Here is a 144,179-nt window from a genome sequence, read left to right on the forward strand (position 1 = left end):
GTCGCAAAGCCAATATATCTTTCCTGAGGTGTGGTAACCAAAACTGAATGCAGTACTTCAGATGAGGTCTGACTAAAGCTCTGCACAACTGAAGCAAATTTCCTCTCATAGGCACAGGAGTAGGCCATTTAGCCCCTCGAGCCTGTTCTGCCATTCAATGAGATCATGGCTGATCTGTGACCTAACTCCATATACCCGCCTTAGCCCTGTATCCCTTAATACCTTTGGTTAACTAAAATCTATCAATCTCAGATTTAAAATTAACAACTGAGCTAGTATCAACTACCGTCTGCCAATTGAGCTAACACTTCCTTTGTATTCCAGCCCCCTTGAGATAAAGGCCAATATTCCATTAGCTTTTTGGATTACTTTTTGTACCTGTGCACTAGCTTTTAGCGATTTGTGTGCATGGGCACCCAGATCTCTTTGCTTCTCCACAGTTCCTAATCTCTCACCATTTCGAAAATATTCCAATTTGTCATTCATGGACCCATAATAGATGAACTCACATTTCCCCACAATGATCGCCATCTGCCACAGTTGTGTCCCACTCACTATTTCCCTTTGTAACTTCCTGCTCCCATCCACACAACTTACTGTACCTCCTAACTTGGTGTCATCTGAAAACATGGATATACTACTCTCCATTCCTTCATCCAAGTCATTGATGTATATGGTGAAAAGCTGAGGCCCCAGTACACATCCAAGGGTAATACCACTTGTCACATCCTGTCAATCAGAGTACATTTCCTTTATCCCTACTCTCCCTCTCCTACCTCCTAAGTAATTACAAACCCATGGCACAAGGTTACCTCTGATTCAGTGCGCTTTATTTGGCTAATAATCTCTTGATTACCATTATACGGCAGAACCTTATTAAAACTCTTCTGGAAGGCCACATACATGACCCTGTCCACCTTGTTAGTGCCTCCTCAAAAAAATTAAATAGTTTAGTCAAACATGACCTGCTCTTCACAAATCCATGGTGACTCTCTTTGATCAGCAAATACTTGTCCAAGTGTTCAGCTACTCTGTCCCTGATGATAGATTCCAGTAACTTCCTCACAACTGATGTTAAACTGAGTTTTCTGGTTTCCCTCTCCCTCCCTTCCTAAATAATGGAGAGATATTTTCAATTTTCCAATCGAAAGGCACAATTCCTGAATCTAGAGAGCTTTGGAAAATTGTAACTAATGCATCTGTAATTTCCTCATTTATTTCTTTTGATATCTCGGGGTGGAAACCATCAGGTCCTGGAGATTTGTCTTAAGTCCCATAATTTTTTTCCATTACCATTTTTTTTACCTTGTATTAAATCCAATTAAGTTCCTCCCATTGACATTTTTAGATTTCCTTGTACTGCTGGTATTTTGCCCTCTTCCTCTACAAAGTATTCATTTAACAAGTCTTTATTGTCCATTATAGTCTCACCTGCATCTGTCTTTAATTAACCCATATTCCCACTTACCATTCCCTTCCAGTTAATATAATTGTAAAAACTTTTACTGTTAGCTTTGATATTCCTTGCACATTATTTTTCAAATTCCCATTTTGCATCTTCTTTGTATCTCTTTGTTGCTTTTTATAGCTCTCCAAGTCTGCTAGATTTCCATTTTTGTTTGCATTTGTGTAAGCCTTTTCTTTTAGCTTGATACTGTCTCTTACCTAATTTGTTGACCATATCTGCTTAACTGCACAAGTAGAACATTTGGCTTTATGGGGTATGCACCCATAATTTTATATTATATTGTAACTCGCACCAATTCCTGTTCTCCCATCAACCCCTGCGCTCGCTGACCTACATTAGCTCCTGGTCCAGCAATGCCTCGATTTTAAAATTCTCATTCTTGGTTTCAAATCTTGCTATGGCCTCGCCCCTCCCTAACAGTGTAACCTCCTCCAACCCTACAAGGTCTCTGCAATCTTCCAATTCAGGCCTCTTGCGCATCCCCGATTTTCACCGCTCCACCACTGGCAGCCATGCCTTCAGTTGACTAGGCCCTAAGCTCTGGAATTTTCTCCCTAAACCTCTCCGCCTCTCTCTCCTCCTTTAAGACACTTCTTAAATTTACCCCTTTGACCAACCTTTTTGTCACCTGTCCTAATATCTTCGTATGTGGCTCGGTGTCATACTTTGTTTGACAACGCTCCTGTGAAGCACCTTGGGAGGTTTTACTACGTTAAAGGTGCTACATAAATGCTTGTTGTTGTTGATGCTGTATTAGATATTTCCTTGAGTACTTCACACTGATTGTAGATTTACCCATGAACAGTTCAGCCCAGTTTACTGTGGTCCCAACGAGGGATAACGTGGCTAACTGTACTATCCCTACTGCTACCCTATTGAAAAAAGAAAGACGCATTTATATATGCCTTTCACAACCTCAGGACATTCCAAAGCGCATTACAGCCAATTAAATACTTTAGAAGTGTAGTCATTGTTATAGTATAGGAAATGCGGCAACCAATTTGAAACAGCAAGGTCCCACAATGTGGGACGACCAGATAATCTATTTTAATGATGTCAGTTGAGGGATAAATATTGGTCAGGACACCGGGGAGAACTCCCCTGCTCTTCTTTGAAATAGTGCCATGGGATCTTTAACATCCACCTGAGAGGGTCGACCAGGCCTCAGTTTAATGTCTCATCCGAAAGACGGCACCTCCGACATTGCAGCGTTTCCTACATTAGGGTAGAGGTGATACAGTTAATGAAAGAAAGAATTTGTATTTATATAGCGCCTTTCACGACCTCAGGATATCCCGAAGCGTTTTACAGCCAATGAAGTACTTTTGAAGTGTAGTCAATGTTGCAATGTAGGAAACGTGGCAGCAAATTTGTGCAGAGCAAGATCCCACAAACAGCAATATGATAATGACCAGGTAATCTGTTTTAGTGATGTTGGTTGAGTGATAAATATCGGCTAAGATAATGGGGACAACTCCTCTGCTCTTCTTCGAAATAGTGCCGTGGAATGTGGAGCCTTCCTAGACAAAAGATTATTACCTCAGATTGTTAAGAGCTGCATGAAAAACATCATTAAGACTGCTGTCACAATAGTGGAAAAAAACAAATGTGACATTTGTTGCATGAATTCAGAAGAGTTACATCCCTACATATGAGCACTATAACCCACACAGTATTTGAGGAAATGTTCAAGGCAGCGTTATTTAAATCAAAAAGCTCAATTACACAAGATTTTGTACCAGTAGGAACTTAGTATTTATTGAAGAATCAGGAACCAGAGGGGATGAGCTTTTAATATTATATTTATGCACAGATTAAGTCTCGGAGTTGGAAACTTGGAAAAAAATGTTATACTGGTACAGTTCACTCGAATCATAGAATCATAGAAAGGTTACAGCAAGGAAGGAGGCCATTTGATCCATCGAGTCCACACCGCCTCGTGCAGCAGCAATCCAGCTAGTCCCACTCCCCCGCCCTATTCCCACAGCCCTGCAAATTTTCTCGTTTCAAGTACTTATCCAGTTCCCTTTTCAAGGCCATGATTGAATCTGCCTCCACCACTCCCTCGGGCAGTTTATTCCAGATCCCAACCACTCACTGCATAAAAAAGCTTTTCCTCATGTCACTTTTGGTTCTTTAGCCAATCACCTTAACTCTATGCCCTCTGGTTCTTGACCCTTCTGCCAATGGGAACAGTTTCTCTCCATCTACTCTGTCTAGACCCTTCATGATTTTGAATACCTCTATCAAATCTCCTCTCAACCTTCTCTGTCCAAGGAGAACAATCCCAGCTTCTCCAGTCTACTCACGTAATTTAAGTCCCTCATCCCTGGAATCATTCTAGTAAATCTCTTCTGCACTCTCTTTAAGGCCTTCACATCCTTCCTAAAGTGCAGTGCCCAGAACTGGACACAATACTCCAATTGTGGTCGAACCAGTGTTTTATAAAGGTTCATCATGACTATAGACTATAGACCAGTAATCAGACCATCACTGTTATGAACTGTCTGACATGTACTGATGGACAAAAATCACTAATCTTAATGTTTTGTGTGTGTTTATTATTGCTTTGCTAGCTAACCTCCCTTGAGCTTCAGTGTTAACAGGCCTAATCAATTGTATACCAACTGGCATTTGGAACAGTTTAAAACTAAAGTTGCATTTAACAGTAGACAAGAGGCTTTACAGTAACTAAAATTGCATTTAATATTGCTATTTTCACATTTTCTAGAACCACATCAATCTTTAATATGGAGCATCACAACTTGGAAAAAAATATATATATTTTTAAAATGCAGGGAAAGAGCACTAATTGGACTAAGAGGGACTAATTGGATACCTCTTTCAAAGAGCTGGTACAGGCATAATGGGCTTCGTTCTGTGCTGTATGATTCATGCACTTTCCAAGGTCATTTCCTGTAAGCTACTGTTGGCTGAATACCCGAGTTATTATGTTTACAGTATTAATATCTACAAACCGACCCAGTCTCAGACACAAATAACCTGCCAGAAATGTTAGGGAAACAAGGGTCTAGTGAGAAGGAGGAACATTTATTCATTCCTGTCTGGCGCAATAATAAAGCAGGAAAGGTGGCTCAACCGTGGCTTATAAAAGAAATTAGGGATGGTATTAGATCCAAAGAGGAAGCATATAAAATTGCCAGAAAAAGTGGCAAGCCTGAGGATTGGGAGCAGTTTAGAATTCAGCAAAGGAGGACAAAGAGATTGATTAAGAGGGGAAAATAGAGTATGAGAGTAAACTAGCAGGGAACGTAAAAACTGACTGTAAAAGCTTCTATAAATATGTCAAGAGAAAAAGATTAATGAAGTCAAATGTAGGTCCCTTACAGTCAGAAATGGGGGAAATTATAATGGGGAACAAAGAAATGGCAAAACATTGAAACACATACTTTGGTTCTGTCTTCACAAAAGAGGACACAAGTAACCTGCCATAAATGTTAGGGAAGCAAGGGTCTAGTGAGAGGGAGGAACTGAAGGAAACTAGTATCAGTAAAAAAAATAGTGCTGGGGAAATTAATGGGGCTAAACGCTGACAAATCCCCAGGGCCTGATAATCCACATCTCAGAGTACTGAAGGAAGTGGCCCTGGAAATAGTGGATGCATTGGTGATCATCTTCCAAAATTCTATAGACCCCGGAACAGTTCTTACAGATTGGAGGGTGGCAAATGTAACCCCACTATTTAAAAAAGGAAGGAGATAAAAAACAGGGAATTACAGACCAGTTAGTCTAACATCAGTAGTGGGGAAAATGCTGGAGTCTATTATAAACGATGTGATAACAGAGCACTTGGAGGGCATTAATGGGATTGGACAAAGTCAGCGTGGATTTATGAAAGGGAAATCATACTTTACAAATCTGCTGGAGTTTTTTGAGGATGTAACCCGTAGAATAGATAGGGGAGAACCAGTGGATGTGGTGTATTTAGATGTTCAGAAGGCTTTTGATAAGGTCCCACACAAGAGGTTAGTGTGCAAAATCAAAGCACATGGGATTGGGGAGAATATACTGGCATGGATTGAGAATTGGTTGACAGACAGGAAACAGAGAGTAGGAATAAATGGGTCTTTTTCCGGGTGGCAGGCAGTGACTAGTGGGGTACCGCAGGGATCAGTGCTTGGGCCCCAGCTATTCACAATATAGATCAATGATTTGTATGAGGGAACTAAATGTAACATTTCCAAGTTTGCAGACGACACAAAGCTGGGATGGAATGTGAGCTGTGAGGAGGATGCAAAGAGGCTCCAATGTGATTTCGACAAGTTGGGTGAGTGGGCAAGAACATGGCAGATGCAGTATAACGTGGATAAATGTGAGGTTATCCACTTTGGTTGTAAAAACAGAAAGGCAGATTATTATCTGAATGCTAATAGATTGGGAAAAGGGGAGGTGCAACGAGACCTGGGTGTCCTTGTACATCAGTCGCTGAAAGTGAGCATTCAGGCGCAGCAAGCAGTTAGGAAGGCAAATGGTATGTTGGCCTTCATTGCAAGAGGATTTGAGTACAGGAGCAGGGATGTCTTCCTGCAGTTATACAGAGCCTTGGTGAGACCACATCTGGAGTACTGTGTGCAGTTTTAGTCTCCTTAGCTGAGGAAGGATGTCCTTGCCATGGAGGGAGTGCAACAAAGGTTTACCAGACTGATTCCTGGGATGGCAGGACTGACGTATGAGGAGAGATTGGGTCGACTAGGCCTATATTCACTTGCGTTTAGAAGAATGAGAGGTGATCTCATCGAAACATATAAAATTCTAACAGGACTAGACGGACTAGATGCAGGGAGTATGTTCCCGATGGCTGGTGAGTCCAGAAGCAGGGGTCACAGTCTCAGGATACGGGGTATGCCATTTAGAACCGAGATGAGGAGAAATTTCTTCACTCAGAGGGTGGTGAACCTGTGGAATTCTCTACCACAGAAGGCAGTGGAGGCCAAGTCATTAGATGTATTCAAGAAGGAGATAGATATATTTCTTAATGCTAAAGGGATCAAGGGGTATGGGGAAAAAGCGGGAACAGGGTACTGAGTTAGACGATCAGCCATGATCATTTTGAATGGCGGAGCAGGCTCGAAGGGCCGAATGGTCTCCTCTTGCTCCTATTTTCTATGTTTCTATGTAACTGAAATCTATTCCCAATTCATCCCTTTAAAAACTTACAATACTAGTGAATGAAAGACTGCTTATAAGACCTGTTCCATTCTTTTCAAGAATAGATCTCTAATTAGTTGACCAACATTATTGCTGTAACAAATCCACATTTATTCAGAAATCAATTACAAGACTATTTTTCTTAATCGCTTATCAATTATTTTTAGCATAAGGGAAATCTGCCAAAAATAAGCTCTTAGCATTATCTAATAAAGTATGCCAAAATAAAGCCTGTCATATAATAATATTGACTGGAGTACCAGTAGGTTGCTTGTATGGAGTGAATGATTAATAGATTAACAGTTAACTGCCTGTTTTAAAGGAACGTGAATACTACATATTTTACTATTAATTTGTTAGTAGAATACAAAAGAAAAATAAAATGATATTTAAATATCAGAATAACAGCACTGTAATCACACGCTACAGTCAACACAAACAATGCAACAAGTAAATTTATATATCAAGGCAGCAACAAAAATTAACTTCTATGCATACATTTAGAACCAATAATTGGAATCTGGTTTATTGCACTGAAAACCTCGTAAGAACATATAGCATGGAATGAGATGAAGCCAATCTATCGCGTGCTTCCTTTCCAAAAGGCCGTGTACAATTTGCAGTACCGTCGGCTCGAGCCAATTTATTTAATCTCCTGGGGGAGGGAGAGGGTAAATAATCACATTCAAGCAGATAAATCTGAGAAATTTCTTTTTACATCTCAAATACAGCTTCAAAGCATATCTGATCACCTCTGCACTTATAACCATGAACCTCATTCTTATCCAGTTTGCTTCAAAGGCACTACTGCATTAACAGTACAAAAATTAACTACAGATTTCAGCACGCATACCTTATACGGTGTAAACAATTTTACAACACCAAGTTATAGTCCAACGATTTTTATTTGAAATCTACAAGCTTTCGGAGGCTTCCTCCTTCCTCAGGTAAATGTCAGGAGCTCCTTGAAGCCCTTATACAGTGTAAGCTTCTAACACAATGATCTTCCTAGTCATGACAATTTTCTAACCCAGAATTGATAAACTGACTTATAAATTGCATGCTGCGGTTTCCTTTAATTCTGTGGGCAGATCATATGTTACCCCCTTTAATGAAACAAAACTTTTTTAAAACTTTAAGCTATTACAAGTATTTGGCAAAAGGAATGTACATGCACAATTTAGATGACAGGTTAAGAACTCCATATGAACAGCTACATCAAACACAGTATTAATAGCCCCTAAAAATGGCATAATGAAAAATAAATTAAAAATAAAAATCACAAGGGAGCAGGTGGACCCAAGTGCTGCACCTTTATTAATCATTCTTGGTTTAATAAAGCCAAACTAAATATGGTTTTTATATGTCAAGACATATTTAGAACTGGAAACAGTATTAGCAGACAAATTAATCCCAACAGGACTTCTATTGAGATAAATATACCATTAAATTCATTTATCCCATTTAATAGGTACATTAATCTGGATTTTTTTTTAAAATCAGTTTTGCTTAAAACCATTTTGGCACAATGTAGTAACCACTTGTTTTGACTTTCAGATTCCTGTCTTCAACTTCAAATCCTTCCATGGCCTGAAATTTGTGCTCGTCCAACACCAGCTTCTTCTTCTATTCTGCCATCAGCAACTACTGTTTCAGCAACTATTTATCTTCTGGATTTCCCTCCTTCAGCATCTGCACTTCGTTACCTCGCTCCCTGCTTTCAAAATCCTCAAAAAGACCTTTCTCTTCAACCATGCTTTTGCCCTTCACCCAATCTTTTCCTTTTTTTCCACTTCTGCTGGTTTTCCATCGTCCTGCAAAGTGTTTTGAGCTATCTGAGTCTGAAGGTTGTGGGTTCGGGTGACACACATAATCGAGGCTGACATTTCAGAGCAGTATTTAGGGAGTGTTGCACTGTTGCAGGTGCCATCTTTCGGATGAGACGTTAAACTGAGGCCCTGTTTGCTCTCTTAGGTGAACATAAAAGATCCCATAGCAAAAGGAGAGTGCTCCAGATGTCCTAGCCAATATTTATCCCTCAATCAACATAATTAAAAAACAGATTATCTCATCATTTATCTCATTAATGTTTGTGGGACCCTGCTGTGCACAAATTGGCCGCTGTGATTCCCTACATTACAATTGTGACAACACTTCAAAAGTAATTCTTTGGCTGTAAAGCGCTTTGGGATGTCTTGAGGTCATGAAAAGCGCCATATAAATATGAGTCCTTTCTCTATGTAAACGAGGAGTGGTATAGAAATGTTAGTTTTGTTGAAGGTTTTTTTTCAGTCGGGGCATTAAAATCTCACTAGATAGATTAAGCAAATGGTCCAAATGGCCTTTCTCATCCATAATTATCTTGTGAAATTCTTTTGAGCCCTGTAGATCATATAAACCTGAATGTGTTGACTTTATAATCATTCTAGTATAGTGCTGCCTTCAACAGAACTTGTGAACATTTTGCTACCATCACAGCAAAAATAATTACCAGTTACTTCGGTGTCAGTTTCTTCAAACAATGCAATATAGAAAAACAATTGTAAATTTGGAGGAAGGAAAAATAAATTACACTACAACAGAAATACCTAGCTGTCCATTCCATAACTGTATTAAAATGTATATTGCTGGATCCCTCAGTGAGTCATAGGATATGCTACTGTATAGCAATAGGAGTGATACGTCAACTGGTTTACAAATGTCCTTCCAGGAAGGGAACCAGACTACACTATCCGGACTGCCGTACATGCAATTCTGGCTTCACACTACATGGTTGACTCTTAATTCCCATTTGAAATGTCTAACAAGCTACTCAGTTCAGGGCAACTGGAGGTGGGTAATAAATGTTGCTTTGTCAGTGTCACCCACATGCCAAGAACAAATAATAAAAATGTAACACACAGTTTATCACCAGGAGCACTGAATTACAATGAAACTGAATTTTATTGCATGATATTTTGCAAATTTTACCAGTGTTTTGCAGATTCATTTTTCCAAAAAAAAGGTAAATAACCAGCCATGATTATTATATTTTTCTGTATTTGTTAATTTTTATATTTTACATTTATCAGGCACCCAGTGTTTAACAGCACTGGAGTGGGGTATTATCAGGTTCCAGCAGTGCTGGAAGAGGGGTCTGAGCTTTGGTAATTCTAGAGGGGTGGTCCTGGGATTTGGCTGAACTGGATTCGGGGTCCAAATGTTTTAGAGCACTGAACAGTGTTCCTGGTTTGGCAGCATTGATGGAATACTCCCAGGGTTTGTCAGTACTGTGGTAAGAACGTACAGGTTTGGCAGCACTTGGGATATGGACCTGGCATTTGGGACCACTGAGTGGGGTCAATATTTAAATGAGGCCCAGCGGTTAAAATCTTCATGGCCTCCTGCTGTCTCTGGCAGTTAGGAAATTAACTTTTTGGAGTTGTTTCTTGCTGAAGCCCGCTCCGAACTAAAATTTACCCCAGAATTTTTCCCTGGTGACATGATTAACAGAACAGTTTCTGCCAAGTGGAATTTCTACCCTATGGATATGGATATAATCATGCATGCACACACACATTTCTGACCATGCATGTGTTTTTTATATATACTGCACTTAATTTTTACACAAGAATAGGTTTGGACAGAGTATCATAGTATGGTAGTATGGTATAGTACAGCAGAAGGCCATTCGGCCCATTATGCCGGTGCCGACTCTTTCAAAAAGCTATCCAATTAGTCCCGCTCCCCTGTTCTTTCCCCACAGCCCTGCCAATTTTTTCCCTTCAAGTATTTATCCAATTCCCTCTTGAAAGTTACAACTGAATCTGCTTCCACCCCCTTTTCAGGCAATGCATTCCAAATCATAACAACTCGCAGTGTAAAAAATGTTTCCTCACATCAGTTCTTTTGCTGATCACCTTAAATCTGTGTCCTCTGGTTACTGACCATTCTGCCAGCTTTTCCTTATCTGTCAAAACCGTTCATGATTTTGAAAACCTCGAACAAACCTCCCCTTAACCTTCTCTGCTCAAAGAAGAACAACCCCAGCTTCTCCAGTCTCTCCACATAACTGAAGTCCCTCATCCCTGGTACAATTCTAGCAAATCTCTTCTGCACTCAGTCTAATTGTAAACAATTTTACAACACCAAGTTATAGTCCAACGATTTTTATTTGAAATCTACAAGCTTTCGGAGGCTTCCTCCTTCCTCAGGTAAATGTCAGGAGCTCCTTGAAGCCTACGCATTTATACATCATAGAACAATTGTAAACAATTTTACAACACCAAGTTATAGTCCAGCAATTTTATTTTAAATTCACAAGCTTTCGGAGGCTACCTCCTTCCTCAGGTGAACGATGTGGAAATGAAATCCTCAAAATGAAGTCGCATTTATAATTCACAGAACAATGCTAGGTGATTACAGACAGTTTTTTCAACTGCCCGTTGCCAAGGCAATCAGTGGGCAGACAGACAGGTGTTACCTGCCAGGTCTCAGAATATACAAATCACCAAAAAAAAAACAACAAACAAAAAAAAACAGAGATAGAGAGGTAGAAACATAGAAAAGACAGCAACTGACCCGTTATATTAAAAACAGATAACATTTGTTCGCTGGTGGGGTAACGTGTAGCGTGACATGAACCCAAGATCCCGGTTGAGGCCGTCCTCATGGGTGCGCTCAGAAGACAGTCCAGAATGTCACCCGAGCACAACGCAACGCCATCAACGCTCTCAAGACCAACCGCAACATCGTCATCAAACCAGCGGACAAAGGAGGAGCCATAGTCATACAGGACAGAACGGACTATTGCAAAGAAGCATACCGACAACTGGACAAGCAGGAACACTACAGACGGTTACCCGCAGACCCGACCAAAGAACACATCCACCAGCTCAACAAACTGATCAAGACCTTCGATCCAGACCTTCAAAGCATCCTACGCACTCTCATCCCACGTACTCACCACGTGGGAGACTTCTACTGCCTCCCAAAGATACACAAAGCCAACACACCCGGACGTCCTATCGTATCAGGCAACGGAACCCTGTGTGAGAACCTCTCTGGATACATCGAGGGCATCCTGAAACCCATCATACAGGGAACCCCCAGCTTCTGTCACGACACTACAGACTTCCTACAAAAACTCAGTACCCACGGACCAGTTGAACCAGGAACACTTCTCACCACGATGGACGTCTCGGCACTCTACACCAGTATCCCCCACGATGACGGCATCGCTGCGACAGCATCAATACTCAACACCAACAACAGCCAATCTCCAGACGCCATCCTACAACTCATCCGCTTCATCCTGGATCACAATGTCTTCACCTTCGATAACCAGTTCTTTACCCAAACACACGGAACAGCCATGGGGACCAAATTTGCACCCCAATACGCCAACATTTTCATGCACAAGTTCGAGCAGGACTTCTTCACTGCACAGGACCTACAACCAACGCTATACACCAGGTACATCGACGACATTTTCTTTCTATGGACCCACGGCGAAGAATCACTGAAGAGACTACACGATAACATCAACAAGTTCCATCCCACCATCAAGCTCACCATGGACTACTCCTCAGAATCAGTTTCTTTCTTGGACACACGAATCTCCATCAAAGACGGGCACCTCAGCACCTCACTCTACCGCAAGCCCACGGACAACCTCACGATGCTCCACTTTTCAGCTTCCACCCTAACCACGTCAAAGAGGCCATCCCCTATGGACAGGCCCTGCGAATACACAGGGTCTGCTCAGACGAGGAGGAACGCGATGGACACCTACAGACGCTGAAAGACGCCCTAGTAAGAACAGGATATGACGCTCGACTCATCGATCGACAGTTCCGACGGGCCACAGCAAAAAATCGCATAGACCTCCTCAGGAGACTAACACGGGACGCAACCAACAGAGTACCCTTTGTCGTCCAGTACTTCCCCGGAGCGGAGAAACTACGCCATGTTCTCCGCAGCCTTCAACATGTCATCAATGACGACGAACACCTCGCTATGGCCATCCCCACACCTCCACTACTCACCTTTAAACAGCCACCCAACCTCAAACAGACCATCGTTCGCAGCAAATTACCTAGCTTTCAAGAGAACAGCGTCCACGACACCACACAACCCTGCCGCGGTAACCTCTGCAAGACATGCCAGATCATCGACACAGATACCACCATCACACGAGAGGACACCACCCACCAGGTGCATGGTTCATACTCCTGTGACTCGGCCAACGTTGTCTACCTCATACGTTGCAGGAAAGGATGCCCCAGAGCATGGTACATTGGCGAGTCCATGCAGACACTGCGACAACGGATGAACGGACACCGCGCAACAATCGCCAAACAGGAGGGTTCCCTCCCAGTCGGGGAACACTTCAGCAGTCAGGGACATTCAGCCACCGATCTTCGGGTAAGCGTTCTCCAAGGCGGCCTTCGAGACACACGACAACGCAAAATCGTCGAGCAGAAATTGATAGCCAAGTTCCGCACCCATGAGGACGGCCTCAACCGGGATCTTGGGTTCATGTCACGCTACACGTTACCCCACCAGCGAACAAAAGCTATCTGTTTTTAATATAATGGGTCATTTGCTGGCTTTCTCTGCCTTCCGGATGTTTCTGCCTCTCTCTCTCTCTGTTTTTTTTTCCCTGTTTGTTTTTTTGTTGAATGTGTATTCGGGGGTTCTGCAGGTGACACCTCTCTGTCTGAACACGGTGATTGCCTTGGCAACGGGCAGTTGCAGGGGCAGTCTGTAAACACCATGTATTGTTCTATGATGTATAAATGCGTAGGCTTCAAGGAGCTCCTGACATTTACCTGAGGAAGGAGGAAGCCTCCGAAAGCTTGTAGATTTCAAATAAAAATCGTTGGACTATAACTTGGTGTTGTAAAATTGTTTACAATTGTCAACCCCAGTCCATCACCGGCATCTCCACATCATGGCACTCAGTCTAAGGCCTTGACATCCTTCCTAAAACGCTGTGCCAGAATTGAACACAATACTCCAGCTGAGGCCTAACCAGTGTTTTATAAAGATTTAGTATAAGTTCCTGGCTTTTGTACTCTATGCCTATTAATAAAGCCAAGGATCCGACATGCTTTTTTAACAGGCTTCTCAATTTGTCCTGCCATCTTCAAAGATTTGTGTACATACACTCACAGGTCTCTCTGTTCCTGCATTCCCTTTCAAATTGTACCATTTAGTTTATGTTGCCTCTCCTCATTTTTCCTACCAAAATGGATCATTTCAGACTTCTCTGCGTTAAAACTGATCTGCCATGTGCCTGCCCATTTCACCAGTCTGTCTATGTCCTCCTGAAGTCTGTTTTTGTCCTCCACGTTGTTTACAACATTTCCGAGTTTCATTTCATTTGCAAACTTTGAAATTATATCCTCTATACCCAAGTCCAGGTCATTAATATATACCAAAAAGAGCATTGTTCCTAATACCGACCCCTGGGGAACACCTCTGTTTACTTCCCTCCAGTCTGAAAACCAACTGTTCACCACTGTTCTGTGCTTTCTATCTCTTTGCCAATTTTGTATCCAAGCTGCCACTGACCCTTTCATCCCATGGGCTTTAATTTTGCTAACAATTCTATTATGTGGTACTTTATCAACTAACATAAGAACATAAGAAATAGGAGCAGGAGTAGGCCAATCGGCCCCTCGAGCCTGCTCCGCCATTCAATAAGATCATGGCTGATCTGATCCTAACCTCAAATCTAAATTCATGTCCAATTTCCTGCCCGCTCCCCCTAACCCCTAATTGCCTTTACTTCTAGGAAACTGTCTATTTCTGTTTTAAATTTATTTAATGATGTAGCTTCCACAGCTTCCTGGGGCAGCAAATTCCACAGACCTACTACCCTCTGAGTGAAGAAGTTTCTCCTCATCTCAGTTTTGAAAGAGCAGGCCCTTATTCTAAGATTATGCCCCCTCGTTCTAGTTTCATGTAGTAAACAATATGGAGGACAAAAACAGACTTCAGGAGGACATAGACAGACTGGTGAAATGGGCAGACACAGGGCAGATCAGTTTTAACGCAGAGAAGTCTGAAATGATCCATTTTGGTAGGAAGAATGAGGAGAGGCAATATAAACTAAATGGTACAATTTGAAAGGGACTGCAGGAATAGAGAGACCTGTGAGTGTCCTTTTAAAGTCTACATACACAACATCAACCGCACTAAGCTCATCAACCCTCTCCGTTATTTCATCAAAGAACTGAGGCAAGTTTGTCAAACATCATTTTCCTTTTAACAAATTCGTGCTGACTTTCATTTATTAGCTCATACTATCTCAAGTGCCAATTAATTTTGTCCCAGATTATTGTCTCTAAAAGTTTCCCCACCACCGACATTAGGCTGACTGGCCTGTAGTTGCCGGGTTTATCCCTCTCCCCTTTTTGAACAGGGGTGTAACATTTGCAATCCTCCAGTCCTCCGGTACTGCCCCCATCTCTAAGGAAGAGTGGAAGATTGTGGCCAGAGCATCCACAGTTTCCACCCTAACATCCTTCAGTAACCTAGGATTCCATCTGGACCGAGTGACTTTTCTACTCTGAACTCTGCCAACCATTTTAGTATCTCTGTATCTATTTTTATCCTATCCAATATCGTTACTACCTCCTCCTTTACTGCTACATTAGAGAAGAGGATGCTGCCAGTGAACGTCAATGCGAAGTATTCATTTACTACTTCTGCCTCCACAAGAAGATCTCCTTTTTTTGTCCCTAATCAGTCTCACATTTCCTTTGTCTACTCTTTTACTATTTATAAGTTTATAAAAGACTTTTGGGTTCCATTTTATGTTAGCCGCAAATCTATTCTCATACTTTCTCTTTGCCCCTCTTAATTCCTTTTTTAAAACTCCTCTGTACTTTCTGTATTCAGCTTGGTTTTCTATGGTATTATGAACCGTACATTTGTCATAAGCCTCCTTTTTCTATTTCATTTTAATCTGTTCATTTTAGTCATCCATGGAGTTCTAGCTTTGGATGCCCTTCCTTTCCCCCTCGTGGGAATGTGCCAACTCTGTACCCGAACCAATTCCTACTTGAAGGATTCCCAGTATTCAATTATTGTTTTGCCTACCAATTTTTGATTCCAATCTACCTGGGCAAGATCCCTTTTTAACTCACTGAAATTAGCCCTCCTCCATTTAAGTATTTTTACGCTTGATTGTCCTTTTCCAATAACTGTTTCTAAACCGTATGACATTATGATTACTGTTCGCCAAATGCTCCCCCACTGAAACATGCTCCACTTGCCCCATTTCATTCCCCAGAACTAGATCCGGTACTGCTTCCTTCCTCGTTGGGCTGGAAACACACTGATCAAGAATGTTCTCTTGTACACATTTCAGGAATTCCTCACCTTCTTTGCCCTTTACACGGTTGCTATCCCAGTCTATATTGGGATAACTGAAGTCCCCTATCACTACTTTATAGTTCTTGCATCTTTCTGTAATTTGGCTTCAAATTCGCTCCTCTATCTCCTTCCCACTATTTGGTGGCCTATAGAATACACCCAGTAGCGTAATAGCTCTATCGTTCCTTAATTCTAACCTAATAGATTCTGTCTTTAACCCCTCAACTACATCATCCCTTTCCACTGCTATAATAGTTTCTTTGATCAATACTGCAACCCCCACCCCCCTCCTTTCTTTCCTTCCCTATCTTTCCTGAATACCTTGTAGCCAAGAATATTAAGTACCCAATCCTCCCCTTCTTTAAGCCAGGTCTCTGTTATTACCACAATATCATTTACCACGGTACATGCATTTACGCACATGCACTCCAAACTCATCTTAGACTGCCTCGCATTTGCCCCTGTCTGTTCCCTCCTATTTCTGAACTATTCTTTACTCTAGTAGTATTTGTCTCTCCCAGTCCTCTCTGCACTTCATTTCTCCTCTCTAATGTTTCATCCTGGTGCCCATCCACCTGCCAAATTAGTTTAAACCTCCCCCCCCCCTACAGCACTAGTTGACCTCCCTGTGAGGGCATTGATCCTAGCTCTGTTGTAGTGCAACCTGTCCATCTTGAACAGATCCCTCCTGCCCCAGAACTGGTCCCTATGTCCCTGGAATCTGAAACTTTCTCTCCTGCATCAATTCTCCAGCCCTATACTCACTAGTGCATGACACTGGGAGTAATCTAGAGATGACCACCTTTGAGGTCCTGCTTTTTAACTTCCTCCCTAGCTCTGAAACTCTGACTGTAGGACCTCAACCCTTTTCCTTCCTATGTCATTGGTTCCCACATGGACCACAACTTCTGGCTGTTCCTCTCCCCACCACCCACCCCCCGCCCCACCAGCCCAAAATGTTCTGCACCCTCTCAGTGATGCCCTTTGGCACCAAGTACGCAGAAAACCATGAGGACTCCCGTCGGCAGTTGCAGAAATGCCGGTCTATTCCCCTGCCTATTGAATCCCTATAACCACTGCATTCCTGCACTTCGCTGTGTCCCCCTGTGCAGTCCTTTATCCCATGGTGCCGTGCTCCAAACTGAAAATGCTGAAAACCGATTAGTGAGCAACACACTCCCTGAGGATTCCTGCAATGCCTGCCTCTTCCTACCCTGCCGGATGGCCACACACTTACAGTCCTGAGCTCGCTGTGACTGTGGGGTGACCACCTCCTGGAACATACGATTGAGGAAATTCTCAGCCTCCCGTATGTCCTGCAGTGATTTCAGTCGTTCCTCAAGCTCAGGAACTCTGAAGTGTCCTGGAGTTCCCACATGGTACAGGAATTGCAGGCAACAGGTTTCAGCTGTCCCTCCATTCTATTTAGTCTCCACATATATATATGTATGAACATATATATATAAAAATATGCACCCCTGATGTTATTTTTATGTTTTACCTTAGCACCCCTTTAACTCCGATTTATTATTTCTTTATTTATTTATCCTTTTTTAAGATGGTTATTTCTCAATTAATGATAACCAACTGCAATTAATATTATAGGGAGTATATTAAATTGGCAATATAAACTATATGGCACAACTCTAAAAGGGGTACTTGAGAGAGATCTGGGAGTGTATGTGCACAAATCGTTGAAGGTGGCAGGGCAGGTTGAGAAAGCTGTTAAAAAAGCATACGGGATGCTGGGCTTTATAAATAGAGGCATAGAGTACAAAAGTATGGAAGTCATGATGAACCTTTATAAAACACTGGTTCGGCCACAATTGGAGTATTGTGTCCAGTTCTGGGCACCGCACTTTAGGAAAGATGTGAAGGCCATAGAGAGGGTGCAGAAGAGATTTACTAGAATGATTCCAGGAATGAGGGACTTTAGTTACATGTATAGACTGGAGAAGCTGGGATTGTTCTCCTTGGAACAGAGATGAATGCGAGGAGATTTGATAGAGGTATTCAAAATCATGAAGGATCTAGACAGAGTAGATGGACAGAAACTGTTCCCTTTGGCGGAAGGGTCAATATCCAAAGGACATAGATTTAAGGTGATTGGCAAAAGAGCCAAAGGTGACATGAGGAAAATCTTTTTTACACAGTGAGTGGTTAGGATCTGGAATGCACTGCCTGAGGGGGTGGTGGAGGCAGATTCAATCATGGCCTTGAAAAGGGAACTGGATAAGTACTTGAAAGGAAAAAAATTGCAGGGCTATGGGGATAGGGCGGGGGAGTGGGACTAGTTGGATTTCTCTTGCATAGAGCTGGCACAGACTCGATGGGTCAAATGGCCTCCTTCCGTGCTGTAACCTTTCTATGATTCCATGATATTATGACTGACCTTAGCTTTCACAGGCTACATCGACTGTGATGTCACTTGTGCAAATTTTCAGAGTTTGTTTTTCTGCTCGCCCTTTATTCTGCTACTGCTCTGCCGCACTCTGGTTTATATACTTGGTGCCGCTCCCGTGGTGCTCCGTGCTCTCCCACGCTCTGCTACTGCTCTGCCGCACTCTGGTTTATATACTTGGTGCCGCTCCCGTGGTGCTCCGTGCTCTTCACACGCTCTGCTACTGCTCTGCCGCACTCTGGTTTATATACTTGGTGCCGCTCCCGTGGTGCTCCACGCTCTTCACACGCTCTGCTACTGCTCTGCCGCACTCTGGTTTATATACTTGGTGCCGCTCCCATGGTGCTCCGTGCTCTCGCCACGCTCTGCTGCTGCTCTGCCGCACTCTGGTTTAAATATTTGGTGCTGCTCCCGTGGTGCTCCGCGCTCTCCCCACAATCTGCTACTGCTCTGCCACGCTCTGGTTTAAATATTTAGGGCACTCCCATGGTGCTCTCCCAAAGCTCTGCATAAGTAGTTTGGCAGTGTCCAAGTAGTAATAAAAAAAGAGTGGGTGTAAAACATATCAATAAGTGGCAGGACTGTTGTATTTTATCCACACCTGTCCTCCTCCCTGCCATTTTGCCAATCTTACCAATATCGACAGAGTTGACACCAGGACACTCAGGTACACATTGGTGATGGCTTGAGAGGAGGTCACCGGCAAACCCACTCGGCTACAATTGTTGCATGGCACAGGGAGGCCAGAAAAAGAGCAAAATGGAAAATTACCTGAAAACTAGAATGGAATAATATCTTACAAAAAATGTATAGTTATAGCACAATGTTACCACAACACGTTTGCCATTTTCTTTGTATCTCACTGCAGTGTAGTTACATTGATTTATTTGACAATTGCCTCCTCATTAATTGCAGTAAAAGTTTCAAAAAAAGTTTCAATTTTTCAAGTCTTTTTCATACTTGTATTTCCTCACAACAATGAAACTTAAATCTACACACACCACCCCAACTGTGGTCTTATTATGGCTTTACTTAGATTCAAGTTCTTGACTTTTATAATCTATATCTCTTGCTATAAAAGTCACTATTCTATTAGTGTTTTTAAATGTCCTTATCCACTTGAGGTTTTGCTTTTAATGTCCTGTGAACCCGAACACACTCAAATCCCTCTGCTCGTCCACACCACCCAGCTTTCTCCAAAGTATAATTATTACTTTTTCTAAACCAAAATGCACCAATGCATATTTACTGACATTGAATCCCATTCCACCATCTTATCACTATCCCCTTGCAGCTTCCTTTGAACCTTAGAATTATCTTCTGTTCCTCCTTTTTTAATATCATCGGCAAATTTGGATACCATACCTTCTTGCTCGAATTCCAAATCATTGAAGTACATAATGAACAGAAATAGTCCCAGAACAGAACCCTGTGGGACACCGCTACCCACTTCCACCCACTCTGAGAAACTGCCCTTAACTCCTACTCTGTTTCCTCTTTTCTATGATGTGGAGATGCCAGTGATGGACTGGGGTGGACAAATGTAAGGAGTCGCACAAAAACCAGGTTATAGTCCAACAGCTTTATTTGAAATCACAAGCTTTTGGAGCTTTGCTCCTTCGTCAGGTGAGTGAAGAGTTGCATAAAGGCACAGCATATATAGTCAGAGAACAATGCCTGGAGATTACAGATAATCTTTCTAACTGCCCTTTATCACACCTCGGCAGAGAAATAATCACAGCAATCAAAGGAGTGAATGGTGTTCAGACAGGTTAGTCAGGGAAACATTGGGCGTCATTTTAGCACCCGCTATCGGGTGCGTTCCTGGCGAAAATCGGAGAATCCCGGAGCGGGACCGGAGCCCGGCCCGAACCTGCGCACTTACGGGTTCTCCGCTGACGCGCCGGCGTGCGCGCGCAGCCCCCGCTGGTGGGAATCCCGCAGGCAATTAAAGCCAGCAGGATGCCACTTGACAGTATTTAGTTAGGTATTTCAGGTCATTAACTGACCTGATTAAGGGATTATGTGAGGAGGGGTGGGATTTTAGAGCAAACTGGGACTGTTTCCAACACTGGGGGAAACACTCCCAGGTCAAATGGACGTGTTGCAGCTGTCAGCCTGTGGCAGCTGCAAAGGTCCATTTGATAGGTGGGGGGGGGGAGACCCTCACCCTTTGCAGGAGGCCACTTGGGACAAAGTTTGGCCTGCACCATCCTCCTCCTGACAGTCAAAGTCACCAACCTGCACACTTACCCCGGGGTCCGGAGACATGTACCTACCTTGCGGACCCCCTCGGATGTACATCTTCAAGATGGGGGCCGCCGTAGCTGCAGTCATGACCTCCTCGGAGGGCGAACAGCATCACCAACCTCGCCATCCATGCCATCCACCTCTGACACGTGGAGCTCCACAACACAGTGCTGTGACACATCCACCTGTACAGCAGGAGGGAGGGCTACCGCAGAGAGAGATGCGTCGCAGAGGGCACTACCCTCGCCACAGGGTCCACAGACCGAGGCTCAGCCTCCTGGACCTCTCTGAGCAGCAGTGCACACGGAGGCTCAGAGTCACTCGACATGTAGTCGTGGTCATCTGCAGCCTCTTTCATGCCGAGCTGCTCCTGGCTGGCCCGAGCACCATCTTCTTACCTGTCGCTGTCAAAGTCACCACTGCCCTCAACAACTTCTCCTCCGCATCCTTCCAGGGTGCAACCGGGGACATCGTCGATGTCTCCCAGTCGTCTGCGCAAAAGAGCCCTGCAAATACACCTACACCCACTCTGCAGTGACACAATGGGTGGCATCAGGCGTGGGTCCTCATAGTGATCCTCAGGAGCGGGCATTATTGCACAAACCAGACAGGATTCGGAAAGACATGGCAGTAGTGGTGCCAATATAATATGTAATGTGAGTTGGTCAGAAATTCAATATAAGTAACACCCATGACAAACCCTCAAACACCCTTGTGCATCCCCTTCATGCTCACGACATGTTTGCCTTACGCTGCCTACTACACATATGTGATGCATGCCCTGTGGCTGCAGCACAGGTAGTGGCAGGTTGAGTGAGGCTGGCCGTGAAAGAGATGCACGAGAGGGTGAGTATGAGATAGAGCCATGAGATTGTATGAGGATTGGGTTGAGTGGTAGTGGCGGGATGAGTACTGGCGAGGTGAGTAAGTGCAGGTAAGATGAGGATGAGGTTTGAGTGGGTATGAGGGGTGATGTGACAGAGTAGTGTTGGCAGTGCTGAAGGAGATGTGGGGTGGGGGCAGTGATGTGGCAGACGGAGTGTAGGGGAAAGACTACGTGTACTCACTTTGGCTGACCGACTGAGGTCATTGGAGCGCTTCCTGCATTGTATGCAGGTGGGCGATATGTTGGTTGCGCTGGTGACCTCCTCTGCCACCTCGAGCCAGGCCTTCCTGGTGGCAGAGGCAGGCCGCTTCCTCCCGCACGGCGGGAGGAAGATCTCTGTCCTCCCCCTCCTCCTCACCCCATGTATTGATACCTGGAGTGAGGCATCATTAAACTGGGAGCAGCCTTCCCCCTGGGCTGCTCCATGCTGTAATTTTTGCTATTTGTTGCAGCATCTGTCAGTGGAGGACTGCCCATTTAAATAGAGCGCCTCCAGCTGACAGATCTTACTGCGCATGCGCAGCCCGCCCGACGCGCAGATCAGCAGTGGGGAACCCGGAGGAGAAGGTAAGTGGATCCAATTAGTGGATTGGATGCTACAATCGTGCGGGAAGCTGACTAATTTCACCGGGCGCGTTACCCACGCGCCCGATAGCCCCCCCGCCGAGAACCTGCAGCCCTGCTATCATCGGGCCCATTACGTCCAAGAATACTGAGGTTGGGTCACAAGGGGTCAAATCAGAAAGACAGAGAGAGAGAGAGAGAGAGAGAGAGACCAGAAAGACACACAGAGAGAGAGAATGACCAGTTGTATTAAAAACAGATAACCTTTTTTCGCTGGAAATCGCAGCAGGTCCGGCCGTATCTGTGTATGGAGAACAAGCCAACTACGACTTGAGTCTGGATGACTCTACGTCAGGTGGAGTTACATGTCGCGTGACATGAACCCAAGATCCCGGTTGAGGCCGTCCTCATGGGTGCGGAACTTGGCTATCAATTTCTGCTCGACGATTTTGCGTTGTCGTGTGTCTCGAAGGCCGCCTTGGAGAACGCTTACCCGAAGATCGGAGGCTGAATGTCCCTGACTGCTGAAGTGTTCCCCGACTGGGAGGGAACCCTCCTGTCTGGCAATTGTTGCGCGGTGTCCGTTCATCCGTTGTCGCAGTGGTCTCGCCAATGTACCATGCTCCGGGGCATCCTTTCCTGCAACGTATGAGGTAGACAACGTTGGCCGAGTCACAGGAGTATGAACCATGCACCTGGTGGGTGGTGTCCTCTCGTGTGATGGTGGTATCTGTGTTGATGATCTGGCATGTCTTGCAGAGGTTACCGTGGCAGGGTTGTGTGGTGTTGTGGATGCTGTTCTCCTGAAAGCTGGGTAATTTGCTGTGAACGATGGTCTGTTTGAGGTTAGATGGCTGTTTGAAGGCGAGTAGTGGTGGCGTGGGGATGGCCTTAGCGAGGTGTTCGTCGTCATCGATGACATGTTGAAGGCTGTGAAGAACATGGCATAGTTTCTCCGCTCCGGGGAAGTACTGGATGACGAAGGGTACTCTGTTAGTTGTGTCCCGTGTTTGTCTTCTGAGGACGTCTATGCGATTTTTCGCTGTGGCCCGTCGGAACAGTCGATCGACGAGTCGAGCGTCATATCCCGTTCTTACCAGGGCGTCTTTCAGCGTCTGTAGGTGTCCATCGCGTTCCTCCTCGTCTGAGCAGATCCTGTGTATTCGCAGGGCCTGTCCATAGGGGATGGCCTCTTTGACGTGGTTAGGGTGGAAACTGGAGAAGTGGAGCATCGTGAGGTTGTCCGTGGGCTTGCGGTAGAGTGAGGTGCTGAGGTGCCCGTCTTTGATGGAGATTCGTGTGTCCAAGAATGAAACCGATTCTGAGGAGTAGTCCATGGTGAGTTTGATGGTGGGATGGAACTTGTTGATGTTATCGTGTAGTCTCTTCAGTGATTCTTCGCCGTGGGTCCATAGGACCCATACACAGTTGTTCTCCATACGCAGATGCGGCCGGACCTGCTGCGATTTCCAGCGAAAAAAAGTTATCTGTTTTTAATACAACTGGTCATTCTCTCTCTCTCTCTGTCTTTCTGATTTGACCCCTTGTGACCCAACCTCAGTATTCTTGGATGTAATGTTTCCCTGACTAACCTGTCTGAACACCATTCACTCCTTTGATTGCTGTGATTATCTCTCTGCCGAGGTGTGATAAAGGGCAGTCAGAAAGATTATCTGTAATCACCAGGCATTGTTCTCTGACTATATATGCTGTGCCTTTATGCAACTCTTCACTCACCTGACGAAGGAGCAAAGCTCTGAAAGCTTGTGATTTCAAATAAAGCTGTTGGACTATAACCTGATGTGGAGATGCCGGTGATGGACTGGGGTTGACAATTGTAAACAATTTTACAACACCAAGTTATAGTCCAGCAATTTTATTTTAAATTCACAAGCTTTCTATAACCTGGTGTTGTGCGACTCCTTACATTTGTCCTCTTTTCTAACCAGTTTTTAATCTCCCAATTCCATACCCCTTAACCTTCTCCAATCGGCTCCTGCGTACCTTGTCAAATGACGAGAACGATGCTTCAAAAGCTTCAGACACATATGGAGTTTCTGCCTGCCCTCTCCCAAGATGTGCAGCAAGTGGCTGGGATAGCAGTGGAATCCACTGCCTTGATGTGTGCCAACATGCGAGAGGGGTTCAACTCATTGCAGGGTAGCCTGAAGAAACTGACAGCTGCAGAAGCATCTGCAAACCTTCCACCACTTCAGAAGAGTTCCAGGCAAGTCAGTCAGCTCAATGCTAATCTGACCACAAAGCATGCAGGACAGCATCTGAAGAGGTTCATAATGTCCCAGACACTTCCATCACCATCCCTGGGTATGTCCTGTCCCACCGGCAGGACAGACCCACCAGAGGTGGTGGTACAGTGATATACAGTCAGGAGGGAATGGCCCTGGGAGTCCTCAACATTGACTCTGGACCCCATGAAATCTCATGACATCAGGTCAAACATGGGCAAGGAAACGTCCTGCTGATTACCACCTACCGCCCTCCCTCAGCTGATGAAGCAGTCCTCCTCCATGTTGAACACCACTTGGAGGAAGCACTGAGGGTAGCAAGGGCACAGAATGTACTCTGGGTGGGGGACTTCAATGTCCATCACCAAGAGTGGCTCGGTAGCACCACTACTGACCGAGCTGGCCGAGTCCTGAAGGACATAGCTGCCAGACTGGGCCTGCACGAACCAACACGAGGGAAAAACTTACTTGACCTCGTCCTCACCAATCTACCTGTCGCAATGAGGAGTGCAGAAAAGCATGCCAGGAGCAGCACTCAGCGTACCTAAAAATGACGTGCCAACCTGGTGAAGCTACAACTCAGGACTACATTCATGCTAAACAGCAGAAGAAACATGCTATAGACAGAGCTAAGTGATTCCACAACCAACGGCTCAGATCAAAGCTCTGCAGTCCTGCCACATCCAGTCGTGAATGGTGGTGGACAATTAAACAACTAATGGGAGGAGGAGGCTCTGCAAACATCCCCGTCCTCAATGATGGCGGAGTCCAGCACGTGAGTGCAAAAGACAAGGCTGAAGCGTTTGCAACCATCATCAGCCAGAAGTGCCGAGTGGATGATCCGTCTCGGCCTCCTCCCGATATCCCCACCATCACAGAAGCCAGTCTTCAGCCAATTCGATTCACTCCACGTGATATCAAGAAACGGCTGAGTGCACTGGATACAGCAAAGGCTATGGGCCCCGACAAATCCCGGCTGTAGTGCTGAAGGCTTGTGCTCTAGAACTAGCTGCGCCTCTAGCCAAGCTGTTCCAGTACAGCTACAACACTGGCATCTACCCAACAATGTGGAAAATTGCCCAGGTATGTTCTGTCCACAAAAATCAGGACAAATCCAATCCAGCCAATTACCGCCATATCAGTCTACTCTCAATCATCAGCAAAGTGATGGAAGGTGTCGTTGACAGTGCTATCAAGCGGCACTTACTCACGAATAACCTGCTCACCGACGCTCAGTTTGAGTTCCGCCAGGACCACTCGGCTCCAGTCCTCATTAAAGTCTTGGTCCAAACATGAACAAAACAGCTGAATTCCAGAGGTGAGGTGAGAGTGACTGCCCTTGATATCAAGGCAGCATTTGACTGAGTCAATGGGAATCAGGGGGAAAACTCTCCAGTGGCTGGAGTCATACCTAGCACAAAGGAAGATGGTAGTGGTTGTTGAAGGCCAATCATCTCAGCCCCAGGACATTGCTGCAGGAGTTCCTCAGGGCACTGTCCTAGGCCCAACCATCTTCAGCTGCTTCATCAATAACCTTCCCTCCATCATATGGTCCAGAAATGGGGATGTTCGCTGATGATTGCAGAATTCAGTTCCATTCGCAACCCCTCAAATAATGAAGCAGTCTGAGCCCGCATGCAGCAAGACCTGGACAACATCCAGGCTTGGGCTCATAAGTAGCAAGTAACATTCACGCCAAACAAGTGTCAGGCAATGACCATCTCCAACAAGAGAAAGTCTAGCCACCTCCCCTTGACATTCAATGGCATTACCATCGCCGAATCCCCCACCATCAACATCCTGGGGGTCACCATTGACCAGAAACTTAACTGGACCAGCCATATAAATACTGTGGCTACAAGAGCAGGTCAGAGGCTGGGTATTCTGTGGCGAGTAACTCACCTCCTGACTCCCCAAAGCCTTTCCACCATCTACAAGGCACAAGTCAGGAGTGTGATGGAATACTCTCCACTTGCCTGGATGAGTGCAGCTCCAACAACACTCAAGAAGCTCGACACCATCCAGGACAAAGCAGCCCGCTTGATCGGCACCCCATCCACCACCCTAAACATTCACTCCCTTCACCACCGGCGCACTGTGGCTGTAGTGTGTACCATCCACAGGATGTACTGCAGCAACTCGCCAAGGCTTCTTCAACAGCACCTCCCAAACCCGTGACCTCTACCACCTAGAAGGTCAAGAGCAGCAGGTACATGGGAACAACACCACCTGCACGTTCCTTCATCGTCGCTGGGTCAAAATCCTGGAACTCCTTTCCTGACAGCACTGCGGGAGAACCTTCACCACACGGACTGCAGCGGTTCAAGAAGGTGGCTCACCACCACCTTTTCAAGGGCAATTAGGGCTGGGCAATAAATGCCGGCCTCGCCAGCGATGCCCACATCCCATGAACGAATAAAAAAAAAAATTTTGCAGCAGCTGTCTACAGCTCAGACCCTCGGCTTTGCAGCAGCACTTCGAAGAAGTGTTAGAATCTGGTATAGAAAAGCTGGTGTGGTCACAAGAGGTGTGCCGAATGACAGAACCAAATGATGTTTTCGTAAATAGTTGTAATAGATCATTGGAATAGTTGATATAAGGGGTGTTCGGTGTGTGGTTGGTTCTCTTGTGTCAGAGTGGGATACAGGTAATGTGCTGGTGTTGAGGCTCAGAATTGGGGTAGGAGGATTGCCAAATGAGTCTGTCTCTCAACTATCTAGCAGCCGCTGTCACTGCAACTACTAGCGATTCATCAAGGAGCAACTTGAAATACTCCCCACTTTCCAGTCATAACAATTAATTAATTGGTAAAGAAGCTTACAGGTTCAATTCACAAATCTGCAATATGAAATTATCATGTTCTATCACCAATCCACCTGTTTGTCTCCAACCTGTACCCTTTAAGTAGTTTCAATACAATCCATCTTAGGCGTAGCACTCAGTGGTCTTCAAAAAAAAAGTGAATGGTAGTGAAAGCCAAAGGGAAAACAAATGCAGACACCAAATGCAGCTTTACGTATTAACAGTACCAGAGATGTCTTCTGTCAGCAGAACAGGGAACAAACAAGTTATGAGTCTATCACTTGGCACTTGAGGGAGTATCAGAGGGTAACTGGTGTTCATGGAACCACAGTATAGAAATTGCTGCTGGTGTAAAGCAGTTGGAGAGTTGGGTAGCAATGTTGGGTGTGTGGTACAGTGGTCACATGCCCTATCACAAAATGAACAAAACTGCTGAGGGCAAAAAGTCAAGTGGTAACCCTAATGTTTCAAAATCATGTCATCATGTAATTAACTGGCCAGATTATATATTTTAGAGGAACTTGCCCCATATTGCTGAAGGAAAGGAACACATCACACCAGTTCAGTTTAAATAGATGCCAAGGGAAAGGCCGCAGGAAGAAAGCTGGAATCTTCAATTAAAGGCATGTTGTTTCAATCTTTCCTCCAGTTTTAGGCTTTAGGATTGCATACAGCGCTCCAATAGCAATGAATTTGTCAGAAAGGGACCAACAATGGCAGGAAGAGGCTGCCCATGATGTCAAGTTTCCTGGATAGGCACAGCCTCTTGGTAATAAGAGTAGAGATGTGCCCTTAAGACGGTGAGGTTCTGCATAGAGGCTGTGACAGACTTGTACCTTCTCAAAGACCTCAGTACAATGTGTAACGTCAGTACAGTACTATAAGTGGCCATCAAAGCCAATGTGGCTCATTCCATACATCTTCAGTGACAGCCAGCTTACTGCCCCCTGTCGTATCAAAGAGGTCATAGATGCGTTATTCATCTGGGCCAATGACTTTATCAATTTAGCGCTGAAACAGTAGCAATGCAAGAGAGAATTCTGCAGAACAACTAGCTTTCCAAGGGTCCAGAGACTTATGACTTGCACCCTTGTTGCCATTTGAGCTCCTGTGCCCAATGCTGTAACCCGAAACAGATTATTCTAATCTCAACGTGAAGATGGTATGCAACTAGCAGTACAGAATAATGCAAGCCAGTGCCTGTTGCTCTGGAAGCTCTTAAGATGCCTTAATTTTAAAGCCGTCATTTATGACAGCTGTGAGCAGATTGAAAAGTGGAATTATGGTACCAGAGAGACCAAGGTTATCCCGCATTGCCACGGCTCATGACACCAGCCAGAAGCAAAGTGAAGCTCATACTAGATCTAGAATTACCAAACATACCATTGGTATCTTTAAACAAAACTTCATGGGCATGATTTTAGCTCGGAGCCATAGATATTCATGTGGGGATCCCGGAAGCCAAATGAGTGCGTCGCAATCTGCGATCGCAATTCAATTGAAGGTAACTATTTGTGCTTCTGGGTATCCCATCTGCCAGGCAGCCAGGTTGACAGCTGGCTGCTTGTCGGGAGGGAAAGGAGCCGCAAGGGGGAGGAAGGAGTGGGCCATGAAGAAATTGGAGGGGTGGGGGGAGGTGGGGGCACGTGGACGACCTTGGGTGGGCCTTGGAGAAGATCAGGGGGTCCACCATCAGGGACGGGGGGGAGGAGTTAGGGCATCGGGACGGGGAATATGGTCAGCCGATTGCGGGGGTCCGATCACAAAGGTGAGCTTGCTGGGCCTGGAAGAAGCACTCCTGTACCTCTGGGCACTCACCTCATGAATCTGGCCCTTTCCACCTGCTTTCACCTGACGTGAATCAGAAGCGATGGGAAACCCGAACAGGTAAGGTTAAGTTTGTTTGACATTTCTAATGCACAAAGAATTAAGTGCCTCAACCATCACAATGTGGTACATTGCCCCTTTAAGTATCGCCCGCTGGCTTTACATGGGGATGGGACTTCCGGGTTTCTGCTGTGTGTGCGCATCCAAATGCGCCTGGCTTAAACCCGGAAATGGGCGTGTTGGAGCCGGGATGCAGTCCCGCTCCAATAATCAACTATTTTTACTGCCCACCCGACCATAACCCACCTGTTCTTGGGGGTTAAAATTACTCCCCAAATGACTGGACTGATCAAGCAGCCAGAATAATTGTCCTCTGCTGCATACTTCATAACTTTGCCTGAGAAGTCTTCTCAGCATGCAACTCAATAACCAGGATGGCAATATGGTGACATTTTAAGAGAGTTCAAATACCAGAGAGGAATTAGCAGGAGTACCAGCAATGCAGTAGAGTCACTACCTCCAGTTGCACCAGGTGATTTCGAGGGGAAGGGGTGGAGTTGCCATCAGTATGTCTTTAAGTATGAACGTTCTCTCTAAGTATGTGCATTCTCTCCTGGTGCCTTTGCAGAAGTGATATGCTCCAGGCCAATCAAGTGGATTTTCTCAGACAGTAACACACTTGTTTACAGCAACTTGGTGAGCAATCAGCTAGCTGGAATGGGCCTGTACTCTCTGGAGTTTAGAAGAATGAGAGGTGATCTCATTGAAACATATATAAGAGGACTTGACAGGGTAGATGCTGAGAGGCTGTTTACCCTGGCTGGAGAGTCTAGAACTAAGGGACATAGTCTCAAGATAAGTGGTCAGACATTTGGGACTGAAATGAAGAGAAATTTCTTCACTCAGAGGGTCGTGAATATTTGGAATTCTCTACCTAAGAGGGCTATGGATGCTTAGTCGCTGAGTATATGCAAGACTGAGGTCGATAGATTTTTGGACTCTAAGGGAATCAAGGGATATGGGGATCAGGCGGGAAAATGGAGTTGAGGTCGAAAATCAGCTATGACCTTATTGAATGACGGGACAGGCTTGATGGACTGTATGACCTACTCCTGCTCCTATTTCTTATGTTCTTATCTCCTAACTTTGCTGTCTTAGTGCTATTTCACACCTGATTTAGAGGACATAGAGCTGCTTTTTTCTCTTTGGTGGCGAAATTGGGTTTAGGCGCGCTCCCCGCAGATGTGGCGGGCCAGCTGGATGTCTTTGGGCACGATGGTGACTCGTTTGGTGTGGATGGTGCACACATTAGCGTCCTCAAAGTGCCCCACCAGGTAAGCCTTGCTAGCCTCCTGCAGAGCCATGACAGCCGAGCTCTGGAAGCGCTGGTCTGCCTTGAGAGATTTCTTGCACCAGGCGCTGGAAGGGCAGTTTGCAGACAAGCAGCTCAGTGGATTTCTGGTAGTGGCGTATCTCCCTCAGAACCACAGTGAGAGGTCTGAAGCGATGAGGCTACTTAACTCTGCCTGTGGTTGGAGCACACTCTTTCGGGCCGCTTGGGTAGCCAGCTGTTTGCAAGGAGCTTTCCCTCCGGTCGATTTGCACGCTTTCTGCTTGTTCCTGGCTATTTTCTAAATGGATTTCAACAAAATGTGGGACACGTGGACTGTTAATCCTCTCAATAGCTGGCCCACTGTGTGGGAATGAATTACCACAGTTTTTTTTTAGCATACAGACAAACTTTTAGTAATCCAGTTTATTCATGAATGGTGTACCAACAGCAATTTCCAAGTTCATACCCCAACAAGGAGTCAATGCCTTCAACAAAAAAGAGGGGAGAAAGATGGCAAAACGCTAAGCAAAAAATATAGACATAATTAGGCAAATTAGAATAACAGCAGCAAATTTCAGTGGCTTTTTAACAGTTATAAGCTTTCTTTGGGATGAAGCTACACTTGCTAATCTGATGAAATTATTGCAATCATGTAGAGCTGTCACAAATAATGATTAAAGAAAGTCTACCATATGCACCCTCTTCGCTCAGATCAATTATTCTACCCACTCATACTATGGACACAGACAACTGGCTGCTGTCTCAGTTTGCAAACTCTTCGATTTGTGCACAATTATTACACCATCATTAGGCATACATTCAGACCTTGCTTACATACATACAAAGTGTGCACATGTATGGTTCTTTCACAAACAATCAATTATGCTGACTACCTTTGCTGTCGTTGAATGGTCGAGTACATGGGTGATTGGTGAGTATTCTAGCGTGTGAATGCTCTTCAGCATTCAAATTTTGTGAAATCAAAGCTAAAGAATAGACTGACATTTGAAAACGTTTATTTAAATGTGAAATTCTCTATCTGGCTTCGACAAGGATTCGATGATTTCATTTTAACTTTCTTTTGTTGTTCCTATTTTAATCATTTCACTTTTCATTAAAGATACCATCTTGAATTGTCATTCGCACACATCTAAATGTTAACCTTTAGCCTGCTGAATATCTATTTGAAAATACTGTAGAAATTCAGTGTTCAAAATGTGTTGCAGATTTAGGGTGAACAACTAAAATACGTCTGAGAATAAATTTTCTACCCGAATGGGTAAAATAAAATTATATTAACATTTTGTGAAAATGTCAAAGAAATGCTGTTAAATTCACAGAAATCTATTACCTTAAAGTACACAAGAAAGCGTGGAATACAGGCCAGTTAGCCTGACATCAGTCGTTGGGAAAATGCTGGAATCCATTATTAAGTACATGGTAACAGGGCACTTAGAAAATCATAATATGATTAGGCAGAGTCAACATGATTTTATGAAAGGGAAATCGTGTTTGACAAATCTATTAGAGCTTTTTGAGGATGTAACTAGCTGGGTAGATAAAGGGGAACCAGTGGATGCAGTATATTTGATTTTCAAAAGGCATTCAATAAGGTACCACATAAAAGGTTGTTACATAAGATAAGGGCTCATGGGGTTGGGGGTAATATATTAGCATGGATAGAGGATTGTTTAACGGACAGAAAACAGAGAGTAGGAATAAACGGGTCATTCTCAGGTTGGCAGGCTGTAACTAATGGGGTGCCGCAAGGATCAGTGCTGGGGCCTCAGCTATTTATAATCTATATTAATGACTTAGTTGAAGGGACTGAATGTAATGTATCCAAGTTGCTGACGATACAAAGTTAGATGGGAAAGTAAGCTGTGAGGAGGACACAAACAGTCTGCAAAGGGATATAGACAGGTTAAGTGAGTGGGCAAGAGGTGGCAGATGGAGTACAATGTGGGGAAATGTGAGGTTATTCACTTTGGTAGAAAGAAGAGAAAAACAGAATATTTTTTAAAATGGTGAGAAACTATTAAATGTTGGAGTTCAGAGGGATTTGGCTGTCCTCGTACACAAAACATAGAAAGTTAACATGCAGGTTCAGCAAGCAATTAGGAAAGCAAATGGTATAGAATCATAGAATCATAGAAGTTACAACATGGAAACAGGCCCTTCGGCCCAACATGTCCATGTCGCCCAGTTTATACCACTAAGCTAGTCCCAATTGCCTGCACTTGGCCCATATCCCTCTATACCCATCTTACCCATGTAACTGTCCAAATGCTTTTTAAAAGACAAAATTGTACCCGCCTCTACTACTGCCTCTGGCAGCTCGTTCCAGACACTCACCACCCTTTGAGTGAAAAAATTGCCCCTCTGGACCCTTTTGTATCTCTCCCCTTAAATCTATGTCCCCTCGTTATAGACTCCCCTACGAAAAGATTTTGACTATCTACCTTATCTATGCCCCTCATTATTTTATAGACTTCTATAAGATCACCCCTAAACCTCCTACTCTCCAGGGAAAAAAGTCCCAGTCTATCTAACCTCTCCCTATAAGTCAAACCATCAAGTCCCGGTAGCATCCTAGTAAATCTTTTCTGCACTCTTTCTAGTTTAATAATATCCTTTCTATAATAGGGTGACCAGAACTGTACACAGTATTCCAAGTGTGGCCTTACTAATGTCCTGTACAACTTCAACAAGACATCCCAACTCCTGTATTCAATGTTCTGACCAATGAAACCAAGCATGCTGAATGCCTTCTTCACCACCCTATCCACCTGTGACTCCACTTTCAAGGAGCTATGAACCTGTACTCCTAGATCTCTTTGTTCTATAACTCTCCCCAACGCCCTACCATTAACGGAGTAGGTCCTGGCCCGATTCGATCTACCAAAATGCATCACCTCACATTTATCTAAATTAAACTCCATCTGCCATTCATCGGCCCACTGGCCCAATTTATCAAGGTCCCGCTGCAATCCTAGATAACCTTCTTCACTGTCCACAATGCCACCAATCTTGGTGTCATCTGCAAACTTACTAACCATGCCTCCTAAATTCTCATCCAAATCATTAATATAAATAACAAATAACAGCGGACCCAGCACCGATCCCTGAGGCACACCGCTGGACACAGGCCTCCAGTTTGAAAAACAACCCTCTACAACCACCCTCTGTCTTCTGTCGTCAAGCCAATTTTGTATCCAATTGGCTACCTCACCTTGGAGGTAGCCAATTGGCCTTTATTGCAAGGGGGTTGGAGTACAAGCGTAAGGAAGCCTTGCTACAATGTACAGGGCTTTGGTAAGACCACGCCTGGAGTACTGTGCATAGTTTTGGTCTCCTTACCTAAGGAAGGATATACTTGCCTTAGAGGCAGTGCAACGAAGGTTTACTAGATTGATTCCTGGGACGAGAGGGCTGTCCTATGAGGAGAGATTGAGTAGAATGGGCCTATACTCTCTGGAGTTCAGAAGAATCAGAGGTGATCTCATTGAAACATATAAGATTCTGAGAGGGCTTGACAGGGTAGATGCTGAGAGGGTGTTTCCCCTAGCCGGAGAGTCTAGAACTAGGGGGCATAGTCTCAGGATAAGGGGTCGGCCATTTAGGACTGAGATGAGGAGAAATTTCTTCACTCAAAGGGCTGTGAATCTTTGGAATTCTCTACCCCAGAGGGCTGTGGATGCTCAGTCATTGTATTCAAGGCTGAGGTCGATAGATTTTTGGACTCTAAGGGAATCTAGGGATGTGGGGATCAGGCGGGAAAGTGGAGTTGAGGTCCAAGATCAGCCATGATCTTATTGAATGGTGGAGCAGGCTCGAGGGGCCGTATAGCCTACTCCTGCTCCTATTTCTTATGTTTTTATCTTATGAATGAGAAAGGGCCATTTGGCCCATCAAACCTGCTGTCTTCACAGACAATTTACAATGTGCTCTATTATTAAGTTTACCAAAGCCACTGAATCTTCTGAGAAAAGATTCTGCAAAGTTTTCCTTTGCCTCTAAAATCAAGCAAAAATCCAGAATATGTGTCGAACCTTACTTCTTGCATCACATCCTGGTTCAATTGCCTTCCTTGGTAGGACATGGTCCCAAAAACTCAAGACTATTATGTTTTACAAAGCATTCAATCATCTCTATTTGTACTTATGAGTCTCAAAACCATGTTGAACATATTCACTGTTTTTTAAAGTTGGCAGTATGCACAATATTTAAAAAAGGCTTTTTCCAGTTCTAATAAAATGTCATCGACCTGAAACGTGAACTCTGTTTCTCTCTCCACAGATGGTGGCTGACCTGTTGAATATTTCCAGCATTTTCTGTTTTTATATTAAAAACTAGCCGAGAGTCTGCTTCACATACTCACTAAACAAGTGGGAGAAAAATAATCATTCTAATTGTAAGCCTTGAATGAGGCTTGATCATTGATAATTTGAGTTACATCCTCGAGTTCTATGCTTATTGTCCAAGGTAACTAACCATATGATAATGTGTCCTTATCAATATCTATAAAAAGATGGAATAACTTGTTTTCTTTTACAATCAAAATCCCTCTAAATCCATCGAAGTACATGATTTGCAGGTTTAAGTTATTTGCATGGTCCCGATGCTCACAGGCCTGATCTCTGGCTGGGCACAATGCAAAGAAGCAGGGAGCAAAGCCCACTGCTACTGCAAGCCTCTTAGGCCTTCATTGGTAGTAACTGTCATGGCTGCAGCACCTTCTGGCGCCCATCAAAAAATTGCAGCCAGAAGCCTCCAGCGTCATTGCTGGCTGTATAAAGAAATACAGAAACATAGAAAATAGGAGCAAGAGTAGGCCATTCAGACCTTCGGGCCTGCTCCGCCATTCAAAATGATCATGGCTGATCGTCTAACTCAGTACCCTGTTCCTGCTATTTCCCCATATCCCTTGATCCCTTTAGCATTAAGAAATATATCTATCTCCTTCTTGAATACATCTAATGACTTGGCCTCCACTGCCTTCTGTGGTAGAGAATTCCACAGGTTCACCACCCTCTGAGTGAAGAAATTTCTCCTCATCTCGGTTCTAAATGGCATACCCCGTATCCTGAGACTGTGACCCTGGTTCTGGACTCACCAGCCATCGGGAACATCCTCCCTGCATCTAGTCTGTCTAGTCCAGTTAGAATTTTACATGTTTCGATGAGATCACCTCTCATTCTTCTAAACTCGAGTGAATATAGGCCTAGGCGATCCAATCTCTCCTCATACGTCAGTCCTGCCATCCCAGGAATCAGTCTGGTAAACCTTCGTTGCACTCCCTCCATGGCAAGGACATCCTTTCCTCAGATAAGGAGACTAAAACTGCACACAATACTCCAGATGTGGTCTCACCAAGGCTCTGTATAACTGCAGTAAGACATCCCTGCTCCTATACTCAAATCCTCTTGCAATGAAGGCCAACATACCATTTGCCTTCCTAACTGCGTGCTGCACCTGAATGCTCGCTTTCAGCGACTGGTGTACAAGGACACCCAGGTCTCGTTGCACCTCCCCTTTTCCCAATCTATCACTATTCAGATAATAATCTGCCTTTCTGTTTTTACAACCAAAGTGGATAACCTCACATTTATCCACGTTATACTGCATCTGCCATGTTCTTGCCCACTCACCCAACTTGTCTAAATCTCATTGGAGCCTTTTTGCATCCTCCTCACAGCTCATATTCCACCCCAGCTTTGTGTCGTCTGCAAACTTGGAAATGTTACATTTAGTTCCCTCATACAAATCATTGATATATATTGTGAATAGCTGGGGCCCAAGCACTGATCCCTGCGGTATCCCACTAGTCACTGCCTGCCACCTGGAAAAAGACCCATTTATTCCTACTCTCTGTTTCCTGTCTGTCAACCAATTCTCAATCCATGCCAGTATATTCCCCCCAATCCCATGTGCTTTGATTTTGCACACTAACCTCTTGTGTGGCACCTTATCAAAAGCCTTCTGAACATCTAAATACACCACATCCACTGGTTCTCCCCTATCTATTCTACTGGTTACATCCTCAAAAAACTCCAGCAGAGGCGCTCTATTTAAAGGGGCAGTCCTCCACTGACAGATGCTGCAACAAATAGAAAAAATTACAGCATGGAGCAGCCCAGGGGGAAGGCTGCTCCCAGTTTAATGATGCCTCACTCCAGGTATCAATACATGGGGTGAGGAGGAGGGGGAGGACAAAGATCTTCCCCCTGGCGGGCGGGAGGAAGCGGCCTGCCTCTGCCACCAGGAAGGCCTGGCTTGAGGTGGCAGAGGAGGTCACCAGCGCAATCAACATATCGTCCACCTGCATACAGTGCAGGAGGCGCTCCAATGACCTCAGTAGGTCAGCCAAAGTGAGCACACGTAGTCTTTCCCCTACACTCCGTCTGCCACATCACCGACCCCACCCCACATCTCCTTCGGCACTGCCAACACTACTCTGTCACATCACCCCTCATACCCACTCAAACCTCATCCTCACCTACTCACCTCGCCAGTACTCATCCCGCCACTACCACTCAACCCAATCCTCATACAATCTCATGGCTCTCTCTCATACTCACCCTCTCGTGCATCTCTTTCACGGCCAGCCTCACTCAACCTGCCACTACCTGTGCTGCAGCCACAGGGCATGCATCACATATGTGTAGTAGGCAGCGTAAGGCAAACGTGTTGTGAGCATGAAGGGGATGCACAAGGGTGTTTGAGGGTTTGTCATGGGTGTTACTTATATTGAATTTCTGACCAACTCACATTACATATTATATTGGAACCACTACTGCCATGTCTTCGCGAATCCTGTCTGGTTTGTGCAATAATGCCCGCTCCTGAGGATCACTATGAGGACCCACAACTGATGCCACCCATTGTGTCACTGCAGAGTGGGTGTAGGTGTATTTGCAGGGCTCTTCTGCGCAGACGACTGGGAGACATCGGCGATGTCCCCGGTTGCACCCTGGAAGGATGCGGAGGAGAAGTTGTTGAGGGCAGTAGTGACTTTGACAGCGACAGGTAAGAAGATGGTGCACGGGCCAGCCAGGAGCAGCTCGGCATGAAAGAGGCTGCAGATGTCCACGACTACATGTCGAGTGACTCTGAGCCTCCGTGTGCACTGCTGCTCAGAGAGGTCCAGGAGGCTGAGCCTCGGTCTGTGGACCCTGTGGCGAGGGTAGTGCCCTCTGCGACGCATCTCTCTCTGCGGTAGCCCTCCCTCCTGCTGTACAGGTGGATGTGTCACAGCACTGTGTTGTGGAGCTCCACGTGTCAGAGGTGGATGGTGTGGATGGCGAGGCTAGTGATGCTGTTCGCCCTCCGAGGAGGTCATGACTGCAGCTACGGCGGCCCCCATCCGCAAGATGTACATCTGAGGGGGTCCGCAAAGTAGGTACATGTCTCTGGACCCCAGGGTAAGTGTGCAGGTTGGTGACTTTGACTATCAGGAGGAGGTTGGTGGAGGCCAAACTTTGTCCCAAGTGACAGAGTGGCCTCCTGCAATGGGTGAGGGTCTCCCCCCCCCCAACCTGTCAAATGGACCTTTGCAGCTGCCACAGGCTGACAGCTGCAACACGTCCATTTGACCTGGGAGTGTTTCCCCCAGTGTGGGAAACAGTCCCACTTTGTTCTAAAATCCCCACATAATCCCTTAATCAGGTCAGTTAATGACCTGAAATACCTAAATAAATACTGTCAAGTGGCATCCCGCTGGCTTTAATTGCCTGCGGGATTCCCACCAGCGGGGGCTGCGCGCGCACGCCGGCGCGTCCGTGGGGAACCCGGAAGTGGGCGGGATCGAGACGGGATCCGGTCCCACTCCAGGATTCCCCGATTTTCGGGGCCCCCCCGCCGAGAACGCACCCGATAGCGGGTGGTAAAATCACCCCCAATGCCTTTCGACTTGTCTTTTTAAGATTGCCAGTCATCTTAGTTTTATTTTGCACTATAGCCCTATTTATTTTTCACCCTTGTTTTCTCTGCCTTCCACTATTGCTTCTTCCCTCTCTGTCTTTTGTTTCTATCCTTGTTTCCCCCTCCTCTGTCTCCCTGCTTAGGTTCCCACCCCCCTGCCATTCTAGTTTAAACCTTCCCCAACAGCACTAGCAAACACCCCCGCGAGGACATCGGTTCCGGTCCTGCTCAGATGTAACCCGCTTGTTCGGGTCCCACCTTCCCCAGAACCGGTCCCAATGTCCAAGGAATCTAAATCCCTCCCTCCAACACCATCCCTGCAGCCAAGCATTAATCTGGTCTATCCTCCTGTTCCTATACTCACTAGCACGTGGTCCTGCTTTTTAATTTATCTCCTAACTTTTAAATTCACCTTGCAGGACCTCATCCCTTTTTTTAACCTATGTCGTTGGTACTGATATGGACCACGACGACTGGCTGTTCACCCTCCCCCTCCAGAATGCCCTGCAGCTGCTCCGTGACATCCTTGACCCTAGCACCAGGGAGACAACATACCATCCTGGAGTCACGTTTGCGGCCGCAGAAACGCCTATCTGTTCCCCTTACAATTGAATCCCCTATCAATATAGCCCTGCCACTCTTATTCCTCCCCTCCTGTGCAGCAGAGCCACCCATGGTGCCACGAACTTGCTGCTTTCCCCTGATAAACCATCTCCCCCAACAGTATCCAAAGCGGTATATCTGTCTGAGAGGGAGATGGCCCCAGGGGACTCCTGCTCTACCTGTCTTGTGCTTTTACTCTGCCTGGCGGTCACCCATTTCCTTTCAGCCCGTAATCTTTACCTGCGGTGTGACCACCTCACTGAACGTGCTATCCACGATAATCTCAGCATCGCGGATGCTCCACAGTGAATCCACATGCAGCTCCAGCTCCGAAATACGGTTAGCCAGTAGCTGCAGCTGGACACACTTCCTGCACACATGGTCGCCAGGACACCTGTAGTGTCCATGACTTCCCACATAGTGCAGGAGGAGCATAGCACAGGTGCGAGCTCTGCTGCCATGACTTGCCTTAGATTTACATTGCGATCACCTCTCGGACTCTCTTCCCGCTCTCTAGACTCTCCTTTTGCACTGTGTTCACCTCTCGGATTCTCCTTTTACACTGCACTCACCTCTCGGACTCTCCTCCCACTCTCGGACTCTCCTTTTACACTGTACTCACCTCTCAGACTCTCTTCCCACTCTCAGACTCTCCTTTAGCTCTCGGACTCTCCTTTTACACTGCGCTCACCTCTCGGACTCTCCTCTCACTCTCCGACTCTCCTCCCGCTCTCGGACTCTCCTTTTACACTGCGCTCATCTCTCGGACTCTCCTCTCGCTCTCGGGCTCTCCTTTTACACTGCATTCACCTCTCGGATTGTCCTCTCGCTCTTGGACTCTCCTCTCGCTCTCAGATTCTCCTTTTACACTGTGCTCACCTCTTGGATTCTCCTCCCGCTCTCGGGCTCTCCTTTTACACTGCGTTCACCTCTTGGATTGTCCTCTCGCTCTTGGACTCTCCTCTCGCTCTCAGATTCTCCTTTTACACTGTGCTCACCTCTTGGATTCTCCTCCCGCTCTCGGACTCTCCTTTTACACTGCGCTCACCTCTCGGACTCTCCTCCCGCTCCCGGACTCTCCTTTTACACTGTGCTCACCTCTCGGACTCTCATCCTGCTATCGGACTCTCCTTTTACACTGCGCTCACCTCTCGGATTCTCCTCCCGCTCTCGGGCTCTCCTTTTACACTGCGTTCACCTCTTGGATTGTCCTCTCGCTCTTGGACTCTCCTCTCGCTCTCAGATTCTCCTTTTACACTGTGCTCACCTCTTGGATTCTCCTCCCGCTCTCGGACTCTCCTTTTACACTGCGCTCACCTCTCGGACTCTCCTCCCGCTCCCGGACTCTCCTTTTACACTGTGCTCACCTCTCGGACTCTCATCCTGCTATCGGACTCTCCTTTTACACTGCGCTCACCTCTCGGATTCTCCTCCCGCTCTCGGACTCTCCTTTTACACTGCGCTCACCTCTCGGATTCTCCTCCCGCTCTCGGACTCTCTTTTTACACTGCGCTCACCTCGCGGACTCTCCTCCCACTCTCGGACTCTCCTTTTACACTGCGCTCACCTCTCGGACTCTCCTCTCGCTCTCCGACTCTCCTTTTACACTGCGCTCACCTCTCGGACTCTCCTCTCGCTCTCGGACTCTCCTTTTACACTGCGCTCACCTCTCGGATTCTCCTCCCACTCTCGGACTCTCTTTTTACACTGCGCTCACCTCTCGGACTCTCCTCCCACTCTCGGACTCTCCTTTTACACTGTGCTCACCTCTCGGACTCTCCTCCCACTCTCGGACTCTCCTTTTACACTGCGCTCACCTCTCGGACTCTCCTCCTGCTCTCGGACTCTCCTTTTACACTGCGCTCACCTCTCGGACTCTCCTCCCACTCTCGGACTCTCCTTTTACACTGCGCTCACCTCTCGGACTCTCCTCCTGCTCTCGGACTCTCCTTTTACACTGCGCTCACCTCTCGGACTCTCTTCCTGCTTTTGGACTCTCCTTTTACACTGCGCTCACCTCTCGGACTCTCCTCACGCTCTCGGAGAAAAGGAACTTACCTTTGGGTCCTCCCCGGTTTCTGCCTACCCCTACCTCTCCTCTGATTAGAAAGAGGCTGGGCACAGATCCAATGGCCCACTTCTTCTGTGCACCCCTCAAAATAGGAAAAGAGCAAAATGAGGCAGGCGGACTGGGAAAGCCCTCTCCCGTCTCATTTACATTACTGTCCTTAATCTGCACTATTGCAGCCACAGGCATTCTGCCTGACCTTGGTGAAAACCCTAGCAATGCCAAGTATTTGTACTTTGTACCTGTAGATTTCATGATTTTCAAAATAAAAATATAGTTACAACAAATGCCCAGCAGGCAGCCTATTTATTCCAAAAACATTTGAAAAAAAGCTGGGAGTAAAAAGAATAATTAATTTAATAATACTGCACAGTAGCTGTCACAAAATTGTAGAACAACCAATGACACACAAAGCAGTGACACATTCACAAAAACTGTATTCAGACCCAATCCATGATTTTTCTGTGTTATATAATACATAAATATTGATATTGAATAACTCAATTGTTCAAACCTAAATTGGAACTTCCAGTCAAGAATACAACCTGTGTTAACCCAATATGTTTTGGGTGGGAGAGGGGGGGGGGCGGGGGAGGAGCGGGTGAAGAGGTTTCTCTCAGGGAATTAAGTGATTATTTTCTCACGAGCAACTTCTGAGAATACTGCTGTGCTGTTCTCCTGAAAATGGTTTGGTACATAAATAAAAACAAATAGATGTTAATAAGTGGACAAATGATACTGAACAAAGTAGCGACTTAAGCATGATCTGCGTTCAATACACAACTTAACATGGTGTTGTAAAATGGAGTCACGTACGTTTGATTAGACAGCATTTTACCTCCTAATTGATTGAGGACTGCAGTAGTACTTGTTTTGTTTTTCAAAAATACATGAATTTAGAAATATTATGGTCCTACATGTTTAATTCTCACAATGAGCACTAGAAATGTATTTTTTTGCCTAAATTGCGATATAGAATACAAAAGACATACATACTTTGAAAGCTAAAGGTTTTCCTGAACTCCCAAAGGTTTGTCATTTAAAATTTTTCCCCATTAGGTTTTTGAATGGTTCCTGAAAAATCAACTTGTGATCTCGGACATTAAATCTAACTCCCTACATAGAACAAATTGAACCTGACAGCTATGAAAATGAATGAGGCTTCCTACAAACTATACTGCAAGCAATTATATGAAATGTCATCAAATCATACACAAGACAATTAAATGACATGTACAGTTGAAATTACAGTAAGATTTTTCTTTTGAAGCCCATAATCCACAAAAAAACATTTGGATGGTCACAGAGTTCATGTCACCAAAATTTCTGCTTCAAAATCTATGGTAAACGAAGACGATCTGATAATAGACTAGGTGAAAAGTCAGTTAAACAAATAGGTTGCTATGTTTGCATTCTGTTCAGTCACCGGAAGGCCCACTGACCTGTAACATCATTAGTAGAGAGCCTAGGGACATTTTCTTCAAACAAGGCAATAAAATGTGGCAAAGAGCATGTCACATGACAATTTTACAGCAATGTATTAATAAGCAAGGAAGAGATTTATCCTTTGAATGGAAAATTGTAAACTGATTTCATTTTGTTTTGGACAATTTGTTTGATGCAGGTTCAGGATCCTAAATTTTGAATATGATATTTTTCACAATTTTGTTCAAATTACAAACTTCAAGTGGTTCTCAATAAAACAAGGTGTTCAGGTTGTAGAGTAATGCAGTCTTTTTGTGCAGTAATCCAGAATGCCATGAAGTAATAAAACGAGCATTTGTGCCTATGATTCCTCATAGAGACCAACGTATCTTTTAAGGGAAAATTTGGAATATGCAGCTAATGATACAGGTATATGGGGAGAGAGCAGGCCAGTGGAATTAGTGCCAGTTACAGAACAGCTTTGGAAAATGCTTGAGAATTGGTCTTCTATGTGTAGGGCTGTACTTCATTCAAGCAGTGCAATTCATGGAGTCACTGAAGCTTTGAAAAGTGAGGAAGACTCTATAGCCCCGATTTTAATCTAACCCACCCGACAAGATTAGGGCAGGTTCAGGTTGGACACCCGATTTACACTCCATCCAATTTTACTCTCGATTCATGTCAATAGAGGGTGAAATCAGGCGGGTTGTAAATCGGGCACCGAAACCGTCCCATTCTTATCGGGTGGGTTAGGTTAAAATCAGGGCTTAGGAGTTTCATTGAAGTTTCCTAAAATCTATGCAAAACATTTCTACATAATTCATTTGATACCCTGCCCCATATTTTACTTGACTCCAGGTATTCCACAGAAAATATATGCATCCCATGAAAAACAAAGGATTCACTATATACCTTCTCAGCCAGGTGCAGTGTTATCCAATATGTTCTCCACTAGCCATATGTGGCTAATTGAGAATCCAGATGTGGTTAATTGTATTTTTGATTAGTAATTAAAAACGAGTAACAGACATTGTTGTTAAGAGTGTTATGGCAACACTGTTGTCACACGCCACATGCATGTGTACTTGAACCTTTTTATACATTTGTTGGGAAAATGGTAAGACTTAAAGCAGAGTTTGCAAGTGATTTTTAATTGTTGTGAGTGCTTTATTCCCTTGGTTATGGCTTATTGATTATCTGTTATAATGGTGTGTAACACAAGTGAAAATGATGGACTTCAACACCACTAAAACTCCAACACTGTATTGAGGGAAGACCTGTCATTGCAGTGGAAAGGCCAGGAAATCTGACAACGGTACAGAATTTGCTGTGAAAATAAGTGAGGCTAATGGCATTCACCATTATACAGCAACCTCAGGCAAGGGTAGATGCGTAGTTAAATGTGTAAATCCAAAAGTTGTTGCCCGAGATGCGAAAATGGCATCTCGCTGTCTGCCTCACCACTGAAATGCATTGAACGCCGTAAAGTTGTTGTATTTGCACAGTAGATACGAATTAACTCACCACAGAAAGTTAAGGCAAGTCATTTAAAGTCTAAGTACCGTTAAAAGCTGATTGTTGGAAAAACTCAACATTAGCATGGTTTGTTCTGATGGCAGACAGATGCCCATCGATTGAGTCTAATGGGAACAGCTTTCTGATTTTTCTTTCTGCACTGCTGGCTATTGGAAGCATAAATCATTTTTAATCAGATTCTTCTGACTATCTGATGCTGGAACAAATTTTGAAAATTGCAATCGCCTGTGAATAAGTTTGTTTTTGACAACCTGCCACTGGGACATCCTGCAGTGTGGTGTTCTGGCTCATACTGCACATGACAGGTCTCTTATGATAAATCCCTCTGTAATTTGTTTTCTCTGTCTAATTAATCCAAAGGGTGCACAGGAATCTATTCCAAACAGTCATGTTCGAGAGCACAGATGTAAACAATAAACAGGCAGGCTCATTCCAGAGCGTCTGTTAACCTGCAGATCAGTCCCAGAGCTTAAAATTTTAAACTCAAAGCCCCTTGACAGAATAACAATAGGACAGTAAAAGCCCTCCATTAACTGGAATCTCTGATGCAAAGTACACAAATTCATTTAAAAAAACTGTTCATCAGTGTAAATTTGTAAAAGATTTTATTTGATTACGATTATTTTAATTAGATTCCTGAAAATTCTGGTCAATGGTTTAAATTATTAGACACTCTTGATCATCTATTTCAATGTAATTTGGCCAATTATTTTTAAAGCTAAATACTATAAATTAAGTAAGGCAATCCCTGTAACTGGATGGGAATCATAGAATTTCATAGAATGTACAGCACAGAAACAGGCCATTTGGCCCAACAGGTCCATGCCGGTCGGTGTTTATGCCCTACACGAGCCTCCTCCCTCCCTACTTCATCTAACCCTATCAGCATATCCTTCTATTCCTTTCTCCCTCATATGTTTATCTAGCTTCCCCGTAAATGCATATATGCTACTCGCCTCAACTACTTCTTGTGGTAGCGAGTTCCACATTCTAACCACTCTCTGGACAAAGAAATTTCTTCTGATTTATTAGTAACTATTTATCTATTTATGGACCCTAGTTCACAAGAACATAAGAAATAGGAGCAGGAGTAGGCCATTTGGCCCCTTGCGCCTACTCCGCCATTCAATAAGATCATGGCTGATCTTCGACCTCAACTCCACTTTCCCGGCCGATCCCCATATTCCTTGATTCCCCTACAGTTCAAAAATCTATCTATCTCAGCCTTGAATATACTCAACGACTCAGCATTCACGGCAACTTTGGGGTAGAGAATTCCGAGGATTCACAACCCTCTGAGTGAAGAAATTCCTCCTCATCAGTTTTAAATGGCTGACCCCTTATCCTGGTCTCCTCCGCAAGTGGAATCATCTTCTCTACGTCTACTCCATCAAACCCTTTCATAATCTTAAATATCTCTATCAGGTCACCCTCAGTCTTCTCTTTTCTAGAGAAAAAAGTCCCAGCCTGCTCAATCTTTCCTGATAGGTATAACCTCTCAGTTCTGGTATCATCCTAATAAATCTTCTTTGCACCTTCTCCAGTGCCTCTATAGCCTTTTTATAATATGGAGACCAGAACTGTTCACAGTACTCCAAATGTGGTCTAACCAAGGTTCTATACAAGTTTAAAATAACTTCTCCACTTTTCAATTCTATCCCTTTAGAAATGAACCCCAGTGCTTGGTTAGCTTTTTTATGGCCTTATTAACCTCCATTGCTACTTTTAGTGATTTGTGCATCTGTACCCCCAGATCCCTCTGTTCCTCTATCCCATTTAGACTCTTATTATCCAAGCAGTATGTGGTCCCCTTATTCTTCCTACCAACATATAACACCTCACACTTATCTATATTGGTGTCGTTCGCAAATTTTGAAATTGTACTTCCGATTCCCGGGTCCAAATCGTTTATGTAAATAGTGGACAACAGTGGCTCCAGCACCGATCCTTGTGGAACACCACTTCCCACCTTTTGCCAGTCTGAATAATTACCTTTAACCCCTACTCTCTGCTTTCTGTTTTGTAGCCAACTTGCTATCCATTCTGCTACTTGTCCCCTGACTCCACAGTTAGGGCTCTCATCACGCCTACAGTTGCTACTGGCATTCTACAAAATTAGTCTAGTGAGCAAATTTGCAAAAGAATGTCCAAATTAGCAAACATATGGGGGTAGAATTTCCTCCAGCAGCGAAATTGGGAAGTTACATCTGAATTTACTCCCATTTGTATGGCGATTTTGTCAATGTCAATTTATGCCGAAATTCCTGTGATTACAGCATAACGCAAAAATGCCCTGTGCTTCTGTGATGCATCGGATGGTTCCAGCATTGTCCCGACTGTCAAATCTCTCTATAGCACATCATCAAATTAATTACTCACCACTACTAATTCTACGAATAATGATCTCGTTCACTGGGTTATAAAGAGAACAGACAGAATGTGTGTGTGTGTGTATATATATATATATATATATATAAATAAAAAAACCTATGTATATAAAAATGAGATTACTTTTCTTGACTTTGACAACATTTCTTCACACACAGCAGCACATAGCTCTCCCAAATAAGTCACCCAGCTTACTCTCGTCATTTTAACAACCAATTATGGTATTTTAACTGTACCACTGAAAGTTCACAAAACTTCTTTTAATCGAAAGTTATGTATTTCAGTGCTTTTTAACACAATATAATGTCAGTACTGTGGAGCTACACTCCACTCCCTGTGTATTCTATGATTCATATGTTATTTAGGTCAAATGGATTGAAGACACTGATGGATACTTGCCTGTTGTACAACGTAATGATTGTACCCCAGGCACAACAAAATTGAAGGTGAATTCCAGTCTTTCATTATGAGAAATGCTCACTGATTTATTGATAGATTTACACTTTACAGCTTGAAGAATTAAATGACCCCACATAAAACAAGTTTAATATGTATCATCCACAGTGCTTTTGTATTCCAGGCCTTGGATTGCATTTACCAATCTCTTTGAAGAGCATAAATTCAAAGTAAGCCTGTGCACCTGAAATTTTGGTTAAAAATTGACATCCGTTCTGAACCAGCAGAAATGTTGGAAATTTGTATTATACGCTCTTTCAGATGGGGGCAGAGCTATGTTAATGAGTGGCAGAGGGTCTGGGTGGAGGCTTTGAAGAACCGGCACTAAAGATCGAGGACATTTGTGTGTAGAGCAAGAATGGGTGTAAGTCACTTATACCTGAATTTCCTTGATATTTTTCTACAGAAATTGGCAATGCGCCACGATTTCTTGGGTGCAAATTGACAGCAAATTCCAGACCAAGATTTTTGAAGGCATCAAGATATAAGAACCTTGGTGAACTCTATACCTTCTCTCACAATTGTATATAAGCTAGAATTGAAGTTCCTATTAATGGTCTGAACTTAAGTCTTTATAGTCCTATCATCCTGAACTAATATGAACGGTTTATGAGCATAAATTGGAAGGGGTGAAAGATGTAGAGAGAAAATAATTCTAGAGTTGAGCGGTTGGTGTAAAGGATTTGCACCGTGTTCTCTCACCTCCAGGATCTGGATTTCAATTCAGCTCAGACTGGTGGATAAAAATCTCCTCTCTCTGCTGGCTCTGAGGGTCCTATGTGATAAAATGAGTTTGAGCAGCCTCTGATAGGCAAAGCCCAATAGGACAAAATTGCAGTAAACTAACAATCTTATTAAAAAGGTTGACTTGTTAAGAAAATTGAAAATCACTGGTGCAGTAAGGGTGCTCTTCTGAGAATCATTCTAAGGCACATTGCTGGAGTGGATCAGACAGAACTTTACCCTACATCTAACCTGAGAGTGCATAGTTCACAGCTACACAAACTCATATAGGTTGACCCTGCCTCAGTTTCTGTGGTCAGCCTATTTTAATAATCCTGGCAACCGATCATAATACCACCTCTGATTGGGAACCCACCATTTGGATGGGGTAAGGGGGGGGAAGAAAGAGAGCAAAAGCACCTGCTCTGCAGAATTTAAAGTCCCACGGCAGCTTAAAGCAGCAAGCACAGCAAAAAAAAGCCCATAATAACAGGTTGAGAAATGCCACGTGGTAGACCCTACTGTTGGACATGTTGGTGTGTGAAGGAATTTGGGGACAAGGGGTACCTAACCTTTAAAACAAATTTTTAACATTTTTAAATAAACATTTGAAAATACTTTGCAATAAACGAAATGCTGAAAACACCAGTCAGCTAAATCATGGATGATTGATTTCGTCAAGGGAACATACCTTTGACAAGTAACTGATAATCCCAACACAATGGGACACAAATAAGCACATGATGAAGACAGCAGATACGTCAAAAGGGCCTACCTTAGAGCATTCTTTGCTAACCCGACACAATGGGACATAGATAAGCAAAAAGCTGAAAATAGCAACTGGCTCAAGGGCACCTACCTTTAACCAATACTTGAAATAACTCTTTACAATGAACATAGGCTGAAGAAAAACAACGGTCAGCTAAAATGTGACTAGTTTTGATTAATGTTAATAAGTAAGAATTGAAACCAAGTTAATCAACAAGAGCCCTGTCAACAAGAATGCTCTCAGCCAAGATGAAGTAATCGGAAAAAATGGTATAAACGCTGAGAGCTCAGCTCAAGTTTTTTTAGATTCGCTTAGAAGGGCTGAAGCGTCTCTTGACTATCAGGGTAAGGTGACTCTATAGTCTTCTACTGCTCGGGGATATAAGATAAAAGCTAGCTTGATAATTGATGGATATCCTGTCTAAATGCTTTTAAGAATTATAATTTTTACCTTTTTAAGAAACTGTTAATTTTGCGATTGACCAGTCTCACCAGCTGTAGATTGCAAATTGTTTCATCAATAAACCTCTGTATAGTTTTTAGATTGTCTCGTATAGTCTTCTGTATCACTAACTCGTGAACTCCATCTCCGTACACTCTTTTGGTGAAGAGGTACATTACTGAGGAGAAACCCTTGGACCCTCACAATATTCGGGATATTACAATCTAGCTGGAACTTGCTAAAAACACTATCTGGAGGACGGTAATATTCTCGGGTGATCCCTTTCCCTTGGGGAGAGATAGGCCAGACCTTCAGACCCAGTTAGTGTCTTTAGGATTTGGCCACCTTGACCTGAGGTTGAGAGTGAAAGCCTGAGAAATACGCCTGATCTGGGATAGTCCCAAAGGGACTAGGATTGTAAAATCACCACGACAGAGTTAAGTGTTAATATAATGAACTATAATAACTATAACTGGTTGATGGACCAGCAGGCTGCTTGGTAACACAAGGAAAGATAAAATATTGAACATGAACAAAGGGATTCTATTCCACCACGGATGTTGTGGTAGCAACTGGAATGCAAGGAAGTGCTGCCTATTGCGGACATCAACCATGAGTCATTAATGTAGAAACTATAAGTCCAGGTAATGCATTTGGGAAGGGCAAACAAGGCAAGGGAATACACAATAAATGGGAGGATACTGAGAGATATAGAAGAAGTGAGGGACCTTGGAGTGCATGTCCACAGATCCCTGAAGGTAGCAAGACAGGTAGATAAGGTGGTTAAGAAGGCATACGGGGTACTTTCCTTTGTTAGCCGAGGCACAGAATATAAGAGCAGGAAGGTTATGCTAGAACTGTATAAAACGCTAGTTAGGCCACAGCTTGAGTTCTACGTACAGTTCTAGTCACCACATTACCGGAAGGATGTGATTACACTAGAGAGGGTACAGAGCAAATTTACCAGGATGTTGCCAGGACTAGAGAATTTTAGCGATGAGGAAAGGTTGGATAGGCTGGGGTTGTTTTCTTTGGAACAGAGGAGGCTGAGGGGTGATTTAACTGAGTTGTACAAAATTATGAAAGGCCTAGATTGAGTGGATAGGAAGGACCTATTTCCCTTAGCAGAGAGGTCAATAACCAGGGGGCATAGTTTTAAAATGATTGGTAGAAGGATTAGAGGGGAGCTGAGGAAAATGTTTTTCACCCAGAGGGTGGTGGGGGTCTGGAACTCACTGCCTGAAAGGGTGGTAGAGGCAGAAACCCTCATCACGTTTAAAAAGTACTTGGATATGCACTTGAAGTGCCATAACCTACAAGGCTACGGACGAAGTGCTGGAAAGTGGGATTAGGCTGGACGATTCATTTTCAGCTGGTGCGGACATGATGGGCCGAATGGTCTCCTTCTGTGCCGTAAACTTTCTATGATTCTATGATTTTATAGTATAGCCAGAATACTAGATGCTTTTAACTTGGTGTCCTTGATGAGGTCGGGATGCAGCTAACAAGGGAGGTAGTAAAAGTTGAAATCTGAAGGTCTATCTATGAAAATATTATGGCATGTTGCTTTTGTAGTAAATAACGTGTATAAAATGGGGTACAGTTTCAAGGCTGAAGCAAATAACTGAAAAGAGCGAAACCGGATACTACCCTTGTACTGTATAGATTCATCACCTGTGCTGTGCAATAAAGTCTATTCCATATACTCAACTGTCTCGTGCTTACTCGAAGCATGTTGATGTGCACCATAAAAGGAAGGGGATTGACTAACACCTCCTTGTTAACTCTGCTCTCTCACACTGTGTGAAGAGGAAGCCCTTGCAATCCTGTGGAAGAAGATGATAGAGGGTACTGAAGTAACGGAGAGGGTTGATGATGGTAGTGTGGTTGATGTTGTACATATGGACTTTCAAAAGGCGTTTGATAAAGTACCACATAATAGAATAATTAGCAAAATTCAAGCCCATGGGATTAAAGGCTGCACGGACACAAAATTGGCTAAGGGACAGAAAGCAGAGAGTAATGGCGAACGCTTATTTTTCAGACTGGGGGGAAGTGTGCAGTGGTGTTCCCCATGGGTTGGTGTTGGGACCACTGTTCTTTTTGATACATATTAATGATTTGTGGACTTGGGTACACAGGGCATCATTTCAAAGTTTGCAGATGACACAAAATTCGGAAATGTAGTAAACAGTGAGGAGGATAGTAGTAGACTTTGGGAGGACATAGACAGACTGGTGAAATAGAATCATAGAATCATAGAATCATAGAAGTTTACAACATGGAAACAGGCCCTTCGGCCCAACATGTCCATGTCGCCCAGTTTATACCACTAAGCTAGTCCCAATTGCCTGCACTTGGCCCATATCCCTCTATACCCATCTTACCCATGTAACTGTCCAAATGCTTTTTAAAAGACAAAATTGTACCCGCCTCTACTACTGCCTCTGGCAGCTTGTTCCAGACACTCACCACCCTTTGAGTGAAAAAATTGCCCCTCTGGACCCTTTTGTATCTCTCCCCTCTCACCTTAAATCTATGCCCCCTCGTTATAGACTCCACTACCTTTGGGAAAAGATTTTGACTATCTACCTTATCTATGCCTCTCTTTATTTTATAGACTTCTATAAGATCACCCCTTAACCTCCTACTCTCCAGGGAAAAAAGTCTCAGTTTATCCAACCTCTCCCTATAAGTCAAACCATCAAGTCCCGGTAGCATCTTAGTAAATCTTTTCTGCACTCTTTCTAGTTTAATAATATCCTTTCTATAATAGGGTGACCAGAACTGTACACAGTATTCCAAGTGTGGCCTTACTAATGTGTTGTACAACTTCAACAAGACATCCCAACTCCTGAATTCAATGTTCTGACCAATGAAACCAAGCATGCCGAATGCCTTCTTCACCACCCTATCCACCTGTGACTCCACTTTCAAGGAGCTATGAACCTGTACTCCTAGATCTCTTTGTTCTATAACTCTCCCCAATGCCCTACCATTAACGGAGTAGGTCCTGGCCCGATTCGATCAACCAAAATGCATCACCTCACATTTATCTAAATTAAACTCCATCTGCCATTCATCGGCCCACTGGCCCAATTTATCAAGATCCTGTTGCAATCCTAGATAACCTTCTTCACTGTCCACAATGCCACCAATCTTGGTGTCATCTGCAAACTTACTAACCATGCCGCCTAAATTCTCATCCAAATCATTAATATAAATAACAAATAACAGCGGACCCAGCACCGATCCCTGAGGCACACCGCTGGACACAGGCATCCAGTTTGAAAAACAACCCTCTACAACCACCCTCTGTCTTCTGTCGTCAAGCCAATTTTGTATCCAATTGGCTACCTCACCTTGGATCCCGTGAGATTTAACCTTATGTAACAACCTACCATGCGGTACCTTGTCAAAGGCTTTGCTGAAGTCCATGTAGACCACGTCTACTGCACAGCCCTCATCTATCTTCTTGGTTACCCCTTCAAAAAACTCAATCAAATTCGTGAGACATGATTTTCCTCTCACAAAACCATGCTGACTGTTCCTAATCAGTCCCTGCCTCTCCAAATGCCTGTAGATCCTGTCCCTCAGAATACCCTCTAACAACTTACCCACTACAGATGTCAGGCTCACCGGTCTGTAGTTCCCAGGCTTTTCCCTGCCGCCCTTCTTAAACAAAGGCACAACATTTGCTACCCTCCAATCTTCAGGCACCTCACCTGTAGTTGTCGATGATTCAAATATCTCTGCTAGGGGACCCGCAATTTCCTCCCTGACCTCCCATAACGTCCTGGGATACATTTCATCAGGTCCCGGAGATTTATCTACCTTGATGCGCGTTAAGACTTCCAGCACCTCCCTCTCTGTAATATGTACACTCCTCAAGACATCACTATTTATTTCCCCAAGTTCCCTGCCATCCATGCCTTTCTCAACTGTAATAGGCAGACCCATGGCAGATGAAATTTAACAGAGAAGTGCGAAGAGATTCATTTTGGTAGGAAGAATGAGAAGAGGTAAAATAAATTAAATGGTATAATTTTAAAGGGGGTGCAGGAACAGAGAGACAGACACAAGTCTTTGAAGGTGGTAGGACAAGTTGAGAAGGCTATTAAAAGGCATATGGGATCCTTTGCTTTATAAATAGAGGCATTGAGTACAAAAGCAAGGAACTTATGCTGAACCTTTATAAAACACTGGTTAGGCCTCAGTTGGAGTATTGTGTCCAATTCTGGGCACAACGCTTTAGGAAGGATGTCAAGGCCTTAGAAAGGGTGCAGAGGAGATTTACTAGAATGGTACCAAGAATAAAAGACTTCAGTTAATTGGAAAGACTAGAGAAGTGGGGTTGTTCTCTTTAGAGCAGAGAAGGTTAAAGGGAGATTTGATAGAGGTGTTCAAAATCATGAATTGTTTCAATAGAGTGAAAAAGGAGAAACTGTTTCCAATGGCTGAAGGGTCAGCAACCAGAGGACAAGATTTAAGGTAATTGGCAAAAGAACCAGAGGCGAGATGAGGAGAATTTTTTTTAAGCAGCGAGTTGTTATGATCAGTAATGGACTGTCTGAAAGGGCGGTAGAAGCAGATTCAATAATAACTTTCAAAAGGGGAATTGGATAAATACTTAAAAAGGGAAAACTTGCAGGGCTATGAGGAAAGAGCAGGGGAGTGGGACTAATTGGATAGTTCTTTCAAAGAGCCAGCAGAGACACAATGGGCCGAATGGCCTCCTGTGCTGTATCATTCTATGATTTTATGAGTCAACTAGCCAGGAATGATACAAAATTGGGCGGGAGGCCAACTTTGCCTTAAAATGGGAAATGGGGTTGCAGTGCCCAAAGGAAAGGCTCCCGGCATATGGTTAATGCTGGGAGGTAGGATCTGCCGGTAGTGTTGGGGGGGGGGGGGGGAGAGGGAAAGCCAGGGCTGGGGAGGATCAAGGATTCCTTACTCGTCCCGGACAACCTCTCCTGCTCCTCCTGGCTCACAAGGAATCCTTACAAAAATGAAGTAAAACTTGCCTTTGCCTCTTCTGATCATTCTGCTGCCTCCTGCCAGGTTTCACTGGCAGGTTTGGCGCGGTGAGGGCTTCCAGCAATTTCATGTTAAAATGGGGTCGCAGCGCTGATGATGTCTGCGTGCACTTCCTGTCCACAAAACCTTATTTGTTCTTGTCACTCTTTTCATCACATTTTATTGTCAACTGCTTTCCATTATAATTTCCTATATAGGAAACATGTTGCCGGTAAAGGGTTCGCTCGCCTCTCACTATCTGCCTTTGCAAGACAGTGAGTGAAGGGTTAAGGATGAGGTGAGTGACAGTAAATCAAGCAAAGAGAGGATACAAGGGTAGAGGGTGCAGATCCAAAGGGAAGAAGTAGTATAAGTGATTGGAGTGAGGGGATGTGGAAAACGCAAGTGATTGGGGGAGGGGACGGGAAGGGAGGTGCTGAAGGCCCCAGTTTCCCTGCAACCCCCACCCCAAATGCAGCCTGCAGTTGTTCCTTTCTCACCACACTATGCCATAGTACCCACCACTGAAAAGAAAAGAAAAAAAGAAAAAGACAGAGAGGAACAGCAGAAGACTTAGAAAGCAAAGAGAAAGAGGAGAGATATATAACCAGAAGAGGTGAGACAGAGAAACAGCAAAATGAAGACAGCAACGACTAGTAAGAGAAACCATATTCTCCAATTTTTCATGTGCAACACCATAGGAGATTGACCAGTATATAATTTTTTAAAAACCTTATGCATTTCTTGTCAATTATTGTCCATTATAAATTCTTATGTCTCCATTTATAATGGAAACCGTCTATGCAAACTTTTAATGCTATAATTACAACCCCACCAGTGGTGGTGTTCTAACACATTAGTTTTGCAACTCTCAGCTCCTCAACCTTATCTTTATTCATTCTCGGAATTTGGATGTCGCTGGCAAGGCTGGCACTTATTGGCCATCCCTAATTGTCCTTGAGAAGGCGATGGTGGACCGCCTTCTTGAACCGCTGCAGTCCGAGTGGTGAAGGTACTCCCAAAATTCTGTTAGGTAGGGAGTTCCAGGATTAGAACCTGTACTGCAGAGAAGTTCCTATGCTCAAACCAGCTCTACTCTCTGCTTCCCAATGAGTTTTGCTGTATGACTATAAATCAAATATTTATTAATTTATTAAAAATCTGTCTGCGTGCACTTACTGTCAACTTTTTTCTTTATATATTCCTATGTCCTCATTTATAATGGAAACCGCCTATGTACTTTATCATGCTACAATTATACCCTCACCCCAGCGGAAGCACTGCAGCAGCACCACTGGGGGGAGGATTAAATTACAGCATGACACTTACGTAGGCAGTTTCCAGTGTAAATGTGGACATAGGAATTTCAAATGGAAACATGCAAAAATAAGGACAGAATGTATGAATTGAAAATTACAACTCCGCTTTTTAGGTGATGATCGTAAATTTATGCTGCATAGTTACTGACACACTGACCAATGAAAATAGCTTTTCTTTAACTAATAATTTGAAATGATGCATGTTCAAATTAGCTTGCATAATCCCAGTATTGACTCCTGTACAGGTACTATAAATTAGATAAGTTATATGTCCAAAGTATAGAAGCTGTCCAATTGTAAGCCCCCAACAGCACAGGATTTGAAAACTGAAGTAAAGACGAGTTGTATTGATAATGGAGGCAGAACTCATTTCTCTACTTCTTAGATAGGTTTAGTAACTACATACATTGCCAAAAGTAATCATGCACATCTTCAGTAATAACTCCCAATATAAATCGAGTACATGTCTTACTAGATCCCAAAGAAATATGGATGGAGTTGAAGGCAGGTAGTAACCAAAAGGAACAATTTGTTTATGCCAATATACACAATCATCTCTCATCCATATAAACTACAATACTCTCTCTTAATCAGCACACCACAATTTGAGCCCCATAATAATCATACTCAGTTCTACTCCTCCACACAAAGATGAACTACTCTTACTTAAAAGTGGCCTTACTGCAGCAGTAATTGCCTAGTGAAGCCCTGCAGGCTACTATTGATCAGGGCAAACAAATGGATAATGCAGGGGGAATTATCTTTTAAATTAACAGTGGTCTACATGCATGTTTTGCATTTGGATATTCAACAAGATGCTCTTCATGAGGGCTTGGGTCCACCTATATCTCATCCAGTAAGAGCAGGTCCACATTTGGTCACTGTAGTCTACTTCCCCTTGAGATGGCTGAGAAACTAGGGTAACCAACTCTGGTTGGACATATTCCTAGATGTTTGATCATGTGACAACTGATCGTGTGACATCTGTGAGGTCCTAATTACTTGTAGGACCACCCTGTTGAAGGTAAAGGTTTAATTAAAGTCCTGTAAATTCATCTCAGCCCCAGGGCATTGCTGTCCACAAAAAGCAGGACAAATCCAATCTGGCCAATTACCGCCCCATCAGTCTACTCTCAATCATCAGCAAAGTGATGGAAGGTGTCGTCGATAGTGCGATCAAGCGGCACTTACTCACCAATAACCTGCTCACCGATGCTCAGTTTGGGTTCCGCCAGGACCACTCGGCTCCAGTCCTCATTAAAGCCTTGGTCCAAACATGGACAAAAGAGCTGAATTCCAGAGGTGAGGTGAGAGTGACTGCCCTTGACATCAAGGCAGCATTTGACTGAGTCAATGGGAATCGGGGGAAAACTCTCCAGTGGCTGAAGTCATACCTAGCACAAAGGAAGATGGTAGTGGTTGTTGAAGGCCAATCATCTCAGCCCCAGGACATTGCTGCAGGAGTTCTTCAGGGCACTGTCCTAGGCCCAACCATCTTCAGCTGCTTCATCAATGACCTTCCCACATCATATGATCCAGAAATGGGGATGTTCGCTGATGATTGCAGTGTTCAGTTCCATTCACGACCCCTCAAATAATGAAGCAGTCTGAGCCCGCATGCAGCAAGACCTGGACAACATCCAGGCTTGGGCTGGTAAGTGGCAAGTAACATTCGCGTCAGACAAGTGCCAGGCAATGACCATCTCCAACAAGAGAGAGTCTAACCACCTCCCCTTGACATTCAACGGCATCACCATCGCCGAATCCCCCACCATCAACATCCTGGGGGTCACCATTGACCAGAAACTTAACTGGACCAGCCATATAAATACTGTGGCTAGAAGAGCAGGTCAGAGGCTGGGTATTCTGCGGCAAGTGACTCACCTCCTGACTCCCCAAAGCCTTTCCAACATCTACAAGGCACAGGTCAGGAGTGTGATGGAATACTCTCCACATGCCTGAATGAGTGCAGCTCCAACAACACTCAAGAAGCTCGACACCATCCAGGACAAAGCAACCCGTTTGATTGGCACCCCATCCACCACCCTAAACATTCACTCCCTTCACCACTGGCGCACTGTGGCTGCAGTGTGTACCATCCACAGGATGCACTGCAGCAACTTGACAAGGCTTCTTCGACAGCACCTCCCAAACCCGCGACCTCTACCACCTAGAAGGACAAGAGCAGCAGGCACATGGGAACAACACCACCTGCACGTTCCCCTCCAAGTCACACACCATTCCGACTTGGAAATATATCGCCGTTCCTTCATCATCGCTGGGTCAAAATCCTGGAACTCCCTTCCTAACAGCACTGTGGGAGATCCTTCACCACACGGACTGCAGCGGTTCAAGAAGGCGGCTCACCACCACCTTCTCAAGGGCAATTAGGGATGGGCAATAAATGCTGGCCTCGCCAGCGACGCCCACATCCCATGAACGAATAAAAAAAAATTCAAAGCAGAGGCGATCAGTATAAATATGTAAACAAATTGAGCCAGGAAGATCAAAAGCTTGATTCCCGCTCAATGCTGAGTTAGCTCATCTCAGCAGTAGGGGCGCTGCAATTTGACTCAGCTCCCCTGGGTTAGGGAGGGGAAAAGTCAGTCAGGGTTCCTTCTCCTGATCGCTAGCTATGTCTCTAAAAACTGAGGCTTAAGATAAGCTGCTATGCTTGTCACAAGTTGGAAACAAAAAAAAGTAGTTACCAGAAAGACTAACAAGATGGATATGACATTAGAAAAGATCAAAAAGGATTTTAGACATTTAAGATAGAAAGGGGGGAGGTAATTGATAAACTAATCAAACCTAGAGAGGATAAAACCCCTGGTCCAGATGGATTGCATCTGCGCATATTAAAAGAAGTTAGGGAAGAGATAGCAGAGGCACTATTACATATATATAAAAATTAATTAGAAAAGGGAATAGTGCCAGAGGACTGATGGACAGCAAATGTTATTCCTATATTTAAAAAGGGAGATACACACACGTCCAGGGAATTATAAACCAGTTAGCTTAAAGTCAGTGGTCAAAAAGATAATGGAATCTTTTCTCAAAGATGTAATAGAAAAACATCTGGAAAATGAAAATACAAAAAATAGTCAGCACAGATTTCAGGAAGAAAAGTCATGTTTGACCAACCTTATTTAATTCATTGAAAAAGAAACAGAAAAAGGAGAAAAGGGTAACAAATATATATTCCTTTAAGGCACAAAAACCCAACAGGAAAAGTGGTCCAACCGTGGCTAACAACATAAATTAAAGATAGTATTAAATCAAAGAAAGAGGCATATAAAGTTGCCAGAAAAAGCAATAAGCCTGAGGATCGGGAGCATTTTAGAATTCAGCAAAGGAGGACCAAGAAATTAATAAAGAAAGGGAAAATAGAATATGAGAGTAAACTAGCGAGAAACATGAAAATGGACAGTAAAAGTTTCTATAGGTACGTAAAAAGGAAAAGACTGACGAAGGCAAATGTGGGTCCCTTACTGACAGAGACGGGAGAATTTATAATGGGGAATATGGAAATGGCAGAGAAATTAAACAAATACTTTGGCCCCGATATTAGGAGGGAGGCAGATTGGCAGCGGGGGGTCGACTGGGCATGTGGATAACGCACCCAGTGAAATCGGTGTGCTCCGCACGCGATCACAGCCTAATTGAAGGTACTTATGCATGCTTCCGGGTTTCCCATTGCAGACCTGCACAACGGGCGTGCTGCGCACCTGCATCACAGGCTGTCAGCAGGAGGAGCCCTATTTAAAGGGGCAGTCCTCCAATGCTCCTCCTGCAGCAAAGAACCAAATTGGCAGCATGGAGCAGCCCAGAGGCAAGGCTGCTCCAAGGTTCTCAGACTCCTCACTCCAGATGCTGCTCGATGGGGTCAGGAGAAGGAGGGAAACAATTTTCCCAGCGGACGGGAGGAAGTGGCGTGCCTCTGCCACCAAGAAGGTGGCAGAGGAGGTCACCAGCAGCAGTAACATCTCCATAACCTGGGTCCAGTGCAGGAAGCGCTTTAATGACCTAATCAGGTCAGCCAAAGTGAGTATACTTACGCATTCTCCCACACTCCGTCTTCCACATCACCTCCACCACCACACAACTCCTTCTGCACTGCCACCACAATGCTTTCACATCACTCCTCACATCCACTCAACCATCATCCTCACCTTGCCTGCACTTACTCGCCGCCCCAGTTCCCATTCGAACACTACCACGCAACCCAATCCTCATACAATCTCATGGACATGTCTCACATGCACCCTCCCATGCATCTCCCTCACAGTCACCCCCACCCACCCCAATGCATGCAGCGGGTCACTATGCAACCATCACTCAATCATGCCTCTCTGTGTTTTGCCTTGAAGAGAAGAGATACCAGAATGCCCGGGAGAGGGCAAGGACCGGAGGGGGCCCGCCACACCAGGTGGACCTCACCGACGCAGAGCAGCAGGCACTGGAATTAAGCCTTACGCCGGAGTGCCTGTCCGTGGTGGACGCCGAGACTGGGAGCACACAAGCGGCTGGTGACAGAAATCTAACACTCAGCACTGATGATAGCGAATGATCTTAACATCACTTGGCATCTGCAGCACCTCGACATCTGTCCACATGCTTAATATTGCTTTCTGTTCTCTTGCAGGGCCATCTGTGACTGTCGTCACTGTGGAGGGCGATTCCTCAGAGGACCTGCTGGCCTCTGAGGGGGCATTGTCACATCTGAGCCAGCCATCCACCAACGCAGATACACACACCTCCGTGGCTCCCTGTCCTCAGTTAGTTGGGGTTGCACACGGTGAGTCACCACGCACATGTCAGCATGAGCAGACCCTTGTGGCAGGAGAGTCCACGTCATTGGGAGCACTCTTCTCCAGGCTCTGCTCAGCTGGACCCAGATGCTGAACGCTGGGGGCCAGCCATGAAAAGGAGAGTCATCGAGGGGCAGCAGCACATTGCCGAGGTACTGGAACAGTTGCCACGCGCACTCTCCACAATCGTGCAGAGGATGGAGGATTCCAACTCCTGCATGAGTGGAATACTGTCACAGGGACGTGAAGGCATCTCTGAGATAGTATCGCGGGTAAGTGCAGGAATGTCTGCGATGGAGGGAAGGCTAGCCTCCATCGAGCTTCAAGCACGGCTCAACAATGAGTCCATTTAGGCCCTGACAACGGCCGTTCGCAGTCAAGGTGAGCAACATTCTGCCGCCTTAAACAGGCTGACAGATAAGTTACAACTGGCCTTCCAAGGCTTCACACAAGTCCTCCAAACTGTCGTCCAGCAAGGTAGAAGGAGTGATGTGGGCCTGGCCCAGGAGAGGGATGATGGTGAAAGGGGACATGGAAGTGAGGACGCCACTCAAAGCGCTCCCACGTCTCACCCGTTGCCCCTCTCTCAACCAGTATCCGCAATGCTGCCTCCTCTCCAGGCGGTCGAGTCTGCCCCTGCACAGGTGCAGGTGGAGCAGTCTTTGGAGGGGCCCTCATGGGCACCGAAACCCAGAGGACGTCCGCGCAAAGCATCTCATCGGTCAGGGCATGGACAAGAGCAACCTGCCACACCTCTGCTGAAGCCACAGGTGTAGCACCACGTAGGGGTTCCCGTAAACGCAAGGCTAAGGTTTTGTGAGCACAAAGGGGATGCACAAGTTCTTGCCCCTCAGGGGTATAAACCGGTTCTGTATCACGTTATATGTTTCGTTAAAGAGGGTACAGAAACACAAATCATTAAAAGTAACAATGCAGGTTAATAAGGCCATAAACAAAGCAAACCAAGCACAGGGGTTCATTTCTAGAGGGATAGAATTGAAAAGCAGAGATGTTATGTTAAACTTATATAGAACCTTGGTTGGACCACACTTGGGAGTACTGTGCACAATTCTGGTCTCCATATTACAAAAAGGATATGGAGTCATTGGAGAAGGTACAAAAAAGATTCACACGGATGATACCAGAACTGAGAGGATATACTGATCAGGAAAGGCTGAACAGGCTGCGGATCTTTTCTCTAGAAAAGGGAAGGCTGAGGGGTGACCTGATAGAGGTCTTTAAGGTAATGTAGACGTAGAGAAAATGTTTCCACCTGTGAGGATGTCCAAAACTAGAGGTCATATATATAAGATAGCCACTAATAAATCCAATCGGGGATTTAGGAGAAACTTCTTTTCCCAAAGAATGGTAAGAATGAAGTAGTTGAGCAAATAGCAAAGATGCATTTAAAGGGAAGCTAGACAAGGACATGAGGGAGAAAGGAGTAGAAGGGGCCTGTCAGTGCGGACAGCACGGTGTGAGGACAACACAGTGTGCTGAGAGTTCGGTACGTGTGGGAGTTTGGTAAAGTGGGGGGAGGAGGTGCTGCTTTGCCTTGCTTTTCCTGCAGAGCGGTAGTGGACCTGAGAGCGGTGAGCGGCGGGAGAGAGCGAGACCAGAGCGGGGATAAAAACAGCGCGGAGAGAGCGAGAGTCCAGTCGGTGAGCGGCGGTAAAGAGCGAGACCAGAGCGGAGATATAAACAGCGCGGAGAGAGCGAGAGTCCAGTCGGTGAGCGGCGGGAGAGAGCGAGACCAGAGCGGGGATATAAACAGCGCGGAGAGAGCGAGACCAGAGCTTACTCTGAGAGCGAGACTCTGAGACCAGCGGCAGAGTTCGGGGTGACGTCACCAGTCAGAAAGTGACGCGGCACAGGGGAGGCAGCTGATTGGTGAGTAGGTTCAGGTGAGTATTTCTACCATTTTACTGTAAGTAAAGTAATAAGAAAGGGAAGATCTGCAGGTTTTATAGCAGATAGTGTTTTTTTTTTAGTGAACCTAGGTCCCTAGTATAGTTAACATTTTCTAATTTCAACGTAATTTAAAAGGGGTAACTAAGCTAAGGCAAGTCATGGCAGCAGACCTCGCACCCGTGATATGCTCCTCCTGCAAGATGTGGGAAGTCATGGACACTACCAGTGTCCCTGCCGACCATGTGTGCGGGAAATGTGTCCACCTGCAGCTACTGACCGATCGTATCTCGGAGCTGGAGCTGCGGGTGGACTCACTGTGGAGCATCCGCGATGCAGAGAAACTCGTGGATAGCACGTTTAGCGAGTTGGTCACACCGCAGGTAAAGGGTATACAGGCAGGAAGTGAATGGGTGACCACCAGGAAGAGTAAGAGATGCAGGCAGGTAGTGCAGGGGTCCCCTGTGGCCATCCCCCTCTCAAACAGATATGCCACTTTGGATACTGTTGGGGGGGATGACTTATCAGGGGAAGGCAGCAGCAGCCAACTTCCTGGCACCACGGGTAGCTCTGCTGCACAGGCTGGGAGGAAAAAGAGTGGCAGAGCTATAGTGATAGGGGACTCAATTGTAAGGGGAATAGACAGGCGTTTCTGCGGCCGCAACCGAGACTCCAGGATGGTGTGTTGCCTCCCTGGTGCAAGGATCAAGGATGTCTCGGAGCGGCTACAGAACATTTTGGAGGGGGAGGGCGAACAGCCAGCTGTCGTGGTGCACATAGGCACCAACGATATAGGTAAAAAAGGGGATGAGGTCCTAAAAGCAGAATATAGGGAGTTAGGAGGTAAATTAAAAAATAGGACCTCAAAGGTAGTAATCTCAGGATTGCTGCCAGTGCCACGTGCTAGTCAGAGTAGAAATAGGAGGATATTTCAAATGAATACGTGGCTAGAGGAATGGTGCAAGGGGGAGGGATTCAAATTCCTGGGACACTGGAAACGGTTCTGGGGGAGGTGGGACCAGTACAAACCGGATGGTCTGCACCTGGGCAGGGCCGGGACCGCTGTCCTAGGAGGAGTGTTTGCTAGTGCTGTTGGGGAGGGTTTAAACTAAAGTGGCAGGGGGTTGGGAACCTGAGCAGGGAGAGAGAGGAAAGCGTAACAGGAAGGGACAGAAGGTATGGAGTAATAGGTAAAGTGTTAAAAAAGGAAAAAGCAGGAACTAAGCGTCACAAAACAGATTTGAAAGTTCTTTATCTGAATGCACGTAGCATTCGTAATAAAATGGACGAGTTAACGGCACAAATAACTACGTATGGGTATGATCTTGTGGCCATTACAGAAACATGGCTGCAGGGTGACAACGACTGGGAATTAAATATGCCAGGGTATTTAACAATCAGGAAGGACAGGCAGGAAGGAAGGGGAGGTGGGGTGGCTATGTTAATAAAGGAAGGAATCACTGTAATAGAGAAATGATATTGGGACAAAGCATCAAGATAATGAAACAGTTTGGGTGGAGATAAGGAATAATAAGGGAAAAAAAACATTAGTGGGCGTAGTATATAGGCCTCCTAATAGTTGCAACTCTGCTGGAAGAAGTATTAATCAGGAGATAGTCGGGGCATGTAATAAGGGAACAGCCATAATTATGGGGGATTTTAATTATCATATTAACTGGACAAATCAAATTGGGCAGAGCAGCCTTGAGGACGAGTTCATTGAGTGCATCAGGGATGGATTTCTTGAGCAGTATGTAACTGATCCTACAAGGGGGCAGGCAACCTTGGACCTGGTCCTGTGTAATGAGTCAGGATTAATTAATAATGTCCTAGTTAAGGATCCCCTTGGAACGAGCGACCACAACATGGTTGAATTCCATATCCAATTAGAGGGTGAGAAGGTTGATTCTCAAACAAGCGTACTGAGCTTGAATAAAGGAGACTATGATGGTATGAGAGCGGAATTGATTAAAGTGGACTGGGAAAATAGATTAAAGGGTAAGACGGTACATGAGCAGTGGTGTTCATTTAGGGAGTTATTTTACAACTTTCAAAATAAATATATTCCACTGAGGAAAAAAGGGTGTAAAAGAAATGACAGCCACCCGTGGCTAAGTAAAGAAATCAAGGATAGTATCCGACTAAAAACAAGGACATATAAGGTAGCCAAACTTAGTGGGAGGATAGAAGATTGGGAATTCTTCAAAAGACAGCAAAAAGTAACTAAAGGATTGATTAAGAAAGGGAAGTTAGATTATGAAAAGAAATTAGCAAAAAATATAAAAACAGATAGCAAGAGTTTCTATAGTTATATAAAAAGAAAAAGGGTGGCTAAGGCAAACATTGGTCCCTTAGAGGTTGAGACCGGGAAATTAATGGTGGGAAACATGGAGATGGCAAAAATGCTGAACAAATATTTTGTTTCAGTCTTTACAGTAGAGGACACTAAGAATATCCCAACACTGGACAAACAGGGGACTCTCGGGGGGGAGGAGCTAAATACGATTAAAATCACTCAGGAGATGGTACTCAGTAAAATAATGGGACTCAAGGCGGATAAATCCCCTGGACCTGATGGCTTCCATCCTAGGGTCTTGAGGGAAGTGGCAGTAGGGATTGTGGATGCTTTGGTGATAGTTTTCCAAAATTCCCTGGACTCAGGAGAGGTCCCGGCAGATTGGAAAACTGCTAATGTAACACCGTTATTTAAAAAGGGTAGTAGGCAGAAGGCTGGAAATTATAGGCCAGTTAGCTTAACATCTGTGGTGGGTAACATTTTGGAGTCTATTATTAAGGAGACAGCAACGGAACATTTAGATAAGCATAATTTAATAGGACAAAGTCAGCATGGCTTTATGAAGGGGAAGTCATGTCTGACAAATTTGCTTGAGTTCTTTGAGGATATAACGTATAGGGTGGATAAAGGGGAACCAGTGGACATAGTGTATTTAGACTTCCAGAAGGCATTCGACAAGGTGCCACATAAAAGATTATTACTTAAGATAAAAAATCACGGGATTGGGGGTAATATTCTGGCATGGGTGGAGGATTGGTTATCGAACAGGAAGCAGAGAGTTGGGATAAATGGTTCATTTTCGGACTGGCAACCAGTAACCAGTGGTGTTCCACAGGGGTCGGTGCTGGGTCCCCAACTCTTTACAATCTATATTAACGATTTGGAGGAGGGGACCGAGTGCAACATATCAAAATTTGCAGATGATACAAAGATGGGAGGGAAAGTAGAGAGTGAGGAGGACATAAAAAACCTACAAGGGGATATAGACAGGCTGGGTGAGTGGGCGGAGATTTGGCAGATGCAATATAATATTGGAAAATGTGAGGTTATGCACTTTGGCAGGAAAAATCAGAGAGCAAGTTATTTTCTTAATGGCGAGAGACTGGAAAGTACTGCAGTACAAAGGGATCTGGGGGTCCTAGTGCAAGAAAATCAAAAAGTTGGTATGCAGGTGCAGCAGGTGATCAAGAAAGCCAACGGAATGTTGGCTTTTATTGCTAGGGGGATAGAATATAAAAACAAGGAGGTATTGCTGCAGTTATATAAGGTATTGGTGAGACCGCACCTGGAATACTGCATACAGTTTTGGTCTCCATACTTAAGAAAAGACATACTTGCTCTCGAGGCAGTACAAAGAAGGTTCACTCGGTTAATCCCGGGGATGAGGGGGCGGACATATGAGGAGAGGTTGAGTAGATTGGGACTCTACTCATTGGAGTTCAGAAGAATGAGAGGCGATCTTATTGAAACATATAAGATTGTGAAGGGTCTTGATCGGGTGGATGCAGTAAGGATGTTCCCAAAGATGGGTGAAACTAGAACTAGGGGGCATAATCTTAGAATAAGGGGCTGCTCTTTCAAAACTGAGATGAGGAGAAACTTCTTCACTCAGAGGGTGGTAGGTCTGTGGAATTTGCTGCCCCAGGAAGCTGTGGAAGCTACATCATTAGATAAATTTAAAACAGAAATAGACAGTTTCCTAGAAGTAAAGGGAATTAGGGGTTATGGGGAGCGGGCAGGAAATTGGACATGAAGCTGAGTTCGGATCGGTCAATGCCCTGTGGGTGGCGGAGAGGGCCCAGGGGCTATGTGGCCGGGTCCTGCTCCGACTTCTTGTGTTCTTTAGATTTGTGGTTGGGATCAGATCAGCCATGATCTTATTGAATGGCGGAGCAGGCTCGAGGGGCCGATTGGCCTACTCCTGCTCCAATTTCTTATGTTCTTATGTTCTTATGATATGCTGATAGGGTTCGATGAAGAGGGGTGGGAGGAGGCTCGTATGGAGCATAAACAGTGGCATGGACAAGTTGAGCTGAATGGCCTGTTTCTGTGTTGTAGATTCTATGTAACTCTATGATGGTAATAAATCAGTTAATCTTTAAGAATACATAGGGTTTCTCTCTTCACTCATAACATGAATATAAAACAAAACATTAAATTCATTGATGGAAAAGAAACAAATTTTCCTAAAATGTTATTTTTCTACATTAAAATATTTTGTTCTAAGAAAAGAAAGGAAGACTTGCATTTAAATAGCGCCTTTGATGATCTTTACAGCCAATGAAGTACTTTTGAAGTGTAGTCACTGTTGTATAATGTAGGAAAGATGCAAGTTCCACTTCCAGCATGCTACTCGTTGGTCAGGAGGTCCGAATAAGATGGTGAGGTACTTGTACTCAGTGATTGTCTTTTTTAATCTTCCCTCCCTCTAATTTTTTTTAAAGTGAACTTTGCTGCACTGTTATCAGCTGGCAACTATTTCTCACTCAACGTCTGTTCAGAAATAGAAGATAAACAGGCTTCTCAAGCACCAGGGAAGCAAGTAGGATGGTGGGGGTGGGAAATGCAGCTCCACACTCTAGAGGCATACAGGAAAAACCACCAATACAAAGTACTTTTCTCCCAGGCTACTAGCAGCAGTGTTCAGGGGACTGATCCCCAGTTCCGGGAGACTCCTGGCCAATCCTGGAGGGTTGGCAACCCTAGCTTAAACACAAGTGTACGAATAGATAGGCCAGAATTAAACAAGTTCTCATGCAGGCTGACTTCTTGAAGAATTTTACAAGGAGGGTTGCTTCAGGGGTGGTCACACATGAATTCCCAGGTCGTTTCTGGAAGTCCACTACCCAATTTTTCATCATATTTATTAATAACTTGGATGGAGGAATAGAGAATTGTATATCCAAGTTTGCAGGTGACACTGAGTTAGGAGGGACAGTAAGTGGTGCAGATTGGAGCAGGAACTTGCAAAGAGACATCGACAGATTAAGTGAATGGGCAAAACTATGGCAGATGGGAGTTCAATGTGAGCAAGTGTGAGATCATCCGATTTGGACACAAGAAAGATAAATCGGAGTATTTTCTAAATGGTGAGACACTAGGAGCTGTAGAGGAGCAAAGAGATTTGGGAATCATTAAAAGCTAGTAAACAGGTACAAAAAACAAACAAAAAAGTGAATGGAATGTTGGCCTTTATCTCATGGGAGCTGGATTACAAAGGGGAAGAAGTTATGATTCAGTTGAAAAGAGCCTTGATCAGACCCCATCTGGAGTACTGCATTCAGTTTTGGACACCGCATCTCAGGAAAGATATATCGGCCTTGGAGAGGGTGCAGCGCAGATTCACAAGAATGACATTGGGGCTGAGACGGTTAAATGATAAGGACCCGTTACATAAACTTGGCTTGATTTCTTTTGAGTATAGAAGATTGAGGGGTGATCCAATCAAGGGCCTGGAGTTTCCGCTTTGGGCACAATCGATATTTCGGCACAAATTGCGCCTGAAAATTGCGATGGCGCATTTTACAGCACGTTTCAACTCAAATGCATTAACATAAAGACAAATGTAAAATCTGCCATGAATCTGTGCAATTCGGCAGCTTAACATAGCGTATTCGTTTATTTATTCTTTTTGCAATCAAAAATATTGGTTGATGTATTTAAGAGATGTATTTAAGAGTGGTAACCTGGTGCAGTTTAATTAATACAAGTGAAAATTAGTTTATCATTAAAAATAAGCATTTTTAAAAAAGGTGTGCAGTCCTCTGCCTGTGAGTAACCTGATTTAAAATCACTGAAAATGACTCAAAAAAACTATATTGAAGCATTTTTAGTTCCATTAGTGTACACTAGTCATTTTCTTAGTAAATTAATATTTTTTAATATTTAAAAACATTTAAACCGTGCCCACTAGTGCCTTTGTGCCTAAGAAAACTGGCTTAATTTTAAAACCCTCCTTGAACAACCGCAGGTTGGTGCAATCGGTGGAAGCTCACCATCCTCGTTGTTTCGAGCAGGGGGACGGGTGTGGCCAGCTTTGTGGGCGGGGCTAGCTTCTATGCGATTTTTTTTTAGCCAGCGCGAAACATCAAAGAAACTGAAATTCCACAATGTTTTCCACTGATTCGGCCGGATTGCGCTGAAAAACCTAGTGCAACCTAGTGGAAATTCTGGGCCAAGGTGTTTAAAATGGTAAAAGGATTCGATGGGGTAAATATGGAGAAACTATTGCCTCAGGTGAGGGAATCAAGAACAAGGGGGCGTAATCTTAAAATTAGAGGTAGGGCATTCACGAGTGAAATCAGGAAGCACTTTTTCACACAAAAGATAATAGAAAACTGGAACACTCTCCCTCAAAAGGCTGTGGGATGCTAGGAGATTTGGAGCTTTCAAAACTGAGAAAGACAGATAGATTGTTGTTAGGTAAGGGTATCAAGAGATATGGAGCAAAGGCAGGTAAAAGGAGTTGATTTTGCTTTTTTTATTGATCATATGGAAATAAGATACAGCATATTAAGGGAATGAAAACTTCTGATTTAGATTCCTCCAGAGTTTTTTACATTCATTTTGTATGATGCAGCTTCACATTTTTTCAATCCATTATGCATGCACTCATCTCCAAAACAGTGAATCTAGAAATATCCCAATCGAGTGTCGGATAGCGAAGTGGCCAGGGTTTTGACTCTGAGCCGGGAAGGGGGCGGTGGGGTCGAATCGCGAACGGGAAACCTGGAAGTATGAGTTTTCCGGACGTCCTTACGATTTTGATCTCAGTCGGATAGGAGCAGAGCAAGGAAGAGGATGTGAAAAGGTAAGTGTTCAGGTAAGTCTTAGATTGTATGGATGGGGGGCACGGGTGGGCATGGGGGAGGGTCAGTCACTGGGCCGGGGGGGGGGAATTGGGGGTCATGTGAGGGGCAATTGGGTATCAGTCACCGGGAGGATCAGTCACCAAGGGGGGCGGTCGGTCAGGGTCATCGCGGGGGTCCATGATCATTTGGGGGGGTTGGAGGGGGGGGGGGGGGGGGGAGTCCACGATCGTTGGGAGAGAGGTCGCCGCAGGTAGGCTTGTTGGACCTGGGGGAAGCACTTCTGTTTCTCCGGGCCCACAAGCTGTGTCAGAAAGGTACTTACCTGCAGTTTCAGGCCTTCTCGCCTCCTCTCACGCGGCATGAAGGAGAAGGCCCGGGAATCCCGGCCCCCAGGGGTTGCAGTCGCAAAACCTGAAAAAATGGAGGCCCACAGCCGCCTTGAAAGGTTTTAGTGACCAACTCTCCTCCTCAGCTCCTCGGCCCACCCCGGTGAAAACCAGAAATGGGCGGGTTGGAGGCGGGTCTGAAATTGTTGCAATTTTCAATGTTCCCGCGGCCAACCCACCCGTTTTCCCCAGTTAAAATCCTGCCCCATGACTTCAAATCAAATTCATGGCAATTTGAGAATTTGAAATAACAAACTAGTACCAGTAAAATTGACCATTAGCTGTTGGATTGTCATAAAAACCCAACTGGTTCACTAACATCCTTCAGGGAAGGAAACCTGCCATCCTTAGGCGGTCTGGTCTGTATGTGACTCCAGTTCCACACCAACGTGGTCAACTCTTAGCTATCCTCTCAAGTGGCCTAGCAAGCCACTCAGTTATAACTGGGGGTGGGCAATAAATGCTGACCTTGCCAGCAATGCCCACATCCCAAGAATGAATTCACCTCATTCGGATGAAATTTCTGTAATTACCTCTAGCGGTTTGAGTAATACATCACAGCATTTTCATCAGTTTGTCAGATTTTAGAGGGGATGGTTCATAACTGATTGGTCTCAAAACTCCTGGTTAATTCATAAGAAAGACCAAAATAACAAACGAATGAATTAATTACTGATAAGATATTGGTCTACTTTAACACAGTAACAAAATTGAGGAAAATTGAGGATTATTGTGGCTATACTGAAGATTTTCTTTTATTTTAGATTCAGAAAAAAATTGATAAAATCCTCAACAGAGAGTTGTAGCTAAAGTGAAAGCTCTTGGGATAAAAAAGGAAGTAATAAATTGGCCAAGTTGGCTAAATAATAGGAAACAATGGATATTGATTAGTGATTAATAGTAACAGCTCTAATTGGAGACCAGTGACCAGTAGAGTGCCTAGGAATCGGTCTCAGGGCCTTTACTATTCACAATTTTTACTAATGAGATTACTAATGAGAAACTGGATTATTGCACCATGAGTTGGATAAGGTCTTAGAATATCCCCAGGTACCCCTTTGGTAACTCTTACTTTATTATGAAGCAATAAGGAGGTTTTAAAGAGGCTGTAATCTTCTAGCATCTCTTTTCACCTAACCAAAAACTTTTAATGTAGTTTTCCCTTTTGGCTTTCAGCCAATGATTGAAATGCAGGATATCAATAAAGTCTTCTTTTCCCACCTCCAGTACAATCAGAATGTACAATGTAAGAAGAGTACATAGTGCAGAGAATGTGTCCCGTATGTCCAATAACCCTGGCAATAACGGTCAGCTGGAACTATCCACATCGGGGAAAGTATATTGTTCGAGAACTAGCAGTTTAAATATATTGAGAATAATGTATACCTGGGGAGTGATAAAGCAGTCATCTCACTCAGCAGGTTATAACAGTCATCTCAACTCCATGATTAGATTTCAGACATGAAAATTCTCCCTGGTATTGATTTGTAATACATAACATTTAAATTTATGTGGGGTTTAATCTGTTGTTGGTCAGAGCACTCCACATCGTGGATGTCTAATGCATTCACACAAAAGGGATAGAAATTGTGACATCTTTACTGCAATGGATTACTGATTTACAGTAACTTTACATTAGTTGGAGATACATAGGGATCTACAATATGGATCAATCTTTTGGACTCAATCCTCTCCAATTTAGTGCTGATAAGTAATAACACAATTTTAAAAGATATCAGACAGTTTGAAAAAACACTTGTGCATATTAAAAAATACATTTAACATTGCAAGATTATAGTACAGCCAATAATGTTGTCCATTTTTAGACACTAGTAAATGCATTCTAGTTTGTCATGAAAAATTCTGAATAGTCTATTTTGTTCTCTTTTACTCTCCACTTCCTAACAAGGTATTTGTTTTGTTTTATTTCACTCCATTTGCATATGATTCAAATATGAGCTGCAAGCAATTTATCATTTTTCTATTACAACTATTATTGATATTCTTCTGTGCAGTTAGATTAGGTTGTTATGTTTTCAATTTACAACCTAACAGGAGTCCTAAGAGTTTTTAATAATTTATTGCTATAGCATATGATAAAGGTCTTGGTAATCAATAGTGTGGCAAATGGACATACTTGCATTTTAACTTAGCATCTTGAAGATATTACTCTATTTCTATCAGCATGCGATCTGTTGTGAGGCTGTGAAAAAGAATTTGTGAAAAAAAAGGTTGTGAAAACTAAGCCTGTGAAAAGGAGTTGTCATTTCCTACTGGAAGCTCACTACCACCTTCTCAGGTCAACTAGGGACGGGCTATAAATGTGGTCTTGCCAGTATCACTCATTCCTGAGAATAAATGAAAAAAAAGTTTGTAAATGTATTTTCTCATATTTTAAGTTGCAGGGTCATGAATTTATAGGAAAATTTTAATTCTTTGAACTTATCAAAGTTTGATTCATGCAATTTTACAGTATCCAATTTCAGTAGAAAATTAACTTCATCTAGAAGATGTATTTGGTATCCCGAAACGGTGATTTCATACAGACTGCTATGATAGTTTATTTGCTGATTGCCTATTGCAGAAAACCTCATTATCCTCTGGTACAAGTCACATGATAGCATACACCTTCATGTCCTATACCACTCTTTTTTACTGCCCTTTCGTCCCTGCTGCCACCATTCTTGTTGAATCTACTATGTACTTAAAATATTTTACTATAGACTAAAAATATTATTTTAAAAATGTATAGTTACTGACTTGAATTCACTGCAGACTATATAAGAGCTTTCCTAACCTTCATTATCAGCTCAAGTTTTGCTCTAAACATAATATAAGAATTGCTCAATTGAATTACTGGCCTATAAGAACCTCCCAGCCATTCTTTATCCTATATATCTTCAGCCTTTTATGCAACTTTAATGCATCACCGGCACACAGTGGCTGCAGTGTGTACCATCCACAGGATGCACTGCAGCAACTCGCCAAGGCTTCTTCGACAGCACCTCCCAAACCCGCGACCTCTATCACCTATAAAGACAAGGGCAGCAGGCACATGGGAACAACACCACCTGCACGTTCCCCTCCAAGTCACACACCCATCCCGACTTGGAAATATATCGCCGTTCCTTCATCGGGAGCTGGGTCAAAATCCTGGAACTCCCTTCCTAACAGCACTGTGGGAGAACCTTCACCACAGGGACTGCAGCGGTTCAAGAAGGCGGCTCACCACCACCTTCTCAAGGGCAATTAGGGATAGGCAATAAATGCTGGCCTCGCCAGCGACGCCCACATCCCATGAACAAATTTTTAAAAAGTATTTTACACAGTATGTTTCGTGTCATTTGAGTTTCTCCTACCTGCATGAATCATCTGTGTAGTCCACTACCAAGAAACACGGATAGTTACTGAATAATTGAATGAATGAACTTGCATTTAAAACACATGGAAACACAACTACCTAGTACCTTTTGAAAGTGCATTAAAGGACACTATTCATCTACAAAACGATGGCTCCAATTTTAACTGTTGGAAAACCAGATCTTTTGTTGTACCAGAAAGTTGTGTAAATAGGATTCAAAGTTAAAAGAGGAGCTCAAGCCTTACGTCCCAACAGGAACGACTTCCTAAGGCTCTTATGAATTTTTAAATAATTGTGCAAATAAATTTAAGCTACAAAGTAAATAATATTTAGATCACATTTGCATGAAATTAAATTAAATATAAAACGTATGCTTATTATACGAAATGTCATAGATAAATCAGTAGCCTTTGAGTATTAGGTTTGCTAGCCACTCCTCGTGTCTACAGCTCTGTTGTTATATATTACCCCTAATTTAGTCTCATATGACATGTGGATAAGAATGTTGGTAATACAAAAAAAATCCATAGGAGCAAAGTTCAACTTTATGGCAAGTGTAGTATCGGTAACAACTACTGGTGCAATCAACATAATAATCATTTTTACAATTCACAGACATAGGCCAGAAATTTCCTCAGAGCTGCTATTGCTCCACTGATGTAGCCTCACCAGAATTGAGGCAGAGGCCCACTTTACATGTGTAAACAGGTTTCGGCTTCACTTTTGAAGAAGTTACGGCATCGAAGCAACAGCAGCTTGGAGGAAATTCCTGACCATTAATTCCACAGCTGTTTTTGTCAGAACCTTAAGCTTATTTTAACCATTTTTAAATGAAATTTACAAAGCTAGTTCTTAAAAAAGATTGCAACTTTGTCAGTGGAATTCAATTTCATATATTACTGAACAACTTTGAACACTGTAGAGCTAAAATTTAAGGTGTTATTTAGAAACAAAGCTTTGGAGCTGGGTGGTTCAGAGGATTGCACACTGGCCGTTCAACTCTGCAACCTGGGTTCAGATCTACCACAGACTGATGGAATGAAAGTCCCCTCTGTCTGATAGTGGTCATGAGCCTACAGCACAAAACTGCCCTTAATTTTGCACTAATTGACAAACATTTACCTGAGGAAGGAGGAAGCCTCCGAAAGCTTGTGAATTTAAAATAAAATTGCTGGACTATAACTTGGTGTTGTAAAATTGTTTACAATTGTCAACCCCAGTCCATCACCGGCATCTCCACATCATGACAATCTCATTCAGAGAAGCCATAGAATGGAATAAAATGCCAGTAAAGAGTGTTCTTCTGAGGTTGAGGCTGAGGCAGGTGCTGTTAGAGCAGAGTAGAGAGAGCTGCGCATGGCTGTGACTATTTGCATATGGCTGTGCTATACCTGATCTGGTAATACTTGATACTGACACGGGGGGTACATTTTAACATACTGGCGGGATCTCAGCAGGCAGTGGGAGGGTGGGGGATCAATACGTGCGTGGGAAACACGGAAAAAAATTCTGTTTATTTTCTTGAGTGATCGCGTCAATTGAAGACTCTTAATGTGACTTCTGGGTTTCATCTCTCTAAGCTGCACACCCGAATGACGAGCTGGGACCTGGATTATTTAAAGGGCCATTGCAACCACGGGTTTTGAGGGAGAAAGACGAAATCAGCAAATGTGGAGCAGCAGCAGACGAGGCCAGCACTCTTCGCTGGAGTTGCTGGGCAAACATTGTACCCAGCAGACAAGAGGAAGCGCCCTGCCTCTGCCTCCAAGAAGGCCTGGCTCGAGGTGGCAGAGGAGGAGACCAGCAGGTGCACCGTCTCAAGGACTTGGACGCAGTGCAGGAAGCGCTTCAATGACCTAACCAGGTCAGGAAAAGTGAGTACAGTTACCGATTCACCTGCATTTTGTGGTGCACATTACCCCCCCAAAACTCTGTCCCGCCAAGTCTACTCCATCACATCAGTCCTCACACCCACTTAAGGCTCAGTGTCAAGATGCCTTCACTTTCTGTACACTTCCTCACCTCCCCATTTGTGCACCCACCATCTCACTCACCCCAATCCTGATGCAATATGATGAATCTGTCTGATACTCTCCCTCTGATGCATTTGTTTCATTGTCAGCCTGACCCAGATCAATGCATCCAACGGGTAACCCCATCACTCACTCACATGTCTGTTCTTTCTCCACTTGGAGAAGTGAGCGCAAAATGCAAGGGACTGGAGTCTGACTGGAGAGAGGCCACCACAATTAGTGGCCCTGACAGAGGTGGAGGAGGATGCCTTGAAGCTCAGCTGGACGCTGGAATGCCTGGCTGTTGCAGATGCCGAGACTAGCATCCCACAAATGTCTGGTGACAGAACTTTAACATCCCTCACACACAACATGAATTGATATTATCAATGATTGAACTGTTGCACACCTCAGGATGCTCATTGCAACATCACTTCTGCGATGATTCTTAATATTGTTGTATGTTCTCTTCCAGGGCCTTCCAAGGAATGTTGAAGCAGCAGACTACCTGGATGAGGGTGAGTACTCAGAGGAGCTCCTTGCCTCTGAGGGTGCACCTTCATATCATAGCAAGCCATGCACCAGCACAGATACTCACACCTCGGTGGGTCCTATTAGACAGTTAGTTGGGTTGCCACCTGGTGATTCACCACTCACAAGTGAGCAAGAGCAGACACCGGTAGCAGGGACAGCTCTGGAGAATCCATGTCCTCTCCAAACTCTGCTCAGCTGAACGCACATGCTAAACCCCAGGCGCCATCCTTGAGAAGAAAAATGATCGAGGTACAGATGCACCTTTGCGCGGTACTGGAAGATGTGGCATTCACACGCTCCACAATAGTGGAGAGGATGGAGGAGTCCAATTCCATTGGTGGAATGGTGGCGCAGGTGAGTGCGGGAATGGCTGCGATGGAGAGAATGGCAGCCTCCATAGAGCTTCAAGCACAGCTCACAAATGAGACTATTCGGGCCCTGACAATGGCCGTGCAGACTTGGGGTGACCCAACATTCTGCTGCCTTAAGCAGGCAGACAGATACTTTAGCACTGGCCTTACAAGGCATCACAGATGTCCTCCAAGCTGTTGTCCAGCACAGCGGTAGGAGCGATGTGGCCATGGCCCTGGAGAGGGACGATGGCGAAAGGGGACATGGAAGTGGGGGCTCCACTCAAAGCGCTCCCACGTCTCACCCATTGCCCCCACCCCACCCCCTCAACCGGTACCCGCAATGCTGCCTCCCCTCCCAATGGCTGAGTCTGCCCCTGCACAGGTGCAGGTGGAACAGTCTTTGGCTGTACCCTCAAGGGCTCCAAAACCCAGAGGGCATAGGCCAAGAGCATCTCAGCAGTCAGGGCAGGGACCTGAACAACCTGCTACTATCGCTGCTGAAGCCATGGGATGCGCCCCATAGGAGAGGAAGGCGAATGTTTTGTGATCTCCAAGAGTATGCACAAGGGTGTCTGACTAAATGTCATGTTTTTCATTTCTCTTTGTTTTTTGTTACATTCACAATAAATGTCATATTTGTCACCACCACTGCCATGTTTTGTCCATTCTTGAGTCCCTTTCATGAAAGGGCCCTTGCATGTGTCTCATCATGAACGGCAAGACTTGATGCCACCCATTGGGCACGTTTACAATGGTGTGTGTGTGGTTGTAGGACTGTTTGGGGCAACAGGGTAGGGGGGAGTTCTGGGACTGGTTTTGGTGGTGGTGGTCGTCGTTCCAGGTGGTCTGAGTATTTCACTATCTTCAATTTGTAAATCTCTTGATGAGAATCTATCAAAAAAAAGTGACTCCCTGGCATCATGGGCAGCCAGGTGTGCCGCTGCTCTGCCGATGGGTTGCCCATTGTCCTCCTCCTCATCTTCTTCAACGTTGATGGCAGATGTGGGTGTTTCATGATGGCATGGGACCTCATCCACCTGTAACTCTCTCTGTTGAGCGATGTTGTGCAGGAAGCAAAACACGAGTATTATTCTACACAACCTCGCCGGTGAGTACTGACGGGATTCCCCAGATTAATCCAGGTACTTGAAGCGCATCTTGAGCATTCCTATGGCTTGTTCAATAACAGACCTGGTGGTGATGTGATTGTTGTTATACTGCTACTGTGCCTCACTGGTGGGGTTTCTCGCAGGTGTCATGAGCCACATCTGCAGGGGGTATCCATTGTCTCCAAGGAGCCAACCCTTAAGTCTGTCTTGTGCATGGAAGAGGGCCGGGATGTTGGATTCGTTCAAAATGAAGGAATCACAGCAGTTGCCAGGGAATTTGGCACACACCTGCAGAAAACTCTTCCGGTGGCCGCAAACCAGCTGCGCATTGATGGAGTGATATCCCTTTCGGTCGATGAACATTCCTGGCTCATGTGCAGGGCCTCGGATTACTATGTGTACGCAATCAATTGCACCCTGTACCCATGGGAAGCCAGCCAGAGAGTGAAAACCCACTATCCTCTCAGTCTGGCTGATGTCGCCCGTGGGGAAGTTGACATAGTCCGATGTCCTGGCAAACAAGCCATCCGTGACCTGTCATATACACTTATGTACAGACGACTGAGAGAGCCTGGTGATGTCACCGTTGGCTCCCTGGAAGGATCCGGAGGCAAAGAAATTGAGGATGACTTTAACTGCGAATGGGCAATGCGTGGCTACTAGGCCCAGCCGGGAGCAGCTCTGCATAAAGGAGCCAGCAGATGTCTGCGACCACCTGGCGACTCAATCTGAGCCTTTGTAGGCACTGTTCCTCAGAAAGGTCCAGGTAGCTAAGCCTCTGCTGTAGCCCTCTCATGTGGGTAGTGCTTCCTGTGACCTCGGCTCCTCTATTGGTTTCCTCTCTGCTCTTCTGCAGATCCTTGTGGCGCACCTCTGTCTTGTGGAGCTGCAACTCCCAGAACTGCAGGCCTTACCTGCCGCATATGGTGAGGTGCCTCCTCCTCAGATGTACTGTAGAATAAATCCATTGTGCCTCCCCGCCCATCCTGATGTCAGTTTGAGGCGGTCCAAAATGCAGGTAAATATGTGTGAACACAATAATTCTGAGTGTGAAACAAGAAATCTCAGTCTAAACACAAAGAACTCCCAGCCAAAGGTTTGTCTGAGAGAACTGATTGCCCTGCTGCAAAAACTCACCTTTTCGTCACGTGTCAATCACTGGTTTAAAAGGTCCAAATGGCTGCCAGCTGCAACTCACCTCCATTTCCATGACATCTTTCACAGGCCACGGAAGACACATTCAGAAGCAGTTAAAATGGCTTGTGTAGCTCAAAGCACAAAAATTCAACATCTTTAAGTACTTTATGTAGCTCATTTGGCCCTTTAAATATCATCCCGCTTCGGGTTTCAGAAGCGCGCGCGCACCCAGACGCGTCTGAGTAAAACATGGAAGTCAGCGGGTTGGAGCTGGGATGAGGTCCTGCTCCCAAAACGGAGAATTTTCATTGCCCGCCCACTCACAATCCACCCATTCTTCTGGACTAAAATTTACCCCTGGGTGCCTGAAATGAGAAGCTCCATTCTTACCACAAACATTCCTTCACTTTGATGAACACATAAATTAACAAAACATGTTCCTCAACTGACCAAAAATTAAATCCACCAAAATCTTATACAGCAGCTCAAATAATATTAAATAGCAAGGATTTAAATCAACAGCCCTAAAAGTTGAGAGCCCAATATTTTGCAATAGAAACTACAGTGTAAAAATTACTTTTCAGTCATTACTTGTTTTACTTTATACCAGAACTAGCATTTTTCTAATAAGAAAAACTCTCGCAAGCAAAGAACAAACATACTTGTCATTGATTTTGGCATAAGATAGCAGTAGGAGCATGTTGACTGAGTAACAAGTTGTCAAAATATTTGAGTAAGTCAAGGAGTTTTTTTTTAAATCCAGGCTGTTGCAAACACAAATACATTTGCTATACTTTGTGCTTTTGACAATTAATTGTAATTTGCTTTTTCTTTTTCCCAAGCAGCACAAAATGCCTTTATTTTCTCCCTAAGCCACCCACTTCCAGGCTTCCAACAAAACTGCTTTGATCTGGTGACTGGGAGGTGCACGATCTGTATCCCATTATTGTCAATGTTCAGCACACTGGAGCTAACCATTCTGCAACAACAACAACGTGCATTTATATAATGCCTTTAACGTAGTAAAACATCCCAAGGCGCTTCACAGGAGTATTATCAAACAAAATTTGACGCCGAGCCACATAAATCGATATTGGAACAGGTGACCAAAAGCTTGGTCATAACAATATAAATCCAGATGATCATCACAAAATATCTTTCTCCATTGCTAGATTTTTAAAATTTAAGTTACTTAGCAATTGGCAAGATTAATTATTTTTGGACTGTACCAAATTAATTTAAACTCATCAAAAACTTTTACTCAACCCTTGAGTCCTAAAATGAATAAAATATATCTTTGGTACAGATATGCAGCTCATCGGTGGAACAAGGAACGACAATTTGCATTTACAGTCTATAGCGCCATTAATGTAGGAAAACGTCCCAAGACGCTTCATAACATAATCAGGCACAAATGGACACCGAGCCAAAGAAGGAGATATTAGAATGGGTGACTGAAAGCTTGGTCAAAGAGATAGGATTTAAGGTGGGTCTTAAAGCAGGAGAGAGATAGAGGTGGAGAGGTTAGGGAGGGTATTCCAGAGCTTAGGATCTAGATTGCTGAAGGCACAGCCGCCAATGTAAAGAGAGGAACAGACCACAAAAGATCTAATGCATTAATAAAACAGAAAGAAGAAATGATGGATCAGAGATGGAGAGATAACTGCTTGCAAGCTAATTAATTGCTTTGTTTTCCAGCCTTCCACACCTAAAAATGTGCGACCTTCTGGCTTTTGGCAAATAGCATCTTACAGCTTGAAACCAGCACACAGTAACAATAATCTAATGGAAAAATTGTGCAGGATACAAGGGTCCTCAAGCACTGATAATCAATTCAGTGTGTGTGACACTAATGCTTAGCTGGAACACCAGAGGACTCTTAATATTGCTTTGAAGTAAGGCGATGAAATTGATGTAAACAAAGTAGTTATTTCCACTTATGCAATCAAATACATGGCAGCTTATAAAGAACTGCCTAAAAGCTTTTCAATGCTTCTCTTTGATCCTTTATCAGAGTATTTCTAACTGCACCAGGTAAAACCCGAAACTGAAAAAAAGTTTACAAAAAGATCTCAGACTCAGACACTCGAAAACTGCAATTTTATATATGTGTTCAATAACCATGGCCCTGATTTTAGAATGAAGTAGCGGGTGCGTTGGGGACAGGGGGGCTCCGAAAATCGGGGAAATCCCGAGCAGGTTCGGAACCTGGCTCCAACCTGCAGACTTCTGGGTTCCCCACTGACGTGTCTGGGTGTACGCGCGTGCCTCATGAATGTGGAAGTCCCACCGGCAATTAAAGCCGGCGGAATGATACTTAAGAGAGTTATTTAGATACTTGAAGTACTTAATTTTGTGCACATTGAGGCAGGGGTTCGATTTTCAAACATCCTCAGCATGTTTCCCGTGCTGTGGGAAACACTCCATGTTCCACCAGATGAGTTTCAGCCAGCAGCCAGTTGGACATTCAAATGCTTGTTTGACAGTTATTGCAGCAGGGCACTCAGTTCTTTCAGACAAACATTTGGCTGGGAGATCTTTGTATTTTCACTGAAAATTCTTAGTTCAGAATTCTTCTGTTCACATATTTACCAACTTTTCAGACCCCCTCAAACTGACACCATCAGGATGGGGGGGCACCATGGTTGCATTCACCAGCGTGTCCAAGGACGAGCAACATCACCAGCCTAGCCAGGCATGGCGCATGCTTCTGCCACTTGCAGCTCCACAACACAGTGCTGCGCCACAGGCACCTGCACAACAGAACAGGGGGCAACAATAGAAAACGCGATGTCGCAGGAGGCACTACCCTCGCCAGAGGGTCTACAGAACAATGCTCAGCTTCCTGGACCTCTCTGAGGAGCAGTGCATACGAAGGCTCAAAGTGAGTCGCCAGGTGGTCACAGACATCTGCAGCCTCCTTCATGCCGAGCCACTCCTGGCTGGGCTGAGCGGCATCTCATTACCAGTCGCAGTTAAAGTCACCACTGCCCTCAACTTCTTCGCCTCCGGATCATTCCAGGGTGTCACCGGTGATATTACCGGGGTATCTCAGTCGTCTGCACATAAGTGCATAAGGCAGGTCACCGATGGCTTGATTTTCAAAGTCTTGCAGTACGTCAACTTCCCCATGGACAACCTCAGCCAGATGGAGAGGGCAGTAGGATTCCACCCAATCAATTGCACCCATATAGCAATACGAGCACCTCCACACGAGCCAGGACTGTTCATCATCAGAAAGGGGTATCACACCATCAACGTTCAGCTCGTTTGTGACCACTGTAAAAGATTCCTTCACATGTCCACCAAATTCCCTGGCAGCTGCCTCGATTCCTTCATTTTGAGGGAATCCAACATCCCGCCCCTCTTCCACGCATCGAACACCCTCAGGGACAAGGGATATCCCCTGCACATGTAGTTCATGACAACTCTGAGTAATCCCATCACCAAGCAACAGCGTCGGTATAATGATAGCCACATCGCCACCAGGTCGACAATTGAGCATGCTATAGGGCTGCTCAAGATGTGATTTAGGTGTCTTGATTGTTCTGGGGGAGTGCTTCAATACACACCAGACATAATGGAACGCATTAGGAAGATGGTAGTGGTTGTTGGAGGCCAAGCATCTCAGCCCCAGGGCATTGCTGCAGAAGTTCCTCAGGGCAGTGTCCTAGGCCCAACCATCTTCAGCTGCTTCATCAATGACCTTCCCTCCATCATAAGGTCAGAAATGGGGATGTTCGCTGATGACTGCACAGTGTTCAGTTCCATTCGCAACCCCTCAGATAATGAAGCAGTCCGAGCCCGCATGCAGCAAGACCTGGACAACATCCAGGCTTGGGCTCATAAGTGGCAAGTAACATTCGCGCCAGATAAGTGCCAGGCAATGACCATCTCCAACAAGAGAGAGTCTAACCACCTCCCCTTGACATTCAACGGCATTACCATCGCCGAATCCCCCACCATCAACATCCTGGGGGTCACCATTGACCAGAAACTTAACTGGACCAGCCATATAAATACTGTGGCTACGAGAGCAGGTCAGAGGCTGGGTATTCTGCGGCGAGTGACTCACCTCCTGACTCCCCAAAGCCTTTCCACCATCTACAAGGCACAAGTCAGGAGTGTGATGGAATACTCTCCACTTGCCTGGATGAGTGCAGCTCCAACAACACTCAAGAAGCTCGACACCATCCAAGATAAAGCAGCCCGCTTGATTGGCACCCCATCCACCACCCTAAACATTCACTCCCTTCACCACCGGCGCACTGTGGCTGCAGTGTGCACCATCCACAGGATGCACTGCAGCAACTCGCCAAGGCTTCTTCGACAGCACCTCCCAAACCCGCGACCTCTACCACCTAGAAGGACAAGGGCAGCAGGCACATGGGAACAACACCACCTGCACGTTCCCCTCCAAGTCACACACCATCCCGACTTGGAAATATATCGCCGTTCCTTCATTGTCGCTGGGTCAAAATCCTGGAACTCCCTTCCTAACAGCACTGTGGGAGAAACGTCACCACACGGACTGCAGCGGTTCAAGAAGGCAGCTCACCACCACCTTCTCAAGGGCAATTAGGGATGGGCAATAAATGCCGGCCTTGCCAGCGACGCCCACATCCCGTGAACGAATAAAAAAAAACATGACACAACAGAGAGGGGTGCCGCTTGAGGAGGCCCAATCCACATCTGCCATCCATATTGAGGAGGAGGAGAAGGAGGAGGAGGAGGAGGAGGAACCCATGGGCAGAGCAGCGGCTCACCTGGCTGCTCGTGAGGCCAGGGAATCACTGATATGTGAACGGTTCTCCTAACATCAGAAAGTGTTAAGAGTCCAGTCCTCAGACCACCTGGATAGAGCAGCGCCAACACCAGTCCCCCACCTCTCCCTGCACAAAACAGTCCTGCAACTACACATACACCCACTGTAAAGTGACCCAATGGGTGGCATCAAGTGTCGCTGTTCATGGTGAAGCTCATGAAAGGGCCCTAGCGCAAAAGCTAGTCAAGAATGGGCAAGACGTGGCAGTGAGTGGCAGACAATGGTGAGAATGATAACATTTAATGCAACTTTAACCAAAACCAAATATAAATGAAAAACATGACCATCTATCAGACACCCTTGCGCATACCCTTCATGCTCACAAATCCTTAGGCTTCCTCTTCCTACCACTTCTACATGGTGCCTCCACTGTGGCTGCAGCAGAGTTAGTGGCAGGTTGCTCATGTTCATGCCCTGACTGCTTAGATGTTTTCGGCCTATGCCCTCCGGGTTTTGGAGCCCCATGAGGGCCCCTCCAAAGACTGCTCCACGTGCACCTCTGCAGGGGCAGACTCGGCCACCTGGAGAGGAGGCAGCATTGCGGGTACTGGTTGAGAGGGAGGCAACGGGTGAGAGGTGGGAGCAGTTTGAGTGGCGTCCCCACTTCCATGTCCCATATTGCCATCATCCCTCTCCTGGATCAGGCCCATATCACTCCCACCAACCTGCTGGAAAACAGTTTGGAGGACACATATGAGGTCTTGGAAGCCCAGTTGTAAAGTATCTGCCTACCTGTTTAAGGCGGCAGAATGTTGTTCACCCTGAGTCCAAATGACCGTTGTTAGGGCCTGATTGGACTCATTTGTGAGCCATGCTTGAAGCTCAATGGAGGCTAGCCTTCTCTCCATCGCAGACATTCCCGCACTTACCTGCCACACTATCTCAGACACTTGCTCACGTCCCTGGAACAGTATGTCAGAGATTCGCTCCTGTATCTGTGCCACCGTTCCACTAATGCAGGAGTTGGACTCCTCCATCCTCTGCGCTATTGTGGAGAGTGCACCTGTTCCAGTACATTGCAAATGTGCTGCTGTCCCTCGATCATTCTCCTTTTAAAGGATGGACCTCAGAGTTCAGCATCTGCATCGAGCTGAGCAGAGCCTGGAGAGGAGTGCATCCACCGATGCGTCTCTCCACAGCTGCCCCTGCCACCAGTGTCTGCTCGTGCTCACTTGTGTGTGGTGACTCATCAAGTTGCCAACCCAACTAACTCACTACTAGGACCCACCGAGGAGTGGGTATCTGTGCTGGTGGATGGCTCGCTATGATGTGACGGTGCACCCTCAGATGCCAGCAGGTCCTCTGAGGAATCGCCATCTGCCGTCACTGCAGTCGTTGAAAGGCTTGTAAGAGAACAGAAGGCAATATTAAGCGTCATCACAGACGTGTCATGTTGTGATGAGCATACTGAGGTGTTGAACATTGCAAGCATTGTTAACATCAATTCATATTGTGTGTGATGAATGTTAAAGTTGTGTCACCAGACGTTTGTGGGGTGCCAGTCTCGCCATCCCTGATTGACAGGCACTCGAAGGTGCAGCTGATCTCCAGCACCTCCTGCTCCCCGTCTATGAGGACCACTATTTGTTGTGGCCCCCCCTCCAGTCCTCACGCTCCCGCGTGCATTTTGTGCTCTCTTCTCCTGGAAGGGTACAAAGAACTGACATGTGAGTGAGTGATGGTGAAGTGGCCAACCGATGAATGCATTGCTTTGGGTGAGGCTGACTGTGAAAGAGGTGCATCAGAGTGCGAGTATGAGACAGAGCAATCACATTGGATGAGGATTGGAGTGAGTGGTAGTGACTAATGGGGAGGTGAGAAAGTGCAGGTAAGTTGAGGATGAGCCTTAAGTGGGCGTGAGGAGTGATGTGATAGTCTTGGCAGTGCAGAATGAGTTGGGGTGGGGGGGCGCGGTGATGTGGAACATAGAATGTAATAGAATCAATAAGTGTACTCAATTTTGATGACCTAGTTAGGTGTTTGAACCGCTTCCTACACAGGATCCAGGTGCAGGAGATGTTGCTGCTGCTGGTGACCTCGTCGGCCACCTCGAGCCAGGCCTCCTTGGTGGCAGAGGCAGGACAATTCCTCCCTTCCGCGGGGTAAAAGACTTCCCTCCTCCTCCTCACCTCGTCCAATAGCTGTTGCAGTGAGGCATCGCTAAACCTTGGAGCAGTCTTGCCCCTGTGCTGCTCCATTGTGATTTCTGGGTCTTTGCTCCAGCAAAAGCCTTTGGAGCAATGGCCCTTTAAATAGAGCTTCTCCAGTTGACAGCCTGTGATGCGGGAGCACAGCTTTCGAATGGCAAACCCAGAAGTCATGTTGAGTGGCACCAATTCACTTGCGATTGCATGCGAAACGGACATATTTTATTAGTCCGGTTACCCACGCGCCCATTCACCCCCCCCCACCCCCCCGCTGCCATCCCGCCTCCATTCTAAAATCGGGGTCCATGAGTTTGCTGAATTGGATATATATGGACAGGAATTCCTCTGGTTGGTATGTGCAATGACTGCTTAGATACCTTGGTGCAAATTTCTCTGATATTTCTAGAAAAACCATAAAACATGCCCTAACAAAATGGGAAATCTTCACTAATACATTTACAAAGTCATTATGCACAGAGACCAGAGGAATTCTTATGCCCCAATTTATACATCTTGGTGACCACCTCAGCAATTATATAAACTAAAACTGATGAAAGAGGCCTCAAAAAAATCAGATGAACAGGAACAAAATGGGACCACACAATGCTGAAATTGAGTCAAACCAGATGTAAGCCAATTCCCAGTGCAAGTCCCAACCTATTACACATTACAAGATTCCACAAATCAATATGGCCAGCAGTTTGCTGATCGACACACTTTGAGCCCATTTTTCCATTATGGAGCACAAACAGAAATCTGAATGCTAAATTGTACTTAGCAGCACATTTGAGCTATTCTTAAAATCTTAAAAATTTACTGTTGCGTACCTGCCAAGATTTTTCTTCAAGCATTGATCTAGCAACAGCAGCATTTTCTTTAACTTGATAGCAAAGTTCCTTCAATTTTCCTTCGCTGGGCCCTGCATCAAATGCCGCTGAGAGGATAACAACAGGTAACAAACCAGAAAGTGTGCAGATCAGAGCACGTGCCCATGTTCGTCTATTTCATGGTGCACCACCAATTATGTTCATCCTTTAATTTGTTTTTCCTTGCCAATTTTCTCCCTCTCCAAATAGCATTAACTCCTTGATGGAGCATGGTTCCACGGATACTGGTACCTCATGTAAGTAACCATTATTTCTGTATCAAGCTTGGCAGTTAGCAGCAAGCTACTGAACTCTGAGAGGCAACAGAACAGAGTCCAATTTTGTCCGCATCCAACAGCCATAGCATTAGGGGCTTGGATGGAGAGAAATTTGTTGAGTGTATTCAGGAGGAATTTCTCATTCAGTATGTGGATGGCCCGACTAGAGAGGGGGCAAAACTTGACCTCCTCTTGGGAAATAAGGAAGGGCAGGTGACAGAAGTGTTAGTGAGGGATCACTTTGGGACCAGTGATCATAATTCCATTAGTTTCAAGATAGCTATGGAGAAGGATAGGTCTGGCCCAAAAGTTAAAATTCTAAATTGGGGAAAGGCCAATTTTGATGGTATTAGACAGGAACTTTCAGAAGTTGATTGGGAGAGTCTGTTGGCAGGCAAAGGGACGTCTGGTAAGTGGGAGGCTTTCAAAAGTGTGTTAACCAGGGTTCAGGGTAAGCACATTCCTTATAAAGTGAAGGGCAAGGCTGGTAGAAGTAGGGAACCTTGGATGACTCGGGAGATTGAGGCACTAGTCAAAAAGAAGAAGGAGGCATATGACATGCATAGGCAGCTGGGATCAAGTGGATCCCTTGAAGAGTATAGAGATTGCCGGAGTAGAGTTAAGAGAGAAATCAGGAGGGCAAAAAGGGGATATGAGATTGCTTTGGCAGATCAGGCAAAGGTGAATCCAAAGAGCTTCTACAAATACATAAAGGGCAAAAGGGTAACTAGGGAGAGAGTAGGGCCTCTTAAGGATCAACAAGGTCATCTATGTGCGGAACCACAAGAGATGGGTGAGATCCTGAATGAATATTTCACATCGGTATTTACGGTTGAGAAAGGCATGGATGTTAGGGAACTTGGGGAAATAAATAGTGATGTCTTGAGGAGTGTACATATTACAGAGAGGGAGGTGCTGGAAGTCTTAACGCGCATCAAGGTAGATAAATCTCCGAGACCTGATGAAATGTATCCCAGGACGTTATGGGAGGTTAGGGAGGAAATTGCGGGTCCCCTAGCAGAGATATTTGAATCATCCACCGCTACAGGTGAGGTGCCTGAAGATTGGAGGGTAGCAAATGTTGTGCCTTTGTTTAAGAAGGGCGGCAGGGAAAAGCCTGGGAACTACAGACCAGTGAGCCTGACATCTGTAGTGGGTAAGTTGTTAGAGGGTATTCTGAGGGACAGAATCTACAGGCATTTGGAGAGGCAGGGACTAATTAGGAACAGTCAGCATGGTTTTGTGAGAGGAAAATCATGTCTCACGAATTTGATTGAGTTTTTTGAAGGGGTAACCAAGAAGATAGATGAGGGCTGTGCAGTAGACGTGGTCTACATGGACTTCAGCAAAGCATTTGACAAGGTACCGCAAGGTAGGTTGTTACATAAGGTTAAATCTCATGGGATCCAAGGTGAGGTAGCCAATTGGATACAAAATTGGCTTGACGACAGAAGACAGAGGGTGGTTGTAGAGGGTTGTTTTTCAAACTGGATGCCTGTGTCCAGCGGTGTGCCTCAGGGATCGGTGCTGGGTCCGCTGTTATTTGTTATTTATATTAATGATTTGGATGAGAATTTAGGCGGCATGGTTAGTAAGTTTGCAGATGACACCAAGATTGGTGGCATTGTGGACAGTGAAGAAGGTTATCTAGGATTGCAACGGGATCTTGATAAATTGGGCCAGTGGGCCGATGAATGGCAGATGGAGTTTAATTTAGATAAATGTGAGGTGCTGCATTTTGGTAGATCGAATCGGGCCAGGACCTACTCCGTTAATGGTAGGGCGTTGGGGAGAGTTATAGAACAAAGAGATCTGGGAGTACAGATTCATAGCTCCTTGAAAGTGGAGTCACAGGTGGATAGGGTGGTGAAGAAGGCATTCAGCATGCTTGGTTTCATTGGTCAGAACATTGAATGCAGGAGTTGGGATGTCTTGTTGAAGTTGTACAGGGCATTGGTGAGGCCACACTTGGAGTACTGTGTACAGTTCTGGTCACCCTATTATAGAAAGGATATTATTAAACTAGAAAGAGTGCAGAAAAGATTTACGAGGATGCTACCGGGACTTGATGGTTTGACTTACAGGGAGAGGTTAGACAGACTGGGACTTTTTTCCCTGGAGAGTAGGAGGTTAAGGGGTGATCTTATAGAAGTCTATAAAATAAAGAGGGGCATAGATAAGGTCGATAGTCAAAATCTTTTCCCAAAGGTAGGGGAGTCTATAACGAGGGGGCACAGATTTAAGGTGAGAGGGGAGAGATACAAAAGGGTCCAGAGGGGCAATTTTTTCACTCAAAGGGTGGTGAGTGTCTGGAACGAGCTGCCAGAGGCAGTAGTAGAGGCGGGTACAATTTTGTCTTTTAAAAAGCATTTGGACAGTTACATGGGTAAGATGGGTATCGAGGGATATGGGCCAAGTGCAGGCAATTGGGACTAGCTTAGTGGTATAAACTGGGCGACATGGACATGTTGGGCCGAAGGGCCTGTTTCCATGTTGTAACTTCTATGATTCTATGATTCTATGATCTACATAGGCAGAGATCAGTGGACAGAAACCAAAGTGGACCCTGTCAGGAAAATGGGATTAAAGTAATTAACTCTACATAAAGCACTAGAACCTGCAAAGGCCCATAAAACTGAATGGCTGTGATGCAATTTCTATAATTCTATTTTGCTCTCTCTAATCCAGGGCTACCGAGACCAAATGCAGTGCCCCACATGCTGACCCAGCTGACAGCAGGTAACTCAGCACAAGGAATCAAACCTAGAACCTTTCTGGTTTGTATGGATTAACTACTCACTAGATAAACTTGTGAACCATTATGTCTTAATTTTTAAACTTGGTCTGCACCAAGCTCTCCTTCATACTCATTCTGCAGTGTGCACTTGGGAGGAGAATGCTGCTGAATACTGTATAAGGTTCATAGCAGCAAGCGTGGCCTATTGAAACTGGTAGGCCCAAGCCACACCCGATATTGAGCATTGGGCCTCATTTAAATGGGACGGGCAAGCTGCAGACCGCTGAGTCATAGTAACGGCCTCAGGTAAGTCCTGGGGTGGGGGGGAGGAGACAATCGGGAGGGGGCCAGGAGGGAGCCGGCAATTATCCTCATTCAGGTAAGTTTTTATAAAAAATACTTATCTTTTTGATGGTGGCCTCCACTGGTCCCTTTAAGGCCCGCTGGTTAGGCCATATTGACCACGTTTTCCTGAACGCAGCTGGCCTAGCACTGGCAGTGTTCAGGGCACACCAATTTTGCAGAAGGGGCCTCAACCAGGCATTAGGCCCCTTATTTACAAATGCAAAAAAGAGCCCAAATACCTGTTTCAAGCGGGGGTCCTGGACGCCTCTTTTTCTGCCTTTACCAATAGTTACCACACCTGTAAAACAGACCAGCGTCAACCAATTTCTAGGCCAAAGTTTCTGGGGTCTCTTCACTTGGATTGGAAAAACATTCTTACTTCCATAGAATCACAGCACAGAACAGTACTGGAAAGCACTGCCTGAAAAGGTGGTGGAAGCAGTTCCAATGGTAACTTTCAAAAAGGGAACTGGATATGTGCTCGAAAAGGAGAAATATGCAGGGCTAGGGGCAAAGAGCAGAGGAGTGGGACCAATTGGATAGCTCTTTTGAAGATCCAGCACAGGCACAATGGGCTGAATGGCCTCATTCTGTGCTGTGTGATTCTGTGAAGAAGGTCATTTAGTCCATCACGTGTGAGCCACCTCTTTGCTAGAGCAATCCAAAACTAAAACCACTGCCCCACTTGCTCCCACAGCCCTGTATCTTCTGCTTCAAATATTTGACCAACTTTACTGTGAAAAATGTAATGGTCACTGCTTCAACTACTTGTAGCAAAGTATTCCGTGCTTCATCAACCCTCTGCATAAAGAAATTTCTCCTAAACTCTCTCCTCACACTCTTAATGACAAGTTTAAATTGATGATTCCTTGTCACCGACTACCTGACCAGAGGAAATAATCTTTCCATCTTCACTATCAAAACCCTGCATAATTTTAAAAACATCTATTAATTCTCCTCTGCTCCAGCAGAAATAGTCCCAGGATCTTGTCTTTCCTCGTCACTATAGCTTCCCATCCCTGGCATCATCTTGGTGCATCTACACTGTATGTTCTTTATGCCTTTAATGTACTTTCTATAATGGGGTGCCCAAAACTCCATACAGTAGTCTAACTGAAAAAGTTAGACTATTGGGGCATTGGGACCAGTTCTGGGGGAAGTGGGACCTGTACAGGCCGAACGGTTTGCATCACAACAGAGCTGGGACCGATGTCCTTGCAGGGAGGTTCACTAGTGCTGTGGGGGAGGATTTAAACTAATTTGGCAGAGGGATGGGCACCAGGATGTAGAATTGGAAAGGAGAAACAAGGTGCACAAAGGATTGGGAGAGACAGATAGCACTAGAGTAAGGACTAGTACAGTATTAAGTGGGATCAGACTAAGAGAGAATACAAGAAGGCCTAAGATAGGTTTACAGTGCATGTGTTTAAACGCCCAAAGCATCGTAAACAAGGTTGGTGAGCTGCAGGCGCAATTAGCCACATGGGAATATGATGTTGTGGCGATAACAGAGACCTGGTTCAAAAAAGAGCAGGAATGGGTACTAAACATTCCTAGGTGTTCAGGAAAGATAGGGAAGGAAAGAAAGGAGGGGGTGTGGCAGTATTGATCGTGGAGAATATTGTAGTGCTTGTGAGAGAGGATGTCCTGGAAGGATCAAGGACAGAATCTATTTGGTTAGAGCCAAGAAACAATAGAGGTGCCACTACACTACTGGGGGTATTCTATTGGCCACCAACTAGTGGGGAGGATATAGAGGAGCAAATTTGCAGGGAAATTACAGAGATGTGCAAGAGCCATAGAGTAGTGATAATGGGGGATTTCAACTATTCTAATATAGATAGGGATAGTAATAGTGTAAGGGGCAAAGTGGAGGAGGAATTTTTGAAGTGTGTTCAGGAGAACTTTCTTGACCAGTACATTTCCGGCCCAACAAGGAAGGAAGCATTGCTGGATCTGGTTCTGGGGAATGAGGTGGGTCAAGTGGAGCAAGTGTCAGTGGGGGACATTTAGGGAACAGTGATCATAGTATCATATGGTTTAGAATAGCGATGGAAAAGGACAAGGACCACTCTAAAGTAAAAATACTCAATTGGAGGAGGGCCAATTTCAATGGGCTGAGAACACACCTGGCCTGGATAAATTGGAATCAAAGATTGGCAGGCAAAACTGTAATTAAACAATGGGCGGCCTTCAAAGAGGAGATGGTTCAGGTTCAGTCTAGGTACATTCCCACAAGGCAGAAAGGTAGGGCAACTAAAGCCAGAGCTCCCTTGATGACAAAAGAGATAGAGAGTAAGATGAAACAGAAAAAAGGGGCATATGACAGATGTCAGGTTGATAACCAGGCTGAATACAGAAATTTCAGAGGGGAAGCGAAAAAGGAATAAGAGGGGCAAAGAGAGAGTATGAAAATAGACTGGCGGCTAACATAAAAGGGAAACCAAAAGTCTTCTACGGGCATGTAAACAGTAAATGGATAGTAAGAGGGGTAGGGACCAAAAGGAGATCTACGCTTGGAGACAGAGGGCATGGCTGAGGTACTAAATTAGTACTTTGCACCTATCTTTACCAAAGAAGAAGATGTTGCCAATAAAAGAGGAGGTAGTTGAGATACTGGATGGGCTAAAAATTGATAAAGAGGAGGTACGAGAAAGACAAAATGTACTTAAAGTAGATAAGTCACCCGGTCCAGATGGGATGCATCCTAGATTGCTGAGGGAAGTAAGGGTGGAAATTGCAGAGCTACTGGCCATAATCTTCCAATCATCCTTAGATATGGGGGGTGGTGGCAGAGGACTGGAGAACTGCAAATGTTACACCCTTGTTCAAAAAAAGGGTATAAGGATAAACCCAACAACTACAGGCCAGTCAGTTTTTTTTTATTCGTTCACGGGATGTGGGCGTCGCTGGCAAGGCCGGCATTTATTGCCCATCCCTAATTGCCCTCGAGAAGGTGGTGGTGAGCCGCCTTCTTGAACCGCTGCAGTCCGTGTGGTGACGGTTCTCCCACAGTGCTGTTAGGAAGGGAGTTCCAGGATTTTGACCCAGCGACAATGAAGGAACGGTGATATATTTCCAAGTCGGGATGGTGTGTGACTTGGAGGGGAACGTGCAGGTGGTGTTGTTCCCATGCGCCTGCTGCCCTTGTCCTTCTAGGTGGTAGAGGTCGCGGGTTTGGGAGGTGCTGTCGAAGAAGCCTTGGCGAGTTGCTGCAGTGCATCCTGTGGATGGTGCACACTGCAGCCACAGTGCACCAGTGGTGAAGGGAGTGAATGTTTAGGATGGTGGATGGGGTGCCAATCAAGCGGGCTGCTTTATCTTGGATGGTGTCGAGCTTCTTGAGTGTTGTTGGAGCTGCACTCATCCAGGCAAGTGGAGAGTATTCCATCACACTCCTGACTTGTGCCTTGTAGATGGTGGAAAGGCTTTGGGGAGTCAGGAGGTGAGTCACTCGCCGCAGAATACCCAGCCTCTGACCTGCTCTCGTAGCCACGGTATTTATATGGCTGGTCCAGTTAAGTTTCTGGTCAATGGTGACCCCCAGGATGTTGATGGTGGGGGATTCGGCGATGGTAATGCCGTTGAATGTCAAGGGGAGGTGGTTAGACTCTCTCTTGTTGGAGATGGTCATTGCCTGGCACTTATCTGGCGCGAATGTTACTTGCCACTTATGAGCCCAAGCCTGGATGTTGTCCAGGTCTTGCTGCATGCAGGCTCGGACTGCTTCATTATCTGAGGGGTTGCGAATGGAACTGAACACTGTGCAGTCATCAGCGAACATCCCCATTTCTGACCTTATGATGGAGGGAAGGTCATTGATGAAGCAGCTGAAGATGGTTGGGCCTAGGACACTGCCCTGAGGAACTCCTGCAGCAATGCCCTGGGGCTGAGATGATTGGCCTCCAACAACCACTACCATCTTCCTTTGTGCTAGGTATGACTCCAGCCACTGGAGAGTTTTCCCCCTGATTCCCATTGACTTCAATTTTACTAGGGCTCCTTGGTGCCACACTCGGTCAAATGCTGCCTTGATGTCAAGGGCAGTCACTCTCACCTCACCTCTGGAATTCAGCTCTTTTGTCCATGTTTGGACCAAGGCTGTAATGAGGTCTGGAGCCGAGTGGTCCTGGCGGAACCCAAACTGAGCATCGGTGAGCAGGTTATTGGTGAGTAAGTGCCGCTTGATAGCACTGTCGACGACACCTTCCATCACTTTGCTGATGATTGAGAGTAGACTGATGGGGCGGTAATTGGCCGGATTGGATTTGTCCGGCTTTTTGTGGACAGGACATACCTGGGCAATTTTCCACATTGTCAGGGTGGATGCCAGTGTTGTAGCTGTACTGGAACAGTTTAACCTCGGTAGAGGGGTAACTTTTAGAAACGATAATCCGGGACAAAATTAACAGTCACTTGGACAAGTATGGATTAATTAAGGAAAGCCAGCATGGATTTGTTAAAGGCCTTGCCAGCGACGCCCACATCCCGTGAACGAATAAAAAAAAACTGACTGGCCTGTAGTTGTTGGGTTTATCCTTATACCCTTTTTTTGAACAAGGGTGTAACATTTGCAGTTCTCCAGTCCTCTGCCACCACCCCCCATATCTAAGGATGATTGGAAGATTATGGCCAGTAGCTCTGCAATTTCCACCCTTACTTCCCTCAGCAATCTAGGATGCATCCCATCTGGACCGGGTGACTTATCTACTTTAAGTACATTTAGCCTTTCTCGTACCTCCTCTTTATCAATTTTTAGCCCATCCAGTATCTCAACTACCTCCTCTTTTATTGGCAACATCTTCTTCTTTGGTAAAGATAGGTGCAAAGTACTAATTTAGTACCTCAGCCATGCCCTCTGTCTCCAAGCGTAGATCTCCTTTTGGTCCCTAATGTTTAACTAATTTGTTTGAGTTTTTTGATGAGGTAACAGAGAAGGTAGATAAGGGCAATGCAGTTGATGTGGTGTATTTGGACTTCCAAAAGGTGTTTGATAAAGTGCTGCATAATAGGCTTGTCAGCAAAGTTGAAGCTCATGGAATAAGAGGGGCAGCAGCAGCATGGATACGAAATTGGCTAAGTAACAGGAAACAGAGAGTCTTGGTGAATGGTTGTTTTTCAGACAAGAGTGAGGTATACAGTGGTGTTCCCCAGGGATAGGTATTAGGACCATTACTTTCCTTGATATATATCAATGACTTGGACTTGGGTGTACAGGGCACAACTTCAAAATTTGCAGATGACACAAAACTTGGAAGTGTAGTGAACTGTGAGGACAATAGTGATAGACCTCAAGAGGATATAGACAGGCTGGTGGAATGAGCAAACATGTAGCAGATGAAATTTAATGCAGAAAAGTGTGAAGTGATACATTTTGGTAGGAAGAACGAGGAGAGGTAATATAAACTAAAGCGTACAATTCTAAAAGGGGTGCAGGAACAGAGAGATCTAGGGGTATATGTGCACAAATCGTTGAAGGTGGCAGGGCAGGTTGAGAAAGCGGTTAAGAAGGCATACGGGATCCCGGGCTTTATAAATAGATGTGGAGATGCCGGTGATGGACTGGGGTTGACAATTGTAAACAATTTTACAACACCAAGTTATAGTCCAGCAATTTTATTTGAAATTCACAAGCTTTCGGAGGCTTCCTCCTTCCTCAGGTGAATTCACCTGAGGAAGGAGGAAGCCTCCGAAAGCTTGTGAATTTCAAATAAAATTGCTGGACTATAACTTGGTGTTGTAAAATTGTTTACAATTTATAAATAGAGGCATAGAGTACAAAAGCAAGGAGGTTATGATGAATCCTTATAAAACATTGGTTCGGCCACAACTGGAGTACTGTGTCCAGTTCTGCGTACCGCACTTTAGGAAGGATGTGAAGGTCTTAGAGAGGGTGCGGAAGAGATTTACTAGAATGGTTCCAGGGATGAGGAATTTCAGTTACATGGATAGAGTGGAGGAGCTGGGGTTGTTCTCCTTACAGCAGAGGAGGTTGAGAGGAGATTTGATAGAGGTAAGCAAAATCATGAAGGATCTTGACACAGAGTAGATAGAGAGAAACTGTATCAATTGGCAGAAGGGTTAAGAACCAGAGGACATAGATTTATGGTGATTGGCAAAAGAACCAAAGGCGACATGAGGAAAAACTTTTTTTTTACAGAGCGAGTGGTTATGATCTGGAATGCACTGTCTGAGGGGGTGGTGGAGGCAGATTCAATCGTGGCTTTCAAAAGTGAATTGGATAAATACTTGAAGGGAAAAAAATTGCAGGACTTCTGGGATAGGGTGGGGGAGTGGGACTAGATGGATGGCTCTTGCAGAGAGCAGGCACGGACTCGATGGGCCGAATAGCCTCCTTCCGTGCTGTAACTATTCTATGATTCTATGAACTGTAGCCTCACTAATGCTTCATACAAATTTATCATTACTTCTTTACTCTTATACTCTATGCCCCTCTTTATATTTTTTTATTGGTTCTCAAGGTACGGGTGACATTGGTTATTTCTAGGTGGCCGCCTTCTTGAATAGTGATTGTTTGTACCAGTAATTGTTCCAGACTCTCTAAACATCTTTCACCCAAAGCTTTCTTTCTGACATCCGTGGTCCCAATGCTAGCAGGCTGATGTTTAGGGTTAGCAAGGAATAGAATGTTTTATTATTGGTTACAGATAAGTCTTTAAATGTGTAACCCAACCTAGAAAGCAGCCTGCTTCTGACGTCTGTACAGACACGAAACTGTCATCTACATAAGCAAGCTTTTTGTTTTAGACTTTTAACTATAGAGCTGAATATAAAATGAATTATTTTACAAAATGGTTTCCTTTACCAGCTCTCGATTCCTAACATCATGGTAGGAGAGCGGGAAACATGAGATACTGGATAAAAACATCCAATGTGCAATGATATCTTCCAAAGTTTAGACAGTGTTAGTGTTTGTGCTCAAACATGTGGGTGAAGTCAATTTTGTTTGTCTACCTACTTACAGACATATGAGCGTCTATTTCGTGCTTTTTTTCTATTTTAATTGATAGAGATTCATCGGTGCATTCATATTACTGCATGCTTATTATTCTATTATCAAGCACTTGAGAAGGAGAGAAGGTAGAAGAAGCACATGAGACCATCAGACCTTGGGGTCAATTTTAACTTGTTTCGTCTTGCGTTAATGGGGCGGTAATGGTCACAAAGTGGTATCCATAGCCTTACCGCCCAGTTAACCCAATCACACAAACCATTCACAGAGTTAGCTTTGGCAAATCCACATTCCTTACAGTGCATATAAATCAACTGTTCTTCTAGTAGATCGAATCGGGCCAGGACCTACTCCGTTAATGGTAGGGCATTGGGGAGAGTTATAGAACAAAGAGATCTAGGAGTACAGGTTCATAGCTCCTTGAAAGTGGAGTCACAGGTGGATAGGGTGGTGAAGAAGGCATTCCGCATGCTTGGTTTCATTGGTCAGAACATTGAATACAGGAGTTGGGATGTCTTGTTGAAGTTGTACAAGACATTAGTAAGGCCACACTTGGAATACTGTGTACAGTTCTGGTCACCCTATTATAGAAAGGATATTATTAAACTAGAAAGAGTGCAGAAAAGATTTACTAGGATGCTGCCGGGACTTGATGGTTTGACTTATAGGGAGAGGTTGGATAGACTGAGACTTTTTTCCCTGGAGAGTAGGAGGTTAAGGGGTGATCTTATAGAAGTCTATAAAATAATGAGGGGCATAGATAAGGTAGATAGTCAAAATCTTTTCCCAAAGGTAGGGGAGTCTATAACGAGGGGGCATAGATTTAAGGTGAGAGGGGAGAGATACAAAAGGGTCCAGAGGGGCAATTTTTTCACTCAAAGGGTGGTGAGTGTCTGAACGAGCTGCCAGAGGCAGTAGTAGAGGCGGGTACAATTTTGTCTTTTAAAAAGCATTTGGACAGTTACATGGGTAAGATGGGTATAGAGGGATATGGGCCAAGTGCAGGCAATTGGGACTAGCTTAGTGGTATAAACTGGGCGACATGGACATGTTGGGCCGAAGGGCCTGTTTCCATGTTGTAAACTTCTATGATTCTATTCAAGAGGTTAAATAAAGCTGTGCAATTATTTCAGTCCTTCAGGAAAATAAATATTTCAGACTTTATTTAGTTCACATATTTTATTGGTGCAGAACAATTGGTGTAGAAATTGGGCCATGACCATTTTTAGGCACATGAAGAGGCATAGATCGCACCCCCTGCGCTTGAATGTTGAGGCTCTCCAGATAGGCAAACCAATCTTACAAAAGAGGGCCTCAAATAGGCGCTTGGCCCCGTATTCGCATATGCAAAGGCCCTAACATTGCTTCAGGCGTGGGTAAAGGACGCCTCGAAACCAATGGAAAAGAAAATCAGGGGGAGTACATAATGGGCTGCCGTTTTGTATTGCTGCTCAAGATGAATTTATACGCCAAGGTTTCTCCAAAATACTAGCTACAAATTTCTGTTAGTGTTGAAATTAATTTAAATTTGTCATTCAGTGAAAACTGAATAACATAAATGTTCAATATTTCTATAATGTATTAAAGGACAAAAAAGTTTCTATGTAATTAAAACTAGACAGCAGGAGTAAAGGCTGATTTAAATCAGTAGACGGTGCAAAAAAAATCATAAGTGAGATGAGTGAGAGAAAGAGAGATAAAGAGCATATAGTCCTATGAGTATACGTTAGCAATGGAAATCTTTTTTCTAGTTCTTTGTTGAACATAATCTGGCAAGCCAGTGCTGATTCTAAGCCTTGTTCTCAAATTTCCTTATAGAATCATAGAATCCTACGGCACAGAAGGTGGCCATTCAGCTCATCGTGCCTGTGCCAGCTCTCTGAAAGCTGTTCAATTTCGTCCCACAGCCCAGCCTTTTCCCCATAACCCTGCAAATTAGCCCTCTCCAAGGACACGTCCAATTCCCTTTCAAAAGTTCCCACAGAATCTGCTTCCACCACCCTTTCAGATAGTGCATTCCAAATCTTAACAACCCTCTGTTAAAATATTTCTTCTCATTTTCCCTCCAGTTCTTTTGCCAATTACTTTAAATCTATGACCTCAGGAGCTCTATTTTAGCACCCGCTATCAGGTGCATTCCTGGCAGGGGGGCTCCGAAAATCGGGGAATCCCGGAGTGGGTCGGGAGCCCGGCTCCAACCCGCCCACTTCCGGGTTCCCCACAGATGCGCCGACGTGCGCGCGCAGCCCCCGCATGTGGGACTCCCACAGGCAATTAAAGCCGGCGGGGTGCCACTTGAGAGTATTTATTCAGGTATTTCAGGTCATTAACAGACCTGATTAAGGGAATATGTCAGGAGGGGTGGGATTTTAGAGACAACTGGGACTGTTTCCCATACTGGGGGAAACACTCCCAGTTGAAATGGGCGTGTTGCAGCCATCAGCCTGTGGCAGCTGCAATGGTCCATTTGACAGGTGGGGGGGGAGACCCTCACTCATTGCAGGAGGCCACTCTGTCACTTGGGACAAAGTTTGGCCTCCACCACCCTCCTCCTGACAATCAAATTCACCAACTTGCCTCCACCACCCTCCTCCTGACAATCAAATTCACCAACTTGCACCAGAAACATGTACCTACCTTGCAGACCCCCTCAGATGTACATCTTCCGGATGGGGGCTGCCGTAGCTGCAGTCGTGACCTTCTCGGAGAGCGAACAGCATCACCAGTCTCGCCGGCCAAGCCGTCCACCTCTGACACGTAGAGTTCCACAACACAGTGCTGTGACACATCCACCTGCACAGCAGGAGGGAGGGCAACCGCAGAGAGAGATGCGTCGCAGGGGGCACTACCCTCGCCACAGGGTTCACAGACTGAGGCTCAGTTTCCTGGACCTCTCTAAGCAGCAGTGCACATGGAGGCTCAAAGTCACTCGACATGTAGTCGTGGACATCTGCAGCCTCCTTCATGCCGAGCTGCTCCCGGCTGGCCCGAGCACCATCTTACCTGTCGCTGTCAAAGTAACCACTGCCCTCAACAACTTCTCCTCCGCATCCTTCCAGGGTGCAACCGGGGACATTGCCGGCGTCTCTCAGTCGTCTGCACAAAAGAGCCCTGCAAATACACCTACACCCACTCTGCAGTGACACAATGGGTGTCATCAGTGTGGGTCTTCATTGTGATCGTCAGGAAAGGGCATTATTGCACAAACCAGATAAGATTTGCAAAGACGTGGCAGTAGATGTTTGTGCAATAATATGTGATGTGAGTTGATCAGAAATTCAATATAAGTAAAAACCATGACAAACCCTCAAACACCCTTGTGCATCCCCTTCATGCTCACAACACGTTTGCCTTACGCTGCCTACTGCACATATGTGATGCATGCCCTGTAGCTGCAGCACAGGTAGTGGCAGGTTGAGTGAGGCTGACCGTGAAAGAGATGCATGAGAGGGTGAGTATGAGAGAGAGCCATGAGATTGTATGAGGATTGGGTTGAGTGGTAGTGGCGGGATGAGTACTGGCGAGGTGAGTAAGTGCAGGTAAGATGAGGATGAGGTTTGAGTGGGTATGAGGGGTGAGGAGACAGAGTAGTGTTGGCAGTGCAGAAGGAGATGTGGGGTGGGGGCGGTGATGTGGCAGACGGAGTGTAGGGGAATGAGTAAGTGTACTCACTTTGGCTGACCTGCTTTGGGCATTGCAGCGCCTCCTGCACTGTATGCAGGTGGGCGATATGTTGGTGGTGCTGGTGACCTCCTCTGCCACCTCGAGCCAGGCCTTCCTGGTGGCAGATGCAGGCCGCTTCCTCCCGCCCGCCGGGGGGAAGATCTCTGTCCTCCCCCTCCTCCTCACCCCATCTAATGATACCTGGAGTGAGGCATCATTAAACTAGGAGCAGCCTTCCCCCTGGGCTGCTCCATGCTGTAATTTTTCCTATTTGTTGCAGCATCAGTCAGTGGAGGACTGCCCCTTTAAATAGAGCTCCTCCAGCTGACAGACCTTACTGCGTATGCGCAGTCCGCCCGACGCACAGATCAGCAGTGGGGAACCCAGAAGACCAGGTAAGTGGATCCAATTAGGCTGCGATCGCGCGCGGGGCAGACTGATTTCACTGGGCGCGTTACGCGCCCAGTCGCCCCCCCCCCCCGCCGCGAACCCACAGCCCTGGCAATATCGAGCCCCAGGTCACCGACCCACTTGCCAGTAGAAACAGTTTCTCGCTACTTGCTCTATCATAACCCCCTCAATGTTTTGAACACCTCTATTAGTTCTCCCGTTTACCTTCTCTGCTCTAAGGAGAACAATCCCAGCTTTTCCAATCACCACATAACTGAAATCCCTCTTCCCTGGTATCATCCTGGTAAACCTCCTCTGTATCCTCTCCAATGCCTTGACATCCTTCCTAAAGTGTGGTGCTCAGAACTGTACAAAATACTCCAGCTGATGCCTAACCAGTGATTTGTGAAGGTTCAGCATGACTTCCTTATTTTTGTATTTAGTGCCCCTATTTTCAAAGCCAAGTATCCCATTCGCTTTCTTAACCACCTTATCAACTTGCCCTGCCACCCTCAAAGATTTGTGAATATACATCCCCAGGTCCCTCTACTCTTACATCCCTCTCAAAATAGCACCATTTAGATTATACTGCCTCTCTATGTTGTTCCTCCCAAAGTGTATCACTTCACACTTATCCGCATTAAATTGCATCTGCCAATTTCACCAGTGTGACTATGTCCTCCTGAAGTCTGCTATTAGCCTCCTCACTATTTACTATTTTGCTAAGCTTTGTATCGTCCTCAAACTTCAAAATTGTACTCCCTATACCCAAGTCAAGGTCATTTATATATAACAAGAAAAGCAATGATCCTAATACTGATCCCTGGGGGACCCCACTGCATACTTCTCTCCAATCAGAAAAACATCAGTTCACCACTACACTCTGCCTCCTATCCCTTAGACAATTACGTACCCAAGTTACCACCATCCCTTTAATCCCACGTGCTTTTATTATCCGAATAAGTCTGTTATGTGGTACTTCATCAAATGCCTTTTGAAAGTCCATCTATACAATATCTACTGCACTAAATTCATCAACCCTCTCTGTTACTTCATCAAAGAACTCAATCAGGTTAGTCAGGCATGATTTGCCTTTAACAAAACAGTGCTGGCTGTCCCTCGTTAACTCATGCTTCTCCAAGTGAGAATTAATGTTATCCTTGACAATGGTCTCTCACCACTGACATTAGACTGACTAGCATATAGTTACCAAGTTTATCCCTCTCCCCTTTTTTGAATAGGGGTGTAACATTTCTATTTAATACATAATTTAACAAAAGTTTTCCTACAGTATTAATATATAGTATTAGTCATCTACAACAGATGAGCTACGGTTGTATTTTATGTGATGCTGCTACTTTGTTTAAATAATGGACTGACTGCAAGTTTCTGTATAATAATAACACTGTTCTTTGAATTTTATAGAGCAGTGCAATGGGTAATCTCTCAGACTTCAGATCAGCTTTACTTGCTGATCAATTGCATTTAATCTTAAGAGCATTACACTACATTTCAATTCATGCTTAATACACTTTTCTCAGAGGGAAGAGTTAATACAGAACAAATAGGAAAAATATCTACTATAATTTATCACCAACAACAATACCAGACTTTTATACAAGACAATTTCAAGGAGAGGGCAAAAATTTTATCAAATGACCAAAGTCATTGTCTTCGGTCCCTGCCACAAACTCTGTTCCCTAGCCACCGACTCCATCCCTCTCCCTGGCCACTGTCTGAAGCTGAACCAGACCGTTCGCAACCTCGGCTTCCTATTTGACCCTGAGATCAGCTTCTGACTACATATCCGCTCCATCACCACGACCACCTACATCCACCTCCAAAACATCGCCCGTATCCACCCCGCCTCAGTTCATTTGGTGCTGAAATAGTCATCTATGCCTTTGTTACCTCTAGACTTGACTATTTAAGTGCTCTCCTGGCTGGCCTCCATCTTCCACCATCCATAAAATTGAGCTCATCCAAAACTCTGCTGCCCATATCTTAACTCGCACAAAGTCCCATTCACCCATCACTCCTGTGCTCGCTGACCTACATTGGCTCCCGGTCCAGGAACACCTCGATTTTAAAATTCGCATCCTTATTTTCAAATCCCTCCATGGCTTCACCCCTCCCTATCTCTATAACCTCTTCCAGCCCTACAACCCTCTGAGATCTCTGTGCTCCTCCAATTCTTGCCTCTTGCACATCTCCGATTGTAATTGCTCCACCATTGGTGGCCGTGCCTTCAGCTGCCTGGGGCTTAAGCTATGGAATACCTCTCTACCTCTCACCTCCTTTAAGATGCTCCTTAAAACCTACCTTTTTAACCAAGCTTTTGGTCACCTGTCCTAATATCTCCTTATGTGACTCGGTGTCAAATTTTGTTTGATAATGCTTCTGTGAAGCGTCTTGGGACGTTTTACTACATTAAAGGCTCTGTATAAATGCAAGTTGTTGTTGTCGACAACTTGTATGTAGAGGGATTCATGCTTTAAAGGGGAAGGGAGTTTGTACAAAGTACTCCCCCATTTCAAGTAAACAATTATTTTTCTTCAAAACACCAATTTTTTGTCTCAAATGGAGACCCTCTATGTCTGGCCTCCTCACTGCTATGCTGCTCTGGTGATATTACTATAGGGAAACATTACTGCACGGAACAGCTCCACTGATTAAAATTGGGGGCTGAGACTTTGGACTGGACTGGAACCATTCAGGGGCTACTTGATTCAAGGAAAGCATGTACTCTCCCTAGGCTTTCCCTCACCTTTAAATGAACAATGGCTGGAGGTAGTGATATGTGAACATATAGATGTTCAGAGTTTTGGCCACTGTCACACATATTGCACTGAAATAAGTAAAAAAAAACTTATTTACAGACTCACATTTGTAAATCTAAACTGTCTAGTCTAAATATAAATTATGCTATATTTAAATTGCACGTTGTGTAACATAGAAACATAGAAAATGGAACAGGAGTTGGCCATTCGGCAATGGTACAATTTTAAAGGGAGTGCAGGAACAGAGAGACTTGGGGGTGTATGTGCACAAATCGTTGAAGGTGGTAGGACAAGCTGAGAAGGCTGTTAAAAAAAGCATATGGGATCTTTGGCTTTATTAATAGAGGCCTCGAGTACAAAAGCAATAAAGTTATGCTAAACCTTTATAAAACGCTGGTTAGGCCTCAGCTGGACTATCGTGTTCAATTCATGGCACCACACTTTAGGAAGGATGTCAAGACGTTAGAGAGGGTGCAGAAGAGATTTACTAGAATGGTATCAGGGGTGAGGGACTTCCGTTATGTGGAGGGACATGAGAAGCTGGGGCTGTTCTCCTTAGAACAGAGAAGGTTAAGGGGAGATTTAATAGAGGTGTTCAAAATCATGAATGGTTTTGATAAAATAAATAAGGAGAAATTGTTTCCAGTGGCAGATGCGTCAGTAACCAGAGGACACAGATTTACGGTGATTGACAGAAGAACCAGAGGTGACATGAGGAAACATTTTTTTTACGCAGCGAGTTAAGATCTGGAAGCACTGCCTGAAAGGGTGGAGGATGCAGATTCAATAGTAACTTTCAAAAAGGAATTGCATAAATACTTGAAAAGAAAAAATTTATACAGCTATGGGGAAAGATCAGGGACTAATTGGATAGCTCTTTCAAAGAGCCAGCACAGGCACGATGGGCCAAATGGATTCTTTCTGTGGTGTTTCATACTATGTTACTATGACCAAGAGCTGAATTTTGTTACCTCAACATCAAAGAAAAATGTTTTTGTATTGGCACTTTGTCATGATACAATGATGTTCCTTATACTCCCTGCATTGCAACGGTACATCTCTTTTACAGTGTGCCATGGAGAGACAAAAGCAAACAAATTTTTAAGGCACGATGTTTGCCTCAACCACTGCATTACTAAACACTGTACTGCCAGCCCCACAAATTAGCTACTTCCTGCTATCATTACCAAAAAAAAATTCATAAGTCAACAGAAGTGCATTCAAAATACATTTTCAAATAATTCATATTTATTTTCAAATATTCTGTTTCTAAAAGGATACTGATGTGATTCAATTTGCAGACAGTTAAGCTGTACAAAATTTGCAGGTGCATGTGAATGACTACGGATACAATCATGAGTAGAATAATAGAATCACAGAAAGGTTACTGCACAGATGGAGGCCATTCGGCCCATTGAGTCTGTGTCAGCTCTATGCAAGAGCAATCCAGCTAGTCCCACTCCCCCACCTTATCCCCGTAGCCCTGAAAATTTTTACATTTCAAGTACTTATCCAGTTCCCTTCTGAAGGCCGTGATTGAATCTGCCTCAACCACCTCCTCGGGCAGTGCATTCTAGATCTTAACCACTCAATGTGTAAGTCTAGACCCTTCATGATTTTGAATACCTCTATCAAATCTCCTCACAACCGTCTCTATTCCAAGGAGAACAACACCAGCTTCACCAGACTATCCACATAACTAAAGTCCCTCATCCCTGGAATCATTCTAATAAATCTCTTCAGCACCCCCTCTAAGGCTTCACATCTTTCCTAAAGTGCGGTGCCCAGAACTGGACACAATATTCCAGTTGCAGCCGAACAAGTTTTATAAAGGTTCATCATGACCTCCATACTTTTGTACTCTATGCTTCTATTTATAAAGCCCAGGATCCCATATGCTTTTTTAACCATTTTCCCAACCTGCCCTGCCACCTTCAACGATTTGTGCACATAAAGCCCCCGGATCTCTCTGTTCCTGTACTCCTTTTAGAGTTGTGCCCTTTAGTTTATAATGCCTCTCTTCATTCTTCCTACCGAAATGTATCACTTCGCATTTTTCTGCGTTAAATTTCATCTGCCACGTGTCCGCCCATGCACCAGCCTGTCTGGATCCTCTTGAAGTCTATCACTATCCTCCTCACTGTTTACTACCCTTCCAAGTTTTGTCTCATCTGCAAATTTTGAAATTGTGCCCTGTACACCCAAGTCCAAGTCAATAATATGTATCAAGAAAAGCAGTGTTCCCAGCACTGACCCCTGGGGAACATCACTGTACAGCTCCCTCCAGTCCAAAAAATAACGGTTCACCACGACTCTCTGTTTCCTGTCACTTAGCCAATTCTGTATCCATGTTGCAATCTGCCCCCTTTTTTTCCATGGGCTGCAATCTTGATGATAAGCCTACCATGCGGCACTTTATCAAACGCCTTTTGAAAGTCCATATACACCACATCAACTACATTGCCCTCATCTACCCTCTCTGTTACCTCATCAAAAATCTCTATCAGGTGAGTTAAACACGATTTGCCTTTAACAAATCTGTGCTGGCTTTCCCTAATCAATCCACACTCGTCCAACTGACTGTTAATTCTGCCCCAGATTTTCGTTTCTAAAAGTTTCCACACCATTGAGGTTAAACTGACTAGTCTATAGTTGCTGGGTTTATCCTTACACCCTTGCAGGCCCTGGGTTTTGCATTTTCACAAGATGATCTACTTCTAGATATCACAAACCAGTTGTATATTGAGGGAATGCAAGAACTCATAATTGCTTTATGCCATGTTGTTGACTGCAGCCTCCTATATCATCATGTGCGTGCGATCAACTGCCCCTAAAATTCTGGGGATGCCAGCAAAAGTAAAGTTGTTACTGCACTCCAAACTGTTCCACCGCACTCTCATGCAAATAGATGATTCTTCCAGTCTCACCAAACAATGCATCGGTCACCTATGGAATACAGGTGGACTTAGAACCATGTTTCAATGCCACAAATCATTTGCTGAGATTGGAATATCCCACTAGCCAGAATATTAATGGCTGCTGTCACATTTGCAGCCACAGGAGAAGCAGCTGGAGTCACCATAAACCGTTTAAATAAGTTTCCAGCATCGCACATACCTCCAACAAAGCTTCCCCAGACATCTTAAATCTACACAGCAGTACCCTTTAACAGGTCAAGGTATGACAAGTGGCGCTTGTAGAGCCTCGCCCTCGAATAAAGTCTTCTCCTCTAACTTTTATTCCGTCCTACATTGGAAGGATGATGGCTGCAGCTATTGTCACATCTGTATAGTTGCTCTCTTCAGCCACTAGCCACTATCTTGTTAGCCCACTTGAATAGATTAAGGCCTGTTCTGAGAGTACATCACATAACCATCCAGATGACCAGTCGAATTGGATCTGTCCCCAAGTAATTGCTCAATAGATGTTATCAGCATCATTTTTAAAAAGTTCCTACTCTGTTCAAGCGGTGGGATGGCAGCACGGGGACTTGGTTGGGGGGGGGGGGGGGTGGAAGGGGAGGTGGTCAATGGACGCACGGCAAATGCGAATAATAAAAACTTACCATTCCCCACGCAATTATGACTTAATTGGTGGCCATTAATCTTGTTTCCGGGTTTGCCGCCCGAAAGCTGCACAGCAGGCGGACTACGCACCCGCATGACAGGCTGTCAGCTGCATCATCTAGATTTAAAGGGCCATCGCTCCAATGGATTTTGCTGGACAAGGAGCAAGAAGACATCCCAATCCTGATCCAGTGTGATGTCTCTGAGTGATACTCGCTCTCTGATGCATCTCTTTCACGGTCAGCCTCACCCAAAGCAATGCATTAATCGGTTGACCACTTCACCCTCACTCACACTACTGTACTTTCTCCCCTTCTAGAAGAGAGCGCAAAATGCACGTGAGAGGGTGAGGATTGGAGGTGGGCCACAACAAATAGTGGTCCTCACAGATACGGAGCAAGAGACCCTGGAGATCAGCTGCACCCTTGAGTACCTGTCCATTGGGGACACCGAAACTGGCACCCCATAAATATCTGGTGACGCAACTTTAACATTCATCGCATACAACATGAATTGATGTTAACAATGACTGGCATGTTGAACACCTCAGTATGCTCATCGCAACATGAAACATCCGTGATGATGCTTAATATTGCCTTCTGTTCTCTTACAGGCCCTTCAACGACTGCAGTGAAGGCAGAGGGTGATTCCTGAGAGGAGCTCCCGGCCTCTGAGGGTGCACTGTCACACCTTAGTGAGCCATCCATCAGCGCAGATACTCAGACCTCAGTGGGTCCTAATAGTCAGTTAGTTGGGTTGGCACCTGGTGAGTCACCACACACAAGTGAGCGCAAGTAGTCACTGGTAGCAGGGGCAGCTGTTGAGAGTCCGCGCCGGTGGGCGCACTCCTCTCCAAGCTCTGCTCAGCTGGATGCATATGCTGAACCCCGGGAGTCATCCTTCAAAAGGAGAACGATCGAGCGACAGCAGCACATTTGCGATGTCCTGGAATAGGTGCCACGCACACTCTCCACAAGAGCGCAGAGGATGGAGGACTCCAACTCCTGCATTAGTGCAATGGTGGTGCAGGGAATCTCTGAGATAGTGTCACAGGGACGTGAGGAACTGTCTGAGATAGTGTCGCACGTAACTGCGGAAATGTTTGAGACAGCGTGGCAGGTAAGTGCGGGAATGTCTGTGTTGGAGAGAAGGCTCGCCTCCATTGAGGTTCAAGCATGGCTCACAAACGAGTCCAATCAGGCACTGACAACAGCCATTCGGATTCACAGTGAACATCATTCTGCCGCCTTAAACAGGCAAACAGAAACTTTACAACTGGGCTTCCAAGGCATCATACATGTCCTCCGAACTGTTCTTCAGCAGGGTGGTAGGAGGGATGTGGGCCTGGTCCAGGAGAGGGATGATGGCCAAAGGGGACATGGAAGTGGGGACGCCACTCAAAGCGCTCCCATGTCTTGCCCATTGCCCCACTCTGAACCAGTACCTGCAATGCTGCCTCCTCTCCAGGTGGCCGAGACTGCCCCTGCACAGATGCAGGTGGTGCAGTCTTTGGCGGGGCCCTCACGGCCTCCAAAATCCAGAGGGCGTAGACCGAAAGCATCTAAGCAGTCCGGGCATGGACATGAGCAACCTGCGACTACCTCTGCTGCAGCCACAGGGGATGCACCACGTAGAAGTAGTAGGAAGAGAAAGGCTAAGGTTTTGAGATCACGAAGGGTATGCACAAGAGTGTCTGACCGTCTGTCAAGTTTTTCATTTATATTTGGTTTTTGTTAAAGTCACATTAAATGTTATCATTCTCACCACTAATGCCACGTCTTGCCCATTCTTGACTGCCTTTTGTGATAGCACCCTTTCATGTGCTTCATCACGAAAGACGACACTTGATGCCACCCAGTGGATGACTTTACAGTGGGTGTATGTGTAGTTGCAGCACTGTTTTGTGCTGGGTGCGGGGGGGGCGGGGGGGAGCTGGTACTGCTCTTTCCAGGTGGTGTGAGGACTGGACTATTCTCATTTTGAGATCTTATAAGAACCATTCACATAGGAGTGACTCCCTGGCCTCACGAGCAGCCAGGTGAGCCGCTGCTCTGCCCATGGGTTCATCCTCCTCCTCCTCCTCTTACTGCTGCTGCTCCTCCATAATATTCATTGTCAATGTGGATGCTGAATGGGGGTACGGGACCTCATCAACCGGAAACCCTCTCTGTTGCGCCATGTTGTGCGGGACACAACACACTACTATAATGCAACCCACTCTCGCTGGTGAGTATTGAAGTGCTCCCTCAGAATGATCGAAGCACCGAAATCGCATCTTCAGCAGCTCTATTGCATGTTCAATTACAGACCTGGTGATGATGTGGCTGTCGTCGTATCGACGCTGTTGCTCGCTGATGGAGTTCCACAGAGGTGTCATCAGCTGGGTGAGCAGGGGATAACCCTTGTCCCGAGGAGCCAGCCCTTAAGGCTGTTTGGCGCGTGAAAGAGGTCCGGGATGTTGCATTTCCTCAGAATGAACGAATCATGTCAGCTGCCAGGGCATCTCGCACACACGTGAAGAAATCTTTTGCAGTGGTCACAAACGAGCTGAGCGTTGATGGAGTGATGAACTGTCCTGGCTCGTGTGAAGGTGCTCGGTTGCTATATGCGTGCAATCGATCTTTGTGTTTAAACTGAAAATTCTTGGTTTCCACTCAGAATTGTTCAGTTTACTCATATTTACTAACTTTTCGGACCCTCTCAGGTTCCTACATATTCCCAGGACATGATTTGTACCCATGGGAAGCCAGCCACAGAGTGGAATCCCACGGCTCTCTTTGTCTGGCTGAGGTCGTCCATGGGGAAGCTGACGTATTTCAAGACCCTGCAAAACAAACCGTCGATGACCTGCTTTATGCACTTATGAGCAGACAACTAAGAAACCCCGGCGATGTCACCGGTGGCACCCTGAAATGATCCAGAGGCGAAGAAGTTGAGGGCAGTTGTGACTTTAACTGCGACAGGTAATGAGATGCCGCCAGGCCCAGTCGGGAGCAGCTCGGCATTAAGGAGGCTGCAGATGTCTGCGACCACCTGGCAACTCACTCTCGGCCTCTGTATGCACTGCTCCTCAGAGAGATCCAGGAAGCTGAGCCTCGGTCTGTCGACCCTCTAACGAGGGTAATGCCTCCTGCGATGTCAGTCCCTCTGTTGTTGCCCTCTGTGGTCTTGTGCAGGTGCCTGTGGCACAGCACTATGTTGTGGAACCACAAGTGGCAGAAGTGCATGTCGTGCCTGGCAAGGATGGTGATGTTCCTCGTCCTCGGATCTACTGGTGAACGCAGCCATCGCACCCCCATCCTGTTTAAGAGGGTCCGAAAAGTTAGTAAATATGAGTAAACTGAACAATTCTGAGTGGAAACCAAGAATTTTCAGTTTAAACACAAAGATCTCCCCACCAAAAGTTTGTCTGAGAGAACTGAGTGCCTGCTGCAATAACTCACCCTTTATCCCCATCTGTCAAACAGGGACTTAAACGTCCAAATGGGTGCCGGCTGCAACCCGCCGACTTTCCCATGCCGTGTTTCACACAGCACAGGAAACATGTTGAAATCGCTTTTCTTCATAGTTAATTGCATTTATGGATTTTTTTTAACTAGTTTAAATAGTTAAATTGCTGCTTTAAATATTGTTCTACCGGATTTAGTTTCCGGCAGGACTTCCGGGTTTGGGAACGGCGTGCGCACCCAGATGGCTCTGGGACGTGCACGTTCTTCGGTGTATTGGAGCCGGCATTTCTGCCCACTCCTCAAAAACATGATTTCATTTGTCCCCCCGCTCCAATGCATTCGCAGATTTCTTTCAAAATTGTGCCCCAGATAACTGCACAAAGCAACCTTAAAATCTAGACCATCATTTATTAAATTTTTTTTATAACGTATGTTTGAAAAGGATTCACCAACTGAGCTTGTGTTTAGGTGTGTGTCACCTTGCAGTTGACAGTAACTATTGGGTGGTGTGTGCCACCCAGCCGCCCAATAGTATCAAGGGAAGTGCGGTCCATTTTGAGGGCCGGGCCTCATTGCCATACTGTCGGCAGACTGTGAATACTAAATGGGCCTCCTGCTCCAGCCTGCCGGCTCCAGGCTGGTGCAATATCGAGTAGTCCAGAGGCCAACCCTGTGGAATCAAGGTAGGTCAGGGTCGGGGGTGGGGCATGTGACTGGCGTTAATGCAAGAGAGGGGGGGACTCGTTGCGGCAACAGCCCACGCTAATTTTGTGGAGCCCAAAGGAACACTTCGACTTCTCCTTGCCCTACAAGAATATTTAAAAACCTACCTTTTCAGCTCCCTTTGGCTGAACCGCCAGGTGAAACTGAGCGTGCATGCCACACGCTCTGCCCAGTTGTATCCCAAAATGGCAATCAGGTTCCTACATATTCCCAGGACATGATTTGTATTTTAAATGGACCTACCACCTGACGCAGGCGTGCACTCCAGTTACCCAACAGAAGGCCCGGGGAAAACTGTGGCTGCCACAGGGATGGCGGGAACGGGGTGATAAGTCATTCTCAACCATTTTCAGGAGGTTACCGCTGCACTTGCGCCACAATGTGCAATTGTGTCAAAAACTAGCATGTTAACTACATGTAGAAAATTTTTGGGCATCTATTTAATAGATTTAAGGCATATATGGTAAAGAAACATCGGAAGAAGTAGTATTATGTGGCTATATTGGGATATATTTTACTTTATTAGAAAGAAAAGTTTGCTTATGTAATTATTTCAATATTTTAGCACCTGCTAATTAAAATGGTGGCTGGTAGCCATTTTCCTCCTATCAAATTTATGAAGCACAAATTTGATAGAAGAAACTGGCCGATTACAACTCACCTGAAATAATACTGATTTTCAAGCACTTAAATTGGCACTTAACCAGCAAAACCGATGAAAATGTGTTTAATCCAACCAATGAGCAAAACCTAATGGAAATGACCCAACAAAAGGTTCTGTGAATCCACAACCTGACCTCACTCCCAAAATGCGACTTCTAATGGCAGCTCAGTGGCTTAACTGAATTAATTTACAGGTGACAAGGGTGCCTCTCTTAATCTGGAGAGGCTTAACATATATGAAAGATAAAGTTATAAGGGTCAGTAGTTTGTAGATATAAATGAAATATTCGCAAGTTCTGGAAATTGCCTTTTGCAACATTACAGTACAAAGGTTTGACGCAGTCATCTGACATTCATCTGTCCACTGCCCTGACCAACATTTATCCCTCAATCAACATCACTAAAACAGATTATCTGGTCATCTTTGTGGGACCTTGCTGTGTGCAAATTTGCTGCCGTGTTTCCTATATTACAACAGTGACTAGACCTCAAAAATGCTTCATTGGATTTTAAGTGCTTTGGGACATCCTAAGGTCATGAAAGGCGCCATATAAATACAAGTCTTCCTTTTTTTCTTGATATTAATGGAGGCATTAATCCATTTAAGCTGTAGTCTGCAGGAAGATGTCAATGGACTGGTCAGGTGGGCAGAAAAGTGGCAAATGGAATTCAATCCAGAGAAGTGTGAGGTAATGCATTTGGGGAGGGCAAAAAAGGCAAGGGAGTACACAATAAATGGGAGGATGCTGAGAGGTGCCGTGTAACAGAGGGACCTTGGAGTGCATGTCCACAGATCCCTTAAGATAGCAAGACAGGTAGACAAGGTGGTTAAAAAGCCATATGGGATACTTTCCTTTATTAGCCGAGGCATAGAAAATAAGAGCAGGGAGGTTATGCTAGAACTGTATAAAACACTGGTTAGGCCACAGCTTGAGTACTGCATACAGTTCTAGTCACCACATTACAGGAAAGATGTGATTGCACTAGAAAGGGTTTAGAGGAGATTTACGAGAATGTTGCCAGGACTGCAGAATTTTAGCAACGTGGTTGATTCTTAAATCGCCCTCTGAAATGGGCGAGCAAGCCACTCAGTTCTACAACCTCGCTACAAAAAGTCATAATAAGAATAAAAAAACCAGACGGACCACCCGGTACCGGACCACTAGGCACCGGACACCGCAAAGGCAAAACAAGCCCAGTCGACCCTGCAAAGTCCTCCTCACTAACATCTGGGGACATGTGCCAAAATTGGGAGAGCTGTCCCATAGGCTAATCAAGCCACAGCCTGACATAGCTGTGCTCACAGAAGCATACCTTTCAGCCAACGTCCCAGACTCTTCCATTACCCTCCCTGGGCATGTCCTGTCCCACCGGCAGGACGGACCCACCAGAGGAGGCAGTACACAGTGATATACAGTCAGGAGGGAGTGGCCCTGGGAGTCCTCAACAGTGACCCCATGAAATCTCATGGCATCAGGTCAAACATGGACAAGTAAACCTCCTGCTGATTACCACCTACGCCACCCCCCCTCGCTCAGCTGATGAATCAGTCCTCCTCCATGTTGAGCACCACTTGGAGAAAGCACTGAGGGTAGCAAAGGTACAGAATGTACTCTGGGTGGGGGACTTAAATGTCCATCACCAAGAGTGGCTCGGTAGCACCACGACTGACCGAGCTGGCCGAGTCCTGAAGGACATAGCTGACAGTCTGGGCCTGCGGCAAGTGGTGAGCGAACCAACTCGTCCTCACCAATCTACCTGTCGCAGATGCATCTGTCCATGACAGTATTGGTAGGAGTGTCCACCGCACAGTCCTTGTGGAGACGAAGTCCCGTCTTCACGCTGAGGACACCATCGAATGTGTTGTGTGGCACTACCACCATGCTAAATGGGTTAGGTTCAGAACAGATCTAGCAGCTCAAAACTGGGTATCCATGCTGTGGGCCATCAGCAGCAGCAGAATTGTATTCCAGCACAATCTGTAACCTCATGGCCCGGCTTATTCCTCACTCTACCATTACCAACAAGCCAGGGGATCAACCCTGGTTCAATGTGGAGTGTAGAAGAGCATGCCAGGAGCAGCACCAGGCGTACCTAAAAATGAGGTGCCAACCTGGTGAAGCTACAACACAGGACTGCATGCATGCTAAACAGCAGAAACAACATGCTATAGACAGAGCTAAGCGATTCCACAACCAATGGATCAGATCAAAGCTCTGCAGCACCACCACATCCAGTCGTGAATGGTGGTGGACAATTAAACAACTAACGGAAGGAGGAGGCTCTGTAAACATCCCCATCCTCAATGATGGCAGAGTCCAGCACGTGAGTGCAAAAGACAAGGCTGAAGCGTTTGCAACCATCTTCAGCCAGAAGTGCCAAGTCGATGATCCATCTCGGCCTCCTCCTCCCGGTATCCCCACATCACAGAAGCCAGTCTTCAGCCAATTCGATGCACTCCACGTGATATCAAGAAACGGCTTAGTGCACTGGATACGACAAAGGCTATGGGCCCCGACAACATCCCGGCTGTAGTGCTGAAGACTTGTGCTCCAGAACTAGCCGCGCCTCTAGCCAAATTGTTCCAGTACAGCCAAAACACTGGCATCTACCCAACAATGTGGAAAATTGCCCAGGTATGTCCTGTCCACAAAAAGCAGGACAAATCCAATCCAGCCAATTACCGCCCCATCAGTCTACTCTCAATCAGCAGCAAAGTGATGGAAGGTGTTGTCGACAGTGTTATCAAAGGGCACTTATTCACCAATAATCTGCTCACCGATGCTCAGTTTGGGTTCCGCCAGGACCACTCAGCTCTCGACCTCATTACAGCCTTGGACCAAACATGGACAAAAGAGCTGAATTACAGAGGTGGGGTGAGAGTGACTGTCCTTGACATCAAAGCAGCATTTGACTGAGTATGGCACCAAGGAGTCCCAGTAAAATTGAAGTCAATGGGAATCAGGGGGAAAACTCTCCAGTGGCTGGAGTCATACCTAGCACAAAGGAAGATGGTAGTTGTTGTTGAAAGCCAATCATCTCAGCCCCAGGACATTGCTGCAGGAGTTCCTCAGGGCACTGTCCTAGGCCCAACCATCTTCAGCTGCTTCATCAATGACCTTCCCTCCATCATAAGATCAGGAATGGGGATGTTCGCTGATGATTGCACAGTGTTCCGTTCCATTCGCAACACCTCAGATAACGAAGCAGTCCGTGCCCGCATGCAGCAAGACCTGGACAACATCCAGGCTTCGGCTGATAAGTGGCATGTAACATTCGCACCAGACAAGTGCCACGCAATGACCATCTCCAACAAGAGAGAGTCTAACCACCTCCCCTTGACATTCAACGGCATTACCATCGCCGAAACCCCTACCATCAACATCCTGGGGGTTACCATTGACCAGAAACTTAACTGGACCAGCCACATAAATACTGTGGCTACAAGAGAAGGTCAAAGGCTGGGTATTCTTTGATGAGTGACTCACCTCCTGACTCCCCAAAGCCTTTCCACCATCAACAAGGCACATGTCAGGAGTGTGATGGAATACTCTCCAATTGCCTGGATGAGTGCAACTCCAACAACACGCAAGAAGCTCGACACCATCCAGGACAAAGCAGCCCGCTTGATTGGTACCCCATCCACCACCCGAAACATTCACTCCCTTCACCACCGGCGCCCTGTGGCTGCAGTGTACACCATCCGCAGAATGCACTGCGGCAACTCACCAAGACTTCTTCAACAGCATCTCCCAAACCCGCGACCTCTACCACGTAGAAGGACAAGGGCAGCAGGCACATGGGAACGCCACCACCTGCAAGTTCCCTTCCAAGTCACACACCATCCTGATTTGGAAATATATCGCCGTTCCTTCATCGTCACTGGGTCAAAATCCTGGAACTCCCTACCTAACAGCACTGTGGGAGAATCTTCACCACACAACTACAGCGGTTCAAGAAGGCAGCTCACCACCACCTTCTCAAGGGTAATTAGGGATGGGCAAAAAATGCTGCCCACCAAGCTTACCTTTTAAACACCCTGCGACTGGCCGACAACCCCACGATGTCCGATGCACCCCTACTGTCTCCCATGGTGCAACTTTCCCCAGCCCCATGATGATCAGCCCAACATTCCAACCCCAAAGACGGCAATATCTTCCCGACCTTCCTCCATCCAGACCGCGGTCTCTCCCCGACCGGCCCCCATCCAGACCGCGGTCTCTCCCTGACCGGCCCCCATCCAGACCGCGGTCTCTCCCCGACCGGCCCCCATCCAGACCGCAGTCTCTCCCCGACCGGCCCCCATCCAGACCGCGGTTTCTCCCCGACCGGCCCCCATCCAGACCCCGAAGACCCCGATCTCCCCCCGACTTACCCCCATCCAGACCCCGCTCTCTCCCCGACTTACCCCCATCCAAACCCCAAAGACCCCGATCTCTCCTCGACTTACCCCATCCAAACCCCGAAGACCCTGATCTCTTCTCGACTTACCCCCATCCAAACCCCGAAGATCCCGATCTCTCCTCGACTTACCCCCATCCAAACCCCGAAGACCCCGATCTCTCCTCGACTTACCCCCATCCAAACCCCGAAGACCCCGATCTCTCCCCAACTTACCTCCATCCAAACCCCGAAGACCCCACCTCCCCCCAACCAAACCCCGATCTCCCCCCGGATGCTTTCTCGCCCAACAGACAGTCAGCCTGTCAATCTGGCTGGCTGTCGGGCACGAAACCTGTTGAAAAAATTTTAAAGACGTCCTACCATGAAAATTGTCACAATGTGCCGGCAACCCTTACTCCTGGATTTCCTGTCCAAAATCCTACCCCACCCAACCCGTTCTCTTCCTGACTCTGAGTTAATATCCAGCCCCATATCATAGTAACCTTCCATAGGCTTGAATCTGTCAAAAACTTAATTACCTATTGTACACAATGCATTAACTCCAAACACTTAATTCAGACAAGTAAGAATTTATTAAGAAACTTGTACAAGTTGGAAGTGTACCTCAATCAAGGGTTGAGACTACGACTTCAATTCGAACAAAGGAAGCGGTTATCTTTTATACACTTAATTCAGTAATGTCTGTCTATCATTGAATATGGGCGTACATGTACACTCTCAGTGGTCAAGTGGTTAGTCAATCAAAAATAGGGAACCCACCCTCTGAAGTCAGAATCAAGGCTACATGGCCTCTCAAGAAGCTGTATTCTCATTATATTATAAGCCAGCAATATCCTTATCTACATGGGGAGAGGGGTGGGGGGGGGAAGGCCAGACAGTACCAAGCACCTGGACAGCCAACTTAATTATCAACGTACCAAGGACAATTGTGTCTTTCTGTGTGTGTGTGTGACATTGTAACTACCCTATGTATGGGAGTCAAGGAGTTAACATTGGTCAAATACCCATCATGCTTTTCTCTTTTTATGGTCAAGTAACTGTTCACGTATTTCTACATTAATGTGGTCTTTATAGTTTTCCACAAATCCCCTCCAGTCCTCTGGCTGACCTTTTGTGCATCCTTTCCCACCACCCCCCTCTCCCCTCCATTTCACCAAAAGCAACCCAGCCCAATTCTCTGGAACTCCCTCCATAAACTCCCTGCCTTTCCACATCTCTGTCCCTCTTTAAAAATATTCTCAAATCCCTCTTTTCGACCAAGTGACAGTCACCTCTACTCTCAGGACATCTGCTTATTTATCATTTTGATCTAATTTGTTTCCTTCTTCTCCCTCTGTAAAGTGCCTTGGGACATTTTCTACATTAAAGGCACTATATACACATGCAATATGTTGTCGACAGGAGAAGACTTTCTGTGTTTCTAGCCTACCTATTCCCTTGGTGCATTTCTAATAATCCTGAATCCCTGTTGTTGTCAAGAACCTATCCAGTTCCTTCTTGAAATCCATTAAGTTTCTTGTTCCACCACCTGTGCTGGTAATCTATTGCAGGTGTTGTTATCACAAATAGTAATTTTTGGACAAACACTCCAATTAGCAAACTGGAGGTTGACTTACCAACCTCAAGTTCCCTATTAGTGCAGAAGAATTTAATTATTTCATTCATATGCAAAAAATACTGACAATTCTAACTTCATTGTTCATATATGTTCAGCTTCTCCATGTTGTGGAGGAATTATCAGTTGTACGGGTAGATAATTCTGTTCAATGAAGCTTATGTACAAACACTTAACATGTTTATACTATTCTATTTTAATGTGTCAACCTGTTTAAAATAGTCTGAGTAAAAACAGCACACATAGGAATGTAGAATGAATGTGTTAAAGGTCCATATTTAAACTTTGCCAAACAGAATTTCTATTACACAATTCTGTCACACAATTTAATTTGAGTGTTTGAGCTAATGCTGGATGCTGGATTAGATCAGGTTGGGTCAGGAGTGCTGCACGAGAACTTTGTTTAATCAGAGGAGGCACAATCGTATCTCCTGCATCATCCTGATTTAGACCAATGATTATTTTTCAACAATAACCTCTAGCTATGCTGATTTTTCATTTGGCTACTCTTGTCCTGAATGACTGTCCAGGAAAACGGCTCATATTTATTAACACAGACCTTTAACATGGAGTTCACATTATTTTGTTGTGGGGGTGGGTGGGGGTTACATTTCTCTTCTTACCAGATTCTAACTGTAAGCAAAACTGAAACTCATGGTTAATAAGGAAAGTAACGTCAACTGGTGCTTTTTCTCATTACTTTAGTCGCAATTCATTAGATATAATGAAGACCCAGAGAAAAACATACCCTAAAGTATTTGAAGAATGCTTACAAGAAAATAGTTTGAAGTACAAAGCAGAAACTGAAGGAGCTAAGATTTCTTCTTGCTTAAAATACAGATCAAGCAAGGCAACTGATAGACAAAAAAAGCATTTTTTCCCAGCATCTGTCTCCTAATGACAACCTCTGGGATCAAAATTAAGTGGATTCCACAGATGCAGCTCTTCAGAATGATTGCAGTTCAGTAGTAACACTGAAGTAATGAGGTGTTTGCACAGTATGAATCCAGAGTAAACATCTCTTGAATCCATGTGAAGAGGTTTAAATGCTTACAGACTAACAGCAAAAAACAGGGTTCCAGAAGGTTCTATTTCCACAGATTTTTTTCCAAACAAATTTGCTTGTTTCTTGTATTACAATCAAATGTTGATAATAACTCAGATAAATTATTTTTCCCTCTAAATCCACAATCAAAAAGAGTGCCAATTCATTCCAGGTCTCCGCAAATACACTGGCTGCTTTTAGGGTACACGGTTATGGGGATAATAATTCAAAAGTCCCTACATTTATATTGCCGCCTTGTTCTGTCGGCCTATCAGAGACTAGTTCCAATCTATACATATGATTTTCTATGCATGCATGGCATGTTAGTTCCAAACACCTGCAGACATCTTAAGTAATGTGCTGGCAAGTTGATAAGGCGGTTAAGAAAGTTTATGGGATACTTGGCTTTGTAAATGGGGACACTGAATACAAAAATAAGGAATCATGCTAAACCGTTACAAATCACTGGTAAGGCCTCAGCACCACACATTAGGAAAGATGTCAAGGCCTTGGAGAAGGTACAGAGGAGGTTTACCAGAATGATACCAGGGATGAAGGACTTCAGTTATGTGGAGGAATTGGAGAAGCTGGGATTGTTCTCCTTAGAGCAGAGAAGATTAAGGGGAGATCTCATAGAGCTATTCAAAATTATGAGGGGTTTTGATAGAGCAAGTATGGAGAAACTGTTTCCTCTGGCAAGTGGGTTGGGCATCAGAGGTCCTAGATTTAAAATTGGCAAAAAAAGTGGAGGGGAAATGAGGAGAACTTTTTTCACTCAGAGGGTTGTTAAGATCTGGAACGCACTACCTGAAAGGGTGGTGGAATCAGATTCTATCGGAACTTTCAAAAGGCAATTGGACATGTACTTGAATAGGCCTAATTTGCAGGGTTGTGGGAAAAATACTGGGGTGTGGGACTAAATTGGACAGTTCTTTCAAAGAGGTGGCACAGGCATGACGATTTAATGGCCTCCTTCTGTTCTGTAAGATTCTATGATTCTATGACAGACGGGCTAGTTAAATCGAGTTTACAGCACAGAAACAGGCCATTCGGCCCAACTGGTCTATGCCAGCATATATGCTCCACATGAATCTCCTCCCTTCCTACTTCATCTACCCCTAAGAGCATATCCTTCTGTTCCTTTCTCCTTCTTGCGCTTATCTAGCTTCCCCTTAAATGCATCTATGCTATTTGCCTCAACTACTCCTTGTGGTAGCGCGTTCTTACCACCCTTTGGGTAAAGAAGTTTCGCCTGAATTCCCTATTGGATTTATTAGTGACTATTTTATATTTATGACCTCTAGATTTGGACACCCCCACAAGTGGAAACATTTACTCTACGTCTACCCATTCAAACCCTCTCATTATCTTAAAGACCTCCAACAGGTCACCCCTCAGTCTTCTCTTTTCCAGAGAAAAGAGCTCCGGCCTGTTTAGTCTTTCCTGATAAGTGTATCCTCTCAGTTCTGGTATCATCATTGTGAATCCTTATTACACCTTCTCCAATGCCTCCATTTCCTTTTTATAATATGGAGACCAGAACTGTGCACAGTACTCCAAGTGTAGTCTAGTTAATTTGATGCTGAGCTATTATGTATGTCAGCTATTTTGCATCACAATGCAAGCACCCCGATGTAGAAGAACTGGCTCAGTATGTTTAGTAGGTTGCCATGCACCATCATCCCTTTTGTCTTTTAATCACTCTTGTCCTCTACGCTATCACAGACCTTCCCTTTTATTCTTTCCTCACCACCCCTCCCTCCCCCGGCTCTGTACTTGCTTAAAAGCTTTAACTCTAACATCTTCCAGTTCTGAAGAAAGGTCTTCGACCTGAAACGTTAATTCTGTTTCTTTGTCCACAGATGCTGCCTCACTTGCTGAGCTTTTCCAGCATTTTCTGTTTTTATTATGTTTAGTAGAAGTAGGCCAATGGAGAAGATCACTTTTCTGATGGCAAATCAGAAGACCCACGGAAAGGAGAACGTTAATGCCATGTGTGGTCGTCAGTACATCTGCACTTGTACGTTGGCAATCAACACAACTCTGGAAAGGTACAGTATTGCTGTGGTTATGGTACTGGTACAGAAGCAGAATTCAAATACCACCATTGAAAATAGTGAAATTAAATTCAATGAAGCTGGTAATTTGGGGGCTAGCACCAGCAAAATAACAATAAAAGTTGCTGGATTATTGTAAAAACTCAACTGGTTCACTAATTTCCTTCAGGGAAGGAAACCTGCCATTCCTACCTCATCTTGCCTAAACATAGCTCTAATCCACACATGTGGTTGACTTTGTTAATATCTTCTGAATTGGGCTAGTAAGCCAACCCGTTGAAGAAAGCCCACCACCTTCACATGGCAACTATGGATGGGCAATAAATGTGCCCTTGTCAGCATTCCACTATCCTGAGAACAAAATAAATTGTAACTTCTGCAATAGACCGCTAGATAACACATGAGTAGTATATGGCTAACTCACCCTCTGATTTTCTCTTCCTTTTCATGCAGTACCTTCACTGTGCTGTTCAAATGTAAGGAATCTTACAACACCAGGTTATAGTCCAACAGTTTTATTTGAAAAATCACAAGCTTTCGGAGCTTACCTCCTTCGTTGTAAGATTCCTGACATTTGTCCACCCCAGTCCATCACCGGCATCTCCACATCATGTGCTGTTCAACTGAGACTAGTAACTCACTGATGAATGGGGAGCCTCCCACCATCCAGTAGCCAACACAACGGGACCCTAATGTGCCATCACATATTAAACACTTCTTTAAATGGAAAGTTTTAAATTCTGCATTCTTGTTGTACAAAATTATATAGTTGGCTCCAATGATGCATTTCTTCAGGAATCAACAGTGGTCAATTGTACTTTATGGTACAAATTAAGAAAATAATTTTCTTACAGCAAATGTTTTGGACATATTATACAAGTAGCAATCTTTGGCATAAACCTTTTGCTCGTTATTACATATATTTTCAACATACTGGCTATACTAAAATATTTTAAACAGCCTTGTTTTTTTTTGAATGAGTGGTGAATCATAATCTGTAAAATGGTTATACAGTGTGATTGACCCTCTCAAAATTTTTACTATCGACAGTTTCATTTTCCAACAATTCCCTCACTTTGTACTAAACAAGGGGCTGGCTGGATTTATACTATGTGTTGGGAATAAGCAGGGATATAAAGTACTTATAAGAGTGAGAAAATCTAGATTCCAGCTCTTCATGTTATTTTTACTACCTTTCCAACTGTACACATCCCACCACCTTGAAATTCAACAAAGATAAAACATACGACAGAATAATTAGCAGCTTTAGAACTCCTGCCATATTTTGTGACTGTACTTGCTATATTAAGAACAAAAGCTCAGTAAAGCTGATAATACACTGCAAATGCAAATCCCTCACAGTGGCAATTTGAACCACTGATGAAGCACAACCCAAATGATATGTATTATAATAATAGGTTACTGAATTTTATAGTATTTTTTATGTACTCATGTGTAAATCCCCCTCCCCTCCTTCAGAGACACTTTACCCACCCAACCAACCCTCCCAAGTCATAAAAGCACTCCCCCTTCAACCCTATGGGCTATAAATTGGACCGTGTATCCCCTGTTTTGTAGGCGCTACGCGGCCTCCTAAGGACCCAAAATGGTGTCCGGAATGCACGCGCACAATTCTACTATGACGTGCACGGACGCTATCTTGGTAAAGGCGTTTGCGCACGGGCAGATAACAAATGCCAACAGCATGTAGAGTCGGGAGAATATGCAGTAGATCAATGTGTAATACTGATTTGAAGGGACAGATGCAATTTTGGAACTCAGCACTCCAACCAATGCACTGTCTCAACCCCGCACAGCTGAACAGGTCATAAACAGCATGGAGGACCCCTCCACCTGTGCTATTTAAAGGGATCATGCAGGAGTTACAGGTTAGTTACTGGATTATTGCTTCTGGCTGCTGATGCATTTGTACCTGTTTTTGGAGGTCTATGAATAGGGGACATAGCCTAAAAATTAGAGCCAGGACTTTCAGGAGTGAAGTTAGGAAATGCTTCTACACACAAAGAAGTTTGGAACGCTCTTCTGCGATCAGCAGTTGATACTAGCTCAACTGTTAATTTTAAATCTGAGATTGATAGATTTTTGTTAACCAAAGGTATAAAGGGAGATGGGGCTAAGGTGGGTATATGGAGTTAAGTCACAGATCAACCATGATCTCATTGAATGGCGGAACAGGCTCAAGGGGCTGAATGTCCTACTCCTGTTCCTATCTTCCTATGTTCCTATAATAAAGTTTCAATACTCTAAGGATTGGGCTGGCTAGCTGACAAGCAAGGGCACTGGCAGAGTGGCTGGGGTGGGAAAGGAATACTGTCATCCTGAGAGAGGACAGCTGGTTCAAGTTCCATGAAACCACTGCCACTTGCTGCCTCCTATTATGCACCATCTGCTCCTGCAAGAAAGTGGGACATGTATCGGTGAGTGTCCTGCAAGATGTTTGGATGATGTGCCTGTCATGGTTGAATAGCTGCCAGTGTGTGTGACCTGTCAGGTATGGGTGTGCGGCCTGAAACAGTGGTAATCATAGAAATCAGAGAATCATAGAAAATTTACTTAGCCCGTAGCCCTGTAGCCTTGTAGCTCACGGCACTTCAGGTGCACATCCAGGTACTTTTTAAGTGAGTTGAGGGATTCTGCCTCTACCACCCTTTCAGGCAGTGAGTTCCAGACTGATACCACCCTCCAGGTGAAAAAAATTTTCCTCAGCTCCCCTCTAATCCTTTTACCAATCGCTTTAAATCTATGCCCCCTATTAATTGACCTCTCTGCTAAGGGAAATAGGTCCTTCTATCCACTCTATCTAGGCCCCTCATAATTTTGTACACCTCAATTAAATCACCCCTCAGCCTCCTCTGTTCCAAAAAGATCAACCCAGCCTATCCAATCTTTCCTCATAGCTAAAATTCTCCAGTCCTGGCAACATCTTCGTAAATCTCCTCTGTACCCTCTCTAGTGCAATTACGTGTTTCCTGTTAATGTGGTGACTAGAACTGTACACTGTACTCAAGCTGTGGCCTAACCCTAACCAGTGTTTTATACGGTTCCAGCATATCCTCCCTGCTCTTATATTCTATGCCTCGACTAATAAAGGAAAGTATTCCATATGCCTTCTGAACCACCTTATCTACCTGTCCTGCTAACTTCAGGGATCTGTGGACATGCACTCCAAGGTCCCTCACTTCCTCTACACCTTTCGGTATCCTCCCATTTATTGTGTACTCCCTTGCCTTGTTTGCCCTCCCCAAATGCATTACCTCACACTTCTCTGGATTGAATTCCATTTGCCACTTTTCTGCCCACCTGACCAGTCCACTGATATCTTCCTGCAGTCGACAGCTTTCCTCCTCACTATCAAACACATGGCCAATTTTTGTATCATCTGCAAATTTCTTAATCATGCCCCCTACATTTAAGTCCAAATCATTAATCCATATCACAAAAAGCAAGGGACCGAGTACTGAGCCTGGCGGAATGCCACTGGAAACAGCCTTCCAGTCACAAAAATACTCATCGACAATTACCCTTTGCTTCCTGCCACTGAGCCAATTTTGGATCCAATCAACCTCTTTCCCTTGGCTCCCATGGGCTTGTACTTTTTTGACCATCTGGAACCTTGTCAAAAGCCTTGCTAAAATCCAAATGCACTACCCTCATCCACCCTCCTTGTTACCTCCTCAAAAAATTCAATCAAGTTAGTCAGACACAACCTTCCCTTAACAAATCCAAGCTGACTGTCCTTGATTACTCCATGCCTTTCTAAGTGACAGTTTATCCTGTCCCTCAGAATTGATTCCAATAATTTGCCCTCCACCATCGAGGTTAGACTGACTGGCCTGTAATTACTCGGTCTATCCCTCGCTCCCTTTTAAAAAATAGTACAACGTTCGCAGTCCTCCAATCCTCCGGCACCACGCCTGTATCTAGTGAGGATTCGAAAATGATAGTCAGAGCCTCCAAAATTTCCTCCCTTGCTTCTTTTAACAGCCTGGGATACATTTCATCCGGCCCTGATTATTTATCTACTTTCAAAGATGCTAATTCCCTTAATACTTCCTCTCTCACTATGTTTATCCCATCCAATATTTCACACTCCTCCTCCTTAACTACAATGTCTGCATCTTCCCTCTCTTTTGTGAAGACGGACACAAAGTATTCAGAACCATACCCATATCTTCCGCCTCCACACAAAGGTTACCTTTTTGGCCTCTAATAGGCCCTACTCTTTCCTTAGTTATCTTCTTGCTCTTAATGTATTTATAAAGCATCTTTGGGTTTTCCTTGATTTTACTTGCCAATATTTTCTCATGCCCTCTCTTTGCTTTCCTAATTTCCTTTTTAATTTCACCCCTGCACTTTTTATACTCCTCGAGGCTTTCTGTAGCATTGAGTTCTTGGTGTCTGACACAGGCTTTCCTTTTCTGCCTTATCTTACCCTGTATGCTCCTTGACATCCAGGGGGCTCTAGTTTTGGCAGCCCCACTCTTTTTCTTTGTGAGGACATGTTTACTCTGCACCCCTTGAATCTTCCCCTCAAAAGCCTCCCACTGCTCTGACGTTTATTTACCTTCAAATAGATGTTTCCAGTCCACTTTTGCTAAATCACTTCTTAGCTCAGTAAAATTGGCCTTTCCCCACTTGAGAACTTTAACTCCTGTTCTATCTTTGTCCATTTCCATAACTATGCTAAAACTAACTGAATTATGATCACTATCACCAAAATGCTCTCCCGCTGATACTCCTTCCACCTGCCCACCCTCATTTCCTAAAACCAAATCCAGAACTGCCCCCTCTCTTGTTGGGCTTGCTACGTAATGGCTAAAAAAATTCTCCTGAATGCAATTGAAGAATTTTGTGCCCTCTATACCCTTCACACTGTTTATGTCCCAATTAATATTAGGGTAGTTGAAATGCCCTACTATTACTGCTTTACTGTTTTTGCACTTCTCAGAAATTTGCCTATGTATTTGCTCTTCTATCTCCCTCTGACTGAGGGAGGGTGAGAGGAAGCATCTGATTGGAAGAACTGAGTACTGAATGAAAGAGTTTGTTGGTATGTGGGTGATGGGGGGGTGTAGTACGTGGAGCAGTAGATGTGGCTAGTGGTGCAGTTGACAGTTGACCTCACTCACCTTGGCCACTTGTGTCAAAGCATTGAACTTCTTCCTGCACTGCATCCATGTTCATGGTGCTATGCGCCTGGCATTGGTTTTGTGCTCCACTGCCTCCCACTGCCTCGGGAGCATATGTCTGGAGGGCCTCTTACCCCTCCCACCGCCCCCCTGCCCCAGCCCCCCCCCAGATATAGGATGCCCCTCCTTATGTCCATCTCCTGCACCAAGGCCTCCAGTGCATCAGCAGAGAACCTTGGTGCACGCTCTCTCGCAGGCCTGGTACAAACTCAGATCGGCAGATTGGTGAGGTCTGGCGTGCAGCTTGGAGGATTTGGGATTTAGTAGTGCACAACCTTTATTCAATGTTTTAACATAACTCAACAGTTTGTAAACATAGGGACGGGGCCTGAATCTGTGTTTTACATGTGCGATGTCTGATCTCTGTTCAAATTCCGTGCGCACCCACATTTTATATTTTGCACGAATATTATGTGCTGCCTGCATCTCAACGACCAGGCGCGGATTAATCGCACACCACGACCCCGCGCCCGGTTTTGGGGGTTATCCAATACAACCCCCTATGTGTTTGGACTAGCACTCTTCTCCTTGTTCCTCCTCAACGAATGCTGCCACTCTCCTACCCTCCGTCCAATTCATGCTGGCAAACTCCTACTTCCCATCTCCTCTCCTTTTCAACACTGCTCTTGAATTTTCTTTTTCCACCCCCCCTCCCCCTGCTACAAGAACCACCTTCGGGCTTTACTATTCCCCCCAAAAGGCTTTCCACCGTTACTACCTCCCAAGTGTTGCATTGTCTTCAGCAGCATTCCAGAATTTTTCTACCTCCTGTTGCTCCGATTCTGAGTAACAGGAGGTAGAGTTCCAGAGTGGTGGATCCTACACGAGTTCCTGACACAGTGTGCAGTGGTGTTCCAAATCAGAACTGCAACAGGAGGCGAAAGTCCCAGAGCGGTACTGTGGAGAGAGTCTAAGAACAGCACAAATTTTCATCTGCAAGTGCAAACGTTCAAACTATGGCTGTAAAACACCGAGCGACTGCATCAAACTGGTATGATTGACATATGACTCTGTACCTTAGATATGACAACATCTGATTAATAAACTGTCATCTTAACATGTGCTAAACTACAATTGCTCTACATTTGTACCAAATAACACCCTGCGTTCCACAAAGCAAGGCTGCCATTTATTGTCATGAAGGAAACAAATTGCATTTTTTAACCTGATTTTACTTTAAAGTTTGATATTGTCAATAATCAAGGTGTGCTTTGCTAGAACTACTTGGGGAAACAACAGTAAAGAGTTTCTGCTCTTCAAGGACATTTGCTGCTCAAATCTTTCCACAATTTAAAACTTAATAAACAAAACTAATGGTATTTCAGTGGAAATTGACATAAACTTCATCGCACGTGCGAGCTTCACATTATTATTTTTTCACAAATCAGACTTGTATCAAAATAGTTTAATGCTGTTTCACCTGCAGCTTCAAAAAATCTGCATAGGCCTGCCAATTGAGAGAGACTAGTGTAAAGGATTAATGGACACTTAAAATTGACGGTGGACATGAACAATCTCATGCACTATTTGAAGAGCAGGGAATTCTCCCGCTGTTCTGGCCAACCTTCATCTCTTGATCAACAGTGCCAAAGCTGAGCAACTGGTCATTTGTCTATTTTGCTGTTTATGGGAATTTGCTGTGTGCAAAATGGCTGCCACGTTTGCCCACATAACTGTGCCTGCACATCAACAAAACGGTAATTCATTGGTTATAAAGTACTTAGGGGCATCCTGAGGATATGAAAGGCATTTTATCAAGCATGCCAGGTCTGACGGTGAGGAGGAAAATGATAAGCTGATGAGGCTGCACCACCCAGACACATGTCAACGCATTGCTTGTAATTAAATAAAAATTTACTTCCCTGATTTTTTAAAATTCATTCATGGGATGCGGGCGTTGCTGGCAAGACGAGCATTTATTGCCCATCCCTAATTGCCCTTGAGAAGGTGGTGGTGATCCACCTTCCTGAATCGCTGCAATCCATGTGGTGAAGGTTCTCCCACAGTGCTGTTAGGTAGGGAGTTCCAGGATTTTGACCCAGCGACAATGAAGGAACGGCGATATATTTCCAAGTCAGGATGGTGCGTGAGTTGGAGGGGAACGTGCGGGTGTTCCTTTGTCCTTCTAGGTGGTAGAGGTTGCGGGTTTGGGAGGTGCTGTCGAAGAAGCCTTGGTGAGTTGCTGCAGTGCATCTTGTAGACATGGTGCGCTGGTGGAGGAGGGAGTGAATGTTTAAGGTGATGGATGGGGTGCCAATTAAGTGGGCTGCTTTGTCCTGGATGGTGTTGAGCTTCTTGAGTGTTGATGGAGCTGCACTCATCCAGGCAAGTGGAGAGTATTCCATCACACTCCTGACTTGTGCCTTAAAGATGGTGGAAAGGCTTTGGGGAGTCAGAAGGTGAGTCGCTTGCCGCAGAATACCCAGCCTCTGACCTGCTCTTGTAGCCACAGTATTTATGTAGCTGGTCCAGTTAAGTTTCTGGTCAATGGTGACCCCAGAATGTTGATAGTGGGGGATTCGGCGATGGTAATGCCGTTGAATGTCAAGGGGAGCTGGTTAGACTCTCTCTTGTTGGAGATGGTCATTGCCTGGCACTTGTCTGGTGCGAATGTTACTTGCCACTTATCAGTCCAAGCCTGGATGTTGTTCAGGTCTTGCTGCATGCGGGCATGGACTGCTTCATTATCTGAGGTGTTGTGAATGGAACTGAACACTGTGCAATCATCAACGAACATCCCCACTTCCGACCTTATGATCTTCGGCAGTCCAAGCCCCAATCCTGATCTGGACACCCATGCGGGCCCCATTTCTACCACATCCTCCCAGATTACCTGCTAGTCTCCCGGAATGGTGCACAGATCTCCTGGGTGCTGCCACTAGCCACCCGGGAGATCTTCATGCTTCAAATTCCCACCACAGCAGCCCTACCCAACCCCCACCTCCCCCCCCCACCCCACGTTATCCACCACACAGGGATGGGCAATAAATGCCGGCCTCGCCAGCGATGCCCACATCCCATGAACGAATAAAAAAAAACAGAGCCAGGACCAGCTGCAGTGCAGGGAACAATCGGGGAAGGTTTGGAAGTCAGGAAGCGCGGCGGGGGGGGTGGTGGGGTGGCAGAAATCTTCTGGTATTGGGGTCGGGAGATGGGAAGGCGAGGGATTGGGGGTAAGGGGAGAGAGGACGACTGGGGAATAGGGGACAGAGAGAGAGACTGGGGAATAGGGTATGGGAAGAGAGGGAGACTGGGGAATGGGGTGAGCGTGGGGACCAGCATTTGTTGCAGAGCCAGGACTAGGAGCAGCAATTAGCGAGTGGGGACGTTACTGAGGGTAAAATTGTTTCCATTGATGAGCAAATAGGGAACAAGGGGATGAAGACCGAGGATTCTCACCGGAAGAACGAAAGGAGGAAGGGAGGTTTTTGAACTGAAGGCTATTCGACAATGGGACCCTTCTGCACAAGCGGCTATTGAGGTTGACTAAAACATAATTTAAAAGAGAATGAGAAATATTTGAACAGGAGTTATATAAAAGGATCTGGGTGGAATGGGGTTGCAGGAGAGAGCACCGCCACTTCACTGGGGGACAAATAACCTCCTCCTGTGCTGTAATTTCTATCATTCTATGAAAGCTCTGCTTTACTCAGTCCAAGCCCAGGGAGTGGTTTAAAAATGTTGGTGCTGAGCTAACTTTAGGATGATGTGCCCAGTAAGAAGTGCACCAAACATCGAGCCATCTGCCCTTTGTGTGATCTCTCGGTTTGGTTCTGGTTGTCTGTGCCAGCTGGTTTTGATGTGTGAAGTACAGATCAGCTCTGACTGAGGCTCCCAGTTCAGAGTAGTCAGCATCACACAAAGGCCATGGCAATAGAAAGAGACATTGGTGCCTATTAAAAGTGGCATCAACTGGGGAGCCTGATTGCACCTTGAATATCAGCAGGTTATAGGATTACTACTAATTACAGGTAGGATATTGGGGTTACACCTATTACTTACTACCAGTTACATATAGACACCTATTACTAACTGCCAGTTACATATAGACTATCAGTGAGTTAGTGTATTACTGTTGATTACCAGGGGAATCTGAGTGTTACCAATATTACTATTAGTTATCAGTGCAATATCAGAGAGTTACCATAGTTGCTAGTGAAATCAAAGTTCCTCCCACCTCTAGTTTGGCCTCTGCGAATTGTTCCCCCATCTTTGGTTTCCCTTTTTCCCCGCTCTTAGTTTCCTTTCTTCACCTGACAGATGGCATCCTGGTTCTTGAAATTTCTCATAGCAGCTGCTGGCGCAAAACCACGAGCAAAGGTACTCAACTACAGTGGACCTAACCTTTGTAGGTAAATACAACAACATTTGTAGCAGTCATGTGATCAGATGTGGCATGGTCAGATGTAGCATGGTCAGACCTCCAGGAATGCCTCCAACCAGAGTTGGCAACCTGAGGTGAGACACCCGATGTTATGTTGGGTCCTGAAATTTGTTGTAATTCCCAACTTAGGGAGTCCCTGCCCCTGCCCCTGCCACCCTTTACATTAATGGCCAGGCAGAAGCTCCATGCAAAAAGACCATACAGGAATCCCAACCTTAGGTCAGGACCTGGTATATTCAGATCCCAGCTGAATTGGCGACTGTCCCGACAGACCCCCACTGTAGTAACAGCAGAGGTCCACTGGAACTGCATTCAATTTCAACCCACTGAAGTTTAGCAGCACTGGGAAAAGGTTCTTTGCTTTGGTAGCACAAGAACAGTCCTAGACTCCAGCAACATTGCGCTGAGGGCCCAAAGGTGACTAAGAGAGGAGTCCTGAGGTTTTGAAGCACTGGGAGAAAGTCCTAAGGTTTAGCAGCACTAAACATGTGGTCCTGGAATTTGAGAGCACTATGGCGAGAATCCTAGGAATCCTTAGCGACATTGAGAGAGTTCTGAGATATGGCAGGATTGGAGGAGTCCAGCAGTATAGTAGCAGTGGGCAGTTGGTCCTGGGCTTTGACAAGATTGGGATAACGATCTGGTACATGGCAGAACTGAGGTGGGATTGAATGGAGTCTGGTAGTAGTGGGGTGGGGAACAGAATTTGGAAAGAAGTTTATAAGGGAGCACACCAAGACAGTGAAGTAAGTGTTTTTGAAAAAAAAAATAGGGTTTTCAGATACTCATTAGAACAGATAATTTTTAAAAATTTATTCATGGGATGTGGGTGTTGCTGGCAAGGCCAGCATTTATTGCCCATCCCTAATTGCCCTTGAGAAGGTGGTGGTGAGCCACCTTCTTGAACTGCTGCAGTCCATTTGGTGCAAGATTGTATAACTGAGTGGCTTGCTTGGCCATTAAGAATCAACCACACTGCTGTGGGTCTGGAGTAACATATAGGCCAGACCAGGTAAGGATAGCAGGTTTCCTTTCTGAAAGGATATTAGTGAACCAGATGGGTTTTTATGACAATCTGGTAGCTTTATGACCACCATTAATGGTACTTACTTTTTATTCCAGATTTTTATTTAATTAATTGAATTTAAATTCCCCAGCTACTGTAACAGGATTTGAACTCATAACACCAGATTACTAGTCCAGTAAAAAAAACCACTATGCTACCATACCCATAGATAAGGGTATGGGGAGATTTGATAAAGGTGTTCAAAATCATGAACAGTAAGGCGGAACTGTATCCAGTGGCAGAAGGATTTAAGGTGATCGGCAAAAGAGCCAGAGGCAACATGAGGAAACATTTTTTTACGCAGCGAGTTGTAATGATCTGGAATGCACTGCCTGAAAGGGTGGTGGAAGGAGATTCAATAATAACTTTCAAAAGGGAACTGGATAAATACTTGAAGGAAAAATATTTGCAGGGCTATGGGGAAAGAACAGGGGAATGGGACTAATTGGATAGCTCTTTCAAAGAACTGGCACAGACACGATGGACCAAATGGCCTCCAACTGTGCTGTACCTACTGTGATACTTGTTCACAGGATGTGGGAGATGTAACAAGAATGTATTTATTGCCCATCCCTAGTTGCCCTCAAAGTCTTGGTGGGCCTTCTCCTTGAACCATTACAGTCCTTCTCATAATGAAGCCCTCATGATGGTGTGAGGTAGGGAATTCCAGGATGTTAACACAATGACTATGAAGGAACAGGAATATTTGTTCAAGTCAGGACGGTGTGTGACCTGAAGGAGAACTTGGAGGTGATGGTATTCCCATGATATTGCTACTCTTGTCCTTCTTTATGGTAGGAATGACATGGCTGGGAAATGCTGTTGAAACAAGCTTGGTGTGTTGCTGCAGTGCATCCTGCAGATAGTACCCACTATAGCTACAGTGCACCAGTGATGGAACCAATGGATATTGAGTCAATTAAAAATAAATTGCATATACAAACAAATAATCATGCTGGTGCATCTTGAGACATTCACACACTCAGACTGCAGCATCCTCAGAATTACACTTGTAGTTGGTAACTCCATACAGCTGGCACAGTACTGGCTACAGGAAAAATATCAAGTCCAAGCTGACGATTCTGAAGCAGGTAGCGACCTCCAAGTAAAAATGTTAATGAAGGTACTCAAAGACACAAAAGGTAATTGTATAAGCAAGTTTAATTATGTTATTGAAATAGGTAATTTTAATGATTTGATATTTTAAAAATTATTTTGAGTTCGTGACAAAGAAAAATGGTGGATGAAAGGTTTTTTAAAAACTATCTTATGAGACTTGGTTATTTTTTTATTCATTCATGGGATGTGTGCATCGCTGGCAAGGCCAGCATTTATTGCCCATCCCTAATTGCCCTTGAAAAGGTGGTGGTGATGAGCTGCCTTCTTGAACCGCTGCAGTCCATGTGGTGAACGTACTTCCACAGTGCTGTTAGGTAGGGAGTTCCAGGATTTTGACCCAGCGACGATGAAGGAACGGCGATATATTTCCAAGTCATGGTGTGTGACTTGGAGGGGAACGGGCAGGTGACAATGTTCCAATGCGCCTACTGCCCTTGTCCTTCTAGGTGGTAGAAGTTGCGAGTTTGGGAGGTGCTGTCGAAGAAGCCTTGGCGAGTTGCTGCAGTGCATCCTGTAGATGGTACACAATGCAGCCACAGTGCGCAGGTGGTGGAGGGAGTGAATGTTTAGGGTGGTGGATGGGGTGCCAATCAAGCGGGCTGCTTTGTCCTGGATGGTGTCGAGCTTCTTGAGTGTTGTTGGGGCTGCACTCATCCAGGCAAGTGGAGAGTATTCCATCACACTCCTGACTTGTGCCTTGTAGATGGTGGAAAGGCTTTGGGGAGTCAGGAGGTGAGTCACTTGCCGCAGGCTACCCAGCCTCTGACATGCTCTTGTAGCCACAGTATTTATGTGGCTGGTCCAGTTTAGTTTCTGGTCAATAGTGATCCGCTGGCTGTTGATGGTGGGGGATTCAGCGATGGTAATGTCGCTGAATGTCAAGGGGAGGTGGTTAGACTCTCTCTTGTTGGAGATGGTCATTGCCTGGCACTTGTCTGGATCAAATGTTACATGCCACTTATCAGCCCAAGCCTGGATGTTGTCCAGGTCTTGCTGCATGCGGGCACAGACTGCTTCATTATCTGAGGGATTGCGAATGGAACTGAACACTGTGCAATCATCAGCGAATATCCTCATTTCTGACCTTATGATGGAGGGAAGGTCATTGATGAAGCAGCTAAAGATGGTTGGGCCAAGGACACTGCCCTGAGGAACTCCTGTAGCGATGGTTAGAGTTAACAAATAAAAGAGCTGCCATTACACTACTGGGTGTATTCTATAGGCCACCAACTGGTGGGAAGGATATAGAGAAGCAAATTTGCAGGAAAATTACAGAGGTGCAAAAGCTACAGAGTAGTGATAACTGGGGACTTCAACTATCCTAATATAGACTGGAATAACAATAATAATAAGGGGCAAAGAGGGGGAGGAATTTTTGAAATGTGTTCAGGATAACTTTCTTAATGAGATAGGAACATAGGAACAGGAGTAGGCCATTCAGCCCCTCGTGCCTGCTCCACCATTTGATAAGATCATGGCTGATCTGTGATCTAACTCCATATACCTGCCTTTGGCCCATATCCCTTAATACCTTTGGTTGCCAAAAAGTTATCTATCTCAGATTTAAATTTAGCAATTGAGCTAGTATCAATTGCCGTTTGCGGAAGAGAGTTCCAAACTTCTACCACCCTTTGCGTGTAGAAATGTTTTCTAATCTCGCTCCTGAAAGGTCTGGCTCTAATTTTTAGACTGTGCCCCCTACTCCTAAAATCCCCAACCAGTGGAAATAGTTTCTCTCTATCCACCCTATCTGTTCCCCTTAATATCTTATAAACTTCAAACAGATCACCCCTTAGCCTTCCAAACTCTAGAGAATACAACCCCAATTTGTGTAATCTCTCCTTGTAACTTAACCCTTGAAGTCCGGGTATCATTCTAGTACACCTACGCTGCACTCCCTCCAAGGCCAATATGTCCTTCCGAAATTGCGGTGCCCAGAACTGCTCACAGTACTCCAGGTGCGGTCTAACCAGGGTTTTGTATAGCTGCAGCATAACTTCTGCCCCCTTGTACTCTAATGTACCCGAGATGGTTCGGGTACAGTCTGGACACATTCCCTCGATGCAGAAAGGTAGGCAACTAAACCCAGAGCTCCCTGGATGACAAAAGAGATAGTGAGTAAGATGAAATGGAAAAAAAGGGGCATATGACAGATGTCAGGTTGATAACACAAGTGAAGTGTTCACCAGGCAGAATATAGAAAGTTCAGAGGGGTAGTGAAAAAGGAAATAAGAGGGGCAAAGAGAGAGTATGAGAATAGACTGGTGGCCAACATAAAAGAGAATCCAAAAGTCTACTACAGGCATGTAAACAGTAAACGGGTGGGTCCGATTAGGGACCAGAAAGGAGATCTACTCATGGAGGAAGAGGGGATGGCCAAGGTACTAAATGAGTACTTTGCATCTGTCTTTACCAAAGAAGAAGATGCTGCCAGAGTATCAATAAAGGAAGACATAGTTGAGATACTGGATGGGCTAAAAATTGATAAAGAGGTACTTGAAAGGCTAGCTTTACTTAAAGTAGATAAGTCACCCAGTCCAGATGGGATGCATTCTCGGTTGCTGAGGGAAGTAAGGATGGAAATTTGCGGAGGTACTGGCCATAATCTTCCAAACATCCGTAGATATGGGGTGGTGCCAGAGGACTGGAGAATTGCAAATGTTACACCCTTGTTCAAAAAAAGTGCAAAGATAAACCCAGCAACTATAGGCCAGTCAGTTTAACCTCAGTGGTGGGAAAAATTTTAGAAACGATAATCCAGGACAGAATTAATAGTCACTTAGATGAATGTGGATTGATTAGGGAAAGCCAGCATGGATTTGTTAAAGGCAAATCGTGTTTAACTAACTTGATAGAATTTTTTGATGAGGTAACACAGATGGTAGATGAGGGCAATGTAGTTGAAGTGGTGTATATGGACTTTCAAAAGGCGTTTGATAAAGTGCCGCATGGTAGGCTTATCATCAAGATTGCAGCCCATGGAATAAAGGGGGCAGTAGCAACATGGATACAGAACTGGCTAAGGGACAGGAAACAGAGAGTAGTGGTGAACGATTGTTTTTCGGACTGGAGGGAGGCGTACAGTGGTGTTTCCCAGGGGTCAGTGCTGAGACTGCTGCTTTTCTTGATATATATTAATGTCTTGGACTTGGGTGTACAGGGCACAATTTCAAAATTTGCAGATGACACAAAACTTGGAAGGGTAGTAAACAGTGATAGACTTCAAGAGGATATAGACAGGCTGGTGGCATGGGCGGACACGTGGCAGGAAAATGCAAAGTGTTACCTTTCGGTAGGAAGAACGAGGAGAGACAATATAAACTAGAAAGCACAACTCTAAAAGGGGTACAGGAACAGAGAGATCTGGGGGTATATGTGCACAAATCATTGAAGGTGACAGGGCAGGTTGAGAAAGCGGTTAAAAAAGCATACAGTTACCTGGGCTGTATGAATAGAGGCATACAGTACAAAAGTATGGAGGGTCATGCTGAACCTTTATAAAACATTTGTTCGGTCACAACTGGAATAATGTGTCCAGTTCTGGGCACCGCACTTTAGGAAAGATGTGAAGGCCTTAGAGAGGGCGCAGAAGAGATTTACTAGAATGATTCCAAAGATGAGGGGCTTTTACGTGGATAGGCTGGAGAAGCTGGGGTTGTTCTCCTTGGAAAAGAGACGGTTGCGAGGAGATTTGATGGAGGTAATCAAAATCATGAAGGGTCTGGACAGAGTAGATAGAGAGAAACTGTTCCCACTGGCAGAAGGGTCAAGAACCAGAGGACACAGATTTAAGGTAAATGACAGAAGAACCAAAGGTGACATGAGTAAAAGCTTTTTTTTACACAGTGAGTGGTTAGGATCTGGAATGCACGGCCCGAGGGAGTGGTGGAGACAGATTTAATCATGGCCTTCAAAAGGGAACTGGATAAGTACTTGAAAGGAAAAAATTTGCAGGGCTACGGGGATAGGGCGGGGGAGTGGGACTAGCTGGATTGCTCTTGCGTAGAGCCAGCGCGGACTCGATGGGCCGAATGGCCTCCTTCCATGCTGTAACCTTTCTATGATTCTATGTCCTGGGGCTGAGATGATTGGCCTCCAATAACCACTATCTTCCTTTGTGCTCGGTATGACTCCAGCCACTGGAGAGTTTTCTCCCTGATGCCCATGGACTTCAATTTTACTAGGGCTCCTTGATGCCACACTCAGTCAAATGCTGCCTTGATGTCAAAGCCAGTTCCTCTCACCTCACCTGTGGAATTGGTTCATTAACTGTTTGTTTATTGGTATGTTTTGTTCACTGGCCATAGTTAGAGTAATAATTTGTCATGGTGCAAGTGTGACACAAAATTTGCTTACGGAAAAGTGTGATGTCCAGTTGTGACTACTAAAGTGTAATGGACACAAGGCATGCACACATACCATTTTTATAATATATAGACGCATACAAAAATTACAAGTACCTTGCTCCATAAAATGTGAATGATGAACAATAGGGGACTAAAAATATTCCCTTTAGAACGCGACAAAGTGCATCTCCCCTCCCCCCCTCGCATCGAGCTTTTTCCATTTATCACCACTTCCTGTTTTCTATTGCCAAAACAGTTTCCTATCAATCCCATTAATTCCATAATTTTTTTTTAATAAACTCTACATGTGAAATTTTAACACACAGCTGCAGGAGATCATACATAATAACCACTCAAATGACTGTATCCACTATTTTATTCAATAATCAGTTTGATGGACTTCATTTATTAGCTATTTCAAGGTATTCATTGGCTTTTCTGTGTAATATTGCATTTAACCTACCAGTGGGAAATAACTTTTGACACCAACCATTAGTTGCTATCTAACGACCTCCTGATTACCAGTGCACCCGCATAAATGTTAAATAAGTTAGGAGGAAGAAGCAATGCTGCTAAATATGGATTTACCATCTTTATATTAACTCCCTTAATCTCTGACCCATGTTCACAGCCACCCCCTTGATCTTGCCATCTCACGTGGCCTCTCTACTCCCATCGTGTCAATCACAAATAAGGCCATCTTTGATCACTTCCTCATATCCCACTCCACCCACATCCCCCTTCCCCCTCCCAACCCTACTTCCTTCTATGTTTGCCCCTGGAAAAAACTCTCCCCCAAGCCACTTACAACAGCACTTCAAATTCCCAACTGTCTAGCCTTTGATCCTCCATTCACCGTGACATTTATGCAGCTACCAATCTGCTCAATCACATCCTCACCTCCACCTATGATGCCCTTGTCCCCATTAATACTATTACTCTCTCTCACACTAGTCACTCCCCCTGGTACGACCCTCATCTCCGCTCCCTTAAGTCCAAGTGATGCAGACTTGAACATTTATGTGGACAACTGGTTTAGCCATTCATCGCCAGATCTGGCTGGACCACAGAAAGCACTACTGGGTCCTGCTTTCCTCTGCCAAAACTGCTCACTATTCCAGGATCATCCTGGAATGCAAAGATGCCAGCTCCTCTTTTCCAGTACGCACTGTCTTCTTAAGCCCCTCTCCCCAGCCTCCTCCACCCTGAGTTCCAACAACAAATGCGAGCAGCTCAAGGACTACTTTGTCACTAAGACTGAAGCTATCCTTTCAGCTGGCTCTGCTGCTTCCCTTCCTTGCCCTAGCCCACCAAAACAAACTTCCCCTGGCCCTGAACTTGGATCTTTCTCTAGTTTCCCTCCTACCACCCCCATGCCCTCTCCGAGCTCATCTTGACGATGACACCCACATCCTGCTCCCTCGACCTTATTCCCGCCAAATTCCTGACCATCCAACTTCCCTTCCTGGCCACCATGTTAGCTGATATCGTTATCGGTTCCCTCTCCTCAGATACTGTGCCCCTCCCCTTCAAATCTGTCGTCATCACCCCCCCACCCCGACAAAAAACCCACCCTTGACCCCTCTGTCTTTGCAAACTACCGCTCCATCTCCAACCTCCCATTCCTCTCCAAAGTCGTTAATGTGATGTCGCCTCCTGAATCTGTGACCATCTATCCCACAGCCCCATGTTTGAATCCTTCCAATCAGTTTTCTGCCCTGCCACAGTACTGAAACGGCCCTTATCAAAGTCACAAATGACATCCTCTGTGACTGTGACCGTGGTAAACTACCCCTCATCCTTCTCGACCTGTCTTCAGCCTTTGACACGGTTGAGCAAACCATCCTCCTCCAACGCCTCTCCTCCGTGGTCCAGCTAGGTGGGAATGCACTCGCCTGGTTCCATTTTTATCTATCTAGTCACAGCCAGAGAATCACCTGCAATGGATTGTCTTCCCGCTCCCAAACCATTATCTCTGGAGTCCCCCAAGGAACTATCCTTGCTCCCTCCAATTTCTCATTTTTGGGATATGGGGAAATGTGGCGAATTGGATCCAAAATTGGCTCAGTAACAGGAAACAAAGGGTAAAAGTCGATGGATGTCTTTGTGAATGGAAATCTGTTTCCAGTGGTGTGCCACAGGGCTCAGTGTTGGGTCACTTGCTGTTTGTGGTATATATTAATGATTTGGACTTGAATGTAGGGGGCATGATTGGCAAATTTGCAGACAACACAAAAATTGGCCGTGTAGTTGATAGTGAAGAGGATAGCTGTAGACTCCAAGAAGGTATCAATGGGTTGGTAGAGTGGGCGGAAAAGTGGCAAATGCAGTTCAACCCGGAGAAGTGTGAGGTAATGCCCTTATGGAGGGCAAACAGTAAAAGGGAATACACAGTAAATAGGAATATATTGAGAGGGGTAGAGGAAGTGAGAGACCTTGGAGTGCATGTGCACAAGTCCCTGAAGGTGGCAGTACAGGTAGATAAGATTGTGAAGAAGGCATATGGAATGCTCTCTGTTATTAGCCGAGGTACAGAATACAAAAACAGGGATGTAATGATGGAACTGTATAAAACGCTGGTAAGGCCACAGCTGGAGTATTGTGCACAGTTCTGGTCACTACTTTACAGGAAGGACATAATTGCTCTGGAGAGAGTGCAGAGAAGATTTACAAGAATGTTGCCAGGGCTTGAAAATTGCAGCTACGAGGAGAGATTGGATCGGCTGGGGTTGTTTTCCTTGGAGCAGAGGAGGCTGAGGGGAGACTTGATTGAGGTGTACAAAATTATGAGGGGTGTAGATAGAGTAGACAGGAAGTACCTGTTTCCCCTAGCGGAGAGTTCAAGAACTAGAGGACATAGGCTGATTGGCGGAAGGATTAGAGGGGACATGAGGAAAAACTTTTTTACCCAGAGGGTGGTGGGTGTATGGAATTTGCTGCCCGAATTGGTGGTAGAGGCAAGGACCCTCAACTCTTTTAAAAAGTACCTGGACCTGCACCGAAAGTGCTGTAAGCTGCAGGGCCAAGGACCGGGTGCTGGAGGTGGGATTAGAATGGGCACCTGGTTGCTCTTCGAGCCGGCGCGGACACGATGGGCCAAATGGGCCACTTCTGTGCTGTATCTTTTCTGTGGTTTGATGGTTCATCGACATGCTACCCCTTGACGACATCATCCAAAAACACAATGTCAGATTCCACATTATGACACTCAGCTATCGTTGCATAGTGGTTATGTTACTGGACTAATAATCTAGAGGCCTGAACTAAAATCCGGAGTCATGAGTTCAAATCCTGCCACGGCAGCTGGCGAATTTAAATTCAATTAATTAAATAAAAATTTGGAATTAAAATACTGGTATCAGTAATGGTGGCCATGAAACTACCGGATTGTTGTAAAAACTCATTTGGATCACTAATGTCCTTCAGGGAAGGAAACCTGCTGTCCTTACCCGGTCTGGCCGATATGTGACTCCAGACCCACAGCAATGTGGTTGATTCTTAATTGCCCTCTGAAATGGCCGAGCAAGCCACTCAGTTGTAAAATCTCGCTACAAAAAGTCATAATAAGAATAAAACCGGACGGACCACGAGGCACCGGACACGACAACGGCAAACCAAGCCCAGTCGACCCTGCAAAGTCCTCCTCACTAACATCTGGGGACTTGTGCCAAAATTGGGAGAGCTGTCCCACAGACTAGTCAAGCTACACCCTGACATAGCCACACTCACAGAATCATATCTTTGCATCACCATCCCTGGGTATGTCCTGTCCCACCGGCAGGACAGACCCACCAGAGGTGGCGGTACACTGATATACAGTCAGGAGGGAGTGGCCCTGGGAGTCCTCAACATTGACTCTGGACCCCATGAAATCTCATGGCATCAGGTCAAACATGGGCAAGGAAACCTCCTGCTGAATACCACCTACCGTCCTCCCTCAGCTGATGAATCAGTCCTCCTCCATGTTGAGCAACACTTGGAGGAAGCACTGAGGGTAGCAAGGGCACAAAATGTACTCTGGGTGGGGGACTTCAATGTCCATCACCAAGAGTGGCTCAGTAGCACCACTATTGGCCGAGTCCTGAAGGACATAGCTGCCAGACTGGGCCTGCGGAAGGTGGTGAGCGAACCAACATGAGGGAAAAACTTACTTGACCTCGACCTCACCAATCTACCTGTCGCAAATGCATCTGTCCGTGACAGTATTGGTAGGAGTGACCACCGCACAGCCCTCGTGGAGATGAAGTCCCGTCTTCGCGCTGAGGACACCATCCAACGTGTTGTGTGGCACTACCACCGTGCTAAATGGGATAGATTCAGAACAGATCTAGCAGCTCAAAACTGGGCATCCATGAGGCATTGTGGGCCATCAGCAGCAGCAGAATTGTATTCCAGCACAATCTGTAACCTCATGGCCCGGCATATTCCTTACTCTAACATTACCAACAGTATCATCAGCAAATTTGGCCACAAGACGCTCTGTTCCTTCATCCAAATCATTGATATATATTGTAAATAGTTGAGGCCCCAGCAATGATCCTTGCAGCACCCCCCCCCCTCACTAGTTACAGATTGCCATTTTGAAAATGACTCTTTTATCCCAACTCTTTGTTTTCTGTTAGTTAGCCAATCCTTTATCCATGCCAGTATATTACCCCCAATACCATCAGCTCTTATCTTGGTGGGGGATTCGGCAATGGTAATGCCGTTGAATGTCAAGGGGAGGTGGTTAGACTCTCTCTTGTTGGAGATGGTCATTGCCTGGCACGAATGTTACTTGACGCTTATGAGCCCAAGCCTGGATGTTGTCCAGGTCTTGCTGCATGTGGGCTCGGACTGCTTCATTATTTGAGGGGTTGCGAATGGAACTGAACACTGTGCAATCATCAGCGAACATCCCTATTTCTGAACTTATGATAGAGGGGAAGGTCATTGATGAAGCAGCTGAAGATGGTTGGCCCTTGGACAGTGCCTTGAGGAACTCCTGCAGCAATGTCCTGGGGCTGAGATGATTGGCCTCCAACAACCATTACCATCTTCCTTTGTGCTAGGTATGACTCCAGCCACTGGAGAGTTTTCCCCCTGATTCCCATTGACTTCAATTTTACTAGGGCTCCTTGGTGCCACACTCGGTCAAATGCTGCCTTGATGTCAAGGGCAGTCACTCTCACCTCTGGAATTCAGCTCTTTTGTCCATGTTTGGACCAAGGCTGTAATGAGGTCTGGAGCCGAATGGTCCTGGCGGATCCCAAACTGAGCATCGGTGAGCAGGTTATTGGTGAGTAAGTGCCACTTGATAGCACTGTCGACGACACCTTCCATCACTTTGCTGATGATTGAGAGTAGACTGATGGGGCGGTAATTGGCTGGATTGGATTTGTCCTGCTTTTTGTTGTCAGGACATACCTGGGCAATTTTCCACATTGTCGGGTAGATGCCAGTGTTGCAGCTTTACTGAACGGTTTGGCTAGAGGCGCGGCTAGTTCTGGAGCACAAGGCTTCAGCACTACAGCGGGATGTTCTCGGGGCCCATAGCCTTTGTTGTATCCAGTGCACTCAGCCGTCTCTTGATATCATGGGGAGCGAATCGAATTGGCTGAAGACTGGCTTCTGTAATGGTGGGGATATCGGGAGGAGGCCGAGATGGATCATCTACTCGGCACTTCTGGCTGAAGATGGTTTCAAGTTCCTTGTCTTTTGCATTCATGTGCTGGACTCCGCCAGAGCCTGTTTACAGAGCCTCCTCCTCCCATTAGTTGTTTAATTGTCCACCACCATTCACGACTGGATGTGGCTGGACTGGAAAGCTTTGTTCTGATCCGTTGGTTGAGGAATCGCTTAGCTCTGTCTATAGCATGTTGCTTCCGCTGTTTAGCATGCATGTAGTCCTGTGTTGTAGCTTCACCAGGTTGGCACCTCATATTTAGGTACGCCTGGTGCTGCTCCTGGCATGCTCTTCTACACTCCTCATTGAACCAGGGTTGATCCCCTGGTTTGTTGGTAATGGTAGAGCGAGGAATATGCCGGGAATTGCTGTTTCATAGTGGTATTAAATACAGCAGACAATTTTCGTCTTCAAACTGTAAAATAGTTTGAATTTGGTTTGCTCTGCTTTAACACCCATCTGAGTCCCAAGTACTAATAGCATTAAATTTTCCGATCTAATGCCATTTGCATAATTATTCACAACTCCAGGTGCAAACTCCACTGGGTCTAGGGATAACACCACTGGTAGAAGAGATTTAAGGTGATTGACAAAAGAACCAAAGGCATCGTGAGAAAAAAACTTTTTTACGCAGCGAGTAGTTATGATCTGGAATGCGCTGCCTGAAAGGATGGAGGAAGCAGATTCAATTGTGGCTTTCAAAAAGGAATTGGATAAGTACTTGAAGAGAAAAAATTTGCAGGGCTACGGGGAAAGAGTGGGGTAATGGGAATAACTGGATTTCTCTTACAAAAAGCCAGCATGGGCTTGATGGGCCGAATGGCCTCCTCTGTGCTGTAATGATTCCGCATAGGACAACCCTCTCATCCCAGGAATCAATCTGGTGAACCTTCATTGCACCCCCTGTAAGGCAAGTATCTCCTTCCTTAGGTAAGGAGACCAAAGCTGTAGACCAACAGTACTCCAGGTGTGATCTCACCAAAGTCCTGTATAATTGTAGCAAGACTTCCTTACACTTATACTTCAACTTCCTTGCAATAAAGCCTAACATACCATTTGCTTTCCTAATTCCTTCAGCTGCCTGGGTCCTAGGCCCTGGAATTCCGTCCCTAAATATCTCCGCCTCTCTACCTCTCTATCCTCCTTTAAAACGCTGCTTAAGAACATAAGAAATAGGAGCAGGAGTAGGCCAATCGGCCCCTCGAGCCTGCTCCTCCATTCAATAAGATCATGGCTGATCTGATCCTAACCTCAGATTTAAATTCATGTCCAATTTCCTGCCCGCTCCCCGTAACCCCTAATTCCCTTTACTTCTAGGAAACTGTCTATTTCTGTTTTAAATTTATTTAATGATGTAGCTTCCACAGCTTCCTGGAACAGCAAATTCCACAGACCTACTACCCTCTGAGTGAAGAAGTTTCTCCTCATCTCAGTTTTGAAAGAGCAGCCCCTTATTCTAAGATTATGCCCCCTAGTTCTAGTTTCACCCATCCTTGGGAACAACCTTACCGCATCCACCCGATCAAGCCCCTTCACAATCTTATATGTTTCAATAAGATCGCCTCTCATTCTTCTGAACTCCAATGAGTAGAGTCCCAATCTACTCAACCTCTCCTCATATGTCCGCCCCCTCATCCCCGGGATTAACCGAGTGAACCTTCTTCGTACTGCCTCGAGAGCAAGTATGTCTTTTCTTAAGTATGGACACCAAAACTGTATGCAGTAAAACCTACCTCTTTGACCAAGCTTTTGGTCACCCATCCTAATATCTTCTTATGTGGCTCGATGTCAATTCTGTTTGAAAATCGCTCCTGTGGAGCGCCTTGGGACATTTTTACCACATTAAAGGCGCTATATAAATACAAGTTGTTGTGATATGCTGACTTATGGAAAATACCACAGTAAGAAGATTTAGAGATTTATTTATGAACATGTTGAAATATAACCTGCACATAATAACCAAGCAAAGCTTCTGGTAAATGTCAGTCAGGGTTCCTAAGAATTGATTCCAGGGTCAAACTTGACTGATAATTTAATATGAGCAGAGACCTTCCTAGAATGAAGTGTCGTGCGGCACTACCACCGTGCTAAGTGGAATAGTTTAAGAACAGATCTAACAGCTCAAAACTGGGCATCCATGAGCCGCTGTGGGCCATCAGCAACGGG

General features: G+C 45.1%; 1 pseudogene; it reads right to left on the reverse strand.

Annotated features, from left to right (window-relative positions):
• Positions 1-30,202: 30,202 nt before the first annotated feature.
• On the reverse strand, positions 30,203-75,271 carry LOC137326870 (uncharacterized; annotated as a pseudogene).
• Between the last annotated feature and the right edge of the window lie 68,908 nt (positions 75,272-144,179).

This window comes from Heptranchias perlo, chromosome 11 (genome assembly GCF_035084215.1).
Source record: "Heptranchias perlo isolate sHepPer1 chromosome 11, sHepPer1.hap1, whole genome shotgun sequence".
Classification (NCBI taxonomy): Eukaryota; Metazoa; Chordata; class Chondrichthyes; order Hexanchiformes; family Hexanchidae; genus Heptranchias; species Heptranchias perlo.